The 101930-nt window shown below is 39.0% G+C and overlaps 2 long non-coding RNA genes across 5 annotated transcripts; one reads left to right on the plus strand and one right to left on the minus strand.

The window, feature by feature from the left end:
• Positions 1–12531: 12531 nt before the first annotated feature.
• On the minus strand, positions 12532–74614 carry LOC132773592 (uncharacterized). 4 transcript variants are annotated; one of them, XR_009631325.2, is made up of 7 exons: positions 47659–47746; positions 45264–45470; positions 44749–44806; positions 42107–42229; positions 37523–37658; positions 14113–14273; positions 12532–12710 (listed from the first exon to the last, which is right to left on the minus strand). It is a non-coding gene; the product is annotated as an uncharacterized lncRNA (long non-coding RNA). The 4 variants fall into 4 exon arrangements; XR_009631324.2 differs by lacking the exons at positions 42107–42229; positions 47659–47746 and adding an exon at positions 74339–74614; XR_009631322.2 differs by lacking the exon at positions 42107–42229.
• Positions 47831–49496, plus strand: LOC132773593 (uncharacterized). Its single transcript, XR_009631326.1, has 2 exons — positions 47831–47919; positions 49259–49496. It is a non-coding gene; the product is annotated as an uncharacterized lncRNA (long non-coding RNA).
• Positions 74615–101930: the final 27316 nt, after the last annotated feature.

Here is a 101930-nt window from a genome sequence, read left to right on the forward strand (position 1 = left end):
CTGCAATTATGCCTTTCCGCACCTTGTGGTGTTGTTAGATGTTTTAAGCTATGTGGGGTTTTTTTTGTGTTATATATATATTTCATATAAAAGGTAAGGTAAAGGTTTCCCCCTGACATTAAGTCCAGTCGTATCCAACTCTGGGGAGTGGTGCTCATATCCATTTCTATGCCGAAGAGCCTGAGTTGTCCATAGACACCTCCAAGGTCATGTAGCTGGCGTGACTGCATGGAGCACCATTACTTTCCCGCTAGAGAGGTACCTATTGATCTACTCACATTTGCATGTTTTCGAACTGCTAGGTTGGCAGAAGCTGGGGCATTTAAAAACCTTTCACCATTGCCAAATTTTTCATCATCCCAACATTGAACTATGAGGACCCCACTTAGTGTTGAGATCCATAGTTTAAGAAGAAGTGCACTAGACTACACCGCCTTCTCATCTCCTTCTTGCCAGGTTTCTACAGCGGAAATGTGGAGCAATCTCTCCCTTAATTGTTTGTTGGGGAAAGAAATCCCATAGCTCACATTTCTTCCACATCTTAGGTGCTGCCTCAGAGGTTTTTTTACAGTCAGCTCAAAAAATGTGTTGCCATTAGGCTGTTAGGTATTGTGGAAGCTGATGCTCAAAACACCTGGAAGGCTTAAGTTTGCCCATGTCTGGTCTACACTGACCATATAATAGTTTATAACTGCATTATATGGCAGGGTAGATGGGGCTATACTGTCTTAGCAATTGAGGCAGGAGACATACACATGGGAGCCTGCTTATGTTCCAATCAGGAAGGATTTCTTATTCATAGTTTTCACAGAATTTCAAAGGTGAAGTATCTAAATTGGTCTTTAGGTGAAGCAAGAATGTTCCTATATTTTCCCCAGAGACAAAATGGTCATTGTAATAGCAGCTCACTAGAACAAGTGATGTGGTGAATTATTTTTGAATTCCTCCATGGCAGGGGCTCCAGCTGTAGATGTGTATCCATATCAGTGGTTCTCAACCTGTGTGTCCCCAGATGTTTTGGCCTTCAACCCCCAGAAATCTTAACAGCTGGTCAACTGGCAGGGATTTTTAGGAGCTGTAGGCCAAAACACCTGGGGACCCACAGGTTGAGAAGCACTGATCTACACTGTAGAATTAATGCAGATTGTAAAATGAATGCAGTTGACCCCACTTTAACCGCCATGGCTCAATGCTATGGAATCCTGGGAGTTGTTGTTTGCTTTGGCTCCAGCAGAGAAGGCTGAAGACCTTGTGAAACTACAACTTACACGATGCCGTAACATTGAGCCATGGCAGTTAAAGTGGTGTCAACTGCATTCATTTTACAATCTAGAGATGCACCCATGGATTCTACAAGTTGCCTTTCTGGACTGCAGTAACAGTAACAAGCATGGTTTGTTAAAATCGGAAAAATGAATAAAGTAGCCATTTCCATATCATAGTAACATTCCAAGCTTTGCTTGTATGCAACTCTGTACACAATCAGGTGATACTTTATTGGGGATTAGTATCTTGTGCTTATATGTAACACTGCAAGTCAAAACATTTTGAAATGGTCTGTAAGATTACCGGGCATTGTTTTCATTTCAAATGCCATTTCAAGATGTTGGTTACTTCACATACGTACTTCCTTTAAAAAAGAATGTTACTGCATGCTGAGCAGTAGGTCGACCGTAGTGAGCAACTGTCTTGCATCGATGTGTATTAATTCTTGTAGCAGTGAAAAAACAGTGAACTTGATAGCAGGATGATAGGTGCTTGGTAAAGTCAACCCTCAGCAATGTTGGAAGCTACGGACAGCATTTCTTCCCCTTCCATCTCATTAATAAGTGAGTTTTAAGTGGAATTGAATTGGAATACCATCCCTTCCCCGGTTGTTGTTGTACTTTGTTCCTTATTAAGCTAACAAATATGCACACAGACACCTGCTTCTGTATGACTATAGGTAAACTTTGATAAAAATCTGTGAAACCAGTTTATTATTGGGTTGTTGTGAGCTTTCTGGGCTGTATGGCCATGTTCCAGAAGTATTCTCTCCTGACGTTTCACCTGAATCTATGGCAGGCATCCTCAGAGGTTGTGAGGTCACATCTGGGGATGCCTGGCTTAGATGCAGGCAAAATGTCAGGAAAGAATGCTTCTGGAACATGGCCATACAGCCCAGAAAGCTCACAACAACCCAGTGATTCCAGCCATGAAAGCCTTCAGCAATACAGATGATGATGATGATGATGATGATGATGATATAGTGGATTCTATTTATATTAATAGAGAAAGACATTCTCAAATACCAAGCTGTGGATTTTTTATATCTCAGGGTGGGGTGGTGGCGGGGAAGCATTGCTAGTCATCCAAACATGAAATGGAGCCTAGGGTGCTGAGAGAATTTCTGCAAATTGAAGCAAAAACACTGCATTTTCCGCCATAAAGCATACATTATTTACTGAAAGAAAACAGCAGTGCCATCTAGTGTTAAATTGGCATCAGCATCAAATCAAGCTTGAACATTTTTGATTTCTGTCTGAATTTTGTATACGTAAAGAATCCACCGATCATTATGTACACGTAAAGAATCTACTGATTAGTCTCTGACCACTGGTTACTCTACAAGAACATTGTCTGCACCAAGGAACAGTTCTCTTTGTTTATTTAAGACATTTTAAAATTATATATCTTGCTTATGATACACAATATTTAATAAAGTCAATATCTCAACAAAGAAAACCAATATATCAGAACAATTAAACAAATATATTAGTTAATTTTAAACAATTAAACCTTAAATAAAAATAGTAACAATAACTAACTGAGGGGTGCAAGTCTAGTAGATCTTTTTGGGATATTATATTTACTGGTTTATTTTACCCTGCTTCCTAACAGGCAGTATTGAGTGAAACTAGTTTACAATAACTAGGCCAGATTCTGTTTTTGCTACTTACTATAAGTCAACCAACATTTCTCAATTGTCTTTGCTTTTCTGTTTTCCCCATTGTTGTTGTGCAGTATTTTATATGTATGCTAATGGAATATATTTCCAAAAGGTATCAAATAATAAAATAAAATAAAATAAAAATTGAAGAATGAATTATAGGTGGCAGCAGATTGTTGGCTAGCAGTAGAATATCAAGTACAGATAAAAACTATCAAAATGTATCACATTACTTTGAAAAAAATGGCATTTTATAGCAAAATAATGCTATTTTCAACACATTTTTTATTCCTGTAAAATTTGTTCAGGTGGATTTGGTACCTTTTGAAAATTACATATATATATGTGTGTGTGTGCGCGTGCAAATATATGTATATCGTTTAATGTAATTAATTACTTTAAAATTATTTTTGGAAAGACTAATGATCAAGAGTAGGCGTGGTAAGCAATATGATGGATTCCTCAATGTTGTCTATTTTGTAGCCAAAAGATATAACATTAAGGACTCAGCCCTCCTTTCTTCTGAAAGTGAACCTACCTTGTTTGGCTTTAGCACCTGAAATCTTACCGTGCTGCTGTTCGTACATGACCTTGTAGATTGAAAGCTCTCCTTATCCTTATCAGGAATGTGGCTGGACTGTTATCAATAGCCATGCCTAACACAACCATTAAATTATTTAGAAAGAAAACAGACCTTTTGGGTCCCTTCTCCCTATTACCTGTTTGGTGCTCCTCTCCTACACCAGGGACCCTTTCACTCTGCACAGTGATAGCACCACAATTCCAATTTAACTGTATCCCGAGGAATCCCCAGAATTTGTAGTTGTTTGAGGTACTACAATTCTATGGCTGAAAATTATAAATTCCTTTTCTACACTGCAATTCCAGGATTCCATAGGATGGTACTGTGGCATTTAGAATGAAATCCCAGTATTATAATTATGTAATATGAAAGAGCACCAGGTGGCACTAACCTCTCGTCACTCTCTTTGTAAACGTTGTGGAAACAAAGCACAAGTCCCTTGCTTTACTGTATGCCTGGACCTTCTGTAGTTGCTGCCATTGTTCCGAAGCAGTGTTTCCCAATATTTGGTCCTCCAGGTGTTTTGGACTTCAGCTCCCACAATTCCCAACAACTGGTAAGATGGCTGGGATTTCTGGAAATTGAAGTGCAAAACCCTGGAGGACCAAAGGTTGAGAATCACTGTTTTAGAACAATGGCAACAACCAGGATGGAAACGGGTGCTCACAGTCACATATGCCCCTCATGTCTGTTTTTCTGAACCACAAGGCCTTCCATATTTTTGGTGAGGAAACGCATGGAAACTAGTTAATTTGGTCCAGGTGTCCCTTAGAGCACGAGGGGCAATTTTACCATGCTTTTGTTTTTCCATGGGCAATTTTATTTTTTGTTCAGGAGATCGGGGATTTCCCTCCCCCCCCCCCCCCCCGAAAATAAGTGATCCAGAAATGAAGTTATTTCTGGATCACTTCTTCATGAAAACAAGCCCTCTCCTGGGCCTAAAATGGTTGAGAGAAGACCAACAGCACTGTAACCTTATTTGGAGTCAAAAGCATAAATGGCAATATCAGTGGGATGTGTTAAATATGGTGCAGACTTCCAAGATCCTAACCTCTACGAGAAGTGTGGCTCATTTTACAAAGTAACAAGGCATTTTACAAAGTAACAAGTCCTACTGTGGGGCTGTTTGGAGCAGGGTTTTATTCTGATGTCCAGATGTTGTTAATAGACTGTAGAACAAAAATATCATTTTCAGCTACTATCAGCTAAACATACTAGAGAATTTTAGACAATTGACTTCATAAGGCAGTGGACCTTTCAGACAGACATTGCAGGGGATACAAAAAGCAGCAGTTATATCATTGTATGAAAGACACTGCTTTGTATACAAAATTCTTCATCTGAGAATTTGCATGACTTCTCCACTGTATACGACTCCTCCACTGTAGTTGCTTTTCCCCCTACATCATAACCGATTTCAAATGGTGCTAGACAAAAACTAAGACTCTGAACACCAAGAGAAATCGGTCAGCCTGTGTAAGAGACGTTTTCACAGTTCCACATTGGCTGCAAATAGGCTCTTGTGGGCCATTCGGATGAAGTGCTACAGAACCTTGATTAGCAGTCATTTTAGGTTATCCATCCTATTAAATACTTACCATGAAATAATTCAAAAAACAAAACAAAACAAAAACAAAAACCTAGCCTATAAAGTATGACTAAAGCGCTGGCTACTGAATATTCTGGTCATTACTCTATGACTTATTCAATCCAATCTTATAAAAACAGCCATTTAATTTACCAAAAATAAACTCAAGATTTTTCCATATTATTGCTACTATTTAAGCATGCATTAATTTGATGTAGATGCAAATATGTGTTGTGCTTTTCTGAATTTCTCTGTCTTTTTCTAGGACATCCATTAGCATTTGCATGGCTGCGTGAAATCAAGAGGATAGACTCTAATAATTACAATTATGTAAAAATGAATGCTGTTGACACGAAAGTGACCAACTATCACTAGAAAATGCTTCTAGAAACTTTGAGACACTGGAAAAACGAACTGTGTGAAAAGGATTGTTTTGAGGTGCAAGTGGCTTACTGATATCTAAATCAGAGCACAAGATCCAATTAATAGTATTAGAAGTACAAGTCTCTGTCACCATAATTATACTGTCATAGAATAGGGTGAAAGGTTGCTCACTCCTACCCACTTCTTCTTTAGGTGCATAACAGAAGCCAGGGGCTCAGAAATAACAGCTTTTCCACCTTAGCTACATTTTCCCACTACACCCGAGGAATATCAGAATTTGCCCCATGTGAAAGGATGTTCCTTTTCTCTGGGATGTGTAAGAGCTGGTGGAAAATGTCAAGGTACACCACTCTAGTAAATCAGTGGTGAAGTGGAGTGAAGCTGTGCCCATGAGTGCCACAACATCTGTGTCACACCTAGTAGTGAGAAGCACTGCACAAAGGGGTAAGAATCCTTTGATGTTCTGGACTTATACAAATCTTGGTATGATATTTAAAAAAATAAGGAAATATAATATGTGTATAGTATGCATAGTACATATGCCAAGGCTACTCTTGTTAGGAGTAGTCTTGGAAGTGACTGGTGACTGGTTGAGAGTTTGAATATGCTTTTGAAAAATACAAATGTTTCAGTTAGTTAGGGTCACTTAGGACACATCTTCACTGACCACTGGATAATTCATAACTGATTTGGCAGAAAACGGTTTTGCTATGTGGATGATTAGATTGACATTTCTGGAACAGGCTTGAGACTAGTAAGGTGATTACATTAACTCAAACCAGTTCCAGAAAGTACAGTATCTGTGGCTTGACAGCCACCAGGGAATACATCCCCCCCACCCATTTTCCAGGTGAAAAAAAAAAGGGGGGGGGAGTGACAGCAGTGGAAGTAATCAAATTTTATAAAGTGCTTCAGCACTGGTGGATGTCTATAAGGTGCTTCAAATTCTGCTAAGCCAATTTCATCATGTGGTGTGGTTTACTTTTGAGGCTCGCTGAAACACATTAAGAGGTTTATTTCAGATTTTCCCCAGATTTTGCTTGATGTGTTTTATTTCCTGTAGCACAGGTGGTGTGTATTTTATAGATGCCACAGTTTGGTGCTAGTTTAAAACAGCACTATATGGTTGGTGTAGATCAGGCATGGGCAAACTTAGGCCATCCAGGTGTTTTGGACTTCAACTCCCAGAAATTCCAGACAGCTTCCCAGCTGTTAAGAATTGTAGAAGTTGAAATCCAAAACATCTTGAGGTCTCAAGTTCGCTCATGCGTGGTGTAGATGCACCATTAGTGAGATATGGGATGTAGAGAAGTAAGAGTTACAGTACAGGAGCAGTTCATTTGAAGTTTATGAGGGAATAATTCTAATCAGGACAATGGTTATAGTGGTGGGATGTGTAATTGTAAATAACTGTAATAACTAATCCTTAAAAACCTACAATCATAAACTTCTTTGCACAAAGCAATTTTGACCTGTGTGTTTATCTTCTGCTTAATAAATAATTTAAATAATCAATTTTCTCTCAGACACCTTTAAAAACTTTAATTTTTGAGGCTGTCTCATAGGTGGGGAGAAGGTTCTTGATGGTGCAGAAGCAAGAACTGGGGAGACTACAGCATTCTGTTGTTCTCTCTTGGTGACTCCCACCCAGCTCCTGTGCAGAATTTGGGAAGGAAGCTGAATGAGACTAGGAAAGGCTATGTATAATCTTCTCTGCTACTCATGCCCTTCCGCATACCCTCTAGGAATGGGGAGCCTGTTGCTTCCTGTAGTCCTCGTTGGATGCTACCATCCAAGAAGGTGGGAATTGAGCAAAAGTCAGGGAAGCTACAGCCTTATGCAATTCTTAGTTCCTGAAACCAAGAGGGAGGGAGGCTATAGTCTTCTGTGATTAGATCAGCTTCCCATTCCTAATGTTACAATCCAATGATGCCTAGGAAAAGGTGAATGTCTTTTTGCCCATGTTCTGATAGGTGAGTCATGAAAATGCAGACACTGTTGTCGTGCACCACCAATGGTGTCCCTGCCTAATATGGTCCCATCTACACTGCCATATAATGCAGTCAAACTGCATTATATGGCAGTGCAGATGGGGCCTATGATCCTCCTGCTTGGGACATCTCACTACCCTCCTGGTTTGACAGAAAAAAATGTGAGTTTGGACTGGGATAGCATAACTTCGTATCTACTTCAAATCTATTTGAGGAAGAAAAGGGAGTGATTAGGGGCATAGCTTCTTCTTTACCTATGTACACACGTGGAAAAGCCTTTTTCTGTTGGGTTGTATCAAGACTTAATCATGTTGAAAAAAGCTGATGAAAAAAGCACTACGGTTTCAATGGGTATTCTAAGTAAGACTACGATACCACATTACTGGTCTAAAATGAACGCTCTCACCGTGTCACTTTGTGTGACAGTCTCCTGCAGAATTCTGGGGAATGTCGTTTAGGGACGCTGAGGACATCTCTAGATGCCAAGTCTACCAACTTTAGAATGATAATGTGATTTTGTTTGGATTGAAACCATGATACTTTGTCCTTAGTTGGACCATTAGCCTCAAATGCTTCATGTTCTTGTAAACTAAGCTCAAATAAAGTTATAGCTTGAAAATAATTTCAGAAAAGCATAGACACCAAATGAATGTAACTAAAATTTACCATTAGTGGCAAGATCCTGTTGCTTCTGGTTCCTTTCCACATCCAGTGCTGTAATTCTTGCTCCTAGAACACTGATTTCAAATGGTGCTAGATACAAAGATGGAAAAATCTAAGCCACCATGTGAAACCAGCTTCCAGAGGAAGACACACACCTGTGTTGGCGCCATCTTCACAAACCATGTGTTTGAACCTTTCATTTATGTTGCCTGGAAGGAAATTTTTGGTTTTGGTTTAGCACTACTTTTATTACAATAAATAAATATTGAAGCAAAACACATATGTCTTTGCTAACATTATATTCTACATAAAACCTGAAAAAATCAAAATGTAATAAACAATGAGCATGCTAGTTTAAGGAAGTTAAATAAAATAAATTCAGACATGCACACATGCCAAGAGTTTGCCTCCTTTCATATGGAGCATTTGCATTTCCTCTGTTAGCTATTTATATGGTATGCCAAAAAAGAAGCTATTTGACACAGAGTACTAGTTTACATTTCATGTAATCTACTGTGTAGAACAATAAAGAAGTTTTGTTAATTCAGGCGAATTGGGAGCACTGTTAATTACTCGTATTTACTCAAGTCTAATGTGCCATAGCATCTAATGCACACCTCAGTTTTCATAATCCTGAAATACAAAAAGGTATTTACCATATTATGCTAATCTAATACACCTAATTATGGGAAGGTAATTTAGTCAAAAAAAGGTGAGCATTAGAATTGAGTAAGTATGATACAGTGTTCCCTCACTTATCGGGGGGGGGGGGGGGTTCCATTCCAGGACCACCCACAATAAGTAAAAAACCACGAAGTAGGGACACCACATTAATTTTAATATTTATACATTATTTTATATGTTATTTTCTTACCAGTGCTTCCTTACCCACCTCCTGGCCCATCCCAAGGGCACTTGCCTGCCACCCTGGCCTCTGCAGAGCCTCCGGAGCCACACAGGCAGCAGCAGGCCAGGGAGGCAGGCCTTTCCCACTGCGCCTCAAGCTGCAGCACTTCCGGGGTCTGTGGAGGCCAGGGAGGTAGGCCTTCCTTGCTGTGTCTCAGGCCGCTGCACTTCCGGGGTCCCTGGCCTCCCTAACTTCCACTGGACATAAATATTTAATATTTGTATTAATATTTTCAAAAACCCACAAAACAGCGAGTCCGCTAAAAGTGAACCGCGAAGTAGCGAGGGAACACTGTATGTCTAAAGTCCCAGTATGAACTCCATTGTTTTCAAAGAGCTTTGTTGTAGTTAAATGTGCACTATCTTCGCTCTTATGGAGAGGCAGAACACCCCATGCAAGTCTCCTGTTTTGTAATAGCTGTTTACCATCAGGGATTGAGCACGCACATCTAATAGGTCTTTGAGGATACTCTCTTGAAGATAACCAAAAGTAGGTCTAAAAACGTTGCTCAGCTATTTATGGTAATCAACCATTCACTGAGTTTAGACTGAAGATTTGTGCAGTGTCTTCCTCTCGCAAAGGATACAACTATGGATTCGTTTGGCATAATTCCTATTGGATAGAAGTCTGTGCTGTTCCAGTACTGAGAAAGTAAAGTCTTCCTTATTGCTTTTTAAAATGTTGGCCTACTTGTGCTAGTTCTATTTAGAGACTAAATTAATTCTATCCCATTTTTCTTGGTCACGTTAATATTCATATAGATTACTATTTTGATAACTGCTCTGTTCAGCTTTTGCTATTGCTTATTTATGCATGTTTCTTCTTGATGTTCCTGTATAAAGACAACTAATTGGAGAGAAAGTGCAACAATCTTGACTTTTTTGCTTTACTGCTAACAAAAAGCAGCTTTTTGTGATGCTATACGAAATGATTACATAGTGGTCGAGTTAATAACTGGTGCCAAAGAAGCAAAAGTCTTGATAATGATGAAACATACCTTCGTTTCTCTACTGCCTGCCCATTATGTCCATATTGTACGAAATCAAGAGGAATAGAGAAACAGCTGCTAAGTATGTAGGACTGTCTTTTATTCTTTGAACCAGGGGGAGAACAAATGAAAGGAGGAAGCTGTGCCAAGGAAGGGTATATTTAAAGAGATCAGTGGGAGAACCAATGCTGCTCATCTCTTTGTTACTTATCTCTCATTATTGTTTCCTTAGAATACATGAGAACCTCATTGTTTTCTCATGAAATGCTTAATTGGAAGGATGGGCAAATCCTCAGAGTATCCCCCTTTCACTGTTGTTCCCGTAAGTATCCTATCATCATCTACTCTCCTATTCAATCCTTGATCAAACAGCAAAATGTGTTTCAAGCTGATTATCACTTATGGGGATCCTATCATAGTTTCTTGGCAAGATGCATTCACAGGAGGTTTACCAGTAGTTTCCTTTCAGGCTGAGAGAGTGTGACATGCCCAAGGATTCAAACCCTTTTGGCATAATGGATATTTTATTTTGTATATGTGGCCCTTATTGAGTTGAGTAATGTCCTAAACCATATATGAGATGAAGTCACAGGGACGGGGGAGCAAGCTTGTTTTCTGCTTCCATGGAGACTAGGATGAGGAACAATGGCTTCAAACTACAAGTAAGGAGATTCCATCTGAATATGAGGAAGAGCTTCCTGACTGTGAGAGCCGTTCAGCAGGGGAACTCTGCCCCAGAGTGTGGTGGAGGCTCCTTCTTTGGAAGCTTTTAAACAGAGGCTGGATGGCCATCTGTCAGGGGTGATTTGAATGCAACATTCCTGCTTCTTGGCAGGGGTTGGACTGGATGGCCCATGAGGTCTCTTTCAACTCTTTGATTCTATGATTCTATCTCCATGTTGTTCTACCCAATTCATCCATTCCACATAGAAAGTGAACTGTGTTGGGAGTCATTCCTGTATTTCTCATTCTTTAATTATATGCTTAGACTATAATAGGAGTGGGCAAAGTGCAGCACATCCTTTTCTGGGAAAAAAAAGGGGAGGCAGGGAGATTCTGTAATTCTGCAATTCTGCATTTGATAAGCTGACAGCATTTTGCTCTCTACGTTTTTTTCATGTCCAAGTTTCCCCAACTGTCACCAATTACGTTTCCTTGTTAATTGCTTGTATTTTCCCTCTAAACTGAATCTGCTTCCTTTCCTTTCCATTTATTGTTTCTAGGGATGTCTTCTCAACCGGCTTGATATTGTTTTCTTCTACTGTTTCTAAGGGGTGTCATCAAATCTTATCATGTTCAGCACTACCTTTATACTTATGGCACTCTATTAACGCTTTAAGCTAGAACATTTCACCTACATCTTGAAGCACTATCTTCTGGGTTTTTTAAATGGATGTTTTACTTCTATGTCTAAAGACTGGGCTTCAGATCTTTCTTCCAAGTGATCTCTTCCTATCCTTTTTGTATCCTTTGACGATGTCCCTGACATTCACTCTGTTCACTGAGCTCAAAGCTTTTTTTCGTATTTTAATATCTCCCCAAATTCAGTATGACATTTCTTCCTGCTTTGTGAATATATAATCCTTCCTCTCCATTCCCACAATTTAAAACTCTTATTCATACTAACTATGAAAATGTTCTCTTGATTTGTCCTGTATTACTGTGCCCCCCTTTTCTCTGAAAACAAGTTCTGTCATCCAGATCATCCATCATGCATGTCTTTCAAAATCCCATGATTCCCCCCACCCCCGCCCCACCAAATCTCTTTACTTTTTCAATTTCTATATTGATTTCTAAATTCAACCAACCCTTTCATCTTTTCCTGGTGGCAGAACAAGGGGAAATGTCCAATATATAAATTGAGTTAATTGAGTGATCACGATTTAACTACACTTCTTATTTTAGCTTAGTAAATTATGGTATGCCATAAATCAACAGGCAACTTGAATGCACATGCACATAATCTTCTTTTGTTCCTTGTTCCAACTCAGACATAGAGCTAGTCCAAAGCAGCATGCTTCAACATGTGAGGTAGGATGTGGTATAGGATGAGGCAGCATTTGCCCTCCAACACTCACCAGTACATTAATCTTTCTGCGGTAAGTATTCTGTGAAACAAAATGTCTTGCAAGTACTGTACACCATAAACAGAAAGAAACCAATCAATGTTACAGAGATGATACCTGCTTTATGTTTTGGGCACACTTGGCTTGAGGTTGCATCTTGGTCAAATGTACTAATATCATACTAATGGATCCAGTTCAATCAGATATCCCTAAGATATTATGATAAATCTAATATCCTGAACATTGGTTATGTGAAATGCTTGAGATGACTATCCCCAGGTAGAGATTAAGCATAGTTTGCTGCATTCTCATGTAATACTCTTAGCCACTTGCCCACTGATAGTTAGAAAGTGTAACATGAAAGAACTGTAAGTTCAAACAATTTCATAAGACATTCTGTGTATAACATGAAAGAACTGTAAGTTCAAACAATTCCATAAGAACCTTTAGTTAGAAAAATGTTGGTTGATACAGCAGGTTCCAACTAGTTAAAGGGTTTGTTTAGCTTTGGCATGGAGTAAACCCCAGTTGAAGGACTTACATAGCTTTCCATAGTCTGCAGAAAAACATATATTTTTGTCTTCTTTACATCCAAAGAAGGATACTAAGTACTAGAGAAAAAAGACAACACGAGGAGCCATTAAGTGATACATTTGCTTTGTCCTATACTTGTTGAGTATCCCTTAGGATCAAAAGTATTTTGGATTTCGGTTTCCCCCCCAGGTTTTTGAATATTTATATTTAGTTCTATGCATAATAAGATATGCACCTTATACACATAGACTGAAGGTACTTTTATACCAGGGGTCCTCAAACTAAGGCCCGGGGGCCAGATACGGCCCTCCAAGGTCATTTACCCGCCCCTTGCTCAGGGTCAACCTAAGTCTGAAATGACTTGAAAGCACATAGCAACAACAACAACAACTCTATTTCATCAGCCAAAAGCAGGCCCACACTTCCTATTGAAATACTAATAAGTTTATATTTGTTAAAATTATTATTCATTTAATTATTGTATTGTTTTAAAGTGTTTTTTGCACTACAAATATGATATGTGCAGTGTGCATAGGAATTCATTCATGTTTTTTTTTCAAATTATAATCCAGCACTCCAACAGTCTGAGGGACTGTGACCTGGCCCTCTGTTTAAAAAGTTTGAGGACCCCTGTTTTACATGACATTTAAAATACTTTTGTGCATGAAACAATTTTTGTGTACATTGAACCACCAGAAAGCAAAGCTGGCACTATCTCAGCAATCCATGTTGATAATTTTGGGTTTCAGAATTTGGACAAGTGATTCTTAACCTGTAGAAAGATTCAATGGGTAGCTAGAGTAATTCTATCAAGCCTGTTAGAAGCAGAAGCGGAATGTTCCTTTAAAATCTTACCTATCTTAACTACTTAGACTTCAACTGTTCTATCCTTTGTGCATTCTGGACACAGGTCAGGCAGTAGCCCTTTTTCTGTGCCTTTTGTTGAAAAAGACAGCATTAGATTGTCACTTCAAGAGCATGTTCACAAAGACTTCTTTAAACAGAATGCACCAGATAAATTAAGGAGCTCATCTCACTCAATCACTGAATAATTATGAAAAGACTTACCTGAGCAAGCTGTAATTCAGTTTTTTAAAAAGGGCTTTTATCGACCTTAACTTCTTTTGAAATTAAGAAACACTAATGGCTTCTTTTAAATTAACTACTGGGCTGTGTCTCTCAATTTTTGTGTGCCATTATGTTGTAATGAAAGTAACGTTAAAGAAAATTCAAGTACTTTGTGACCAATTGCTCTGGTATTTTCTTCTGAGCAAAGCAAGTAGATGCCTTTTTTCACAGCTCAATGGTGAATTTCTTTTTCTACTCTGTCATTTAAATATTCTTGACTAAAATATCTAGGCTGCTATCTACAAACTGCACGCTCTGACTTCACTCTTAGTGAATTCTTCTGCCTGTGTGCATTGTTTGTATGTGTGTGCGTGAAAATAAAATAAATGTGAACTCCAGTGTGATACTTACTGGTAATGAAAGAACACATTCTTGTATATCAAGGGAAATATCTGTGGTCCACGTGAAAGCAGAAGCGCAAAATTGACATGGAATGCAACATGTTTTCTCCTTTACACACTTCAGCAAAAATGCTTTTCTTCAGTATTTATCCATGATCTATAGGAACCATCCTATGGAGTAAGGAAGAATAATGCTCATTATTATTTTTGCTACATAGTGCTATCAGAAATAATGCATGAAAAGAAGCAAGAATAATTGATGATACTGAGCATGTATAGTCTGGTCTTGTTTCAGTTTCAGGAAAAAGAACTCCAGCGTGGAGAAAAGAAAAAGATTAAAATCAAACAAAACAGGTCAACTTTGGCCAGATGTACTTTTGAGGATGACACAAAAGTAAACTGAGCTATAGATATATGGGTACCCTTGTTGAACAGCCAAACAATTATGTATTTATTCTTAGGTAAATTAGGAAATCTCTAGTCTTGAAATTATCTATCAAAACAATAATTTTATCAAATGTGGAAAAGACGTGACATTATATTTTTTTAATATCCAAAGATCATGTAGTTTTTTTTTATTAATTCTGTTCAGCACTCAAATTATTAATTCCAGAACTTGAATTGCAGCTATCTAGAAATCCTTTAATGCTTCACTTTTATTAATCACATAAACACTTATGGGAACCCAGTTTTTTTCAAGGCACTCAGATAAAGATACCTGAGAATGAAAATGTGTATATACTGAAAGTACTGTATATGACCAAGTATAAACTGACCTGAATATATATATCTGGGAAAATGTTTTGACTCGAGTATAAGCCCAGGGTGGGAAATGCTGCAACTACTGGTAAATTTCAAATAAAAATAGATACCAGTAAAATTACATTAATTGAGGCAATAAATAATAAGAATAATAATAATAGAGTAAAATAATGGAAATGTAATCATAACAGTAATAATAGCATAAAATAATAAATGTAATAACAATAGAGCAAAATAATAAGTGTAATAATATCAATAATAAATAGAGTAAAATAATAAATGTAATAAAATAGTAATAATAACAGAGTAAACAATAAATAACCTTGACTCCAGTGTAAGCTGAGGGGGGCCTTTTCAGCCTAAAAAAGGATGAAAAGCTCTGCTTATACTTGAGTTTATATGGGATATTCTATCTGCTTCCTTTGTTATTGCTGAAGGAAAAAATACGTTTTTACAGCAAAAATAATATGTAGAATGAGGCATACTTGATATTTTAATTATCTGGGAAATATAAGATAAACCCGAGATAACATTTATTGTAAAATTATAGAATTCCAAACTTAAAAATACAAAAGGGAGGAGCCCAGTGAAAGAATAACACCAAAACAGTCTTAATTTGTACCATTAGAGACAAAATAAAATGAGATCTTTTTAATACAGTGCATTTAAAAAACAGAAGACAGAGATCTAGATTTGTTCAGCTTTATGCAGCGTGATAATAGGTGGAATGCTGTAAGTAGCAAGTTTTAAAAATAAAAGTTGGAGAAGAATTGCTTTCTTCCAAGCAACGGAAATTCTTCTTAGGAACATCTTAAGCTAATAATTCCTTTAAAGGGCAGCCCTGAAAGGTATCATATAAATGCACAAAGAAATAGAACATAAAAAGTATATTAAGAAAGGTAGAGTATATTCTGCTCTTTCCTCAAACCTGAGCTTCAATGAGGCTTGGAAAAATTAAAACAAATTCAATTGAAAGTATCTGCAAAGACATACGCTTTAAAAAGTTAGTTAAAATGCAATCAAGCTATCTACAAGACTAAAACAATTCGAAACAAATTTATTTACATTTTAAACTTCTGGTCAGGAAACACACTCTTGTGACACAATGCTTTTATCAAGCTTCTTATCATTACTGGAAAATTTTCAGACCCATGGTATTTTAAAAGAACAAAATAATATCTTGTTCAATTTTCAGTTGTCAGCTACAGTTGTTAGCAAATAGCTTTATTTCTTACTTTACAATAAATGGAGCAAACTCCCTGTTCCTTCACTCCTCCCTGCGCCCTTTTAAGGACATATAAAAATGTCGACAAGAACGAGGCAATGGTGCCTTCCCAGACGCCTACAGCACATGCAAATCATCATGCTGCCACGTAAGATGTTTTTCAACAGCTAATCTGTAGTACTTCTTTTTTCCTCTAATTGAAATAGGACCGGCTGAAGAGGTTATGAAACACAAGGACTGTGTGCTCTGTTCACTTGTTTGTGGCTGGAAGCCACCAGGGAAAATGAAGTCAAAGTAGCTCCGTATCTACATTTGCCTCTTGCCATTCTCTAGAAGAAAGCATTGCTCAGTGACATGGAAACAGAATAATAAACAGAAGCATTGTTTAATATTATTTTTTAGTGATGACAGAGGCAACACCTGGTCAAACCTGTCGAAGGTCCTTCAATTCTCAACTTAGCATGCAGAATTCAGTTTTAAAGCCAACCTGACTTCTCTCATTTGTTTTTTTAAAAATAGGTTTTCTTTTTACATCTGCCCCACTCTATGCTTCACCGGCCTTGTTTGTAAGTTATCTAGAAGAGTTACAGCCTTCCTGTGGTTGCTTCCTGGATTGTCCCAGTAATGCAAGTCATGGGAAGGCCATAACAGGAGGACATATCATGTGGCTACTTCCTATGCAAATGCTATTCCATCCCTGGGGCTAGTGGCCAAAATGTGGGAGGCTAAGATACTCCCCTTCCACATGATATCCTTATTGTGGCAACATCTTATTTGAATATATATATTTATCGTGTTTCAATAAATTGCTCCCAAGAAAATTGAAATATTAAAATAGTTGGGAGAATGACCCTACCCTCACTACATATTGTTGTCATAGTATGCCTCTGTTAAAGCAAAATGGATAGGCCAGGTGGAGAGAAGACATATAAAATAACTACCCTATATGCTCATGCATAAGTCTAGTAATTTTAATCAATAAGTCTACTCAAAAAACTTACCATGGGTCAATGTAAGTACAGTAGCATTACTCTTATCAGAAAATGAACTGCCTCCTTCTCTGCATGATGAAAGGAAAGGGCTTTCCTTGGAAAACCTTAAACAAGCATTGAGACCTTCAACTCTTTCTGTCATGGCACTGCTTCTGTCCTTATTGAATGCCTGGTCTGGGAAATGGTGGCAGCAGCCAGGGGCAATTGACCCCAAGGTGGTAATGGTGCTTTCTCTTTTTAGTGGAATGACCCTATTATCTTTTCCATGGATCTTATCAATATCCATAATTTTGTTCACCAAACCTGTCTCCAACTTATTCTTGAAGTTGATTTATATCTGAACATACAGGGTCCTCAAGATAAATGGCTTTATTCTCTAAGTTTTTAGAAACTTCCTGTGGACCTTATAAAGGATTGTGGCTTATTTGGGAACAAAATCCCAGTGCTTGCCACAACTTATAAATGGTTGAGACTTATTTGGAGAATAAAATCCCACCAACTGACAACCATCTATAATGATAGAGGCTATTTGGCCAATATAAATAACAACAACAACACTTTATTTGTACCCCGCTACCATCTCCCCAAGGGACTCAGTGTGGCTTACATGAGGCTGAGCCCAAACACAACAATACAAGCAATAGTAACAACAATACAAGCAATTAAAAACACATAGACAATAAGATAAACAACATTATCAAAAAAACAACACATAAATAAAAACAGCAGCTGTACACGACTTGTGGTAGGATGTGGCTTCTCTAATTAAAAATCAAAAGCAGAAGCTGTAATAAGCTGGAACAAACTTCTGGCCGGAAAACCTTTTGAAAGAGCTCTGGCACGCACCAAACTTTAAAGGAAAGTTAAACTCTTGGCTTACTTGAAGTATCTTAGGCAAGAGTGTGCTGGATTAGCACTCAGGCTTGTGTTCTGAGGTAGCACTGAAAAGATTACTCTTTTAAAATATGCGCTGCCACCATTAGACTTTTGATTGCTGCAGGAAATTGCTTTTAAAACTTCACCCACAGAGGCACACGTGAGACAGATGATGTGAACAATAAAACCATGATGCTTATTTAAGAGAACTTGAACAAAACAGGCATTAAGCTTAGCTGTTCTGAAGTAATAACATAAAAGCATGTGGTTTCTTTAAGCAGTTCAAACTTAGTTACAATTAACACACTTCTCTCCCTCCAGAAATTACTGACAGGATTCCTCTCTACCAAGCAATTCTAAACTCCACCACAGATAGTCCTAGCCTGGATCTATCTCTTCACTCCTCCACCAGCTATCTTCCCTAATAGCTGTAAAATCTTCTCACTAGCTATCTCTACTAGCTAACTGACCAACTTCAGGCCTCTATCACTATTCTCTTCTCCACTCCAAATTCCTAACTCTTTCTTCTTTGACACCCAGACTCAATCTGAGCTGACAGAGTTTTAAAACACACCCTTAAAGTCAATTTTTTTCTTTTCCAAGTTAAGCTCCACCCACTCTCTCCCAGCCAATCACTAACTCCCCTCATTTCCCTCCAAGCTGTTCCTGAGCATGCCCCCTTCAGGAAATGAAATTTAAAATGGATGCCACCGGCACCCTTTCCAAAATGGCTGCCAAACTTCCTGGGCCTACTTTTCTAGGCTTTTCTTTGCCTAACAGGTAGAGAATTCATCACAGACCTCATCACATCTGCTAGGTTCTGACTAGCTTCTTGGATCAGTTAGACCAGCAAGCTTTGCAGGAGTGCATACACAGGAACACACAACACAGATTAATTGCTCTTTCACAAATTTAACACACAATTATATAGCTATGTAAATCTTTAACTCTTTGGTGATTTTAAAAAAACTCTGTTTGCCATATCCCATTGAGGAAACACACAATATTAAAGAGATGGTGTAGTTTTTGCTTCTTATCTTACAGGTCATAAAGTGCATCCCACCTAATTTGTTTAGCCCAAGGAAACAGAGGTTATTCAACCCCTTTGATGCTGTTCTCCCTGCTGTAAAGTACCAAACATGCCAGGGATGCTCAATACAGGCTTCTACCTGTAAGTCAACTCATGTTCTTTCCTGCTCATAGCAGGATAATGAGTCCTAGGTCATTTACCTTTTCCTAGAGCTAAGTAACTTTCACTTTCAACACATTCATGGTTCATAGTTGAGTCAAAAATAGTCTCAACAAAATATTTCATAATGGCCAACTAAAAATGCCAGATGTATAATACCCTTTCTTCTCACTTAGTAATCCGTAGTGAATCAGAATGGCTTACTGAAACCTTAAAAGGTCACCAGATAGTAAGTGTGGGCTCAACAGGGCCCTTTCAACCAAAACACGATTTAACTCATGAGTCTATTTTTAAGTGAAATACTTGTTAATCATTGTTACACCTGTTACATGCACATATTTTCTAGGGTTATAGTTTTGTTTTGCTGTTTGCAAAGTCTTGTTTCTACTGAAATCAACTCAACACTTCCAAATAAAGCAACAAAATGCAAACAAGACCAATGAGAGTCAAGGCTTTAGAAAATAGCCAGATTCTTTACTATGTATAATATCTTCATGTATTCTTGCCTTCTGCAATGGGGTAACTGAAGTACCCTCTCCCCAATTACAGAGCTACAGAAGAAGGCAGGAGTTGTGCATTAGTAGCTTTCTTGCAATTATCCTTGCATTGCAATTGCAAATTTTAAAAAATCTGGATTTTTTAGAAGTGTGAAGTGCCATTTGAGAAGCACTGTATGATTAATTCCTTCTGTTTTGCTTAATGTCTTTGCTTTCTTTTACCTATCAACCCTATCTGCTTTTCCTCAGGTGGCCATAATCTGACTGCACATCAGGTAGCACCAACTACTATTAAAAGGCAAATATAACGGAACTGAGAAAGAACTGGAGTAACACATGGCTGTTCTTATTTTAATGCCATGAAGTTCAATAACTGCAGTATTATAGCTTTTAAAAAAATACAAGTGAGGCTGTTAATGAAAGTGAAGAAATCATTCGCATCTACCTGGAAAGGGACTGACATTTGACATCTCTATCAAGCAGAATGTAATATAACCTTAAGTGTACTCAGGATTCTCTTGTAAAATGTTACATTTATTATTTCAACAAATCCATCTTGGGATAGAAAAGGAGAAAGACAAAAGAAGCTATCTACATTCCAGTAAAAGAGCCCCAAAAGCTGGTGGATGAAAGTCATCCTGAGCCAGGAGCCTCATAGATGCTCCCTTTCCAGACAAAGTGACACAAAGGATTAACTTAACTTTTTGGAATAGGAAAGTGAGCTCTGCAAGTAGGAAGGAAACAAAATTGCTTTATACAGATCAAAGAAAGACATAACTGAAACAAAAGACAGGCATGATTCCTAGAATTCCTTCTCACCAATCACATTACACAAGCGGTGATACCTTTTTGCATCCAACATTATTTACCCATAGATCAAGCTATCTTAAGCTAGATCTGAATCAGCCATTTTGCTTAGGATGTAATCACAAGCACAATGCTGATGTAATCTGTATCACGTTCTAGAGAAATTCCCTTCTTAGTGCCAATTATTATGACTATTAGCTATAAGTAGAGAAGGGTACCTCATTCCAAAATGGAAAGGTGCCTGGAAGAACTAAGTTTTCCCACTGTGTTCTTACAAATTCCTCTATCTCCATATGATTACTTCTCAAATATGTCATGGTACCAAAAACCAAACCACATAGGGGTAAGAAGACACAGCAGCAAAATAGTAGAAGATCAATGCATTTTTTATCTTCTCCCCCCAATCTCTTGTTGATCTTGTACTTTTAGAGAGAGTAGTCACACCTGTAGAACTAATGGGGAGGGTATAGGACTACCATATGCTGCCAGATCAATGGTTCATTGAGACACATATTGTCTTTACTGTCTGGTGGTGCTTTCCAGATCCACTGATAAAGGTGTTCTCTACCTTGATAGCAGATGTTGGGCTGGGCATCTCGTTCATGAAAAACAAGTACACAGCCACTAACCTAGAGCCCCTCTCAAGATAAGATTAAACTATAATGTTGAAGACAGGCCCAGGCCAAACATTATGCTATTTCAATCTGTTGTGATGATCTTTGATTAACTAGATAGATCTGAATTAAAATATATTGCACTTAAGGCTGACTCTTGTCTGTTGCTTAAGGGTGAATTTTAGATACCTCAATGTTCAATCCTTTTCTCTAGCACAAAATACAGACTAGTCAAAACCTCCCAACTGAAAAATCTAGAAATCCACAAAATACCAATATAACCCTATTGTTTTGACTTAAGAAATTATACTATAATCCACAAACCTTATTTACAGATGCATGTGCATATAAGTAAGAGTCTTAGCACTTTAAAGTACTCTCATATTATTTTTTGCAATCTGCAAGCCCACTGGGCAGAAAATTAGGGAGCGTTCTACTGGAATGCTGCCCACACCTCACTTCAGCTCTACCTACCACTATCATGTAATTTCCAACAGGTTACCTCTGAGGAAATATAACTGTAAAAAAAAAGATTCCCCAACTGGATAACTTCAGGGCTTTCTTATTAAATGTATACAAAGTGGTTTTAATCAAATTTAATAAGAAGTACTTTAACATGCCCAACTGCTCGGCACATTGTGTTCATAAATCACCATCCAAAGATTACCTGAAGCCAAAAAACAAATTGTTCAGAAATGATTAGGAATGGAGATTCTTTTCTAAAAGTCCCCTACTTTGTTTTGAGAAAGACACACCAGTTATTACAAAGTGAGAATGATTCATGAATTACAGATTACAAGAAGTATTATTCAAAGGAATCTGCATGCATGGGAATCCATTTTGTTTCCTGCAGGAATGGCTGCCAAACTCTGCTCAGCAGGAAAATATATTCCATTGTTTTGCTGACTGCACCTCCCAAATTCAAAAAGAGATATTCAAGTAGGACTGCTAGAAAAGATACTTTTTCCTTGCTAACCCATGGGCATCATTGTTGGTTTTGGCTACACAATAAGACTCTAGATTTGTATCTCACATTGTAAAAACAAAATGTCTGTCATACTAGTCCATATAACTGTTCGAGCTGAGTGATATGTGTGTTGTGCATATATCCATGTGTATATGTGTATGAATTTTGTTTCCTGTGCCCTTGAGATCCTCATCAGGGGCTCTACTCAAGAGTGTCGTTGGATTCCAAGATGTAATGAGTGGTTATTCATTCAGTAGACATTCTTAGTGAGTGGCCCGTTATAAAATATTTCCCTGCACGGAAGTCTACTTTGGTACCAATCTCAGAAATTTCAGTGCCACTCAAATGTTATTTTATTGTTGCAAGATCTTGAGATTGTTTATTCTAATTGCCTGGTTGCATCTTAATCTGTGTGAAACATTTTAGACCTTCTTGTGTTTGCTAACATAATATAAAATCTCTGCTGATTTTTAACAGATTTTTGTGCTGCTTTTGATATTAAACATTCAGTCTGAAATCAAGACCTTTCAGCAAAACCTTTTAACATTCTAGCTGGTGCTTTCACATTGGATTCACCTGAGCTCCCTCCCTCATTTTCCCTCTCTCCCCATCCTTACTCCCTCCCCAGCTACTTCATCTGATGCAGCACAGTTTTCAGAACTATCTTCGCGCCATCTTGCCTTAAAATCAGAAGACATAATAGGACAAAAAGCTACGTCAGCAATGTACCAAAAATGCAGGATGACACCTTTTGGCTTTCAGGAATACCTGGTACCTCTTTTCAAAGCATCCACCCAACTCTACCACCTCCATATTCAGCCCATCCATCCATGCAGCCAAGATATTGGTTCTGTAATAACATCACAAAAATATCTTGGGCCCAATATACTTACAATCATAGGTAGTACCCTCACTGCAGAATCTAGATTATGAAATAATGTCTAACTGTTTCTGGCTACCACCATAGCATTTATCATTTTTCTTTTGCACTTAAGCTAATTGCTTGGTTATACTCAAAAACTGTTTCTCCTATGTAAAATGAACTACTTTTAGTACATGGGGAAATCCAACAATTGCACAAATATCCTCACAGAGCTCAGTTGTGCCTTCTCAAAACCTTTAGAATAGATGTGAAGGAGGGAAACTGGATATTACTGGCCTTGTTCATGGTGTGCTGTCACAAGAGCATCCTACAGTGACCCTAAAGAATGTCTATTTCTCCCAGCAAGATGGAGAAGACTGGAAACTTCTGATTCTCTTTGGAATTAAGTGTACTTGAGTGAGTCATCTCACCCCATAAAAACTGCTATTACTCTTAATAATAGTGAGATGAAAAACTTCAATATTGACCATTGTTAATATTAGCCACATTTAATCTAAAATGGAAGCAGAATTTCCAGTTAACTCCTTATAATCCCACAAAAGAAGAGGAGAGTATGTGATCACAAATGAGTCATATAGTCTCCAAATTAGACGATTTGCTCTCATTTGGCTCTCCTTTTGGCAAGAGCAAAGAAACAAGAAAACTTGTACATTATTAGAATTGGAGCTCCTGGTGGTTGCTTTTTCATAAACCAAATAGGAAATGTCTATCAAGAACAAACTCTGACTTGAATGGCAAACTATTGATGTTCTCAGATGGAATAGAATAAAATCTTCATCTAAAAATAGTTGACAATATTCACCGTCAGTCATCCTACCATTAAATTTATAAGCCAAAATGGGCAACCATCTCCAGAATGTGTCCAGCCTGATAAGTGGAGTCAGATAACAGTTGACTCAAGTAAACATCTGCCATAGCATACATGAAATCTTGATCTCATACACCCCATGACTGATAGTAGTCTCCTAGTAGTAATATCCTAGGAATCTTCACAGTCTTGTCAGAAATTAACCAGCACATCTGATACATTGAGGGTGTTAGGGACTATATACTAAGAACCTCATCACACTAAACTACAAACCCCAGAATTCTGCAGGACGCAGAAACCAGATTTAAAGTAGATTCATTCTCTCCAGTGTGATGAAGCAGTAACAGAGTCAATACAGTAACAGAGCCATTGTCTTGCATACTTAACATCAATAGTAGACAGTAAAAAAAAATAGTAATTAGAAATTTTGTAAAAAGAAAGAGGGAAACGTTTTTATAGACAGCTTCACAATTTAATCTGTCAGAATTTTTGTATATAATTTGTAAATAACTGTTATGCTAGAAGGAAGAATGGAAAAATATTATAGTAGGAAGGAAGAACATATTTTTGTATGACTGTCTCTTAACTCAAAGGATGGGAAGTGACTACAACTGGATGGGTGGGAGGAGGGAATGGCATAGTTACAATCACTATACAAATGATTGGAAATATTGTATTTGTTTATGTATATATACATGTTTATAGATTTTTATTGTTCTTTTTGGTAAATACGCAAATTTAAAACAAAAATAATCATAACGACAAAAACAATAACTAATGAATATAGCTCTTAGATATGGACTTGGACTCATGGTAACACTAACATTCTTAAGTCTTGTCTTCTGATAAGACTTTGAAGCTTATTGTCAAAGCTAGAAGAGGCTTCCTCTGTCTGATTTATCCAACCAGGAGTTTACCATATATCAAACATGACTGTTCATTACTATCATGTCTTATATGTTCATTGATTTGTTATTAACTGATATAGAATTAACCAGAAACATCTTCAAGCTGATATTAATCTGATCAAGACAGTAAGAAAAACCAGAAGAAAGGGCAATCATACTACCTTCTTCCTGTCATCCACTGAAATGGCAGCACCTTAAACAACCTTTATCTCTATCTGTTCTCTATTAATTTGTCTTTGTAATTCCTGGCAATTGCCAGTAGTGTCAGTAATACCATCAACTAAGAAAACAAAACAGCTAGGTAAAGCAACTTTGTTCTCCATGCCTTCTGGCTTTCTCAATATGGTATTTCAGGCAATACTGAAGTATGAAGTAACAAAAAATTCTTCCAGGAAGCTATTTTTGCTACTTCTGTGACTTTTGTTTACTGCTATTGTCACTGTTTCCCCCACAAACCAGTGGAGCCTGTTCCACATGGAATTCTGCAGGCCTTGAGCCACAGAGCGAAAAGCCCTTGAGCTCTCAATCTTCAGCTTCCGTTGGAGGCTTCCTTCTACAGCAAATTAGTATCTTCACATTGCTTGTACAATTAATATCTATGTAACCTTTAACAACTTAAACAAATAATACTTCTAATGTAGGGTGCCATTTTAGTCTGCTATTTCTGCCCCAGTACTAGCTTTCCTACCAGCTTTTATGGCTCAAAGTAAATAGGAAAGGATAGCATATTGGGTTATACAATATATAATTAAGTCATACGATTATTAGTAGGAATATAACAGACCAGCTATAATTACACCAAGGTTTAAAACTCTGGATTTACCTTTTGGTTCAGCTTTAAGCTTCCTATGATCTCGCGAAGGATAACACAAACATGATCATGTTACCATTCTAATACCTGGAAATCATATTTTCCATAGGTGTAGAGATGACATTGGTTCTATCTTTGTTACCTTTAATGTCTGCAATGGACAGGTGTGCAAGTGAAAAAGAACTACCGCATATATTCGAGCATAAGCCGACCCAAATAAAAGCAGAGACACCTAATTTTACCACAAAAAACTGGGGAAATGGATTGACTCAAGTATAAGTTGAGGGTGGGAAATGCAACAGAGGTATGCTCTTTCATTAGAGTTGAAATGAAACACATAAATCTCCAAAGCCCCTTTCCCCTCCAACTCCAGCACTCTGTTCTTGGGGCAATAATTGGGGCAGAAAGGTAAAAACTTAAATTCACTTGATATACCTACTCCAAACTGGTAATAAAGCTACACCAGCCTTGAATCTGACATTGTTTCTATCCCATATGAACAGATGGAGGAAAAGGAGGAAAACCATGGAAGGAAAAGAAAGGGGCAATGGTAAAAAGCCATGCCACACACATATTGTTTTGCTGATTTGAGTCCAGATTTCTCCTCCTTTCTGCTATGGCAATTTTAGGCTGTAGTTCTCCGCACATCCTCCTACAAAGTCCATTGAACCTAGTAGCCATTATTTATGTATAAATAATAGGATTGCACTGTTATTCAATTTATTATGGGCAATATTGTTGATTAATTCACCAATTAAATTGGCAAAGTAAAAAATATTTCTGAGGTTAACAAGCAAACTTTGTTTTTAGTTGATGTGCTGAATTTAGAAGAGAGAAATGAAGAAAGGGGAGCAGCTTCTATTTGAAAGGTTTCTTTTCATCTGCAGCTTTTTATGAGGACTTGCATGAAAAATAATTGATTTTGTAAGCCTGATTAAACACAGAACTGTTTTAGAGGGGTATTTCAAAGTAATAGTTGGTAAACCCCTGTGTCATTCCCATTATATACACAATGTACATCAATCCCTGTATTTTTTAAAATATATATATGTAATTTTACAATAGAAATGTCATATTTGTATTAATTTGTTTTCCACTAAGAAGAGCGGCTATGAGTGTGCATTTACCATATCTTGAAGACTGGGAAAACTTGGCATGGATAGTAAGTGGAAATTGGACTGCTTTGGATTATTTTAATTCAGGTGATTTTAATCTAGCGAGCAGGTTCTTAATGTACATATATTTACATCTATTTTAATTTTGTGGATGTATTTATTATGTGTTTTATATTATGCCCGGCCATAGGTTTTTAAATGCTGTATGTTATTCTTATTGTTTATTGCTTATTGAGTATTTTTTTGTTTTTGAGTTTTATTTTAACTGTTTTGCATTGATTATTTGTTATTGCTTTTGTTTATTGATGTGCTGTGGGCTTGGCCTCATGTAAGCCACACCAAGTCCCTTGGGGAGATGGTAGTGGGGTACAAATAAAGTTTTTTTTAAATTATTATTATTATTATTATTATTATTGGCATCAAATTGTTGTCTGTTGGAAGCTGTTCTGAGTCCCTCCACAGAGGTTGAGAAGGACAGGGCATAAATGTTTTAAATAAAATAAAATAAATTGGTTGTGTACACTACAAGGTCACCTTGTATTATTAAAGGATTAATTTTAAAGAATTTAAGTTTGTGAAGTGCTGTGTCATCTTCACTCACTGGTTGCAGAGTTCCCCATCCATCAGGAAGCTAAAGTCAAATGTTGTGCATTTATTTTCCCAGAACATATGGGTGGTTTCTGTGGGTCAGAGGTAGAGTAGAGAAATACTCTGGTTGTGAAAGCTGCTACTCTCTTTGTAGCTCTAGGATAATTCAAAATGTTTAGTATGAGAGAGACTGAGAGAGTAAGAAAGAGCAAGCTTGCTGCCTCTTGAAATGACATAAATAGAGAGAACAGTGGAAAGGTCTAAGTGGGCAACATGTTACGAGGAGACAAAGACCAGGGAGAAAGCGACAGAAAAGAGAAGACAAGCAGAAGAGATGAAAGGAAAGATCATTGGGGAGACACAGAATGGGCACCTGGTGAGCGAGGGAAGTGAAATAAAAACATCTAGATGAGAAGCCAGAGAAAAGGAGCATTTAGCTCCAGTGAAGATGAGCAATGGCATGAATGTGTGGATGATGAGAAAGGAAGACTGGAATGACTGGCTGAGTGGAGAGAAAATGCAAGCAGCTGGGTGGAAGGAGCAATGTAGTGGGAGTAAAGAGTTTCTGATCCACTCAAAACCAGGTGCTTTTGCTACTTTGAAATAAACAAATAAATTATTAGAATAGGTAAACATAACCTATAAAATTATATAAAGTCTAAGTGATTTGGGCAACTTTCCAAAGAGAAAAAATGTTCTTGCTTTTAATTCATGAATTGATCCCCATCTCCAACTTCTGCTCAGAAATATGGCAAGTACCGTATATTCTGGTGTATAAGACTAATTTTAACCCAAGAAAATCTTCTCAGAAGGCAAGGGTCGTCTTATATGTGGGAGTAGTCTTATATACGGCGGTAGACTTATATGCTGAAACTTCAAATTGGATTGGAGACTCTATGGTTGCCGCATATGGTGGGGGGAGCTCAAAAATGGCAATGGCTGCATCCCTGCCGTATGCAGCGACTGTATGAAAGCATTAAGGGCGACGCTGTACAAGTACGGTAGAAGAAAATCCATTCATCAGGATTTGTGGACTTAATGCGGTCCCGATGGTGAGGTGAAGGTGCGCCTGACTGGGAAGGTGTAAGTGAAGGGCGTAGCAAGCTGCAGGTGTCCAGGGTGCCATATTGAAATCAAATCTGATGCTTTTAAAAATTTTATTTGGTGTGCATTGGAAGAGGGGTAGTCTTATATGGCGAATATATCCCAAACCCTATATTTTAACTGGAAAATTCGGGGGTCGTCTTATATGCCCAGTCGTCTTATATGCCGGAATATACGGTATTACCCTCACTTTCCCATTCCCAAGCAACTTCTAAAATCTGCTCCAAAATTCCAACCCGCACATTAAATTATGGAAATAAGTATTATTGGAATCATTTATTCATAGAGCAGATTAAAAAAAATATTCATATACTTCTAAGCAATATAACTTGAGAATTTAAATACTAAACAAAACAGGAGAGAAAGCCCCTAAAATGTACAGAAGCAAATTGGAACAAATGGAGCAATATTCAAAATCATCATAAAATGCACAGTAAAAATAAAATGCACAACTTATCCTTCCACCATCATATGAAAGCTTCCTATAGTGTTTATTTCATCAACCAATTATGGGTAATTCATAATTGAAAACCATGCCTCTCATGATGCATAGCTCCTAATCTGAAAACTTTTTATAAACTTCATGCCCTTATGTTTTCAAATAAATACCACTAAAGTTCAAATCACCTAAAGCTGCAAAAAAGGGGCTCAGGAAATGATTCAAATTTCCAGTTGGCATTTGAACTTTAATCAAGCTTCTCTTACTCCCGTTTTGCAATTTTGCATTTGCTAAAAGTCTATTCCAGCAAATCCAAGGCTACTGCTGAGTCAGTTTGCTAAATGCAATCCCAGAGGTGCAATAGATGGTGGAAGCCTGTTTACTGCAGGGAAGCTAAATAGAGGAACATAATAGCCTAGTCAGATTTTGACCTTTGGAAAGGACATCTCCAAAAATGAACAATGCAATAAGAGCCTATTTCTCATTTTACTTACTCGTACCTGTCTGAATTATACCAATCTGACATTAATTCAGGGTGCAAGATAAGGAGCAGTAGGCAACAGAAAAGCTGGGGAATGAGACGGACAAAAAAATTAGGATAGCTCAAATGTGAAGGCAGGTAGCTTGTACTATTTCAGTGCACAAGGTGAGGAAGACATGGGGTACCAACACTTGGGACCACTGTGGGACACTTGAACCAAGGCCAGGAGTGAAGTGCCACCATTAAGATTTATAACTGTCATATGAAACCTGAAAAGAGTAGCATGAGATCTGGAAAAAAAGAAAACTCCCAAATGGCTAACAGTGAGCCCCCAAAACTGTATATAACCTGGAAACTCCTTAGATATGATGTATGTTAAGGCCAGATGGGATGCTAGCTCTAGCAAGAATAATCATGACTTCTGGAGCTAATGTGTGAATTTTGCTATTTGCTTCGACACTGAAAAATATTCTGTATATTTTCCTCCTTGGCTACAGGGTTGCCATAACACCTGGTTAGTTGTGATTTACCAAATTCTGAGCCCAGTTGACAGCCTGTTCTCATGGCTTCCCTCCTTATCTGATCATCATGATATATTATGTCATGTTTACTTAAGTTTGCTATTTTTATAATTTTATTGAGTCTGTTTTACCTATTGCTTGATTTGTTATTTGTTGTTTTCGGCACTGAATATGGGTTATTCTACTTAATATTCTGGCTTATATGGCTGTGTGGAAGGGCCCTTAGATTCAAATAAGCACAGGAATAACAAACTTTAACAGTTATAGTAAGGTAACAGACACAATATACTTTTCTTGCCACTCTGAAGTCAAATAGTATAAAGAATGTGTTGAGAATATCAATTATACCTGGATTTTCCATCAGTTTGGTTTTTACACAAGTATTTTGCAAACCACAGTATTCCAAAAATAATTTTAATGTTCATTAAGTATCTGTGGGATGTAAAAACATTGGCAGACCAAGTACCAAGTATTTTAAAGAGTCTCAGGCGATAACAAAGATGCCACAAGGAAGTAATAAAGCACTTTAAGTTGTGTGGCAATATTTTGTCATATAACATTGGAATAATACATGCACCATCTTTCATATTTTTGTGGGTTCAGTTCAAAATGAATGTTTTCCCCTGTTTGTGTATCTCCTTATTTTATGAAGGACAGGAAAACACAAAAGAAAGGTCATTCTGAATCCCTCCTCCCTCCTAGGGCAGATTGACATTGACCACTTATCCCAGAGCAGATCTGGAATGGCAAGTACCAGATTGCTCTTGAGATGATTTAGACAAAGCCTCTTCAACCTGTGGTCCTCTAGATGTTTTGGACTTTGGCTCCCAAAATTCCTGATCACTGAACAAGCTGGCTAGGGCTTATGAGAGTTGGAGGCTCAAACACCCAGAGGACCACAGGTTGAAGAAGTCTGGTTAAGACCATGACCTCTCCCAGCCACTGTGGAGGAAAGAGGCAGTCCTGGCCATCCAGTAGTGCTGAAATTGGTTGGGTGTTGCCAGATGGTCACACTTACCATCCCCTCCTATTTTCCTTGTTGTGGCAGCTAGTGGCTGTATCATGGGTTGTTCTGGGTACTCACCATTTGAAATTATATCACCCAGGGCCCCATAGTAAAATGGGAGGGGAGAAATCAACCCCACCTTTTCCTCATCCCTTCAACAATCACCTTGTTGCTCTCACCAGCATTGCTCCAAGCAATGAGCAAACAGCACAAGTCATATTGTGCCTCCTGGCCAGCATGTCCAGGGATTCCCCTGGTCATGGACTGGGGATGGGGAATGAGTACCAGACCATGTCACTGGGCTGCTTAACCTGGGGAACACAAAATAGCCATGTAAAGAGTTGTGGCTGGTTCCATCTCAGAACTGGCCCAATTGCTTAATGGGCCCAAAGTTGAAGTTTTCTTCGGATTCTGGAAGTGAATTCGGAGCAGCTCACAACTTTAGTTAAACACTGTTAAAGACTGTGTTAAGTAGCTTTGGCCTGTGTTAACCCAATCAGCTTCACGTGTTGTTTAGCTGCCATGGAGCTTATTCACTGCCTGTTTGTGCTAAGTGGTCAGTGTAGATATACCCCAATATGAGAGTTCTGTGTTTTTCTTGTGCATTTGAAGCATGTTATTGCTTTAAATGAATAATCCTACCTAACCATTGCACACAGATGTTAGAAAACCATATTTTAACCCCAAATCTGTTAGTCTAGATCAGGAATGTCAAACTCATTTTTATCAAAGACCACATCAGCCTTATGGTTGCCTTCAAAGAGCCATTAAATCCATGGATGGAGAAACTGTGGATACAGAGCACAAGATTTAATTTATTTACAGAGTTATTGGTGCTCTTTCCTTTGTACCCAGTTTGGGTCCCCAGGTGTTATTGAATGACAACTCCTATCACTTTTGATTATCCACCATGCTACCCAACAGCACTTATGGCTTTAACATCATATACATAAACCTTGCATCTAAATTAAAACCTCATTATCTTGAATAAACAGAACAAACTGTAGCCTTCCAGATGTTACTGTATCACTGTAACATAACTCCTGTCAACTATAGTCATGTCTAATGATGAGGAATATAGGACTTGTAGTCCAATGTAAAATGATACATGTGCTCTACATCATTAAAGGCACAAGCAAGAACTTTTAAAGGAGAAGCAGAGTGCCTCACACTCTTGTTTTTATTGCCCAATTATAGTACCATATGTTTCTCCCTGTTGAATTTCATTTTGTTAGTTTTAGCCCAGATCTCTAACCTGCTAAGGTCATCTCGGATTCTGATCTGTAATAGCTATCTGACCCAATTTGGTGTCATCTTCACATTTGATAAGCATGCCTTCTATTTCATTGTTCAAAATCAGTGACTGGACATTGTTTATTTGGTTAAAGGCACAAACAGAGACTTCTGGTTTTCAGAAGGTGGCAAGAGTGGGAAAGTGCAGCACTAATAAATAAAACACTAAATAAACAGATTGCCAGATATGAAGAAAAACTTTTTTGAGGAGATAACATAGAAAACCTAGCCATAACTGTACCAGGGCTAGAGAAAATAAGCTACTAAGATATAAGTAGGACTAAACTCAATGGGATTTTTCTTCTGATCTGGAATGTGAAAATGTATCTGTCTTATGTTCTCCCACCTTCAGTTTTTTAAATGTCAAGTTCCTTCTGCTCAGAATATGAATGAATTTAAAAACGTTGAAGAAATGAAAATTTCTTTCACTTGCACTAAACAAGTTTAACAGAGGGAGTGAATCCAAATTGTGGGGAGGCCCATGCCCTATAACACTGGTTCTCTACCTGTGGGTCCCTAGATGTTTTGGCCTTCAATTCCCAAAACTCCTAACAGCTGATAAACTGGCTGGGATTTCTGGGAGTTGTAGACCAAATCACCTGGGGACCCACAGGTTGAGAACCACTACTCTAAAAAAGAGATGAGGAGCCTCTCAGGAAAAAGTGACGACAACTCTAATTTAGCAGTAACATGATAAAATACAAAGAGATTCAAAAGCATTCAGAGTTTGGTCATGGATGGATGAATCTATGAGTTTTCGTTTCTCCTGCATTTATTTTCATAAAATCATAAGTTCTTTCCAGCCTGGATATTAACAGCATTAGTGCATTTTGGTCGATTTGGTAATAAGTTTTTACAAAATTTTTACTTCGGAGCACACATGCAGATTTGCACTGACCACGAGGTTCTTAATTTGAATTTTGAGATCAGTGACATGAATCATTCTAAAGCACAATTATCTTTAACAAGCAAAGAAAGAGGTTAACTAAGATATTCAACTTTGGAAACTTGGCACTGCTATTAATGTTCCTAATAATTTATTCTCTTGCTGTTGCTGCCTCCTCCTCTTCCAGGGATATTGGTGCCTCATTATAATCATAGCTATAGTTACACCTAGTAACATCACATTTTTACTCTCTCTATTTTAAGAGCTATCTCTTATTTACAAAATACCTTGGAACAGAAAAAATGTTTCGGAGCAAAGATGTGACATAGCAAGCTCAAACGACAGATACCATTCACAAGTCAAGCATGGGCTAGAAGCACCCACATTCTAAAATAGAAACAAGGTAATAGGCCCAGTGAATAATTCATAAAACAGCATAATTAAACTGAGGTGAGGGAGGAGGAAGAAAGGAAAAGAGGTTGTGAAATTGTCACAAAGGACATTTAAACTTTCCACAGCAACCAATAAAATCATTTTCCTCTGCCACTTTTAAATATTAATTGATTAAACAAGTAGCATCCACAAATGGTCCAAACTACAACTAGTATCAGTCTTCAGTAGGTCTTCGTTATCCCACATACTGCTTCATTGCTTACAAATTGTGCAAAATTATTCTCAATCGGATCAATAGGTAAAACAATAAAAAGCAAATGGAAATTCTAAGGCATTGCTGGAGGAAAAAGAGAACAGTCTTTCAGTCTTCAAATGATTTGATTATAGAATTTGTGGATGGAGGCAGATGGAAACAAAGAAACAAAAATGGCAACAGATGGCAAACATACTTGTAAATATCTATATACTAGGCCTGTTTGATCAAGAAAAAATTTGTTTCTAAAATCGATTTGTAATTGGGGTGTTTTTTTGTTTCGATATTTAAAATATTTACAAAACTTTCCAAAAAAATGTTTTGTTATTTACGAAATTTCGTAAATATTTACAAAACATTTTAGAAACAAATTTTTTCTTGATCAAACAGGCCTAGATAGATATATATATACACAAACAAGCCCCCCTGGCCTAGTTTCCCGGGGACCCCTCAAGCTCTGAGGAGGCCTGCCTGCCATAGTTGTGGGCGAAACGTCAGGAGAGAATGCTGCTGGGGGCGTTTCCTGGCAGCCCGGAAAACGCACAGCAACCCGTTGATATATGATTGGCGTGACTAAAGCCATAACACGTATACTCTAATATATAAGCTCACATGGTAATCATAATAATGAATATTGAAGGCAGCCGGCGCCGCGAAGCCTGCCTGTGAGGCAAAGGGGGCAAAGGGGGGCCAGGGCGGCGAGGGAAGGAAGGCCCCCCAAAGGCAGGCAGGCAGGCGGGCAGGTGGGGCCCCCACCCAAACACCTGCAGCGCCCTTCCTCACCTCCACCTCCACCTCCACCTTCTCTTCCTTCTCCTTCTCCTTCTTCCTGAAACGTGGACAGGGTCTGGCTGCGGGGTCTCCGAGCTCGGCAGCAAGGGCGCGCTGACGTCACTGCGCTGGCCTGGCCCGCGGAAGAGGAGGGGGAGGGGGAGGAGGGGGAGGGGGAGGGCGCAGCAGCCGGAGCCGATCGGATGGCGCGCGCGCTCCTGCGCCCTCCTCCTCCTCCTGGCACAGGGAGGAGGAGGAGGAGGAGGAGGGCGCAGGAGCGCGCGCGCCATCCAATCGGCTCTGGCTGCTGCGCCCTCCCCCTCCTCCCCCTCCCCCTCCTCTTCCGCGGGCCAGGCCAGCGCAGTGACGTCAGCGCGCCCTTGCTGCCGAGCTCGGAGACCCCGCAGCCAGACCCTGTCCACGTTTCAGGAAGAAGGAGAAGGAGAAGGAAGAGAAGGTGGAGGTGAGGAAGGGCGCTGCAGGTGTTTGGGTGGGGGCCCCACCTGCCCGCCTGCCCGCCTGCCTTTGGAGGAGGAGGGCGCAGGAGCGCGCGCGCCATCCGATCGGCTCCGGCTGCTGCGCCCTCCTCCTCCTCCTCCTGACACTTCCTGCAACACAGCTGGGAGGAGGAGGGCGCAGCAGCCGGAGCCGATTGGATGGCGCGCGCGCTCCTGCGCCCTCCTCCCAGCTGTGTTGCTCGCGCCGCCCCTTCGCCCCGCCCGCCCCATTTACTGCTGGGGTGCTTGGGAGCACCGGATTGGCTCCCAGGCACCAGCAGCACAGCAGCCTCCATCCCATTAACGAGACGAGCTGAAGCTCGTAAAAAAAATGGGGCTGCTGTTTTGATATTTTTAAACCCTTCCGGGTTTGAAAATATGTTTTGAAATCACGTCGGATATGGTAAAAATAACGATTAAATTACGAAATAACGAATTAACGAACTAAAACCGACAGGCCTACTATATACATAGGAAAAAGAAACAATTGTCTAAAATAACGTATGTGTGCCTTCAAGCTATCTGTTATGTTGACTTATGGCAAGCTGCCTTTTGACTTATGGCAAGGAATACTCAGAAGCGGTTTTGCCAGTGCCTTTCCCTGAAATATTTTCAATAGAACCTGTTATTCACTGGTGGTCTCCCATCTAAGTATTAACCAGGGCTGATCCAATTTAGATCAGACAGTGCCTGGTATCTCTTAGTATCTGGATCCTCTGTGGGTACCAAAATTCATTTATATACAATGAAATAATAAAGTGGTGTCTCATATATAAAATGGCAAAAATCAAAGTTTGCCGTTTCAATTTTTTGGTGGGTAGGAATATTTCCAAACCACTTATAGTGGAATCCACAGATACAGAATTGGTAGCTATGGAGGGGCAACTGTAAAGAAACACTAAAACAGGGAGAAAACATAGCATCTCATTGTGAATCCTAGGATCAATAAACATATGCCTGTCTCATTCCAACATTTTATTCATGAGGAATAATTTTCTGGTTACCTCAAACCATGCTACTAACTCTCCAAACTAACATAAGAATTAAAGTCTCTAATAACAAACAATACACATTACCAAAAATCAAGGGAGCTGGGAACGAAATGACAACAACCTTTACCATTGGCTTGTAAAAATATATATTAGGTGGGTCAATAAATCCTATACATCTTGTACACAGCACATGCAGTATAGAATGAAGCTTTCAAGATTCCCCTTCCTGCAGGAGAGGTTGGTGCAAATGCCTAAGAAAGAAAACTTGTAGGTTCTGCTGGGACAGAGCAGAAAGCTTATTTTTTGCTCATCCTCAATCTAACCAAAGCTATTATGGTCAAGACTGGAACAGTCTGCACTTAATAAGGACAGCCAAAGCTTTTGAGCAAGTAATCAATACTAGGGGATGGAGAAAGAACGGAATGTCTCCTGCTTCTTTCTGCCCCATTCTCATTACCTCCCAATTTGTCCCACATCTTTTAAAAAGACATGTGAGACCATTACAACATAAAAGCTGCAGTTCTGTGCACTCTTTTTCACTGGGAATAAGCTCCACTGAGTACATATTTTTTATTTCTGAGTAAATATGCACAGGATGGTAATGTAAATCCTGTATTTGAAGCCTAAAGAAGTTAGGATAAATAGAAATTCAGTTCAAAGTTTTATTAAGGCAGAAGCACAGTCACATGGAATATAAAACTGGAAAGATCTTTGATCCATGCAATGTTTGTGCTACTGGTTTTCCAAGCATTGAATGGTGGATCCGGAGTTTGAACTATCAATAGGCCTTATAATCTTAAGACTAGTTTCTTCCACTGTTCTATTCACTTCTCTGGAGCTTAAGTCAATAAAAACACTTTGGAACTCAAATTTGTTTTCTTCCATTGACAGAAGTAAATGATAAAAGTTCAGCTTGATCTAAAGATTAATCACTTAGAAACGGAGACTCTCGGAAACTATTCCAATGAAGCTAAATTAAGATGCTGACCAACTTCAAAATACAGCTACTTCTACATCATGTGTGTGTATGTGCCTTCAATTCGCCAGTTGACTTATGGCGACCCCATGGATTTCATACGGTTGTCTTAGGAAAGGAATATGCAGAAATGATTTTGCCAGTTTTTTTCCTCTGAAATATAACTTAGAGCACTTGTATTCACTGGCAGTCTCTCATCTGAGTACTAACCAGGGCTGATCTTCCTTAGCTTCCAAGATCAGAAAGAATCTGTTGTCTTTAAAATATACTCTACTGTAGTTAGAAAAAAAGCATTTACAGTCCAAAGCAGCATACATTGTACAATGAATTCCATTAAAGATGTGACCAGGATATAGTTGGAAGGGAAGACATGTAGCACAGCTTAACAGACAATTAATCTAACAATTAATAGTTATCAACAGATGATTTATGGTTGTTATGTATGAATTCCAACTGATGACCATCACATGATTTTCCCAGTCAGATTTATTCAGAGGATATCGCTTTTGCCTGCTAAAGTGTGAACTTTTACGGGATTATCAAGGCTGAGAAGAGTTCTGAACCCCAGTCTCCCAGAGCCTTAGCGCAACACTCAAACCACTACATAATAGTGACTCATAGATTATGCTCATGCATGTGTTCTTTCTTTCTTGGCTGGACTAATTTCTCTACTGATTTTGTTCAGTATTAGTAAGAATCTGTAGCCGATTCTTAAAAAACAGTATAAATTTCATAAAAAGCAAGTGTATGCCCATCTGTGCCTTACCCCATCAGTTTGTGATGGCGCCATTGAGTGGCAAATGTCATTTTACATCAGTATAGATAGGGTTCCAACTATCAAAAGTAATTCTCTTCAAATACTGTGTCCCATTAGGACAGATTATCCATTAGGCAAGACACTGCTGGGAGAGGAAAGCAAAACTAGGTTAGTATTTGTTCAGTAAACTGTATGTGATATAAATTTATGCTACTTATACATGAAAAACACAGGCATAGAGTTTTATCTCCTAGCTTAAAACTGTTGTCGCAACTTGTCTTGAATGCAGCAAGGTATCCTGAATTGGTTTGACAGGCAGCAGCTATATGAATTGAAAAATGACTGGTTAAGTAAATCCCATATGTAGAGAGTTAAATAAATATGAAGAATGGTTAAGTAAACTTTAAAAGCAAGAAATATTTGGGAAAGATTAATTGGGAAAATATATAATGGATTAATAGGCAAGGAAATTGGGTTGAAGTTGTTAGAAAAGATATGGGAAGGAGATCTAGGGCCTCTGATGGATCTTGACTGGAAAAGGGTTCTAAAGTGGAGACTGGTAAAGAATCTGTCAATAAGATTAAAAGAAAATGTGTATAAAGTCTTATAGAGATGGCATACCATACCGGTTAAATTACACCAGATGGACAGCAAGCAAAGTAACCTCTCCTGGAGTTGACGCATGCACAAAGGGACATATTTTCACTTATGGTGGGAATGCCCCCAGCTGAAGGGTTTTTGGAACAGTATACGGAAATAGGTAACATTAAACATGGCCTCAGATGCTAGGCTAGCATTACTAATGGATACCACAAAGCTGAACTTGGAAAGGGAAAAAAAGTAGGCCTGGGTAACAACGGAAAAATTTGTTTCTAAAATCGATTCGTTTTTTGGGGGTTTTTGCGTTTCGATATTTAAAAGAATTCCGAAATTTTTCTTTTAAAAAGTTTGATATTTACGAAATTTCGTAAATGTTAAAAAAATTACGACACATTAACAAAACAAATACGAAAAAATAACGAATCAATTCGTTAATGGCGGACGCGACCGCGCAATACGCTAAAAAACCTCCAAATGGGACAGGGGGAATTTCTGAAGCTTCCCTCTCCCTCTGTTGTTGACTGTTGGTGTGATATTATAATTTTTTTCACTAATTAAACAAAAAACAACTATAAAACTTGCCTCAGACATGCGGAAATAATAACAAAATGACCTCAAACCGATAACGAAACGAATACATAACAAATCCGAAGCATTTACGAAACGAATTTAAAAATTCGTATCGTTTTTAAGTTGCTCCAGAATGGTTCGTTATCGCTTCGTTATTAAAAAAAATTACGAATTTTTAACAAATTACGAATTAACGAAACGAAACCGCCCAGCCCTAAAAAAAAGCACCAGTGATTATTTTACTCACAGTGGCGAGACTTATCACTGCAAGGAATTGGAAGTATCCAATCTCATGCTGGAAATATGGTATGGGGAGGTATGGAATGTAGCCTTAAATGATAAACTATAAATGGAAATGAGGGTGTTCAGGGAGGAATTAATAGATCAGAATTTGATTCATATTGGTTGGTTTTTATTAAATATATTTTAGAGAGTGATAAGGGAAAACAATACAACTTTGTTGATCAGGAATTTTGGATATGACATTTGTTTACTGGTTGACTCTTAAATTTTAGCAAAGGAAATGATACTTATTCAGGCCCTGGTGGTGAGGTTATGTGTTTGTAAAATGTTCATTGTTATGTGTTTTGTTTACACTGTAAGCTGTTAATGTGTGTGCATGTGTGTGTTTGGGTGTCCTGAATGCCCAAGTCATGATTTTCCAAAATCCTCCTCTCTCTTTCACCAAAAGGCGAAATTCTACTGAAATAAAAGAAAGTTACCATCAGCAACTGTCAACAGTCTTCTTAAACAGTTTCTGGGAAAGAATTATCCAGCCACTTCTAACTACACATGGGGATAGGATTGGACATGTAGCACTTCTCTATTTTCTTTACTTTACTTACTTTACTTAAATATGGGAGCCTGGAATTCCTCTTTTATTATGGAGTGTGGCTAGTTTACATAGTATTCGTAAAAGGATTCTGTGCAGAAACCCATCGACACATTTCTTTTAAACAAGAGAAAGATTTACTGTGCACTTTGCAATATATTTTTGTTTCTTATAGGAGCCACAGGAAACCATGGTAAGAATGGGATAAAAGAGAAAAGGAAAAATGAAGGAGTAAAATTGATGCTCAGAAAGGAAAATGCATGGTGGGGAAGAGTTCAAAAGGATGCAAGGCACAAGATGAAAAACAACAACAGAAACAACATTCCAATCCTTATACTACATGAGTAGGTTTCAGTCAAGGAGAAATAACATATTTTCTATTTCTTATGTTTCAAAAATCTTTCCCCATCCCTCATTTTTTAGTCAGAATTTTCCAAAATTCACAAACATTTTCATATTTAGAACAGAAAGAACTGAAGTGCAATAAACCACTTTAAAGCAAAGAAGCCAAAATTGACAGATTTTGTCTATCTAACACAGTGGGTCCCAACCTTTTTTTGACCTGGGACCATTTGACCAGGGACCATTTTGACCAGAGACCACTTTGACCAGGAATCAGTCTCCAACATTAGTACCAAAGGGGTTACGAATTGGTTTTTGGCCAACTTTAGATTCAGTTTAGTTTTTTGGGGTGCTGAGTCAGAAAATTGCATTGGTTAGACTACACTGGCTCTAGTTTATTAATCCTCGGCACTAAAAGAGGGTTTTGTGAGACCAGTTGCTCTTGTTGCAACAGTGTAGTAATGGTGAGGCCGTGGACCATATTTTAGATCTTGCCGACCACTGGTGGGAACCACTGATCTAATGCTTTGACATTTTCATTTCAAAAGTCTAAATTTCAATCTAAAAGTATTCAAAAATACAAAATTTGTGCTGAATTAGTGTTGCCACTTCTTTCTGATTTATTGAAGTTGGTCAGAGGAGATGAGTGAGAATTTCAGTTCATTTCATTTCAGTTCTCCATATCTGAAGAATTTACCAAATTTCACAAATCACTTTTTTAGAACAGAAAGAACTTGGAGGTTCTAAGAATTCAAGTACAGGAGAAAGCAAAACTTTTTTTTATTTTTCCAGCCCCCAGTATCTCAAAATGAAAGTTTCAGATAGCAGGTAATCTGCTATCCAATTGTCTGCTCTCTATCTTCCTATCCCTGGGGCCCTCTGTTCTTTGGAAACCAGGACAGCACTGCTATTCTTCTAATCAGAGTTACTTGGGAGTCCTATCTGTGCATCCTGTGAGGCACCGTGTGCTATGATGTTGTCTTATTTTTGCTGCAGGTCCCTACTTTCCTTATGATAACAATGCCAAAAATAGTTTGCTTGGAGAATATTCTAACTGTGCCATGTTCTAGAACAAAGAACTTGCTGACATGAAAGCTCACATATCATTAAATCTCTTTTTTTAAAAAAAACCCAGCAGAGCTGGTTCCCTCTTTCTTGCTAGCCAGTTTCCTCATACAAAGACCAGTAAATCTACCCTGAGTTCCAGTTTCATGTCATGGTTAAAACGATAGTCCTAATTAGTGGTTGATTATGGTTTCCGCTAATAAGCAGGGCCAGTTTCAATTTTTGCAGTCCACCATTATTTGTCAATTCACCTGCCCTTCTACTTTGAGCAAATCTTCATCTAGTGGAGTTGCCTATCCTACTCTTTGTTCTCGTCTCCTTTTGTATACTTTGGGAGAGGGTATGAACAAGCAATAACAGTAAGAAAGAGTGGTGAGGGTTCTTTCGATCAAGTTCGGTCAAGTTCAGGATTTTGAAGCATGTGGGAGACAGGGAACCTTTCTATAATGCTGACTGCAAGGAAGTAGAAGATACCTCAAATGTTACGTGGTACAGAAATCAGATCTCCCTCTAACTGCCGCATTGAAACTCTCACTGCATCCAATAGAGGTATAAAGGCAGTGGCAAGAGAAGCTTCCTCTTTGCACAGGTTCATTGAGCATCAAGAAGATGGGCGATGGCATGGGCAGGAATGATACAGCTCAGGCAGAAGAGCTGCCATTGCTATGTTCTGCTGCAGCACATATGTTTATCCTAGTGCATTATCCACAATATAAATTCAAAATAGGTGCACTGAATTTTTGAAACAAGCCAATTGTAACTAATGAAAAACAAGGAATAATTTGCTAGGATACGAAAGAGTATTTAGGTATGAACAGGGGCTCGAGCACGTTCTCTATGGGGTTTCTTCCATGCTATATCAAAAGCCATTTGCCATGTGGAATATAAAAATCTACTTTTCATAAAACACGAAGTCAAAATCCCCTGGGACACACAGAACCAGTTCTTTAGAAATGTTGGCCTTCAACCCAATAATTATATAAGAAGTCTAGTTCATTTATTTTCTAACAAACTGAACATTTAAAAATGCAAGCCTGCAAAGTCCCTGAAACTGTCTTATACTGTCATTACAAATAAAAAGCAGCCTAGACCCAAGGCTATGATCTGCAAATAGCAAAAGTATTCCTAAGATGCCACCCTCCTTTTGCTGAATAGTTAGCATGCAGAAGAGAGTATCACGATACCTGCCCCGAGCTCAGATATACTTCAAGACATGGAAAAATAGAGTAGATGAGAGGGGCCCGGTCTCCTCCTATGGCCATGGGTGTCTGGACCAAGGCCTGAACCGCATATGCAATGGAAATGCCCTAGACAGAATGATGCAATAGACCTCATCATTAGGCCATCTATAAAACACATATTATAAATTGAACGAAATGCAATGATTTTTTGCTACTTCAGACTAGAGCTGTGACTAAATACCAGGAATGGTTAATCCAGCTCCCTGAACAAATAAGAAAGGCACCAAGAACTCAAGTAATACTATTCCAAACATATGCACAGTCCAAGTCAACACCAAACACTATACTTCACATGTTTCTCCTTCAGTTCAGCAGATCTGACATTAGCTAGAATCAAATGTGAGGCCAACGGTGGCTGATAGGAGTTCCCCAAACACAGATACTCAAGAAAGATGGTGTGACGCATTTAGATTAGAGATTTTCATCTGCTTCTGCTCTGCAGAGTCAGCTTTTAACAAGCAGCACCAGAGACTACAAACGCAGCTTTGCCACCAAGTGCCATCAAAGGACTGGTGTAGAGACAAGAGATTTGGTCATTTTGCAAAGCAATGAAAAATAGTAGCAGTAGTAAGTAGAAAGGACAAGAAATCTATTAGATATAGGGGTCTTTCTGCTTCTTTGGCAGCGACATTACGGGTGGGGAAACAAAAGAAAATCAAAGGATAGAGGGATAACTCTAGACTTATTGTCAGTTCTCTGATAATAAGGGCTCCATCCTTACAGAGAGGAGAAAAATCAATAAATATGATAATAGCAATCATGAAGAAAACACATTTTGCACCTTCAGATTCGTAACATCTATGTAAGAACACAGATATAAGTATAAATCGACCCATAACTACTGTTTGAAAAGTCAAAGACTTTCCACTTGGGAGTAAAAAGTTCAGCCATTTCTGAATCTAACTTTGGGACTTCTGTTTAGTTTTCTGAAGGGATTGGTCATTCCCATCATCACATACTTTTTTACTGTTTGGAACAAAATGACAGTCCCCAAATCCTTAAACATTACTGTTCATTCACACTATCAATTTCTTTTAATGTTGGAGACTCCATCTAGAGTAAAACGATGATCTTTCTCAGCTTAGTATCTATTTAATATATGGCAAAGTGAACATGCAAAGTTGCACAAGAAAGTACAAGGAACTGCACACTATAGATAAACAATATGATTGAGGTTAATCTGATTAATTTGGGCTCAGGCAACTATTGCATTTTTGTAGGGCAGACTGAATTCTAACCAAAATATAACATGCGTATGAATTTATATTTGGGGTTTAGACTACAGCAGAAGAGAGAGTTCATCTCAAAATTAAGGGATTTCTCCTAATCGTATGTCTGAATCACAAGTAAACATAATCTAGAATACGCTAGAGGTAGATGGTGATGCAGCAAAATGGCTACTGAAGCAACTACGTGGCATCATTCCTATTCTGGCAAGCAACTCTGTAAGAAGAAGCAGTAGTTCTAAGAAAGATTTCTTCATGAAATTGAGGTAATCTATTTTTTTATTTTTAAATATTGATCCTGCAAAGAAACGATTCTCCATTGCCATCCAGAAAAGCACCAGTGATATGCAGTCCCTCTAAATAAGCATTGAATGTTCATGCCCATCCATCAATAATAGCCATAACAGATTCTCTTTTCATATTCCTCACCGAGGGACAGGAGAGAAATATCATAGATAAAGGCCACACCCAAACAACCAAATGACTACCAGATACCAGTTTAAAATCACTCAGAGAGACTGCGTCATAGTTTTTTTTTACTGTGGGGCTCAAGATGTGGGATCATGTTTTATAAGCATACTTTTTTTGACAGTCTATTAGAAAAGAAAGGCAGGAAGAGAGATCTCAGGACTATTCTCCTTGCAGCATCAGAAAAAGCTGACACAAAGCCCTATACTGTTGGTTTTATCTTAAATACAACATGGAAATTAACAGCAGCAGTACTGCAAGCTCTGAATCTACTCTGCCAAGAACAAAATGGCCAGGGGTGCCATTACCTCCAGCTATATTCTTCTGCTATTAGCTGGGGTGGAAAAAAAACATACACAGACACTATGATCATGATTAATGTATTTTAATATGGGGGCTTTTGATTTCAGTTTCTTCCTCTCTCAATATCCCTCTGTTTTTGTTCCTGTCTTCCACCTTCTCAAGGAAATAACAAAGTCAAACTCGGTTGCGTCACAACTGAAAACTAGGGAAGGAAAAAAGCAACATTAGGAATCATGCCCATCTGTTCCTTTAGACACCAACAAAATCATAAACAAAAGTTGTTCCTGACTCATAGTCCTGTCTACTGTGAGGCTCAGTGTACTTCACCCAAATTGTGGAGTGCTAATGCAATGGAATGGTCCCAGGGCTACTAGGGAGAATTCTGGCCTCAGAAAAACAGCAATATGAAAAATATCCTACAGTTCTCAACTTCCCTCTGGTGCAGATCATATCATGCCCACTTTATGGAAAACACAGGCAAGCAAAAATCAACAAATTAGCTCAAGGTCATGAATCCAAGCCAAAAAAAACCTGGAGCCACACAAATTCTGTACATTTCAAACACATATATTAGCCAAGCTCATTTACCTCTGATGCCATTGTATTAATGACTCCAGCTGCACAGGACGGACAACCATTGCTTTCCCTATGAAACAAAAGAAAAGTAATGCCTTATAGTCTCTATATCGCAAATATTCAGATAGCCATTGTATGAGCAGCTATTGCTTGCGGTAGCATATGTTAACAAGAACTAATCCAGTTCTAAAACAACGACAATGAAAAACAAACACATTCAGGCTTGGCAAGAAACACAGAAACCAGGAATAAATCTCCAAAGCTTTCTCTTAGATATTCAGAACATTACTGATTCTGTAGAATTAAGTAAGGCAAAGTAATGTTCCATCTGTATTCCTCATTTACAAATCCAGACAACCCCACCAACGCACCCCTCACCCCCAATATAATAAGGTACGCCATAACAGAACTCCAGGTGTTAAGAAGGAGATATGCAACCCCTAGTGGCCATCCCTATAACACACAAAAATGTTTAATTAGATGGCGTCGGTAAAAATGAATTTTAACCCAGACCACTGATGACCTACCCAGCTGCGTTGTATTTTCCTTGTTCCTGCTGGAAATAATCACGATCTCAGCCAACATCCATTGCTTCCCCAGAACAGTCACTGTACTTGTGTCTCCAGTACGTCTTTCTCTATGGATCTAGCACTGCAGGACAGATGCAAGACTGCCCTGGAGAAGAGAGCTCTGCAGGACAAGGGCTCACTGGGAAGCGGGGGGAGATATTGCACCTAGAATGAGAGAATTTCACATTAAACAAAATAATTGGCTAAGGAGAACATAAAAGAAACATGGAGGCAAGTATGAAACAACAGAATGGGCAGGGTCTATCTGCCACGTCTCCTTCTTTCTCCATTCCATATAACGTCTGTCACTAGAAATGGCTTCCTGGTATTACTCCTTCCCCGTTTTAGCTAGTGAATAAGAACAACAGACTATGCGCAATCGCTTTTCTTGGGGCTTTCAAAGCCTGCTGGCAAGTACACATCTTATAACAACACTTGAGAAGACAGAATACTCAAAAAGAAATCAAGATGGAGAATCAAAATGCATCTGATTCGGTACCAAAGCCAGCAAACTGCTGTCGAACGACTGGCTCTGCACTTGACTCTCTCGGTGCCAGTGAGTCACCCACATGAATCCTTATACCATCATAAAACCTTCCACTTGCTGGAGCATTTTATGAGAAAGCACCACAAGAAATAAATCCTTCCATGGTTTGAAATAATGCAAGTTATTCCCAATTTCAATGTAGGCTCCAAAGAGAAGAGAATATAGATCTTAAGTTTACAGAACACAATCACCTATTTTCTTTTTGGTTGAAATTGGCTTAGGGACAACTCAGAAAGAAAAGGTGAGGACACAGTTCATTGAACGGTTAAAGCAAACACCATGCCCCCTTTAGCTGTTCACCCTAAATGCCTAGTGCCCGCTACTTTCTTCCCAACTGATCTGATTCTATTCTTCTGGACTGCCCAGATATCTTTCCCCAGCCATCTTAGAAATCTCAGTTGCCTCATTTTAAAAAACCAAAAAGAGAGAAATCAACCCACCTATTTCTTACCACTAAGTTCTGTTGCCATTCAATCCAGTAACAACCCTGGCTTTGCATTTAAACTGATGTAAACTAGGACACATTTCAGGGTATAGCTCTGCTTGGATTTTTACAGAAACACCAGTGAGAGGGACTCTCCCTGCCCCAAAGAGTTTGCAACAGAAATAAATGGCTTGAGTTTTTTCCACTCACAGACAGAGGTAGACACCGCAAAAGTCTCTTTTTGTTTTCTCCTCTGAAGCCTATAATAATGTCACGTCATCGTGGCTGGTCTCACAGCAGCCGGAAATACGCCTGTCACTGATGCAACCCAAGTCACAGAATATTTGTTTTTCCTTCTGCGTCACTTGCACCAGTAATAAAACTAATCCACAATAGTCAAGTTCCTGCTTCTTTTTTTGGTTGTGTTTTTTTAAAAATAGCTAGCTCTAAGAGCACAGACACGTTCCAAAACAAGGGAGGAAAAGGAGGGGAGGTGGAGAGAAAGAGGAGGTGGTGGAGGGAGGGGAAAAAAAGCAAACAGACAATATTTTAAGTCACAAAGTGTTCTGAACCCCTTTTAAAGCAAGAGGAATGGAACATTTAGATTTGATATCCTGACCCCAGCCAATCGGAGGCAGCTTTTCACCTGCCAGGGGCTTTTCCTCCAATGGAAATCTGTGTTTAGAAGGAGAGCCCTCCCCAGCCAATCATGTGCCGGCTCAGGCACTCAGTTAATGATGCAGCAGTACAGGGAAGACTATCACATGTGAGCTGGAAGGCTGCCAACATGGAGACACGGAGAGAGCAAGGTAAACAACTTTCCAACGCCAAAAGGATGACATTTAATTGCTCAAGGCTATCTCCCCTTCCTAACTCAGACCTTCCCTCAGCTGCTCTAGGGAGTTACAGTGTACCTGCCCTCCCTGGTGCTTTTTGAAAAATCCAGAAACATGCCAGGAAAGGATCACTGCGTCATCACTTGCCACTTTCTGAACTATGCAGATACAGGCTTCTCAGCTTTAAAAAATATCCAGACTCATCTGGTTCACCTTTCTGCCAACTCTTTGTTATGCCCTGGATTAAAAGTGGGACAAAAGGAACAGAGGGTACTGGTGGCAACACTGGCAAAGTCCTGCTCTCCTTTCCTCCTCTCCTCAAAGCTGCATCAGCAACTACGCAGTGGCATTTTCCAACCTGTGCTTTCATGCCGATGATCTGACGCAGGACACAGTAACATTATTGAGACACCGAAAAATAATGAGGCAGAAAGTTTGGGGGACCAGGGACGAAAAGGAACCTTTCTCCGAAACACACATATAACACAACCAAACAATCAGTTCAATAACTCCCCCCACCTCCACCCTCGATCGAAGGATACGTACGTAGGGCAAAAGGAACCATAAGATCTGTTCGTCTACACCTGTATGCAGTCCTCAACCCTCTGTTTGCTCCGCCGCAGCACCGAACATTCGAGAATTTTCCTCCTATTAACCCTTCCTACACCTGACCCCCCCTTCCCGGCGGGATTAACTGCGTTGCATCTTTCTGGTATCATTGCTGGACGAAATCTGCTGGTACTGAACAAGCTGGCAAGTAATATTTCTTTTTTGGTAAGAAAAGCCATAGAAGAAGATGCCGGAGAGGTAAAGGAGCTATGCTTCCCCGTGTTGTTATTACTTCTCTTTCCTGATCTCTCTCTCTCTCTCTCTCTGTCTTGCTGCAGCAAGGCTGTTGCTAGTAGACCTATCGACAGAGCTTGCTCTCCTTCACTCACTCCCTCTCTCCCCCTCTGAGCTGTGTGACGCAGCTCAAAATTCTCCACGCTGCTCCTTGTGTTTTAACAGCAGAATTGCAGCTCTCCCCAGAGAGCCGATGCCAGCAGTGCCAGGGCTGGACAAACCAAGAGAGAAAGTCACTCCCTGGGCTAAGCACCCAAGTTATTTATATCCTCGTGTTCCCTTCCTCACCTTGGCTTCTTTGCTTCACTTCCAAGCTTCCTCTTTTTCCCCTTATGTTCGCAGCATCAGCTTCTTGCAGCTCCTTTATCGTTACACTAACTACGTGAACTCTTTTAGGTGAGATAAGCACAGCTCAAAAGAGAAACAAATGTGCATGTCCTTTCCCCCTCCTTCCATTGACAGAAAACGAAGCAAACAAAAAGATGATTATTATCATTGCTATTCCAGTCCTTGAGAAAAAGCAATGAGCTGTGCAGCGTTCTTACTGTTCTATTTGGAACGACAGAAAAGGGCATTTCAGTTCTGAAAAGACAGCGTCTCTCTCTCTCTCACACACACACACACAGGCATGCATGCCTTTTAATTTTTCCATTACTTGTGTAACCTGCAAAATATTTGAGAACGTCTCCATTCTACTCCAGTCCATTTTGACAAAAAAGTAGGAGCAAGGAAGAAAGGATGGAGTATCTTTTTCCCAGGAGCAAGCAAAACTAGAATTTCGATGTCAGTGACTCTGCAGGTCTAGGGCAGTGGCAGGGCTGTTTGGGCCTTAGGAAAAGTTTCAAAACCCCCAGCTAATCACTTCAACATGGCAGGACCTAAGAGCGGCAAATGCTTTCCCTCCAAAATGTTCCTGAGGCTTTGGATATTTGATCCTCTGAGAACTAGCCATGTGTTAACCCTTTCCGATCTATTGATAAACTTATCCTGAGGTTAAAAGGGCTGCCCGAAACTGAGAAGAAACCATTAGGGACACTTAAGGAAAATGAGCATGACAAAAGGATGCAGCGTGAGGAGCAATGAATGAGAACAATTACATGAAAGACCACATTCTTTGGTCTGTAGGAACAAGTGATAGAAATAAAATAAACAAACCCTGTGAAGATTGCCCTTAAACAAAAACACAGGGTAGTATTATACTTTGCCCTGGAAATCTTTGACTGCTCTTTGGGTTGTTGCTTTCATTGCTGTTGTTATATCCAGTGATTCTTCCCCTGTTCCTTTTTTTCCTTTTTCTTTATAGAGCTATTTTAGAATACTTCACTGCCTGAAAGTGACATCTGTTGGGCACAGATGCATGCAAGAACAATTGCAAAACTTCCAGAGCTCAAAATGCATGGGAGGGAAAGGCAAACAAGAAGAACAGGGTAGGAGTACAAGGCACTTCCATGGCTGCAAGAATTTTGGTGGAATTCCCTTTATGTCTAACTAACATTTCACACTGTCTGCTCTTTCCCATTAAAAAAAATCACATTTGCATATCTCTGTTGTTCATATATATGGATTTGCCTTCATTGTGTCAAATGGCACACCAAATTAATCCAGGTAAGAGACTGGGGACTGACATTTGGATATCTGAATGCTGCCTTTTGCCAGGAAAATCTTTTTAATAGCACTTTATTGTATCAATAAACAAAAACAAGTAAATAGAAACTAAGAACCATAATTAATGCTATCACACAAAACAAAACAAAAAGCAAAACAATGTAAATAAAACCTAGAAGAAAAAAAATTGAAGTACGCATGGCAAATCTTTGTATAGGGCTTGCATTCAAAAACTTTCAACAAATATAGAACTCCCTGATACAGATCTCAGAAAGAATGACTCTCTGCAAAAATCAGGACTGCAAGAGTTCCCCAGATCCTTCATTTGAGGAAGACTAGAACACATCTGCGCCAGAAGAAAATGACTGCCGTGCCTTCACATGTCTTACAAGCACAAACTGTTCCCAAAAATGAAATGTGCCCACATATTTCTTTATTCATAACTATGGTGCAACCTGTAATGTACAAATTATAGGGTAAAAGGTACTACAGCATTCTTTAGAGCTGTAACATAAGAGAATGCCAGCAACAGTATTGGTAGAACAGTATTTAGAACGAAGGATCTAAGTAGACATGCGGTACCCATCTATGACCAAATTATTTCAGACATTCAAGTGAAAGCACATTTGCACTTGGCCACAGAATATATATCTCAATGTACTTCTCAAACAGTCACTATTGGGCAGGCCCCTAACTGTGATAAGGTTCATGTCAAACTGTGTGGTTTGGCCCCAAATTATCACTGGGAGGTCCAGTAATTATTTCCTTTTAGAAATCTAAAAAGAGACAGGGTAGTCAGTTGTGAAGTATAACTGCCTTTGTCCTCCTGTGCAGAAACAGTTGGGAAGACTGCTGTTTCAAAAGGCAGTATCTTCCACACCCCCTTCCTCAGTATTACAGAATGTCTACTTTTCTTCTCAGCATGGAAGTAAAGTCAAGAAGATCAGCAGCAGTCTAATGCTGAAAGTGCAAACAGTATAGAAATGAAGTGTACTGCTGAAGTCAAACACAGACAATGAGCCATGATTGTTTTTAAAAAGATGGTATAGAAATTCCAATAATTGGCCAAAAAGCTGCATCCCTGAGAATTTTTCAGATTTTGTCTGAAAAGGACCGAAATCTGCAGAGAGATGGAGAATGATCTGCATGCAATTGTAGACTGACAAAATGTATCATTTAAAAAGCACAACACGTTTTGGCCTCCAACATATAGGTTGGCCATTTTTTGGCCTGCAGGGAAGAGGGGGGAAGGGTAATTAGATCACCAACAGAAATTTCCGAAATACACTTTATCCATTGACTGGACTGAAAAGTAACCGAGCACTGAAATCACCACAGACTGACCTGCTCAACAAGAACCGGCAGGTCCAGATAGGACAGAAGGCAAATAAGCAAACATATTGATATCTCTTCATTATCAAGAAAGCAAAAAGACATGCCCGTAATCCAGATTCTGGTTAAACAATGAAACAAGTCAATACAAGAAACAACATGCTTAATACAGAGGCTCTGCTGCATGAGCCACGCTGAAGTTAAGTTTTGCTGCTTCTTCCTCTTTGATCATAGAGCGGAACTGGTTCACACATGGTGAAGTTGGTAAGGAACAAATCAGATAATGAGAACTGGCATGTCACCATGATTCCAGCATCATGTACATAGGGCTGAATTCACATGCACCCCAATTCACCTGTATTTGGCATGATTACCTATCAGTATGCCTACAAAAGACAGTTTAATAACCACAGGGATTCTGTGGATTACTACAAAGGGCTGCCTACTTCTGAAAAATGGTAACTCAAACTTCAGTTTACATTGTTTCCCACACAAGTTCCTTATAGGTACAGGAAACGACAGTGGTTAACATCATACTGAGGGCCATTTTTAAACAGAACTCCAAGCTCAAATAGAACCAAGGGCATACGCACCACCAAATAATTTCATTCCTAGGACCGCTGATTCTTGCACAAGTTCTTGAACCATTTATGGAATGTTGGCCTGATGAATTATTGGTTGCAGTCAAAAAGCACAAGGAGGCTAAGAAAAATAATGTTTTATAAATTTTAAAATAATAACAATAATAAATAAAAATTATATAGCTTCTTCAAAATACAATATATTTTGTTTTTTGAAAAGCTTTTAAGACAATGCCACTCCAAGTGACACTCCATTGGCTGGTGGCAGTCTATGAGTCATCAGTTGCCAGTTCTTGGATAATTTCCAAGAAAGAAGGGAACACCAAAACAAGATTGTGCCAGTCTCTGGACCACTGGAGAAAAATGCTAGCTCTCTCACATCCAACAGTTTAAGAAGCACTGTTCTAAGACATATTCTAGTTATTCATTATTGTTGTGGATATGGGCATCAATTACTCGAAGAACTCATCGCATGGAAAATAATAAGTTTCTAAAGCCATTTATGGTGTATGCAAAATCCATGTATGGTATTTTTTTGTAACCGTCTGGTTTATAAATCTGCATCCAGTGTTTGAAAACTTTATTGGTCTAGACAAGGAATATGTATCTATTTTTGGGTGATGGACCTTCTGTGAAAAATCTGATTAAAGCTATGGAATCTCTCCAGAAAAATATATATACACAAAAATGTACACAAAGTGTACTATTTTTTTGTAGTAGAAACTGATTTTCTTTAGATAGACTAAAATGTGAAAAGTTATAATGGATACTTGAAAAGGCTAAATTTGTAGCTTAAAATTCACTATGGTGGGGGGGGGGGGGAATCTAAGATAACAGGAAGGAAATAAAAGGAGAGGGAGTTTTGTGTGTGCAGAATCTATACATGGACTTTCCAGGATCTTTGGATCGCATGGTAAGAGGCCCTAGTCCAGAATGCTTGGATGGTTAATGGATTTCAAAGAAATTAGAAAAAATATTCCAGTTCTAAATTGGTTTCTAGTTGGTTTCTCAGCCCAATTCAAAGTATTTACTCTCATCTTTAAAATCTCAAATATTCTGGGATTACTATCTCTTAAGATCAACTGTTTCCCATATGAAATAATCAAACACTGATATTTTCAGAGGTTGTTATTCACATGCTTCTGCTGCCTGAAGTGTGATGGTGGCCATATGGAACAAGTCATTTTCAACAGTAGCACCAGAATTACAGAATTCTCTATTGATGAATTGCCACTTTGTCTCTGATCTCCTGGCTTTCTGACTTAAGGTTAAAGTGGTGCTTCCTCAATACTTTTTGACTATGAAATATACATGCTATTTTATTTTACTGGCTAATCAGGTAGAAACATATTATTTTTGTCTAGTGGCTTTTTAATAGCCATTTTATTGTACTGTGTAAGCTTCGCCAGAGTAAACAGTCATGGTGGATGAAAGAGCAGGATACCCATGTTTAAACAAAGAAAATAAACACATTAACATTAATCAATAGTTCATTCACTATATTCAGTAGTTGTATCAAGGCTTGGGGAATTTATTTTCTACTGCAACTACCAGAACCTTCACATCACCTTGATTATGGTTTTTCTGGGGACTATAGTTCAATATGTAACTTTTCTGAGTCATTATGGTACCTAATTTATAGAGCTGCTTATTCTAGAACAGCGGTTCTCAATCTTCCTAATGCTGTGACCCTTAATACAGTTCCTCATGTTGAGGCGATCCCCAACCATAAAATTATTTTTGTTGCTACTTCATAACTGTACTTTTGCTACTGCTATGAAATGTAATGTAAATATCTGATATGCAGGATGTATTTTCATTCGCTGGATAAAATTTGGCACAAATACCCAATATGCCCAATTTTGAATATTGGTGAGATTGAGGGGGGGGGGGGGATTATTTTGTCATTTGGGAACTGTAGTTCCTGGGATTTATAGTTCACCTACAATCAAAGAGCACTCTGAACTCCACCAACTATGGAATTGTTAGCTCACAGAACTCCCATGACCAACAGAAAATACCTGAAGGGTTTGGTGGGCACTGACCGTGAGTTTGGGAGTTGTAGTTCACCTACATCCAGAGAGCACTGTAAACTCAAACAATAATGGATCTGGACCAAACTTAGCACGAATAATCAATATGCCCAAATGTGAACATTGGTGGAGTTGGGGAGAATAGACCTTGACATTTGGGAGTTGTCGTTGCTGGGATTTATAGTTCACCTACAACCAAAGAGCATTCTGAAACCCCACCACCGACAGAGTTGGGCCAAACTTCTCACACAGAACCCCCATGAACAACAGACAATACTGTGTTTTCTAATAGTCTTTGACAACCCCTCTGATCCCACCCCCAGACTCTCAGATTGAGAACACTGCTCTAGAAAACTTGTCAAGGGCAAACCTGCTACTTTTCAAAGGCTAATTAAATGTTTCTTGTTTTAAGCAGTAGAGCAATTGAAAAAGCAATACAGAAATTACTGTCTTGCTTTTTCAATTGATCTACTGCTTAAAATGGTTTTCCTCAACTGTATTTTATTTTCTGCTTCCTGTTTATTGTACTGTTTCAACAACCTTTATATTGCTAGTAAACAGAACCTAGATACTATTATTTAAACAGATCTGTATATAGATATATAACTGCAGTACCCTAAAGGCACTATCAGATCCCATCTGATTGTAGAAACTAAGCAAACTCAGCTCTGGTTCATACTTGGATGGGAGGCTACCAATGAACACTAGTTGCTGTAAGTTATATTTCAGAGGAAATAACTGGAAAAATCACTTCTAAGTATTCCTTGATTAAGGGAACCATCTGAAATTCATGGGTTCACCAAAAGGCAACTGAAGGTGCCTATACATAATATACAGAGATAGATATATAGATACACAAACTGCAAAGTATTGCACTACATGATCATAGCAGCAAGAACAGTATAATCACAGTTCTGGAAGAAGGTAGACTTCCATACAATAGAAGAATGGATAATTAAAGTCTTTAAAATAGCATAAATTTACAAATTAGCAATGACGAACGAAGAAAAAACACAAAAAAACTTTAGCAAGGACTGGGAACCATTTCTAAACTATGTTTTAATAAAATAATGATGGAAACGTTTTTAATAGAAAGGTTCATAATTTAGCCTGTTAGAATCTGTGTATAGAATTTAGAAATAATAAATACTAGGCCAGAAGGAAGAACAGAAAAACAATGTAATAGGAAGGAAGAACAAAATTATATATGAATGTCTACAACCCAAGGGACAGGAAGTCACTAAATTGGGAGGGATGGGAGAAGATGAGAGCATAACCGACATGAATATTGTATAGATGTTAGGAAACATTGTATTGGTTCATGGAGATATCCATGCATATAGATTTGTTTCAATGTTTTTTATGAATATGTAAATTGAAGATAAAAACATATTAATTCGACAAAAAATTCTGCAACTGATTGGAGCAGTGGGATTGACAAAGAAGCCTAAAGCAAATGCAGAGTTTAATTGTTATACTGTAGACTGGTTTAAGTATAAATATATATTTGCCACATTGTTTCCATGTTATCAGTAATAAGCATCTCAGTGCTCTTCTTACTTTTTGCAGTTTATGAGAACCATAAGCAGGGGATGTAGTTCGTTTACAACTTTGAAAACTTGTTTCACTTTCATCTCTTCAAAGAGGAAAATGGTCTTCTCCACTTACATTTTCAGTCAATATTGCGCACACGGAAAATGTACAATAAAAATGACTGCTAATTAAGTATTGCAAATAACCCAAAACCTGTGTACCTAAATTCTATTTCCATTTACCACCCATTCCTTCCTCATTTTCCTTCTGGAACAGCGACTTAGCAAACCTATTATTTGTAGAGCTTGCAATATGTATTTTTGTTGTTTTTAATTGTCATCAAGTTGTATGTATGGCAACTGCAGGAATGCAAACTCAGGGCCATGGCTTACTTGATTGAATCTATCCTCCTGTAATGCATTCCTCTGCTTTTCCTACTGCTGTCTACTTTAATAAGAACCATCTATGGCAATTTTCTAATAAATCATTTCATGTCCAAAGTATAATAGTTTCAGTTCAATTATTTTGGCTTCTAAGGAAAGTTCAGGCTTGTTTTGCTCTTGAAACCATTTATTTGTCTTTATGGCAATTGTCCAGCACTACATTTCAAATGGGTTAATTTTCTTACTGTCAGCTTTCTTCACTGTCCAGTTTTCACAACCAAACATAGAAATTGGAAATGGCACAGAGGAACCTGACTTTGGTATTCTATTCTTTGGTATAACTTCACACTTAAGGCTTTTTTCCTTTCATAGTTGCCTTTCCCAATTTTAGTCTTCTTCTGATAATTTGATCACAGTCTCCACTTTGATTAGTGACTGAGCCAAGGTATAAAAGTCTTTATTTTGATGTCTTCATTGTCTACTTTAAAGTTATTTAAATAATCTGTAGTCATTTTTGTTCTCCTCAAAGCTACAACTCTGCTTTTGCACTTTCTTCCTCTATTTTCCTCAACAGTTGTTTCAAGTCTTTGCGATTTACTGTTACTAATATAATATCATCTACATATCTTAAATGTACTGGCACACCTTGTATTTATTTACTTTTTGATAACAAATGCTAATAAGCTAAGCTAAGCTTTTAACAGGCTGGATGGCCATCTGTCAGGGGTGCTTTCAATGCAATATTCCTGCTTCTTGGCAGGGGGTTGGACTGGATGGCCCACGAGGTCTCTTCCAATTATATGATTCTATGATTCTAGGTGATCACTGTCTGAGATTCAATTCCTAAGTAGCAGAAGGAATATTTTTATATTAAATTAAACATTTGTAAATTCTGCTATTTACAGTTCAAGATACAGATACTTGAGTCACCTGACAAGACCAAAATAGTTTTTAGCATACAGTGAGTGAACTTTATAAAGCATATATACTGATGGCTCTGGAAGTGCTTGCACACTTACTTTGCAAGTACATGTAATTGCACACACAGGAACAAACAGCGATAAAACTTGAGGAGCAGAACTAAACAGCAGGCATTAATTCAAAGAACATGAAGTCCTAGCTGTGCTAAGACAATGCAGCTCTCTAGCCCACTATTTTAAAGAAGGAACTATGCACTTGTACATGCAAGACTTAACTGAGGATTTTTATTTGTGTCCAACAGCACCATGGGATGTTAATGCTCATTTCATTTTAGATATAGAATCTGAGAAAACAGTAAGCACCTGAGTATGATGGCTCTCATGGTATTGGTAATGGGAGCTGCTTTAAGATACTGGCATAAACTGTGACATGATAGCAGCATGTTCTGCAGGAAGGTGAATGACAGGAAGCTGATAGCCTCCATAAGCAGGTGAATTTCTGAATCTGAGAAGCCAGTAAAGCAGAAAAGAATTATTTTCATGATTACTGTATATACTCATGCATAAGTCAACTTCATCTATAAGTTGAAGGCATGTATTGGGGCAAAGAGGAGAAAGAACCAGTGCTGACTTCAGGGGCCAACTGTCTCTCACTACCACTGTCACCATCTCCCTGTCCAGGCATTCAAAAAGGCCAGAAGCAACACCACAGCAGAGAGAGTAGAGATGGTTAGTGTTTTTTTTTTTTTTAGGTTCTCCTGCGCTAGACCAAGCTATAGTCTTTTTGGCACTCTATTCAAAGAAGGGGATAGTTCCTTTAAAAAAAAGAATTAAGGTACAGTAGTCACATGGACTCAAGCATAAGTTGACCCAGATCTTGGGGGTCGATTTTTACTCTAAAATTTCTAGATTTATACATGAATATATGGGATAGATGCTAAAACAGACAGAATAGCAATGTTCACATTGGTACCCAAGAGGTAGCCTTGAGATCTCAAATGAAGATAGTCAAAATTGCTTTGGAGGCACTAAAAGAAACAACCTCTGTGTTTGGCACCTTGCTTTTCATGAGTCAAGAGAACAACACACAAGGAAGAACTCTGAAGAGAAAAGTTCATGTTATCAGGTATGTCTCAGAGAAGCATAGAAAGTGCCACTAAATATTTATTTATTAAAAATATTCAAAAACTCCTAACAGTTCAGTAAAAGTTTACAAGTGGTTATTTAGTATGATGGGTGATCACAAGAACAAAGATGCATTACAAATATGTTACCTTACTTGGGCCAGAATGAAAAATCTTAAGTTTCATCTTATTCAAGAATGGCAAATTTCAGGACATCTTCCATCAAAACTGAAAATTTCAATTCGAACACCCACAATCTAGCTTTCCTAGAACAACATGGAGCAAGTGATTACAATACTTAGTGACATGTTTGTAGTAGTCATTCTTACTAAACATGCCACACAAATTTCCCTAAACTACATGTAAGTTTCCATGAGCATATAGAAGGCAATAAGAAATGGAACACTGTTCCTTGCAAAATACAAACTGTCTACCCCTTACGACTCCTTCCTCTCATATCAGCTTTGCATATATGTGGCACTTGAACTAAACTTTGAAATGTAAATACTAGTGCAAGTCCAACCTTAAGTAGATTAGTTGAATCATTTATGCAATAATAAATGAATGGGGGGGATGCAACCTCTGCAAATCACCTTGAAATGAAGAGGTTGGATCCCTCCACCCAGTTTAACATAAACAGGAATAGACTTTTGGGATCTTTCAGGTTTATTTTGTTTTGTTTCTGGGGGATCTCAGGGAAATACCCCTCCCCCAAAGGTTCACTCATGACTTACAAAAGCATCCTTTCTCAACTCTCCTGAGGGATCAGCATCCCTTTCTTGGTTCTTCTTCTTACTGCCACTTCTATAATAGCACAGTGTTATGGTACAGAAGCGACCCAGCTTAAATCATCACTCAGATTCATTATTATACTTTGGAAAATAACCAGGCTTTGAGTGCCTCCCCACGCCCATCCAGATTTGTGTATTAACCCCAGAAGAAACTGAATTCTTGAAAAAGACACCCAGAGAACTTCAATGTATACACAGGTCTAGGGCAGATTTGAGGACCAAAATTATGGGTTTTGATATAACCCATAAATAGGTTAAGGGTCATTTTGTGGAGAGGGGAAAGCACCAATGCCACCTTAGTGGCCAACTGCCCCTACTATTTCATTGTCCGATATTCAGAAAGGACAGAACTAGCACTATGGCAGACAAAGTAAAGGAGGTTGATACTTCTTTTAAGTTCTTTTGGGATGGACTAAGGGCTTGCATTTCACCAATCTACTCAAATGAAGGGGTTGTTCCTTTTTTAAAATAAAGAGCTAAAGTAAAATACTCAGATTTACCTGCAGATAAGATGACTTCGGTTGTTTAGTTTGATTTTTGATGAAACCTTCTAGACCAGTGGTTCTCAACCTGTGGGTCTCCAGGTGTTTTGGCCCACAACTCCCAGAAATCCCAGCCAGTTTACCAGCTGTTAGGATTTCTGGGAGTTGAAGGCCAAAACATCTGGAGACCCACAGGTTGAGAATCACTGTTCTAGGTTTATTCATAAGTATAAAGGGCAATTGCCTGCTATGTTTTTGTAGTTCACAATGCTAGTCTGAACAAGTTACAGTCACCTTATTAAGGAAGCAGTACAATATCCAGTGTGCCAGAACTTGTTACTAGTTAACTTGCTGTGTTCACTCATTTACAAAAATAATAAAATAATAAAAATGAATGAATGGTTAACATTCATTCAGAAATTTCCCAATGCAGATATGGACTACTATAAAGGTATTGTGTGATATTCCTGTCACTTAACAACTAAGATACGTACAGGCATTTTTTAAAAAAGAAAAGAAAGCAAGGTTCAAAGGAAAGGAGAAGTTAATGCAGCCGCAGAGAGATAGGGTTAAGTCACAGTTATGTAACACTTCTGCTGGGACATGGATAGGGCAGCAGACAGCTTGCTGATGGACTAAAAATAGAATAATCCCAATTACAGCCACACTTCTACTTTTTCAAGGTTTCCTGTTTCAAGAGCTCAGAGAAAGCTCATGAATGGAGTGGGTGGGAAGAAAGAGACACATATCCCAAGAGCCCATTTTATTTTTCTTTTAACTGAAGGAACACAAGCTTTTGACAAAACTAAACAATAGAACATATCCTCCTCTTTCCTACCCAGCCTTTCTGAGCCACCGAGTCTCCAGTCTGGGCTGACAAGATACAGATGAAACACTTTCACACTTCACATGTCCCTCCAGCAAATTAAGGGCACAAAATATAGCATATTAGGTAATTGAGGGTTCATAATTCAGGTGTTAAGCTTTCTCATGGCTAATCACACCTTTAAATATAGGTAATAAATATGTTTCTTTTCCAAAGAACTCTATAAAATGTAAATAGAACTTGTTCCAGAATGTGGACAAACTATAAAACAGGTTTTGTCCACTATTACATTTTACAAGTCAGGTCTAAAAAATGCTTGTACGGAAGTATGCTGAATTTTTGTTCACACACCTTTTCAGCTCTTGTTTGTATATAGTGAACCCCACACATTTGCTAGGCTTGGAGGCACAGGACTTCCATGAAAGGGAAAGCCTGTGAATAAAACAATTGCTGTTTTGTTATCTTGAGAGTCCACCTCCCTAAAAACCTCCAGGCTGTCCAGCACAATTCTATGGTCAGATGAGAAAAACCATAGACTCATACTGAAGGAGCTAGAAATTTCTAGAGAGAATATTTTAATCAAATATGTGAATAATCAAATCTGCAAATGTCAAATTTATAAATGTGGAAGGCCAACTGTACTAGGTCAGTTTGCCTTTCTGTATGTTTCTTTGGTTAGACCACACCTGGAATATTGTGTCCAATTCTGGGCACCACAATTCAAGAGAGATATTGACAAGCTGGAATGTGTCCAGAGGAGGGCGACTAAAATGATCAAGGGTCTGGAGAACAAGCCCTATGAGGAACGGCTTAAGGAGCTGGGCATGTTTAGCTTGAAGAAGAGAAGGCTGAGAGGAGACATGATAGCCATGTATAAATATGTGAGAGGAAGCCACAGGGAGGAGGAAGCAAGCTTGTTTTCTGCTTCCTTGGAGACTAGGACGCGGAACAATGGCTTCAAACTACAAGAGAGGAGATTCCATCTGAACATGAGGAAGAACTTCCTGACTGTGAGAGCCGTTCAGCAGTGGAACTCTCTGCCCCAGAGTGTGGTGGAGGCTCCTTCTTTGGAAGCTTTTAAACAGAGGCTGGATGGCCATCTGTCAGGGGTGATTTGAATGCAATATTCCTGCTTCTTGGCAGGGGGTTGGACTGGATGGCCCATGACGGGCCGTAGCCAGGATTTCATTTCCGGGGGGGGGGGGGGGCTGAATTTTTTTCAGGGGGGGTTTGGGGGGGGGCTGAGTTACGGGGGGGGGGGGCTGAGTCCGAGTGAAAGAGGGTCTAGCCTAGCAAACCTTTTGTATCATTAGCCCAATACCCCCATGCATATGGGATATATTGAGTATGGTGATCAGATCATGATATGAATAAACATAACAGTTTAAATAATGCACCAGTAAGGCCTTTTTGCGAACCACCATGAGAATTTCAGCTACCTGCCTGGCCCATGAGGTCTCTTCCAACTCTTTGATTCTATGATTCTATCCAACATGAAATACAGAAAAGTACAATGGTCCCAACCAGATGGGGGCAGAACAACAAGGATTTTAAATTGCACAGTATGTATTTAATGAACTTTGCCCTTTAGCTCTATTTGTGAGCCTCAGTGCCGCAGGCAAACCTCAGGTGAAAGAAATTTGGGTGGGCATTATAGTCATTTCAACATAATTCCATCTGTTCTAAGTTCCTATTTCCAACCATCCCACCATCTTGCCATTCTTGAAACCAAAAGGTTAATCAGTGCAACAGAAATGAGGGGCTTCTTCATGTCCTACTGTAGCACAACTGTAACCAATTTCTCTGTACAGGGTCTTGGCACTATAACTTATCAATTTCTCAAAAATGGCTTTCACTATATTGGACAAATACCAGGCAGTTCCCAACATTTTATTTTTGAGACAAGATTTTGAAATATGTAGGTTTTTCCAGATATATGGTTTCTAGACCTGGGCTTCTTAAAAGTATCAATTCCTTTTGTACTACACAACAGATTTGCATAAACTTCTAAAACATTCAGAAAACTTTTACTGTTGCCAATTTTTGGGACCCCAAAACTGAGCTAAGGGGATCAGGAACAAAAGTTTAAGAAGCAGTGCCCTAGATGAGATTATTTATCGAGATCAGTAGTTCTCAACCTGTGGGTCCCCAAATGTTTTGGCCCTCAACTCCCAGAAATCCTAACAGCCGGTAAACTGGGTGGGGTTTCTGGGAGTTGTAGGCCAAAACACATGGGGAACCACATGTTGAGAACCACTTATCTAGTTAAGTTTTAATCTTGCTGCAAGACTGAGACAGTTTCATCACTTCGTAGCAGGAGTTCCCAAACTAAGGCCCGCAAGCCAGATGCAGCCCTCCAAGGTCATTTACCAGGCCCCTGCTCTAAATTTTAGACTTTATGTCACCCTAAGTCTGAAACGACTTGAAGGCATACAACTACAACCTTAATTCACTTGCCTATCTCTTCAGCTGAAATAATGGGAAGTTTACGTCAATTAAAATTGTTCTTCATTTTAAATACAGTGATGCCTTGACTTGAGAGTATGATTCATTCCATGACCAAGCTCTTAACTCAAAATGAGAGGGGGAGCAGTCCTGCCACCACAAGAAGGAGGTGAATTGAGTGGGAGAACAGCCCCGCCACCGCTGCAAGGAGGGAGAGGGAGGTGGATGGAGAGAGGGCAGGCAGGCTGTCTGAACTGCCACTTGAGGAGAGGGGCACTGATTGTGGAGGGAAAAGAAGGCGCAGTTGGCACTGTACTCTTGTGTGAGCACTTTGCTCATACATCAAAATGGTGCTCATAAGTTAAAATGAAACTCAGGCCGAGCAACAGCTCATAAGATGAAAAGTATGTATGTTGGGACACCCGTAAGTCGAGGTTCCACTATATTGGATTGTTCTTTAATTTTTTTTGCACTACAAATAACATATGTGCATTGTGAATAGGAATTAGTTCATTTTTTTTTCAAACTGTAGTCTAGCCCAACAGTCTGAGGGACCATGAATCAGCTCTCGGCTTAAAAAAATAGAGGACCCCTGATTTAGAGGATCTTACACTGTGGGTTGTACAGCAGAAATATGCCCCTGGTGATTCAGCTGGACCTTTAAGTGCCATCAACTCCAATACTTTTACCAGGAGACCTAGAAGCAAATCTAGAACAGAAGGCAGGGAGTTTCTGCTTGAATCTTTGGTCCGTAGAAATCCCTTTGGTTTTAGTTCTATCTCCCATGTTATTTAACATAAACATGAAACTGCTGGGAGTGGCTGTTTGAATTTTGGCCTCCTGGAGTCCCAGCCTAGCACCAGTCCCATCCTAGCTATTCAGCAACTTATAAAAGAGAAACAATTATAATTCTCTTCTGAAAACCAGAAAATATGGTTCTACTTAGATTATGAAATTATTATTAATGCTCTTGTTACAGAAACACTTTTAGGAAACTTATAAGCAATACCAGCAGCAATTATCATAATGTATTGCTTATCAGTATGCTGTTTATAGCTGTAGGATAACATTTCTTTGGCCTTTTGGAAACAGTATTTTAAGCCCTTGACAGGCCTTTCTGAAACAGACTGAGGCCCCTTCCACACAGCCCTATATCACATATCAAGGCAGAAAATCTCACAATATCTGCTTTGAACTGGGTTATCTGAGTCCAAACTCAAATAATGTGGGATTTTCTGCTTTGATATTATGGGATATATGGCTGTGTGGAAGGGCCTTGCATTGTTGTAACTGCTACGGAAGACAGGTATTCCAAGTAATAAATTGAAGAAGTAGTATTTCTTGCAAGATTGATTAATAATAAAATATGTATGGAGAATGAACTTCATAATCCCAATTATAAAAAGCAGAGGGAAATAAACTAAGTTGAACAAGCATTATACTCAACTTATATAGCAACCATTTCTTGCACATAGTCCAGAATGTGGAAAGTATTGGTTTTTCTCATTGGATTTAATGAAAAATCAAGTTTGGATTCAGAACTGGTTGTTCTGGTACAGAATTGCTAATATTATTCATAAATATGTCCAAGTCTAGTTTGTTCTCTGCCTTCATTGATATGAAGATTTCTTTTGAAATTATCCGCAAAGCTCTGGGAAAAGGTATGTGCACTGCCTGCTTTTACTTATTTCTGCATTTATTTGAAAATTAGATCTACTTCTCCTGCTGCTTTCAGGTAAAGAGAGACTTGTATACTTGTTCCATTTGCATTTAACTATTACAGTTTTTAAACTCAATGTTGGTAAATTCACCCCACAGGAACCCACTTGCACATTAATTCATTTCAAGGTTTTAAAGGATTGCTGGAGAAAGAAAGAAAAAGAAAAGACAGACAGACAGACACATGTCTCAAATTATTCTGGGAAAACTTCACCTATAACTAAGTACTGGATGAATCTAATAATGCTTATGCCAGAGTCCCATAATATTCTGATTAATTCAGCAGATTAAATCAAACTTCATACATGAAATCACAAATTACAGGGACATGGGAGAACTCAAGTATATAGTTTTGCATTTCATCCTTTTCCCCACAAAGAGAACAGCTAGTGAAAAACTGAACTAAAAAATAGGATAAAGCCAAACTCATCATACTCTGCATTTTGTAGCCAATACTAAAACATACCCTTGGTATGGTATACCCAAGTACAAACATGATTCTGAAAAGTGCATATTTGATACAAGTACGTTCATTTCAAAAATATGTCCCCCTTTCTTATATTTTGATGACTGTCTTCTGTCATTTTCCAAAAGACATGGCAGAAATATTCCTATATACCAAGGCTGTCAGGAAAGAAACAGGATAGAATCAACTGCTTCTTCTAATTCTGCTGCCTAGTTATTGAGAGTGTTTATTTCTAAGCTGCTGGAGGATCATTAGGCTCTTTTTAAAAACAATTATGCTACCAAAGGAAAACAAGTGTCTCTGCAAATCTTTAGCAATTATTCATGTACTTCATCCAGTTGACGGTATCCAGTTGGATATAACAACAATTAACTTGGACTTTTTAAATTACTCCTGTGTGGTTCATTTGATAGATTCATAATTTTAATTACCTGCCTCTTTATTTCATCTACTAATTTTATGTCGCAATCCTTTTGTACTTATGTTATGGCCCATAGTTGAGATAAACATGACATATATAAATCCAGTGCTTTTAGTGCCATATGAAAGCCAAACTTATACTCAGGTCTAAAGCATTTTCACAACCTAACAAATGAAACCTATCTTTAACTCATTTATTTTAGGTTAACTGATTAATGAGAAACATGTTGAAATACAATACTTAAGTTGCCAAACATTTTATAATCTTATAAGCTCGATTTCTTCCCTCCCACAAATGTGTGTCTGAATAAAAAGTTTATAGCCTACCAATAAAGGACAGCAAGGAGAGGACTGTGTGTCGAAGGCTTTCATGGCTGGAATCGCTGAGTTGCTGTGAGTTTTCCAGGCCGTATGGCAACCGCCAAAGAAAGCAATCCCTTTCATATACCCACTAACTATATTGGTGATTTTTTTTTGTCGTGTCAGGAACGACTTGAGAAATTGCAAGTCACTTCTGGTGTGAGAGAATTGGCCGTCTGCAAGGACGTTGCCCAGGGGACGCCTGGATGATTTGATGTTTTTATCATCCTTGTGGGAGGCTTCTCTCATGTCCCCGCATGAGGAGCTGGAGCTGATAGAGGGAGTTCATCCGCCTCTCCCCGGATTCGAACCTGTGACCTGTCAGTCTTCAGTCCTGCCGGCACAGGGGTTTAACCCACTGCACCACAGGGAGCTCCTATTGGTGATGGTGTTGGCATAAAGTAAGACTTTCCTATCCTACAGTGGGACTGAGTGAAGATCTTTTCCTGGTGATCTCAAAGCCTATGCTGGCTCAGACAGGAAGCTACAATCTGCCAAACAGAATGAACCTGAGCCATATAGAGCTTTATAGATCATAACCAGCACCTTGAATGGTGTCCAGAAACAAACTGGCAGCCACTGGAAAGGCATAGAATGACCTCTGTAACCTGTCCCATTTAACAATCTGATCACAACCCTTTCTTTGGACTGGCCAAAAGTTTCTAAACACTCTTCAAAGGCAGCGCAAGATACAGTGTGTTACAATAGTGCAAATGGGATGTAAATATGGGATGTAAATATGGGATGGACCACTGTGGCCAGATCTGACAGCTCAAAGAATGGACCCAGTTGTCACAAAAGTTTTATATTTAAATATAAATATATAATGAAAAATACATAAAGTTGTCCCTTCATATTTTTTGGTTTTGACTTGTGGGAATTTGACTATTTACAGGTTTGATTTAAAATGTGGATTTTGTTTCCAAAAGGTACCAAATCTCCCTCCCCCCTCCTCCTATTGAGAAATGTGTTATAGGTGGCAGCGCATTGTTGTCTAAGAGTAGAATATTATGCAGAGATCAAAACTATCAAAATGTATCAAATCGCTTTGGCATAAGGCTTGAAAAAATGCATTTTATAGCAAAATAATGCATGCATACACTTCAGTGTGACTTTATGGTCAATGTTCTACAGTTGTGCTGGTGACCCAAACATTCCTAGAGATGCTCTCTCAGGTAAAAAAAAGTGATTTCTTTATTTGTGTTTTTTCACTTTCATGGGGGCTCTGCGCCCCTAACCCCAGCAAATGTGGAAATACAAATAGATATAAATACATAGCTTTATATAAACTGTAGACTCTCCATTAATTGGCACCCATACACATTGGTAGATGCTATATAAATATAGTTTCTGGTTGCTTGAGAGTTGATATTAAAAATAAACCTAATGCTATACCCTATACCAGGGGTCCTCAAACTAAGGCCCGAGGGCTGGATGCGGCCCTCCATGGTCATTTACCCGGGCCTCACTCTGGGTCAACCTAAGTATGAAACTACTTGAAAGCACACAATAACAATAACAATCCTATCTCATCAGCCAAAAGCAGGTCCACACTTTACATTAAAATACTAATAAATTTATATTTGTTAAAATTGCTCTTAATTTTAATTATTGTATTGTTTTTAAATGTTTTTTGCACTACAAATAAGGTATTTGCAGTGTGCATAGGAATTCATTCATGTTTTTTCCAATTATAATCCGGCCCGCCAACAGTTTGAGGGACTGTGACCTGGCCCTCTGTTTACAAAGTTTGTGGACCCCTGCCCTATACTATATAACCTATTATAAACTGTATTGACTTTATATTAATATTGAAAAACAACAATTAAAAGCAAATCAAGACAAGCTTAACTTAATGTAAGTTGTACTGTATAATAAGAACTGATTTTATTTTATTTTTTACTTAAAGGATAGGGTGGATTAAAAGTCACGAAGAGGTCCTGTATATACTGGACATGATCCTATGGTATTGGACTCCATTTATGAGATTTTATTTTTCACACATAATTTTTTATTTATTTCCTATATATATTCTATATGCTGTTATGGTATTGTAAATTAATAAAAAATAAACAAGATATTAAATAATGAAACCTCTTTGTGATTTTTGGCCCATCTTATATTGTTTCTTTGATTTTTTGAGTTCCGGTTAACAGAGAATCTACTGTAGATATAAACCTTTGCATTTTTATTTATACCTGTTTGCAATTTCTATTCTGTTCCTCTTTTATAATAAAACCAAGATTGGAATTTGATGCTGCACTGAAGATGCCTGAACTCCCCCCAGGGAGAAATTGATTACAATATACATCTTTCAGAGACTGAACAGCCTTGAATACTTCTGTTTCAGTGGGAAATAAAGACAAAGACAGTGCTGATAATGATGAATAACTCAAGAAATAGGAGTACATGGTATGGCTTTAAGATCTGGAGCATTATAATGCCCTTGTTGTATTTTTTTTGCCTTTTAGCTGAGCTGATATAATCTCAATTCAGACCCATTATTTTACAAGAATAAATATGATGAATCCTACATAGTATGTTCCAGGAAGTTATCCTACAACTGAAGTCCTGGGTAGGAACGCAGAGATAGAGGCAACGGCACGTTATCTCAGCTGGTGTAGAGGGACGTGAGACACTGAGCTTCCTGCATCCGTGTCCTCAGTTAACCCAAAGTCCTAGTTTCTATAGGTAACCGTAGCAACCTGGATTCTCGTCGCACGGGGCCTGTTTAGCTGGTTGCAACGCAAACACAGAACACCTAGAATCGTATCCTTAGTCATCTATTGTCTTTTGAGCACAAATATGCATGTTCAGTGTGCCCAAAATGAAAGCTTGCCTGTTTGTGCTGTGTAAATCGGATTCAGTTTAAAGACAAGAAATAGAAAATGGAGTAGAGAGTCGGGAAGAGAAACAAGGATGCCATAGCAATATGGATTCTTAGCAATATGACCAGTTACTTGGCAACCACAAAAAGGTGTGTCAGGAAAATAGGGGTGGGGGTAGGGTACAATTATAGAAGTGGTGGCTTCTGCAGTCTTTCGGAAAAGGCTCGAGAGCAGGGCGTTTTGACAAGCAGATCTTATCCTGTCCCTGGGGAGAGCAGCAGTAAAGATCTATATACAGGCTGCCTGCTTCCCACTCTAAATGAGGCCCTTTGGGGCTTTAATACCTGCATATGGATGCAAATGAAGGATCCACTCCTGCCTCCTCCTACCCACGTAATCAAAGTACAAGAACAATATTTCCCAAGCTATCCAATATAGGAGACTGACAATTTTTGCTTTTGGAAGTTCCAGAGATCAGGGATGTATCTTGCACCTACATTGTAGGATTAATGCTTTGACATTACTTTAACTGCTATGGCTCAGTGTTATGCAATCATGGGAGTTGTAGTTTTACAAAACATTTAAACTTCTTTTCAAAGAAGACAGGTGCCTCACCGAACTACAACTCCAGTGATTGTATTAAGTCATGGCTGTGAAAGTGGTGTCAAACTATATTAATGTTAAAGTCTAGATGCACCCAACTACTGTGTTTGTACCTATTGGGCACAATTGTTTCTTGATTTCCTGGAAAGTTGACAGGGAGCAGCACCAATCCACGGACCACTACTTTGAGTAGCGCTGTACTAGAACACCCTTTAAACTTTGGCATATCAGCCATACTGTGTTGTTTGATGTTTCTATTTGTTTTGTTTATATTAGCTACATTTAAGAGCTAAAGGGCATTCGGACCCTAACAAATTATGCCAATCAAGGCAAATGAATAATTTAACCTTATTTCACATGGTATTTGAATCTAGCGCAGAAATGCCCACACAAATAGCTACCTGTTTTTAAGGGCAGACCTTTAACCCAAAGATTAAAGAGTATGAGGGCTCAAACATTCCTCATTTTGTTTAGTGTTATGCAAACTATGGAGCAATGATACTATTAATCACAAAGGCAGATACATGCCTTAAAGAACTTTTTCAAGGCATGACAGCAGCCCCGATGCCATGTCTGCTAATGTGGTTCATACACAAAACAGGCATGCCATTAACTCCTGTAGACAGTTCTGCAGGTTACCAAATAAAAATATGATAAATTTTGCAATGGTCTATCTAAAGCAGAGGTCCTCAAACTAAGGCCTGGGGGGCGGATATGGCCCTCCAAGGTCATTTAACCCGCACTCGCTCATGGTCAACCTAAGTCTGAAATGACTTGAAAGCACATAACAACAATCCTATCGCATCAGCCAAAAGCAGGCCCACACTTCCCACTGAAATACTAATAAGTTAATATTTGTCAAAATTGTTCATTTTAATTATTGTATTGTTTTAAAGTGTTTTTTTGCACTATAAATAAGATATGTGCAGTGTGCATAGGAATTCATTCATGGTTTTTTTTTCAAATTATAATCCGGCCCTACAACAGTTTAAGGGACTGCAATGTGGCTCTCTGTTTAAAAAGTTTGAGGATCCCTCATCTAAAAGCTCCAGACAGGCCAACCATCCTAGTAAATGTAGGATGTATATTCTTCAGTTGCATGATTTATAGTTATTATGCCTACTTTTGCATAAGGAAAATGGGGTTTCTCTATGTCGGAAACATACTAGGCTTTCATATTTTTCTTTCCTTTGATATGTGGTGTTGATGGGCTTTCCCCCTGTCCTTCTCTCTCAAAATGGATTCTTAGCAATAAGGAGGGAAGGGAAGTCTGAGGATATGGTGAAGGTCACATCCCCATTCATAGTGTTATCAGTTGGATGGCAAAGGAATAAAGGAGGAAGCAAGAGAATGAGAACACATGTAGAAATTAATCCTTGCTTGTATCTAAATCTGTCAGGAATAGAAACCCCCAATTTGCATGACTGTAGCAGATCCCAGAAAATTCACTGGCAACAGAGAAGGGCAAGAGATAAGCCACACAAATCTTTCCAAAATGTTCAGGACCAGCTACCTCTAGATCTCAAGATTTGACACTAGTAAACTTATTCCCCAAATTATGCAATTTCATACGATGAGCAAGTGGCACATAAGACTACTAATCCCATAAACAAACAGTACAAACTCTCCTTCCAAGAAACTCTATATGTGGTACGGTGAAAAATAATGTTCTCCTTAAGAATGGATGAGACTATGAGTCGTATTAACAAAAAGGGCCAATTCAAATCCTGTTTGGCATTTCATATATGGTATAAAACAACATGTGAGAATAGGAGCACCTAATTTCTCTCACTCCATCTTTAAACAAACAGTAATATATCTTAGGGGTATGGTGGCACAGCGAGGTAAACCTTAAAGCTGCAGAACTTACTGAATGGAAGGTTGGTGGTTTGAATCCAGGGACTGGGGTGAGCTCCCACTCTTAGCCCCAGCTTCTGCCAACCTAGCAGTTTGAAAACATGCAAATGTGAGTGGGAAAGTAACGGCAGAGATGTCTATGGACAATGTCGGCTCTTTGGCTTAGAAATGGAGATGAGCACCATCCCCCAGAGTGAGACATGACTAGACTTAATGTCAAGGGGAAACCTTTACCTTTACTAACATATCTGAAGAGACTTTCTGTTAGGATGCTGGAAAATCGGAATTACTGCTCTGAAGTGGAGAAGCTGACTACATCAAGGTTCCTATGCTGGCCACAGTTATGCAGAAAGTTGAGAATTGTGACATGCAGAGTTTGCTTTGTTTTTAGACTGCAATATATATATATATATATATATATATATATATATATATATATAGTAGCACTCAGCTATTACAGTTACCAAGCTTTATGTTCATTACACAGGAACTTGGTGTCACCTCAGGCTGTATTCTTCTACATGTAACAGATGTTTGGCTGAAGTAGGCATCTTCCGCTTTTGAATATCAGTTGCTTTTGAACGTTCCCAAGAGACTGCTGGGGACCTTATTTTCACAAGAACTTTTAATATTAATTCCTTTGCTTCTGCTTTCTTTAGTACTGGGGGGCTGATGAGACTGAAAATAAGAATATGTGTCTTAAGAATAAATGGATCATGCCTTTGCCAAGGGATGAGATAATACTACTGTTAGGTGAAGTTGGAATTGGTTAACTGGACAAACAGTAGACTCTTATTTCACTGGCACCCGTGGAGATTGGTAGATACTGGATGAATGCAGTTTCGAGTTGATTTAAAGTTATGATTAAAAAATAGGCTCAACTAAGATAATGATGATGGAGAAAATGGAAGGGAAAAGGAAAAGGGGCAAGATGGATGGATGGTATCCTTGAAGTGACTGGCTTGACTTTGAAGGACCTGGGGGTGGCCACGGCTGACAGGGAGCTCTTGTGTGGGCTCGTCCAGGAGGTCATGAAGAGTCGGAAGTGACTGAACGAATAAACAACAGCAACAGTGCTCCATCCTATTCAATACCATACCATAACTCTGTATTGAATTGATATTAATATTGAAATACTGCAATTAAGAAAAAAACAACTTAATTAAATGTAGCACAGTTTTGCTATACAGGTGGTGCCTTAGTTATAAACGAGTCATAGTTCAGAATGAGGGTGAAACAGCAGGAAAAAATCTACCCCTAGGAAAGGAAATTGGTATCATGGGGGAAAACTTTCTCACTAAATCTTGTTTCCACAGCAAGTCAATTTTTTTTTCAAAATCCAATTATCACAGGGACAGAAAGTGCGGCAAAATCTTCTGAATATGGGCACTGACAGCAAAACAAACACTACAGAGGTGTTAACCCTCCCCTGTGCTATCCAAAGCATGGATGCATACACACACACACACCTACAGAGACAGTTGGAAACTTAAAATGTACCTGTTCTGACTTAATTAGAAATTCAACTTAAGAACAAACCTACAAAACCTATTTTGTTCATAACTTGAGGACTGCCTGTATGATAAAAACAGCCTTGTTCGTTAACATATTTTAACTAAATATGCTGTTGAAAGCTTTCATTGCCGGAATTACTGGGTTGCTGTGAGATTTCCAGGCTGTATGGCCATGTTCAGAGCCCCCGGTGGCGCAGTGAGTTAAAGCACTGAGCTGCTGAGCTTGTTGATCGAAAGATCGCAGGTTCGATTCCAGGGAGCAGCGTGAGCTTCTGCTGTCAGCCCTAGCTTCTGCCAACCTAGCAGTTCGAAAACATGCAAATGTGAGTAGATCAATAGGTATTGCTCCGGCGGGAAGGTTACGGTGCTCCATGCAGTCATATGACCTTGGAGGTGTCTACGGACGACGCTGGCTCTTCGGCTTAGAAATGGAGATGAGCACCACACCCCAGAGTCAGACATGACTGGACTTAATATCAGGGGGCTACCTTTACCTTTATGGCCATGTTCAGGAGAGAATGCTTCTGGAACATGGCCAAACAGCCCGGAAAACTCACACCAACTCAGTTTTAACTTTGGTACTGTTCCAATATTTTAACTTTGAAATAGCTATTTTTATAATATAGCAAAATTACACTAAGTTGGTCTTTCTTTGCTTTTCTTCTGTTTTTTTTTTGTCAGTTGCTTGACAGTTCCCATTAATGTATTGTTGAAGGCTTTCATGGACAGAATCACTGGGTTGTTGTGAGTTTTAAGGGTTGTGTGATCATGTTCCAGAAGCATTCTCTTCTGACGTTTCACCTGCATCTATGGCAGGCATCATCTGAGGTTGTGAGGACAGACCTCACAACCTCTGAGGATGCCTGCCAAAGGGCCCTTTCACAGAGCCCTATATCCCAGAATATCAAGGCAGAAAATTCTACATTATCTGAGTGTGGATTCAGATAACCCAGTTCAAAGCAAATATTGTGGGATTTTTTGCCTTGATATTCTGGGATAGAGGGCCGTGTGGAAGGGCCCATAGATGTAGGCAAAACATCAGGAGAGAATGCTTCTAGGGCAAAAGTATGATAGTTGGGACTTACGCTATGCTACTTGCGCAACGTGGGTCAGAATTAAGGGAAGACATGTGCAAGACAGCAGAGCAAGTGAGAGGCGCAGGTGCAACAGACTCGTGGCAAGATAGTTCGCCAGAAAAAGGGGGAGGGAGAAGGGGGGGCAACAAACAGCCAAGCATAGTGCTTAAGGTGAGTGAAGTTATGTTAGAGTTATTTACTGTTAAATGATAAACAACGGCTTACGAAGATAGTAAACGGGATAGAAATGTTTCCTCTCCTCCTTTCTGGCGAACTATCTTGCCACGACTCTGACGCAGCACAGCTCACTTGCTGAGCTGTCTTGCACACATGTTCCCCTCATTAATTCAGACCCGCGCTGTGTAGGGTCCTAGCTATCATACTTTTGCCACTTCTGGAACATGACCATACAGCCCGGAAAACTCACAACAACCCAGTTCTGGTTAACTGAGAGTCTACTCAGGAGATTCCATCTGAACATGAGGAAGAACTTCCTCACTGTGAGAGCCGTTCAGCAGTGGAACTCTCTGCCCTGGAGTGTGGTGGAGGCTCCTTCTTTGGAAGCTTTTAAACAGAGGCTGGATGGCCTTCTGTCAGGGGTGCTTTGAATGCAATATTCCTGCTTCTTGGCAGGGGGTTGGACTGGATGGCCCATGAGGTCTCTTCCAACTCTATGATTCTATGATTCTATGTGATGGTTGGGGGTCACCACAACATAAGGAACTGTATTAAGGGGTCGTGGCATTAGGAAGGTTGAGAACCACTGCTCTAGAGATATGTTTACAAATAGTAATAGATGCAGAAGAGCCCTGCAGACAGTCCTTTTTAGTGTCGCCCTCCTCTGAAAGTGTCACCCAACCCATTCCGCTTCGTGACGCCACTGATGGAGGCGGTAGGCGGGCCTTGGGCGCCTCTCCATCCGCTGACACACTCTGACACGCATCAGAGGCGCTGCTATTGCCCCGGCAACGGCCGGGAACAGAACGTTTCCCTCCAGGAGCCGCGCCGCTGGATCCCTCCCTTTCTCTCTCTCTCTCTCTCTCTCTCTCTCTCTCCTCCTCCTCTCATAGAGATTCCATCTCTCAATCTCCTTTACTCCTCCTCCTCCTCTCATAGAGGTCCCACTCGGTTTCCAAACCAAGCCTTGCAGCTCTTAGTAGCCCATAAGGAGGGTGGGGATAGCGACCCTAACCAAAAATAAACAAAACATAGGGCCTCAAACAGCACCCGGAAGGGCGGTTGCAACCTCACAGGGAGGCGAAAGGATAAAGAGATAGTGCAGACTAGGTATGGGCAAACCTGGGCCCTCCAGGTGTTTGGGACTTCAGCTCCCGCCATTCCTAACAGCCTCAGGCCCTTTCCTTTTCCCCCTCAGCCGCTTAAGCTGAGGCTGTTAGGAATGGCGGGAGCTGAAGTCCCAAACACCTGGAGGGCCCAAGTTTGCCCGCCCCAAGCCTTCCTCCGCCCTTCCTTATATAACCTTACCTCTTCCCGGCTCCTTTGGCAACGTGGAAGGCACCCTCTCGCCCCTCTCCATCTCCCCAGCCGACAGACTCCTTCCCATTGCGTCCCCCGACCTCAAAGAAGCCCCACACCCGCTTCTAATTGGAGCTCAAGGTCTTCGGAGGAGGAGAGCGGCCAAAGAGGAACTCACTTGCCCGGGAGGCTGGCTGGCAATTCGCGCGCGCCGTGCATCCTTATTGGGAGCGAGCACCTTACATAACACACAGGGCCGCTTCGGATGCAACGTGTGAACCGCTCTCTCTCAAAGCGTTACTGTCTCTTCCGCCCTCCCCACACATTCCGCCTTCCCCGCAACGAATGTATCGCTACGAGTCACTGTTGAAAAAGGAGGGATACATTCGGGGAGGACACTCTAAATGAAAAACACCCGCTTTTTCGCAGGCTTCTTTGCTCCAGACTGCGTCAGATGAGGCCTCCCCCCTTCCTCTTCCTCCTTGTAGGACTTGTTCCTCACTCTGTCCCTTTTCCTTGGTTTTCTTTATGTGTTTTTTTTTGTGTAAACCATGTCCACGCGTAAAAGGGTAAGAACACGCCGAGCCCACGCAGCACCACAACTTCCCATCCTCCTCGCGCATGGGAAAGGGTCGCGAGGGGCTCTCCGGCGCTCCTATTGGCTAAGACTGATACACCTCTGCATTTTCATTGGACGAGGAAGGGAGAGGGGGGAATTAAAACCATTGCTGCGCGGCCTATGTCAGTTTAGGCTGCTTGTAGTCGTTGTAGGGAAGGATATTAGAAGCAAAGATGAAGTATTTTGGCCACATAAGGAGAAGACAGGAAAGCCTGGAGAAGACTGATGGAAATGGAAATGGAAATGGAAGGAAAAAGGAAGAAGGGCAGACCAAGGGCAAGAGGGATAGGCTGTAGGGTTTTTGGGCTGTATGGCCATGTTCTAGAAGCATTCTTGGTAATAGTATGATAGCTGGGTCCAGAAGTTCCAAGCCTTATGGAGATAATACACGGTGAGGCAGCATAACTTCCTTTTTTAAAACATGCACCATTCAGTCAGTTGAAGATGTAGTGGAGTGCTAGTGGTTTCGTTCGAGAGGTGGGAGTATAAAGTTTTGTCCTGACACAGTTCAGTCACCATCATGCGTTAGAACAGTGAGGAGCATGCTTTTGCCATTGAGGCCTACTTTTCGAGCGGATTTGGAGTGCCCGGCCCGCTCTCCATTGCTGTAACTTAATGCTGTGGAATCATGAGGCTTGTAGTTTGATTTTCCTCTGACAAAGAGTGCTGGGACCTCATCAAAATACAGCTTCCAGTATTCCATAGCACTGAGCCATGGCAGTTAAAGTGGTTTCCAACTGCATTAATTCTACAATGTCATGGGCCCCAGTTACTGGAACACTCACTTGCTCCCAGCCTAATTTACCTTGTAGTATTGTTGTCCATTATTGGACACTGTCATTCAAACTTATACATATTCAAGGCTGCAACAATGGAAGATAGAGGAAAGAAATGCTCCCCTGCCAAAATAGCTGTGAAGGAAAGAGAAATGTAGTCACCATCCCACTCACTCCCCTTAGTTTCTTTGTATCCTTCCCCAGATGAAAATGAGGATGCTATAACTAATCAACACAAGTAGTAAAGATCACAAGGAAGATCACAGATGGAAGCAAGAAGAGGCTGCAGCAGTTTGCTTTGGTCTGAGTCTGCAGGGGAGGGAAAAGTTCTATTCTCATCTTTCCTCCTTGCCCAGTTAACTGAATACAAATTATAGTTTCTTTAACTTAGGACCCTTCCACACAGCTGAATAAAATCCCACATTTTCTGCTTTGAACTGGAATATATGGACTCAGGGCCCTTCCACACATCCCTATATCCCAGAATATCAAGGCAGAAAATCACACATTATCTCAGTGTGGACTCAGCTCAGTTCAAAGCAGGTATTGTGGGATTTCCTGCCTTGATATTCTGGGTTATCTGGCTGTGTGGAAGGGCCCTCATTTATAGCAGTTGAAGCCAGCTGAGGGCAAAAGGGGAAAGTGGGAGAAGCAGAAGGAAATTGGTATATTTAATGAAGCCCTAACCCTACTGTTCGTTCCTTATGAGCGTCTCCCTCACACTTTTCCATTCTTATTTCATCAAGGGTTTTATCATTTTATCTTGTGCATTTGGCCTGCCCATTGTGTCCTATTTTTCATTATTTATTATTTATTTCATGCATTTCTACCCACCCTTCTCCCCCCAAATGTTATTTTGCACTCTTTATTTTATCCTTTTACAGTATGCATTTTATTGTGATGTAATTCTTTTTGCTGCTTTGTATTTTATTTTGCTGTATTGTATTTTCAGGCTTGGTGTCATGTTAGCCACCTTGAGTCCCCTTTTGGGGAGATGGTGGCAGGGTATAAATAAAGATTATTATTATCATTATTATCAACATTCAATTATTATTATTATATTTTCAAAGCGGCCGAGAAATGGGAAGATGGATTTAATAGAGACTGTTGATATCAAATTGGAACAGTTGGAAAGTATCAATTACCTAAAAATACAATATGCTTGTGTGTGGAGGCCAGACCTGCCTACAGAAGGACAAACAAGAATGGATGTTGGGGCCAAATTCTAGGACCCTGAAGACTAGTAGTATACATAAATGATTGGGACAGCATCGATCAGGACCTAGACTAGCATGGATATGCCCGAGATAGTTCTACTCACTGGAGCTTCTTTTCTTTTCTTTTCTTATTGGCCCGAGTTGTCATATCCATGTTTACACATGCTCCTTTCATATATTATATATTGACACTCTGTGAAATGTGTTTATTTAATTCCATTTTACTCCAGGATGGTGTTATGATACCATTGAATTGAAAATTGCATAGACCGGGACTAATTTCTTCTTAATATGTTGTCTCCCTCCTTATTTTAATATTCTTTTTTATAGCATTGTGTTTAATATATTGTTAGCTGCCTTGAGCCCTACTTCAGGAGAAGGATGGGTTGATGCTACTACTACTGGTAATAATAATAATAATAATCATCATCATCATCATCATCATCATCATGGAGGAAAATGTAAGGCATGCAATAGCAGAGGTGTTTCTTGACCAGAGTTTTGCAACACAGACTTCTCAAGGGCCTCTCCTTAGGACCATTATGTGCTTAACATGCCAAATCGTATCTTGTATAGTAACCCCAGAGACAGATTTCTGAAACCCTCGGTGACAAATGAAAGTGGGAACTTGGTTGTAGGATTGGTACAGTTTTTTTCTGAGTGATTCAAATGATTATGTAACATAAAGTGGCCCTCTTTTGCTTTGACTGTAGAAAAGATCAGAAAGAAAGAGTTAGATAAAATTGCCACAAATTGCCGTGGAGACTCAAAGTATTGCCGGTAATTTGATTTTCATTTTAAATTTTTACCTATAACTTGACATGCTTTATTCTTTATGCGAGCTTGGTAATAACTTTGGCTACTGTCTTTTGTACTTTTTATACTTTTTATCTTGAATGTTCTGCATATTTTAGAGCTCTTTATCCTGGCCTTAGATATCACAAGTAATGTATTGATTGATTGAAGACCATTATGTTAAGGACCCACAACAACCTACCACCACCACAATGGTTGTTTTAGATTGCCAGTCTGTTTGAATCAATAACTAATAGTTTGGAAGTGACTCCAAGATGTTAGGCAGTTCAACCTTCAATTTCATATTCTTATTATTGTCAGCATTATTGCTATTTTATGTTACAGGGTCTTATTCTGTTGTCTCATTTCAGTTTCAAATTGCATTATATCGAAGTGTAGACAGAGTCTTTGTCAGATACTCTTCTCCGGGTTTCAGTTCCTTAGTTTAGATGGCAGATCCTGGAAACAGATGTTATTTGTTTTCCCCAGTAGTAGCAGCTAATGTATAGAATTTTGTTCTTAAGCACATGTACACAAAGCTGTATGATTTTGGGGTGCCAACAGAAGTCTTTCCTGACTTCATAGCAGACGTATTTACTTTTAAAAGATACCTGTTTCTTCTGGGTTCAATTTTTTTTTATTGGTTTACTAGCTATACCCTGCCACGCGTTGCTGTGGCCCATTGTGGAGAGATGGGAAAGAAAGAAAAGAGGAAGATCTGGTTTCTAAGCTATCAATACACAATGGAAGTAGCAAAGTGTTAACCTAATACAGGCCCATTTCAGTCTCCTCGAGGCCAAAGGGTTCTATGGATGTGTGGAAGGGCCCTGGGTTACCTGATTCCACACTGCCATATAACCCAGTTCAAAGATTTTATATAGGTATTGTTGTCATTATAGACATAAGGATATTATTATAGGCATTTAGATATTATTATTATAGATACAAATATTTTTATTAAAACTATATAGGTATTAGTATTATAGATGTTATTTATTTATGACTTTCATATAAAAAGCATTGCATAAATTAGTATAAAACTGATAAAAAATAGAAGGAGCATAGGGCTCAATATCTTTCAAGAAAGAACAGGCAACAGATGTATGGATATTATTACAGATCTATAGATATTATTATAGACATATAGATGTTTTTATTTTTATTGTTATTTTTATAGATATAATATAGCTATTATTATTATAGCTATATGTTATTATACTTTATATAGATATTATTATTATTATAGACATAGATATTATAGGCATATAGGTATTGTTATAAATGTACAGATATTTTTGACAGACAGATATTATAATTGTAGACATATAGACCTGTAGATATTATTATAGGCATATAGACATTATTACAGACATATAGATATTATGATAGAAATGTAGATATTATTGTTAAAGACATATAGATATCATAGACATATATATATTATTATAGATTGATAGATATTATTATGATAGATATATAGATATTATTATTATTGTAGATATATTATAGCCCAGGGTTGCTATAAAGTAAAAATTCATGGCCATCTTTTGGGAGTGTTTTGATTCTGCCTTCCTGGACAGCCTTTGCTAACTCACAGAGCGTGCCCTTTTGTCCCTTCTTTGAATACTGGACTTCATTTCCCAGAATGCCTTCCCATAACTCAGTATGGGTGAGGTTTCTGGGCACACACACACACACAGAATCCCTGTGAGTTCCCAGCAGCCCAGCGGAGGCAGCGAGGCAAGAAGGAAAGGAACTCTCTCTCTCTCTCTCTCTCTCTCTGAATCCTTTGGGGAGAGAGAGGCAGGGGGTAGCCAGAGGGATAGACCGACCACCTTTCCCTCTCTTGTGCCACCTCACTCACTCTCTCTCTCTCTCAGTGGTTGGGTTTTTTCCCCTCGTGCAGGAGCGAGGGGTGGGGGAGAGGGTTCTTTTAACACAGGCTCTATATAGGCATTTAGCCTTGTGGGGGGTAAGTTCTTTCCAGTTAATTATTATTATTATTATTTGAGTGGAGAACCTAAATTGGGTTGTTAGGTGTATCGTGTCCAAATTTGGTGTCAATTCCCCCAGTGGTTTTTGAGTTCTGTGAATATCACAAACGAACATTACATTTTTATTTATATAGATGAGTTGGTTAGTTTTAGATGCAGCCTATGACTTCTTATAAATATTTTTAAATGTTTTGATATTTTATTCATTTAAAAGTTGTGAAGATAGGAGCAGAATTCAAAATGATTTTAACAGATTAGAGAGATGGGCCAAAACTAACAAAATGAAGTTCAAGAAGGACAAATCAAGATACTCCACTTAGGCAGAAAAAATGAAATGCAAAGATACAGAATGGGGACGCCTGGCTCAACGGCAGTACATGTGAAAAAAACCTTGGAGTCCTTGAGGACAACAAGCTAAACCTCGTGGACCATCCAGTCCAACCCCCTGTCAAGAAGCAGGAAAATCATATTCAAACCACCCCCGACAGATGGCCATCCAGCCTCTGTTTAAAAGCCTCCAAAGAAGGAGCTTCCAGCACAGTCCAGGGCAGAGAGTTCCACTGCTGAACAGCTTTCACAGTTAGGAAGTTTTTCCTAATGTTCAGGTGGAATCTCCTTTCCTGTAGTTTGAAGCCATTGTTCCGTGTCCTAGTCTCCAGGACAGCAGAAAACAATCCTGATTCCTCCTACCTATGACTTTCCCTCACATATTTATACATGGCCACCATGTTTCCTCTCAGCCTTCTCTTCTGCAGGCTATATGTGTCCAGCTCTTTAAGCAGTTTCTCATAGGGTTTATTCTCCAAATCCTTGATCATTTTAGTCACCCTCCCCTGGACACATTCCAGCTTGTCAACATGAAATTGCGGTGTCCAGAATTGGACACAGTATTTCAGGTGTGGTCTGACCAAGGCAGAATAGAGGGGTAGCATGACTTTCCTGGATGTAAACACTAGACTCCTTTTTATGCAGGCCAAAATCCCATTGGCTTTTTTGATATTGTTTTCCATTGCCAGCCGAAGCACTGAAAGGTAGCTGCTCATCTGAAAGGGGCTGGTAGGATACAAAATCTAGCTTTGTCAACAGAAATTATGCTTAATAGCCTGTCCTGTATTATCCTATAGATGTAGAATATTATGATGTTTTTAGGTTTTTAGGTTTTTACATACCATGTTAAGCTGGTATTTTTGTATTAGAGTTATAAGTTAGGCTGTTCTCCTATAACCAAAAGCTAAACAAATTTAAAAGAAAGTTATACTACAGTCTAATACTAGTGCATGTATGGAAGTTGTGTCTTTTATTTACATGCTGGCCTTATGATAATGCATTAAAGAAGTCCCTTTGTTCTGAGAGAATAATGTTCCTTTGTTCTTCTCTTCTGAAGATTTCCTGCAGCTGCAATAAAATAAAATAAAAATACATTTCTTGCATTTAACTCCTTTTAAAGATAGTTATATTACTATCAGACAGGAAATAAATGGACAGTATCCCTTAAAATATAAAAAGAACTAATAAGGTATCTTATGAACCATCCATAAATTATATCACACAACAAAGTGAAAATGTTTTTCAATGATTCTTCCTGTAATGAGCCATTAAGACTGTAGTACTACTAATTAATCTATTAATTACACACCGTATCTTTTCTCCACAGGATAGTATACTACCAAAGGAGGAAAATGCCTGTGGGCTTTCAGAGGATATGAACAATAAAAGAGAAAACAGACTGAAAATGTCGAAGAAAATTTCAAGATGGAGAAGTAGTATGTTTCATTGCATGATTCATGTAGTGACACTCATTAAAAAAGGGGGATTTCTTAGAAATCCAATCAAACTATTAAAAAGAATAAGCTAATGCAGAAATCACACACGGGTTTTTGCCACACTATTCTGGAATTAGTTTATGCACATTATAACACTATGTAACTGTTGTGCCCCATGAAGACCCTCACAGTTTACCCCTATTTAAGCCCCTTTTAGTTAGAAGGATTAATGTTTTCTTTACAATTTCTTTTTTTATATATAAATCTTTATTGAGTTTTTCTTATTACATGTTAAAAAGATAGATTAGGGTAGAAGAGAGAGTGAAGGTGGGAATAAGGAAAGTGGGATATAGAATATGGGATATGGGACATGAAGGGGATAGAAGAGAATAGGGAAAGGAAGGGGGGGGGTAAAGGGGGTAAAGAATAAAGTGTAAAGATTTAAAAGCATCAGAAGTGAAGATTGAGGTTTCCCCCTTCGTTCGGTCTGACTTCCCGGTGTTTTTGAAGAGATTTCCTTTTCTTTCATTGGTAAAGTTCTTTTTCTTGTTGTCATCGTTAATTCATGGGCCACAAGATAGAGACATTTGATTCTCTTCGTTTTACCTATCCTTTCCATCCAAAATAGTCATTTATCAATGTCCAATCTGTTTCCTTCTCAAATAGTCCTTTGTTCTTCTGTATTAGATAGCTTAGTCTGTCCATGTTTCTTATGTCCTTAAATTTGAATTCCCAGTCTTTTATATCCGGAGTGTCTTCCTTTCTCCATTTTTTTGCATAGCAAATTCTCGCCGCTCTCATTGCGAGGAAAAGGAGTTTATCTTTGTTCTTTTCCTCCATTTCATCTGTAATTCCTAGTAGGAAAATTTCCGGTTTTAGGGGAATGTTTGTCTTGAGTATTTCTTGTAACTTTTCTTGTATTGTTTTCCAATAGTTTTTGGCTTTATTGCAGTGCCACCACATATGATAATATGTTCCCCTATTTCCCCGCATTTCCAACACCTTGTATTATAGTTTTTGTAGTATATTCCTAATTTTTTCGGGGTCATGTGCCATCTATAGAACATTTTCAGCCAGTTTTCTTTCAAATTATATGCTTTTGTATATTTCAATGTCTTGGTCCAAATCGTTTCCCATTCTGTTAGTGATATTGATCTTCCAATGTTTCTTGCCCATTCTGTTAGTGATATTGATCTTCCAATGTTTCTTGCCCATCTAATCATACTCTCCTTACGATTTCTGAGGAGTCGGTCTAGACAGCCTTTTTGCATTTGAAACCTCCATTGCCCTGCCCCTTTAAGAATTCCTTCAGAGGTGGAGCCTCAGTCAAGGCATTTCTGGTTCTTGGAAGTCAGTCCTTTTGTGATTGGTGAAGAGAGAGTCCGGAAGGTCTACAAAATAGCATGTCCAGTCAGAGCTGCATTCAAGTCCAGTCAGAGTTAAATATTGAGACCATCTTAGAGACAGTTGAACACCATACAAGAAAGAGACAATAAAAAGAAAGTCTATCTCAAAGATTTTGCCTCTTCTCATAAACTTTGTAGTGAGACTCAGGAGGAGAGAATGTTTAAAAGTCTTGTCAGTTAATAAATTCTTGTGTGATTCAGCTGTATAATCTCTGATCTGTTCTTTGCATAGCCAGTTCACCCTCCAAGTAGTTAAGATAACATAGGGGCAGAACACTAACAAAAATTGGAAAATGTTCTGTTTCTGGTTTGAAAGTGTTATTTTCTGTTTAATTGTGTGGCATTTACCTTTAAAGTAGTTGTTACACTCCAGAAACTTCTTTTTCATGGCACTTGAATTGGTTGGGACTCTATGAGATATTCATTGAAAAGCTATAGCAAAATATGCTGTAGGGTGTCCTGCAAAAACAAAGTTTTTGCATTTTAATAAACTTTCCCCATGTTTCATGATAGAACCAATTAGGAAATGGCAATAATAACTCAGGAAAAAATCATGTTACAATCTCAAGTTATTTTTCCTTTGATTTATATCTTGCCATTTCCCTTTAGGCTACTTCAGAAGAAAGAACTATTCTGTCTGCTTCCTTCTGATTCACGAAAGAAGCATCTTTCTAGCATGCATTTACAAAAAATGGCAAAGCATGATGAGGTTTACAGCCCATTTCTGCTTCACAGCATATGCACCATGCTGATGAGATTGAAAAGAATGTGAGATTGAGAAAAAGGAAGCCCTGTATCATGACTTCATTCCTCTCAATCTCACATTCTTTTCAATCTCATCAGCAAAGAGTGTGGTGGGTGCACCATATCCTTGTGGATTCGTTTCTGGGACTCCACGTGGATATTAGGAAAAATGGAAAATCTGTCAACACATCCAGAAGGCCCGCTGTGGTTGGAAACTTCCGCTGGTCCAAAGAACTGTAGTCACATTGTTAACTAGTGTTGGTTACAAGGAGCACACAACATCCTTATAACAACCGCTCTATGTCTATTTCTGAATACAATTCAAAGTGCTGGTGATGACCTATAAAGACATATGGATTGGGTCCAAGCTATTTGAAGGATCATCCCGTACAAACCTGAATAAGTTTTGAGGTCTCACTTTGTCCCACTATTCTCACTGGTATATTTGGGAGGACACGGGGGAGGCCCTTCCCCATTGTTGCTCTTGAATTCTGAAACTCCTTTTCCAGGGAAACTAAACTGACATCCTCCTTATTATCTTTCTGCAAACTGATAATTCTTTTGCTGATGGATTTTTCAGGGTAAACAGCCCTCATCTAATGTGGTTGTTTTTGTTGTTTTAATTTGTTGTTGTTTTAATTTGTGTTAACTTTTATGATGGTTTAATTGCTTTTGAACTTTTGTATGTTGTTAATTTTTAACTTTTGTATGTTGTTAATGTTTGCTTTAACTGCCTTGAGTCCCAGTGAGAAAAGGCAGGATATAAATAAATATAATGATGCTAGTGGTATGTACAGGATGAACCATATTTGGAGTGTGTTTAGGCTAGAGCGTATTGCAGCAAAGCCCAAGTGGGAAAAGCAAGTGAACGAACACTGGGTTCAGTCAATTAGAGCAAGATATTAAAATAATCCAGTGTAGTATATTACAATAACAGTTAAGAGTTTACCCATTGGCAGGATTCAGTTTGGAGCAGCATGCATTTAGTTAATTCTACAGAGGACTTTGTGGGTGGAGGGAAGGACTAAGATAGATGGATCAGCATGCAAGGGATTTAGGTGGGGGAAGGAGTTGGAGGCAGCTTCAATTAAAGCGCTAGCAGGGGGTTGCGAGCAATCTAATGTGAGCAATCTAATTGGGATGGCAACGGGGATCTCAGTGCAGAGAAAGAGAGCTATGAAGGAGTCACCGCCTTTTTGGAGTTTGTGGGGAGCAGGAAGGAAAAAAATAGGAGGAAAACGTTGAAATGCAAATATTACAATTACCAAAGTAAAGAGAATAAAAAAGTTTTCTTTTTATATTTGACATGACCCAAGAGTTTGTTTTCAAGACTGGGACACTAGAATTTAAGGGTCCACACACACACACACACACACACACACACACACACACTCATTTATTTGCTTTTAAATATTTATAAATAATTCTGCTGTTTAGTGGATTATTTAGATAAAATACAGGTAAAATCAAATGAAACTAATATAATGATCATGAGATTACTAATAACTATGGATCAGGTTGGCTAAGGAGTCATTACACTGGGGAATCCCAGATCTAGCAGAAAGGTACTGAATCCAGGGGCATTGTCCAAGTAGGTTGTGCCACATCCTCCTTGCGGAACTGTGACCTTCTCCTTCTCAAAGAGATGTAAATTTTCATAAATTATGTCCTCACTGAGAATAATAATATTTTTCTCACCATGGCACAATTGTCAAAAATAGTGCAATTTTCTAAAACCATTTCCAGTTTGGCAAAAACATATAGTTTTCCCTCCTTGTCAGTGTTCAGAGAAATCTTTTTAAAATATTCTTCCCACTAGCAGTGAACTTCTTATGAACTATGTTGCTTCCAGCAGCTTTAGAATGAAGCTGGCAGAAGCCCAGGTAATAACAAACAAAGATACCCTGCTAGACCACACCAAAGATTTATCTAGTACACTTTGCTTGAAACATTGGTCAGACTGCTGGTTGTGGAAGCCTACAGGCAGGACATTAACCCCACTGTTCCCAAACAGATGCCTACGGCCACTGATAATGGCTCCCCCCCCCCCACGTCAGGAGCGACTTGAGAAACTGCAAGTTGTTTCTGGTGTAAGAGCCCCCGGTGGCACAATGGGTTAAACCCTTGGGTCGACAGGACTGCTGACTGAAAGGTTGGTGGTTCGAATCTGGGGAGTGGGATGAGCTCCCATCTGTCAGCTCCAGCAACTTCTCATGCGGGGATATGAGAGACGTCTCCCACAGGCTGGTAAGCATCCAGGTGTCCCCCAGGCAACATCCTTGCAGATGGCTATTTCTCTCACACCAGAAGCAGTAATGGGGGTAACAGATAGCCATTGCGGCCTGTAGCAATTGACAGCCTTATCCTTCCATGAGTTTCTCTAATCCTTTTAAAAAGCTACCAGAGTTTGCAGTGAGCATCACTACCTCTTGTTGCAATTAACTCACCAAGTTAACTGTGTACAATACGAAAAAAAGTCCTTCCTTTCTGTCTATCTTGGATCTCCAAGTATTTGGTAAATTAGGAAGATTAGAAATTCTAATATTTTGAGAGAGGATGCCGATCCACTTTCTTTCACACTATGTACTACTGTGAGGCAGATCCCTGCTACTCATTTATGTTATGCCCCAAAACAGTCATTCAATAATTATCTGCATTTTCCAGTGGTAAAACATAAATTTTGAGATGCAATGATTAGAAACTGTCAAAGTATTCAAAAAGTTATCACACCAAATATTTCTGTAACAGAAGCATGATATTGGCAGTTTTATTTCATTTCAATTTGTTTCTTAATGATCCTTTGAATGAATTTTGCTTTCTGCTGCACAATACTCTCACACTTTTATTGCTTTATCAATTCATTTTGATATTTAGAATATCTTTTTCTGGTCAGACCCCAATCTGATCTTCTATATAAGATAATTTGATTTTATTTTTGCCCCAGTGTATGTCACATGATACTTGATTATGATTATATAATTCTTACAGTGAATCAAAGATTGGAGAGCTCCTTTTGGAGCTCTTGTTGTTGTTGTTGTTGTTGTTGTTGTTGTTGTTGTTGTTGTTGTATGTCTTCAAGTCATTTCTGATTTAGGATGATCTTAAGGCAAATTTACCATGGGATTTTCTTGGCAAGATTTGTTCAGAGAGTGTTTGCCTTTACCTTCCTTAGAGGCTAAGAGAATGCGACTTGCACAAAGGTCACACAGTAGGTTTGTATAAACAGTAGTCTGCAAAGTCATAACCCAATGTTAACACCACCATTTCTTTTCTCCTAAAATTTTAGCATTGGCAGTAACCTGGGCCAGCTTGCTACTCACCCTATGTCCAGGGAATTTAAGGAAAAAGTTAGGTACATCGATCCCAGTAGATCCCTGAAAGATCCAACTGCTTGAATATTTCCATTGTGGGAACTGTCTAGTTTTTCTTTTCCCATTTTGGTTCTTTAACCAGTTACTGGTTCATAAGAAGATTTTCTCTTATACAGGCAGTCTCCAAGTTACACACATCCAACTTACAAATGACTCATAGTTAAGAATGGAGCTGAGACAATAGGAAGTGAGATAATCTACCAGTCAGAAGGAAAATTCACTTCTGAAAGAGTTATCATGGGGAAAAGGTGTCTCCACTGAAGCTTTCTCACAAATCCTTGTTTCCACAACAAGCTACATATTTCAAAATCTAATTATCACTGGGATAGAATGTGAAGTGAAATCTTCTAAACAGGGGCACAGACAGCAAAAGAAACACCACAGGGGTGCTAACCCTTCCCTATGCTATCCAAAGCTAAAAATATATACATTTTTGACTGGAACTACACTTAGACAATGTTCCTGTTCTGACATACATACAAATTCAACTTAAGAACAAACCTACAGTCTCTAACTTGGGGACTGCCTGTATTTTCTTTTATTCCATTACTGCCATATATGCTCAGGGATGTTTTGTGTGGGACTATATCAAGCTCTTTGAAAAACCAAGTATGATGTGTCATGCACACAATTTGTGTAATTAGTATTGCTTTATGCAGAGCCCTCTTACTCTTTGTCTTTATTCACAGAAATCAGACAGACAGTAGGTTATGGTAGGAGCAGCAGAGACATGTGGGAGGTTGATATATGCATCATCTTAACACAATCTGGATCTCATTTTGCTACTTATGATTGCAAAGCAAAATCAAAAGTGCACAACTTAAGCAAGTAAGTCCAGCCTTTGCACCCAGGAATCATGGGGAGGGGGTGTAGTTTTACAAAGCCTTTTCTACAAAAGGGTGCTGGTACCTCACCAAACTACAGCTCCCATGATTCTGTAGCACTGAGCCATGGCAGTTTACATAGAGGCAAATTGCATTAATTCTACAATGTAGATGTACACTTTGTTTATGTAATTAAGATGTTCTCTAAAATACTGATTCTTGAAATGAGCTTTATCTATCCCAACCAGTGGTGTGAGTAGGCTGAACTGAAAGCTGTGCTGGGGCTTGGTAGATCCTTTTTCAAAAGTTACTGTTGGAATAAAAGTGTGATCACAACTTAGCCCCTTAGAATGTTTATGCAAATGCGTTGTTTTTTTTTTCCAAGCAGACAGCATGCTTAGATTTGAGACTGGGAAATTCAAAGTAATCACTATAAAAAATAAAGCCTTCAACAAGAAAAAAAACATTGACATCAGTGGAGTATCTTGCATTTGTCACTGTTGAACTTCATTTTGTTAGTTTTGGCCCATCTCTCTAATCTGTCAAGATCGTTTTGAATCCTGCTCCTGTCCTCTGGGGTATTGGCTATCCCTCCCAATTTGGTGTCGTCTGCAAACTTGATGATCCTGCCTTCTAACCCTTCATCTAAGTCATTAATAAAGATGTTGAACAGGACCGGGCCCAGGACGGAACCCTGCGGCACTCCGCTCGTCACTTCTTTCCAGGATGAAGAGGAAGCATTGGTGAGCACCCTCTGGGTTTGTCCATTTAACCAATTACAGATCCACCTCACCGTAGTTTTGCCTAGCCCACATTGGACTAGTTTCCTTGCCAGAAGGTCATGGGGGACCTTGTTGAAGGCCTTACTGAAATCCAGGTACGCTACATCCACGGCATTCCCCACATCTACCCAGTTTGTAACTCTATCAAAAAAAGAGATCAGATTAGTCTGGCATGACTTGTTTTTGATAAATCCATGTTGACTATTAGCAATGACCGCATTTGTTTTTAAGTGTTTGCAGACCACTTCCTTAACAGTCTTTTCCAGAATCTTGCCTGGTATTGACGTGAGGCTGACCGGACGGTAGTTGTTTGGGTCATCCTTTTTTCCCTTCTTGAAGATTGGGACCACATTGGCCCTCCTCCAATCTGCTGGAACTTCTCCTGTTCTCCAAGAACTGTCAAAGATGGTTGCCAATGGTTCCGAAATGAGTTCCGCTAGTTCCTTCAATACTCTTGGGTGTAGTTGATCTGGCCCTGGGGACTTGAACTCATTTAGAGCAGCCAGGTATTCCTGTACGACTTGTTTCCCAATTTGGAGTTGGGTGTCCTCAAATCCCTCATCCACTCCGTCTTGCTGAGGTTGAAGATGTCTTTCTTTTTGTGAGAAGACCGACGCAAAGAAGGTATTAAGTAGTTCTGCCTTTTCCCTATCCCCTGTCAGCATTGCCCCATCTTCTCCTCGAAGAGGCCCTATCGCCTCCTTGTTTTTCCTTTTTCTACTGACATACGAAAAGAAGCCCTTTTTATTGTTTTTAATGTCCCTGGCAAGCCTGAGCTCGTTTTGTGCTTTAGCCTTGCGGACCTTTTCCCTAAAGGTGTTGGCTATTTGTTTGAATTTTTCTTTGGTGATTTCTCCCTTTTTCCAGTTCTTGTGCATGTCTCTTTTGTGTCTCAGCACAGTTAGAAGTTCTTTGGACATCCATTCTGGCTTCTTTGCACTTGTCCTATTTTTTATTTTTGTTGGCACGGTTTGCAACTGGCGCCTTGAGTATTTCACTCTTGAGAAACTCCCATCAGTCCGTAACTCCCTTGTCTTTTAGTATCACGGAATGCTGCTCAGTGTTTCCTTCATTTTTTGGAAATCAGCTCTCCTAAAGTCCAAAATGCGGGTTTCACTTGTCTTAGTTTCGGCCTTTCTTTGTACCTCAAATTGCAGGAGCACATGGTCACTTGTCCCTAAGGATCCTACCACTTCAACCACATCAATCAGGTCCTCCACATTTGTTAGGATGAGATCAAGAGTAGCCAATCCCCTTGTTGCCTCTTCTACTTTCTTGACCATGAAATTGTCTGCAAGGCAAGCGAGGAATTTGTTGGACTTTGTACTCTTGGCCGAGTTTGTTTTCCAGCAAATATCGGGATAGTTGAAATTGCCCATGACTACTACATCTCTTCTCTGTGCCTGTTTGGTCAACTGTTGGCAGAAGACTTCATCAAGTTCTTCCTCCTGGCTTGGAGGTCTGTAGTAGACTCCTACAACAAGATCTTTTTGAGTCCCAGTTCCCTTGATTCTTATCCAGATGCTTTCAAGCTGGTTTCCCGGATTGCTGTCATGCATTTCTTCTGCAGCATAAGAGTTTTTGACATATAAGGCTACTCCGCCTCCTCTCCCCTTTGTTCTGTTTCTGTGAAAGAGGTTATAGCCCTCAATGTCTACATTCCAGCGATAGGAGTCATCCCACCAGGTTTCAGTGATGCCTATGATATCATATTTGTGGTGTTGTGCTAAAAGTTGGAGTTCGTCATGTTTATTTCCCATGCTCTGTGCAGTAGTGTAAAGACATGTGAGCCCCTGAGATCTTCCCTGAGCTGTTTAATTGGGATTATTGTGCTTTCGGTACTTGGTCCTTTTTGTGTTTGTGTAGCCCTCCGTTTAGCCTTCTGGCGGTTCCCTGACATTGTGGGTAAAGTAGTGTTCGCAAGGCTGTTGTCCCCCTCCCCCAGTGGGCCTAGTTTAAAGTGCGCCTAATGAGGTTTGCGAGTCTGTGAGCAAAAAGGTGTTTTCCTACTTGTGTGAGATGCACCCCTTGCCAGTAGGCCATCCTCCTGGAAAAGCAGGCCATGGTCAAGGAAGCCAAAGCGTTCCTCCTGACACCATTTTCTAAGCCAGTTATTGACCTGTACTATTTTTCTGGCCCTTGTAGGACCGTGTTTTATGACTGGGAGGAGGGATGAAAAGACCACCTGTACATTACATTGCTTTAGCTTTGTTCCTAGAGCTCGAAAATTTTGTGATCTTTTGAAAAGTATGCCTAGCAGTATCATTGGTTCCTACATGAATCAACATGAGGGGAGGACGGTGATGGGGTTTGAGGAGCCTGGTGAGCCTCTGAGTGATATGGTGTACTTTTGCCCCCGGTAGGCAGCATATCTCTTTAATAAAGGAACCAAACCTCATGCTTTCTATCTCAATATATACCCTCTAGTGACCACATTGTCCACTTGTACATACCAGCATGTCAGGTTCTCAGAATTGGTACAAAGGCCTCAAAGGCTGGCGAATCTGATCCCACTAAACTTGGCAGAACCCATTCTTGCCACCAATAAAAGCAGCAAAACGGGACAAAAATGCCCCATGTGAAGAAGTCCTTTGTGCGTAAATATCTAATTAAAGAAACCAGAGCCTTTCTAAATATATGGGAAAGTCTTGACAGGGCAAAATGAATAACTCTGTTGTTATTTGCCATCAAGTAGGCTTCAATTTATGATTATGAATGAATGAATGACCTCCAGGTTTCTTGATCATCAAGAGCAGGAAACCTGGACTAGGGTTTTCTTGACTGAATCAGAACCAATCCACTGCAGATATCAAGGAATCACTGTATCACTCCATAAACATAAAATCTTGGGATTTTATAGGATGGAATTCTAGCAGTAAGAGTGGAATATAATTGTGCAGTGAGAACAGTCTCCAGTCAGCAGACAAGCTGCTGTAATGTTCACAGTAGATGTTTTTAGAGGGTCTCAAAGGCAACCTCATGTAAAAGCTATTAGAACAGTTGTGTGTTGGTGTTATCAAAGCACAGCTGCCCTTCATGCCCCCTTTATAATCCTTCTGGCCTTTGGAACTGAGAAAGTCACTTCTGGTTGACAAATTTGTAATTAAGTTACGGGTTGAAGTCGTTGATATTCTGGAGGGTCATTTTCTTTAAAATTGAAAGGGTTTATATTGTCCAGTGTTTACCTGCATGAAGCTGACAGTGTTTAGAAATATTAACCTCGACAGTCATATGCCTCGTGACCCAGATGCCCTGAAACTAGTTTGCAGCAAAGTTGCTGAATGTACATGAAGGGCAACTTTACCCAGGGAAAAGTACAGTCCAGTAAATGAAGCATCAAGCAGTAAATGAAGCACCATGCATTTGATTTGTCAGCCAGTCAGGGTAAAGGGACAGCTTGTCCCAAGTGGCCCTGAGATGGTAATCAAAGCTCAAAGATCCTTTACATTTTTGTTTTGAAAAGTCATAACCTGCTACTTTACCATCAGTGATATAAACTCCCCAGTCTTGCATATATTGTATTCAGAACTGTAGAAGCAGTTATGTATAGTTAGCAAACAATAATTGGAAAGAGCACTGAAATTGTGCACAAAGCTATTCAGTGAGTTTGCTGGATTCCAACCCAAAGGCTTCTTGAAACAGCATTGATGAGAACCACTTCTGTCATCATGTGGTTTGGCTTCTTTTGATTTATTTTGCCACAAAACTATAATCTGGATGATTGTAAATTGCACTAATTTATTACATGGGCAAGTCTTTTAGCAATTGTTTGATATTGGCAAGAAGCAGTTTTCATGCCTAAATGACAATTGGCTCAAAAGGCCAAAGAGTATTTTAAACTGGGGTTACAACATACTGCTGGTGGTGATGATAGCAGCATCATATTGTAACTCCAGTTTAAAATGGCAACTCTGGATCTATCGTGAAGTTTTCTTAGCAACAATTGTTCAAAAGGGGTCTGTTTTCACTTTCCTCTGAGACTGAGAAGTGTGACTTTCCCAGACCCATCCAGTGGGTATGGTAAATGAGGATTTGAATCCTGATCTTCAGAGTTATAGTTAAACATTCAAACCACTATACCACAAGATGTTAAGAACCCAAATCATCTATTGATAACATTCTTAAATTGCATGCATTCCTTCCCTTCCTTGGTAGAATCAAATAAGATATTAATAATAATAATAATGATAATAATAGAATAAACCTTTATTTGTACCCCGCTACCATCTCCCCAAGGGACTCGGTGCGGCTTACATGAGGCCGAGCCCACAATACATCAGCAAAAACAACAACAGTAATACAAAACAATAAAATAAAACTCATAAACAAAAAATAGGCAGTAAACATCAAAATAACACAATAACATTTAAAAATATGGCTGGACCAAATGTAATGATTAAAAATTTAAAAATAATGCTGAGCAAGACCAGGTGAAATATAACTAGGATAGAATTTCGGAAAAGAATGAGGCGTACAGACAGTCCTAGGTCACTAATAAAATGTAATTAGGGACATATTGCTGGGAGTAGAATACCACACACATGAAAATATTTAATTTCAAAAGGACATTGAAGCATTAAGCATGAATATTCCTAATGTGTGCAAAAATGATAAGGAAATGTTTTTGAAGATATTCAGTGTCAGTGAATAATGTTGAAGGTTTTGTGTGGTTGGTTATCAGTGCAGGGTTAGGTAAACTGGCATGCTTTAGATGTTTTGAAATGCACCTTCCATAATGAAAGACCTTTGGCAGTAATAGGAACTGGAAGATGCCTGCATGTGAATTTGTTTTATATGTGGAGATCTGTGCATAGTGACTAACAAACAGTCTTCACAGAGAGAGATTTTGATTCAATGGCATGGTTAACACATTGACCAGTGGCCTATCATCTATTGTAGCCTTCTCTTTAATCTCAGCAGCTTGAAAACCAAAACTAAGGTTATTGGTTTTCTACTGTTATAGAACTCCAATATGCTGATGATAATGTAGTCTGTGTTCATTCTGAGGAAGACCTACAAGCCACTTTAAATGCCTTTGTAGAAGCATATGAAAAGCTTGGCCTCTCACTGAACATTGAGAAAACCAGCAGGAACCAACCAGTTCCCCTGTAATGCCAGAAATAATGCTAATGGTATAAAGCTAGGCAGCAACCTCTCCACCAAAGTTGACAACATTGATACTGAAATATAACACCGTCTGAGCTCTGCAAGTGCAGCATTTTTTCAAATGAAGCACAGAGTCTTTGAGGATCAGGACATTCATAGGGATAGCAAAATGCTTGTTTATTAGAAACCTGCCTTAAAAAAGCTTAGAGCATTCTTGGGGATCCATCCCACCCGGCAGATATATTTTAAAATTATTGCCATCTGGCAAGGCAGTACAGGGTGACAAAGACAAGAACAAACAAACTGAAGGATAGTTTTTATCCTAGAACTGTTGCTATGTTGAACTCTGTGGTTTCACACTGATGTGGCATTGAGGGCTCTGTGGTGGTGGTGTGGGGGGATGGATATGTTGTTTTGTGGTGTGTGTGTGAGAGAAGGCATGTAAGTTTGTTGTGCAATAGCTATTCTATTCTTGCCTATAAAGCTGTTGTCCTTGCAACTCTAATGTACACCTGCAAAACATGGACTATTTACAAACGTCACCCTCGACTTCTGGAAAGATTCCATCAGTGTTGCTGTGGAATAATCCTGCAAATCTCTTGGGGAGACAGACAGACATATGTCACCATTCTGGAAGAAGCAAAAACAACTAGCATTTCAGCAATGATTCTCTGCCATCAACTTTGCTGGACTGGCCACATTGTTCTAATGCCCGAACACTGTCTCCCAAAGCAATTGCTCTGCTCTTAGCTCAAGTTTGGAAAATGCAATGTTGGTGGACAGCAAAAGAGATTTAAAGATGGCATCAAAGCTAACCTAAAAAGAAACACAGAGAACTGAGAAGCCTTGGCACTCAAGTGTTCTAACTGGAGATCAGTTGTTACCAACAGTGTTGTGGATTTTTGGAGAGGCACGAATAGAGGGTGAAAGAGGGAAACGTCTCAAGGCAAACCCCTCTCAGGACTGCCTTTCATCTGGAAATGTTTGTCTTCACTGCGAAAGACCATGTGGACCCAGAATAGATCTCTACAATCACTTACATACCCGCCACCAAGACTCTACCTATAGAAGACAATCATACTCGGCCACAAATTATAATATGAATGGGAATTGCAATCCAGAAAATTGTGAGAAGAGACATCCAAGCTACAGACCCCTGAGGTCTTCTACACTGCAATATAAAATTCAGATTATCTGCTTGGAACTAGATTATGTGGCAGTGTAAACTCCTAGAACTCAGTTCAAAGCAGATAATGTGGATTATCTGCTTTGATAATATGGATTATAGGGCAGTTGTAGAAGGGACCTCATTTAGAAAGTGGTCTTTGAGTCCTTATACATGTTATTATCTGTAGACGTTAAAACTAGTTAACCCATCAGCTGAAGAATTTCCACTAATGGCAGCTACTTCATCATTCCCTTTCATGCTAGTACAAGCTGAGCATCCTCTATCTGAAATTCTGAATATTTCTAAATTGTCCATGCATGTGGCTGAAATAGTGACATATTTTGTTTTCTCATAGTTCAATATACACAGATTTTGCTTCATTTACAAAAATATTATGTATAAAATTACTTCCAAGCTTTGTTTGCAAGGCATACATGAAATACAAATACATTTCATATTGAGACTTGAATCTCATCTCCAAGATATTTCATTATGTATATGCAAGTATTCCAATTCCCAGAAAAATCCAAAATACAGAACATTACTGATCAACACATATGTGGCATGTAAGGGGAATAAACAATTTGTGTACTGTTGTTTCTCTTATTGAGAATTGAAATCTAAAGTAAGCACACATTTTAATATATATTTAAAATGTAAAATGATGACTTGTTTCCATACAGTATAAATGGAAACTGTATGGGGTCCTGAGAGGTCTGTTCCCCTGCCTATCGGCCTACCGCACCTGACAGCTCATTGAAATAACTCTTCTTTTGTCACCATATTACTTCTGCTCACCATTGTGGGTGAGAGATGAATGAAAAAGAACTATGGAAGAGACTGGTGGGATTTGATGTGCATAAAGAATTTTTTTTGTGTATGTTGGGTTTTCTTTAGGGTGATCGTTGGATTATTTTCTTCTGAAAATCACATTTAAACATTAGACTTGGGTGGGTTGGATGATTGGAAGAATCCTTCAGAGCCCACAAAAATGGCATCCAATGGCTTCATCTGGCCCATGGGCCACATCTTCTCTACTCCTGGTGTAAAACATGGCCCTCCAGGTGTTGCTGGATTGGAATTCCCGACATTCCTCACCATTGACTGAGCTACATAAGGTTGCTGGGGACTGTAGTTCAACAACATTCGGAAGGCTACATAATGCCTATCACTAGCATAAAATTTCCTTAACTACACGCATTCAAAGTATCTATAGAGGTCTTTAAAAAAACCTGTAACCATAATTTTCCCCACAATCCTGTGAGCCTTTGGAAGGTGCCCTAGGACTTTTTAATGCTTTGGAGAGAGAGCATTCTATTTGTGAAGTCCTTAATAGACAATGATATTTTCTCCATTTATGGTAAGTCATCAGCTGGTAAAAGATGCTGGGAGAAGATGTCAAGGTCAGTTGAGAATCCAGGTTCCTAGACCTTCTGATTCTCCTGAAAATCTGTCTTTACATTGACATATATTATGTCTCCATGTGGGTAGAAAGAGAAACCTTATTTCCTCTTTGGTTGGCATAAGATGGTATGGAATAGTAAGTAGCAATTCTTCTACCATAGACATTCCTTCATCTTGGTCTATTATCTCTATTTTCTATATTATCTCTCTCAACATTTAAAAAAATGAAAGCATGCATGTGTTAAGCAAGCGTAACCAGAAGATGGCAGCATTGTTTCATGCAGTTCCTTTCTCAAACAATTAGTAAAACCATGCATACCTCTGGAAAGAATTGTGCTGATTATGAATGAGTAAATCTGATATTCTGCTAAGAGACTATGGGATTAAGAAATATTTCTCATATTACTTTTAATGTGACATACACATTTACATGGTTTATTGGGTGCCTGGAAATGAGGCATTTAATTTACTATAATTATTTTATTTTAATAACTATTTCACAATTTGCTTTATCCTATTTCTGGTTCAGTTATAGATGGTCTTGTGAAGTAAAGGTTATGTTAAATCATTAATCCATGTTTCCTTAGCAGAAAATAAACTTTATATAAGGATGTAGTACCTTGAGCAATGGAAAATATAAACTAGGAATAAGGGAACTAGATTGGATATGGCCCTAACCTCTCTTTCATGCACCTCAAATCTCATCCGACATCCTCAAGGTTCCCTGAACCCCCTATAATGCTTTCAATTTTGAATGAGAATTAACTTCCAGTTACTTCTGAGTTGCATTTGTTGCAGCTTTTTAGCTGAAATTGTGGTGGTGTCACTTACAGGTTGAGGGACATAGAAACAAAAATTGAGTCCTACCTCTGCTGTAATTTTCACCCTAAGTACAAAGAAAACATTTCTCTGACTGTGCAATGTTGGCTCACTTTTCATCTGCTTTTAAAATACCCCAGTTTCTTTCCCCTCTTTCCACTTTCCCCCCTCCAACCTTGATTTTACTTCCTTTGATGTAAACTACTGGTAAGTGCAAAGTGGCAAGCACTTCAATTAATTTTTGGAAGACTCAGGCAAAAGCAAACTGCTTCAACCTCTCTAGCTTATGTGTTCTTCCTCATGAATAACTATTGTCATTTTGATTACCTTTTAATCTTGCTTAGTAACATGCTTCCTGGTTTTCAACTGCAAAATGTTGAAGGCTATGAGAAAACCAATTGTAGTTTAAAATAAAAATTATAGAGGGAATGCAAGAAAGATCCATTTAGCCTTAAGCACTCATTACCATTGCACATTCAGTGCATGAGTGATGAGTATTTAGGCAATATATTTTGGCAATATATGGCAATTCATGTTGCACCATGGACATTTGATGTTAAAGCAATTTTAGATAACTTTGTGATTCCTCTAGGTGGGGATTACCAAGACATGGGCATTGCAATACTTGTTTATTTTCTAAAGGGTGGATAGGATGGAGAAAATGGCATAAGGATAACAAGGCATTGAATGAGGTCACAGTAAGTAGGGTTGCCAGCTGGCCAAAAAACAAAACAACAACAAAAAAACCCAGGGGCAAACGTTGCCTGGCTTACATCAGTGTCTATATAATAAGTGGTTTGATCTGCAGAAATCAGCAGGTGAAGAATTTTTAATGGTATTGAGTTAAACATTATCACCTGATAATTGTTGCAATTCAAATTGCCGCTGAAGGGATAGCAGCAGGGGCCTGTTCAAGAACTGGCAACCCTAGGTGTGTAGTATATTTGATGTACACCTAATATGTCTAACAATTAGATCATTTAGGGTACTGATTCCTGTTTTTTTCATTTTAAAATTAATTTTGCAAAAAAAAATAAATCACATAAATGGAAAACATATGAAACAATATTTTCCCTGTGACTCTGTTCATGAGCCTAGCTTTCACGCCATGTCCAAACTAAACTGAGATCTTTGCATTTTTCAAGGTCTAGAAGTTTCAGAAGTTTTTACAATTTAATTGATAGTTGTATTTTATTTTTTATTTATATTAGGTTTTTATGAGGCATTGACTTTTGCCATTGAGTCTCCCCAGGGGTGAGAAAAGTGGTATATAAATAAAGTAAATAAATAATAAATAAACAATGTAATTAAAAGTTATAGTTGCCATGTTCTAGTTTCTCAATCTGTACCCCTCATTTGTATACTATGCAAACGTGAATAATATATAAATCAAGCATCTTGATTATTGCATTATTTTTCTACTACAATGGTTCAGGCTTGCTATGATTTATATTGCCTTCATCATAGGCTATAACTCGTGGCCGAGTATGATTGCCTTCCAAGTGTAGGGTCTTGGCAGTGGGTCCATAGGTAACTATAGAGATCTATTCTTGATCTGCATGTTCATTTGCAATGAGGACATTGATTTCCAGATGGAAGGTTGTCCTGGTCAGGGTTGGCTTGATGCACCTTCCTCTTGATGCGTTTCTCCTTTTCACCCTCCATTTGTGCTTCTTTGAATTCTATAGCGCTGTAGGTAACAGCTGATCTCCAGTTAGAACACTTGAGGGCCAGGGCTTCCCAGCTCTTGGTGTCTATGCCACAGTTTTAAAGGTTAGCTTTAAGCCCATCTTTAGATCTCTTTTCCTGTGCACCATTATTCCATTTTCCATTCTTCAGAGGATAGTAATTACTTGGGGAGACAGTGATTGGGCATTCAGACAACATGCCCAGTCCAGCGAATTTGATGGCAAAGGATCATCGCTTCAATGCTGGTGTTCTTTGCTTCTACCAGAATTCTGACATTTGTCCACCTGTCTTCCCAAGAAATTTTCAGAATTTTTCAAAGGCAACGCTGATGGAATCATTCCAGAAGTTGTGTGTGAGGTAAGAGATAATAATGATAATGATAATAATAATAATAATAATAATAATAATAATAATAATAATAATTACTGGACAAGAGACAGGAATACCAAGTCAAAATCCATGCGTGGTCTGAAACTTACAAAATGCCTTTTCACACCACAGTGCCGAATTCCATTTAAACTGCCATGGAATTCAGGGATTTGCAATTTAGAGAAGTGTGCTTAGAATTCTCAGCCAAAAAACTCTGGTGCCTCATCAAACTACAAGGTCTACGATTCCATAGGGTGCAGTTATTGGAGTTAAAGGGGGATTAAAGTGCTTTAACCATGAAATTTGAAAAGGCCCCAGGTTTCTTGGATCATTCATTTCTTCTCAAGAAATCTCTCTGATTGTTGAGATGAATGGGGAGTAGTGAATTATATTAAGCAGCTTTGTACATTGCTAGTGTGAGTAGAGATGGGAAGGCCTGGAAAAAACTGGAAAATTTGGGGGAAAGAACACCCCCCCTTTCCCCTCAATTTTTTTCCAGGCCTTCCCATTTCTAAGTATGAAGGAAGTGGTGATAACAACAACAATAATGATAATATAATCCTCTTCTATCTGTGATGTTCATTTTCATTCACTATAGTTTTTTGCCATCTGGTTTTATATACAGTAGAATCTTGCTTATCCAGCCTTCACTCATCCAACATTCTGTATTACCCAATGCAGTCTACCTCCCGCCCCAATCCACAGCTGTTTCAATACATTGTGATGTTTTGGTGATAAATTCATAAATAAGTAATTACTACATAACATTACTGTGTATTGAACTGCTTTTTCTGTCAATTTGTTGTAAAACATGCTGTTTTGGTGCTTAATTTGTAAAATCATAACATAAGTTGAGGTTTAATTCCTCCTTATTATCCAACATTTTTGCTTATCCAGCATTCTGCCAGCCTGTTTATGTTGGATAAGCGAGACCCTACTGTAATAACAAACATTCCTGTGAATTAGATCTGGTGAGAAAGATCACCAAATGAATAGTAAAAATAGCATGCACAGGAACCCTCCCCCCCCACCCCCCCGTTTCTCCATGTTAAACAACTCTTCTTGAGCTATGCAGGCATGTAGCTGGGGGGGGGGGGGGGGGGTTGAGGGGCTTCAGCCCCCCCCCCCCCCAAATTCTCAGGGTGGTCCGTGAGAAGGCTTTACTTGTACATTATTTGAACTCTTATGTTTATTCGTATCATGATCTGATTACTATGCTTAATATATCCCATATGCATGGGGATAATGATACAAAAGGTTTGCTAGGGTAGATCCTTAGCCACCCCCTTTGAAGCAAACTCAGCCCCCCTCCCCCCGAATCAAACTCAGCACCCCCCAAATCAAAATCCTGGCTACGGGCCTGGCTCCACGTGGTCGTGGTGGAGTAGTCATATCCTATCTTAGGTATGTATATCTAGCTCCATCTTCAAATGGTGTGATTTCATGTAGATATAAAGCATTTCAGATGTTTTGGAGTTCAACTCCCAGAAGCCCCAGCCAAATTGTCTAACAATCAGGAATTCTAGAAGCTGAAATCTCAGACATCTGGAGGACCAATGTTTGGGATAACTATGAGAAGTATGGCCCCTGCATCTACAAGATTAGAATCCATGGTTTCAATTATCCACATCCAATAAAATATGTACTCTCTCAGCATTTTCTAGGTTTACTTCAGATGAATCATTCATATCATCATTATGGTTTTACATATCCACATGAAGTCCAAGAACATATTCCCAGTGGATACACGATTATATTGTACTAAAACTAAAAAGCATTCTTTTTAAAAGGCATCTAACAGGATCTAGATGTACAACAGAATGGACACAGATGAATACAATTATAGGAGCTGAAGTTGTATTTTTTTAAAGTACTGTTTAGAGCTGCTTCCTTATCTCTCTAATACACAATGCCAATTCTACTATTTTCTTGCATACATGAGCTGCAAGGCAAACATTTGAGGTTTACTAGAGGCTGGACACATTCTGTGCACTGCAAAGATCTTAAGCTGTAAAACTGACACATCCTTTGTAAACTGAGGGTTGGTGTTAGGGATGCAAGTGATGTTGTGCTTGAGCTGCTACCAAAGTTCAGGAAATCAAAAAACCTGCCTCAAAGGAAAGAGATAAGCTTTTCAAGCTATCGAACCCTTCTCAAACTCAAAATACAGCCTAGAGAAGTATATGTTGGAAGCCACCAAGAATGACGAGAGTTTACTCTGTTCCCAGAAGATGAGTCTTATTGTTCTGCTCCTTAGAGCTCTGCACAAACACAGAGATCACAAGAATCGCCCACAGCCTTACTACTTTCAGCACACCAGCTCTTTTGATATCACCTCCTATAAAGCAGCCACAAAGTTTTTTTCACTGCTGGAGACCCCTGGTCCAATAGGAATTGATCCTTCTGAAGTTTTTAGGTAAACAGGAAAGTTCAGGGTAGGTCCAAGGCAACTGAATTGTGTGCTCAGCCCACAGTGTCTCTTTTCTGCAAGAAAAGAGGGGAAATATAGACTACCTTGGGCAAACTAATTTTTGTTTGAACATACAAATGGCTAAGATTAATTCAGACTGAGCATCCAATACTGATCTTGTGGATTATTCCTTTCATGTACTATAATGCCAGGAATCACAAAATTAGTATGGCCCCTGGGAATGTTGTAGTCCAGCAAAGTAACTTTCCCAAAACTTTGATTTGGTGCTTTAAAAAATTGGGAGGATACAGCAATGAGGCCCCATCTACACTGCTATATAATCCA

This window comes from Anolis sagrei, chromosome 4 (genome assembly GCF_037176765.1).
Source record: "Anolis sagrei isolate rAnoSag1 chromosome 4, rAnoSag1.mat, whole genome shotgun sequence".
Lineage (NCBI taxonomy): Eukaryota > Metazoa > Chordata > Lepidosauria > Squamata > Dactyloidae > Anolis > Anolis sagrei.